The following is a 121,896-nucleotide window of genomic DNA, read 5'->3' on the forward strand; positions in this document are numbered from 1 at the left end:
TTAGCAGCTGGGTGCTTTAACCACTGTACCACCAGGGCTCCTTGGTATATGATAAAATGAAATATAATATGAACCAAAGTCAATTCTTCTTCAAGGTCCCAGGCGGGTTTCGAAAGCCAAAAACAAAACCCCTGTCATCAAGTCGATTCTAACCCATAGTGACCCTAAAGGGCAGAGTAGAACTGCCCCACAGGGTTTCCGAGGAGCACCTGGTGGGTTCAAACTGCAGACCTTTTCATTAGCAGTTGTATCACTTAACCACTGCACCACGAGGAACCCTACAGGACTGAATAGAACTGCCCCATAAGGTTTCCAAACCTTTACAAGAGCAGACTGCCACATCTTTCACCTGAGGAACGGCTGGTGGGTTCAAATCGGCCAGGTTCTGGTTAATAGGTGAGTGCTTAACTGCTGTGCCACTGGGGCTCCCTGTGGAGTTTGAAATTACTCCCGTGTTATGCTTTAAGGCAGTCGTTTGCTAATTGTATTTTATCAATCGTAGCGCAGTGTGTCTCAATCCTGGCTGCTCATTAGCATTACCTGGGGAGCTGTAACAGTTACTGAAGCCAGGACTCCGCCCCGCTCACCGACTTTCTGATCTAATTGGTCTGGGGCGTGAGCTGGGAGTCCCAGAGCCTCTAAAGATGGTGATTCTGACGCAGCCACCGCTGAGAAGCACTGCCTTAGCTGTCTCAGGGAGGCCTGGTGGGATTCCTGGAAGGAAGAACAGGAGCAGGCAGGGTGATGTGAGCAGGCGGGCTCAGAGCCTTTCTTCCCAACTTGGACCCCAGCATCCCCGCTTTTATCTCGTGTATCTATTGAGCCTCTGCCTCAGGTTTCCATCAAAGAAAGAGCTCAGTTGCTAAAGAAAGAAACACGTTGGGAAACTGCTGTCTGAAGGTTCTTAACTTAGATGTAAAGAGCCCGTGGAGTTTTTGTATCAGAAAAACTTTCCCTTGGCATCATTTTTGATGTTATACCTACTGGCACTTTGGTTACTGGAGTTCTTATATGCTATGGTTAAAAAAAAAAATTTTTTTGTCTTTATTTGTTAAGTAAACAACATAATTTAGGTCTCGAAGAATGCTTTAAACCTGGAGTTGAATAGCCTTTGCACATCCATTCAGTGCTTCTTATCTAATGGTGGGGGTCCCTCGGTGGAGTGAATGATTCATGCACTTGGCTGCTAACGAAAATGTTGGCTGTTCAAGTCTACCTAGCGGCACCGTGGAAGAGAATCCTGATGGCCTGCTTGGGAAAAATCAGCCATTAAAAACTCTATGGAGTGCAGTTCTACTTTGACACACACGGGGTCGCCGTGACACAGAATTGACTCGACAGCAACTGGTTTTGAGAACCTTCAGTACTTCCGTATTTTCCCACTAGTTCACTTCAGGCCTTTAAAACCCTTCCTGACCTCTGCTTCAGTGGATGGGTGCTCTGACAGTTCTGGTCTCTCTCTCCCCATTGCAACGGGCCCCCTCCCAGTATAATGTTCTTTCCTTTCTGCTTGCAATCCTCCTTCCTTCCCTTTCCCCCAATAATTTTTGAATAAAGTCACCCTCGCCTGTTTTAACATTGTCCCATGCAATTTTTGCTTTGACATAACCCATGGAATACGTCTAGAATTCAGCCTGGAGAGGGCATTTCTGGACCACTCATTTCCATTATTGTCTGAATAAGCACTCACAAGCGATTAGAGCTTAATTGGTAAACTGAAATCCCACAATCTGATCTTAAGGCCAGAGGTAGGTGCTAACGTCACAATCTATAATCTGAGTAATGAATAAATAAATAAGAAAAATGTGTAATAAGCGTATCAACTGCTGGTATGTAAATGAGAATGTCAAAGGTGATACAGATTCCATGGAAACAATCTGTTTTCCTGAACATTGTCTTTTCCTTAGTGTCCTTTTGTAGCCTCAGTAAAAAGGGCTTCCATCTCCTATGGATATAATCACAAATTGCAAACAAATAAGGTACAAGTTTTTTGTTTTTTGTTTTTGTCTAAATGGCTGTATAAATGTTTCCAACAGCGCTTCCTTTATCAAATCATCTCCATCAGGAATTTTAGGCTCATAACTTTTATTCCCCCAGGTTCATCTCCCAGAATAAAGGACTTGTTTATAAAACAGCATTTATTTGTTTTTTTCTCTTCCTGAAAAATTTGTGCACACGTCAAAGTAAAAAAAAAAAGGAAAAGAAAAGAAGATTCAAAAGGCACAAAGCAGCAAGTTAAAATCACCCAGAAATTCCTAACTAGAAATACAAATATTAACAGTCTGAAGTCTTTCCTCCTGGCCTTAGATATGATATGATATTTTGGGACGAATAACAATTTTTGTGAAGAACCTGAACTTCTGCATATCAGGACCGAGTCCCATAATTAGTGGCCAAGGCAGATAGAAGACACTCTCCAGCTACTGAATTGGCAAGATCAGAAATAAATGGTGCCACAAAGATCCCAAGTCTTCCATTAATGCTTAAAGCTGAATTTTACATATAAGGAGATTCTAAATTCCAGGCCCATCTAATCTGGCTGCCCTTGATAGAGGGAGCCTGTTTGCCATGTTAATGAAGAGAACTTCCAAGTACCACAAAGACTTTTTTTCTCAGAGGAGAAGGGGACAAAGAGATTTTCACCCATCAGGGGCCAAGCTGTGGTGAACCCGAAATCACGTCTTTACCTTTGGGGCCTTAAGTTAGTCCCTGGGTGGCACAAAGGATTAAGTGCTCTACTATTAACGGAAAGGATGGTGGTTGGAGCACCCAGAGCCAGATGGGAAGAAAGGCCTGGAGATCTGCTTCCAAAAGGTCACAGCTTTGAAAACTCTGTGGAGCACAGTTCACCTGTGCACGCATGGGGTCACCATGAGTCGGAATGGACACAGTGGCAACTAGTTTGGTTTGGGTTTGGGCTTTTCTGGCCTAAAGTTAGGGTCAGAGCCCCCTTACTGCTTCACATCCGGAGAGGTGGTGCCTGGAGGCAAAGCCATGGCTCAGCATTTAGGCAGCCTGAATTGTCGTCTCTACCAGTGGTTCCCAAACTTGAGAGTGCATCAGAATAGTTAAAACACAGATTGCTGAGCCCCATCCCAGAGCTTCTGATTCACTAGGTCTGGGGCAGGGCCTGAGGATTGGCATTTCTAACAAGTTGCCAGGTACACAAATCCCGGGGGTCCCAGGACAACACTCAGAACCGCCAGTCTGTCCTCCCCCTTGCACAGCTGAGCACTGAGTTTCACACTGTGGGCTCTCGAGTTTTGTATTCCTAGCTCTACCACCTAGCAACTGTGTGATTAATCTGAGCCTCTGCTTCGTCCCAAGTAGAACAGGGATAATTATAACGGTGTTCAAAGAAACAGATTATATAATGCACGTTAAGTGTTTTGCACAGTGCTTAGCTCATAGTAAGCATTCACTCTGGTATATGGCGATTAATCTTTCTATTCGAGCCCCACCTCAACGCCCTCTTGGAGTCTTTCTGCGCCTCTTAGTACTTAGTACAGATTTTAGTCCTCTAAAATCTGGGCTCGCTCTTTCCTTTTCAGCTGGACACTCTGCTGAGGAAACGCCATCTTCTGGCCCCCTGAGGCCTCCCAGCTCCACTACCAAGTAGCGTTTGACCAGGCTAGTCCTCTACTGCCACCTTGTGGCTATTACTTACCTAACACCTTGCAGGCCAACCTTGTCAAGGTGGTTCTCCTGGGGCTGCAGCCCATCAAATGAGCATAATCAAACGTGCCAGGCAGGGCTGGTGCCCGCTCTGGCTGCTCAGTGAGTGCGAGGACTGTGGGGAAGGGTTCCTGAGTAGGACAATCCAAAGTGACACAAAGGAGCTTAGATCAGAACAAAGAGAACGGGAGAGCTACATGGCAACTGATCCTCAGGTGGGAGTCCAGAGTCTTCTGCTGAACTCACATCCAGCCCGACCAGTGCCCTTCTGAGCAAGACCCCAGGACATCTGCCGGACATCTGCCGGTAGACATTTCTGAGGGACTCCTGGTAACTCTGGGCCTAGTCCTTCAGGATCCTCTTGCAGCGGCTGCTAAAGCCATGTCAGGAGAAAGGAGTCTGACAGTCCCATGCTGGAGCCACAGACCTCGACTCTGAAGGGCTGTTTGTCACATGAAAACATGACAAGAGCTATGTCTTTGGGACTGAAATCCAGGGCTTTATCAGAGAAAGAAGCAGGGCACGGAGGTGTGTGGACAATGAACTGAAAACCCAAAGCTGTCTTATTAGTGGTCATCAGGGACAGGAGGGAGAGGGGAAGGGGAGTCCTGTTTAGGCAGCATTGGGTACCTGTTCGTGGTGATCAAATACTTGGCAACAGACACTGGCGATGGCTCTACAACATGATTAATGTAATTGGTGTCACTGAATTATCAATGCAAAAAATGTGGCATTGGCAAATGTGTTATACGTATTTTTACAAAAAAAAAAAATTTTAAGTGGTCTTGCCATTTTGTCTTTTATTTTCTCCACCCCCGTTCCCCGGTGTGACTGGTTTACTGGGGCCTCACAGCTCAATGGGAAATGCAATACAAATGAGTTTACCTTCTCCAGTGACCACTTTCTCCTCCACTGGAGAGCCAGCCTCTTCATGACAGTTGGAACAGAACCCATAACTCTGGGGACACTTCTAATTATTACAACTCACTCTGTCCAGTTTTATACCCTTCTCTCACTCCATGCCTCCACTAAGTGCAGGATTGAGCAGGGATGCTGATTCTTGAGCAGAGGAAGGAGGGCTGGTCTAGCTCTGGGATCTCCTTTCCCTTTGCTCTGTAGGGTGTGGGAGGAGGGTGAGGTTGGGGACCAGGGTCCCTCTACCCAGTGACCATTCTCAGAGCCCTCTCGCTGCTGGCCACAGCAGCTTTCCTGGCAAACACAGACTGGTCTCCACGAGGCAGGCGGCCAAGTGCTGGGTCTCTGGTGGGGCCCCATGTGGGGCTCCTGGGAGGAAGGCCTTTGAAGACCCCCAAGCACAGTTCTCTGTGAGAGAGGGAGTCCTGCCCCTCAGAGACCACCTCCAGGAGTGGACCCCATAACATTTCTGCTGGGGTCCTCAGGCTTAGCAGGGAGCCCCATTAGGTGAAGGAGTGGCTACCTTCTGTGGGGTCTCCTTTATGCACAAGAAGCCTTCCTCTGTTTGAGGTCTGAAAAGCCAGCAAGTGGCCATCTAAGATACATCAATTGGTCTCAACTCACCTAGAGCAAAGGAGAATAAAGAACACCAAAGACATAAGGAAAATATGAGCCCAAGAGACAGAAAGGGCCACATAAACCAGAGACTCCATCAGCCTGAGACCGGAAGAACTAGATGGTGCCTGGTTACCACCAATGAATGGGAACACAACAGAGAATTCCTAATGGAACAGGAGAAAAATGGGATGCAGACCTCAAATTCTAGTAAAAAAGACCAGACTTAATGGTCTAAGACTGGAGGGACCCCAGAGGTCATGGCCCCCAGACTTTCTGTTAGCCCAAAACTAAAAGCATTCCTAAAGCCAACACTTCAGGCAAAGATTAGACTGGACTATAAGACATAAAATGATACTGGTGAGGAGTGTGCTTCTTCCCTCAAGCAGACACATGAGGCTATGTGGGCAGTTCCTGTCTGGAGGTGAGATAAGGCAGAGGGGGGACAGGAGCTGGTTGAATGGACACAGGAAATACAGGGTGGAGAGGAAGAGTGTGCTATCATATTGTAGGGAGAGCAACTAAGGCCACAAAACAATGTGTGTATAAGCTTTTGTGTGAGAAACTGACTTGAATGGTAAACTTTCACTTAAAGCACAGTAGAAAATAAATTAAAAAAGGAAACCTTCCTCTTTGCCCACCAAACAATATGAATGCGAACTGCTTCCATGACACCCATTCTTGTCCTCTGCCCACATGGCCTGGGACAGATGAGCAGTGAGGGTCCCTCTGGGGAATGAAATGCCGACTGCCTCTTCTTGCAGGCACCTCAAATCCTCTTGGAGTCCTCTCCCCCCGCCCCTTAGCCTGAGGGAGGGAAAGTACACCCTCTCTTCTCCACAGGGAGGGCAGGGAAGGCCTCTCCCCAGGAGCGTCTCACCCTGGGAGGCTGACCCTGATAACGCTCCCCTCCTATGATCTTTCTTCAGAGGTGCAGTAGGGAGTGAGGAGTGTTGCCTGGGGCAGCAGCCATCTCTCAGGAAGGCCTGGGAGAGGGGTGTATTTTGGCTCCTCTCTCCAGTGTGGGTCATTTTGTTCCTCTTCATCCTTGTATTCGGGACCCTAGGCATCTATTCGGGCCAGCAAGAGAAGTCCCACTCAGCACCTGCTTCCTAGATTCAGTCCAGTCCAGCCCTCATGGGGGCCCTAAAAGGAGTAGAAGACCAAGCTTTCAGGTTCTCCTCCAATGGCTGTCACTGGTTCTGCTCCCTGTAGGCTCAGTTAAGACTAGCTTCACTGTTTCGCCATCTGCCCGTTAGAATGCATGGAGGGGCTAGGTCACCACAGGCATCTCTTCTCTAGCAGAGATAAACAAGTCAAGGCAGAGATGGAACAAAGGATTAGGGCAAAATTTAGGCAAGGGCAGAGAAATGTAGGGTCTACACGCCCAGATGCACTATGGGAAAATCCTTTCTCAATGCTAAAAACTTTCTGAGGAAAAAAACAAAACCTGAACTTAGTTTTAACTATTTTTGTGTTACTCTAACTTGTCTTAGCAGCAAAAAAACTTTTCTTTGTGGACTCAGAGGCTTCAAAGACAGCTTTGTTTTCATGTGTGGTATTGGATTCTCAGAAGGATGTCTTGACATCTCTCCACACCTTGTCTGATTAATCCAGCAAGTCTAGCAGGCCCTTCATTCACCAACAGGGAGAGGGAAGTACAGAGAAATTCATAGACTTGTCCTCGGTAACAAAACTGTCCATGGTGGAATGTGGAGCTGAATGGCAAACCCTCACCGGGGCCACATGGGCTCCTTCTGACATCATGGGGGTCCTGGCTTGGAGGAGGTCTCACTGATGAAAGAAACCAGGGGGATGTTAGTGTTCTCTGCTTCCTAACTGATATAACCTCCTTGGAGGCAGCCTCTCTGTCACTGAGGGAGGGCTGCTTCAGCCATCAGGAATCCCAAGTTCCCAGCCCGGCCCTACTCACCACCCATCAGGTCCCTCTGCCATTCCCCTCTCTTGGCCTCAGTTTCCACATTTGTAAAACATGATTTCTAAAACTTCCTCAGCTGTCTTTTTTCTTTGGTGGGAACAGTTTTGGGTGGTGCAAATAGTTTGTGCTCAGCTACTAACCTGAAGGTTGGTGGTTCAAACCCACCAGCGGCCCTGCAAAAAGAAAGGCCTGGTGATCTGCTTCCATAAACATTACTGCCCAGAAAACCCTAAGTAACAGTTCTACTCTGTAACAACTGGGGTCACCATGAGTTGGAATTGACTAAATGGCAAGAGATTTGGTATGACAGCTTGGGAAGAAAGACCTGGGGATCTACTTTCTAAAATCAGCCAGTGAAAACCCTATGGCTTACAACTGTCTAATATGCAACCAATCGTGGGGTTGGCGCAGGACCAGGCAGCGTTTTGTTCTGTGCACTCAGGGCCATCGTGAGTCAGGGGCCAACTCTACAGAAGCTCACAACAAGGCTATTTGAGCCCCTCCTTTTTTCACGCTCACTTTGATAGAGTGCTTACGTCTCCAGACATTTAATCCTCGTCTGTCTGAAGGAGTGGAGAGGAGACAGAGGCTTACCAGATGGCTTCAACAAAAATACCTCACATGCTTGAAAACATTTGTTGACCAAAAAGGTATACCCTTGTTCCACTTACATGCCTGATATTTTCACAGTTTGGTTCCTGAAGCTCCAAACTGCCCCTTCTGGGCTGTGTTCAGACATCTGGCAGCCAGAACTCAGAAGAAATGTGTAGTCTCTGGGTGCTTTGTTTGGCTTTAGGGGTTAGGGATTATAGGGAGTTATCCAGTAAATCAGAGGAAATTTTACTTCATGTCATAAACACACCAAGTGACACCAAGTTATGGAAGAAAGAAGCTGAGAGAAAAGAATTCAGGTGTCAGCTCTTGCCCCTCACTTCACCCAAAGAGCGGCTGTCTGTGCCTTGTATCAGGAAGACATTGGACAGGCTCGCTAAGCATGCTGCTCAAGATCTGACCCTGACTCCTCACCCCAGAAAACACACACTGGGGCTTTAGAGCCTGCCGGTAGCTACCTCTCCCCACGCCCGCCCTCTTGGGCAAGGGGGAGTAGACAGAGCAAGGGAAGGGGGTCAGGAGGCACTGTGGCTTCCAAGAGGACAAAGCCATGAACCTTTAATTCATAACCTGGGTTTTAAGATCAGCTGCAGCAAGGCATTTAACTTCAGTTTTCTCATTCATAAAATAGAGACAAAAATACCTATCACAAGATTATGGTGTTTTCCTGCCTTTCCTCCCACCCCAAGTGCCACTGAGCCAGTGCTCAGCCTAGAGAAATAACTTGATCAATGTTTACTGAATAAGCTTCACATTTTGTCCAGGGCCAGCTCAGAGTCTCCAGGTAAAATCGCAATTTCTCCTTTCCAAGAGGATCTGTCTCTAAGGCCGAAAGATGACTCAACAGCACAGAGTTGGGAAGCCATGTAGGTCCCTAGCCCTAGTCTCATCCTTCCCTCTTTTGTGGGATGGGACTTCCCAGAAGAATATCATGTTTTCTCAAAACAAAAACGGGATCAACAGAGTCCCGGATACCAGTCAGGGTGAATGCTGCTCAGCTGAGAGAAAGGCCTCTCCATCCAGGATCCCAGTTTCTGGCCTGTGCTGTAAACTTGCCACACCTCACAACTCAACCACACACTAAGCCTGGAACCACAAATTCAAGTTTTTATCTAAGGGGAAAAATGACTCAGAAATCCCAGCCCTTCCTCTCTCCAAAGTCCCAGGAATCAGCAACTTTCACCTCTTTTCTTTTGATTTTAAGCCCCCAATGAGCAGGGAAGACAACATCAGGGACAATCCCTGAGTGGTCCTCAGCCCTTCTGTGGGAGCAGAGAATGAACTTTATTTCCCTCTTCCTCACTGCAGCCTTTGGGTAGAAGCAAGGTCCCCACCTGAAGGGGGCCAAGGGAGTCAGGGTGACGCTGCAGAAAGGCCAGCGGGCACGTGGTTAGTGGTATAAGCACAGGAGGAGACGGACTCGCGTCTCTGGCTGGACATGTCGTTAAGCTTCCAGTCTTTGGAAGTAACGAAAAAGTAATATTTCCACTGGTTTCCTTTAATGTCAACTTGCCTGCTTTCCTAGTCACTAAAGTGATAGTGAATTCTCTTCTTTGCCTTTTCCTTTGCCTGAAAACTCCTATTTTCCCATCACCCCTTTGAGGCCTTCCCTGACTCCGTGGGTCCCCTGTGCTCCCAAACCCATAATGGAGCAATACCCAATAGAAATATAATGTTAGCCATTTAATGTGTCATTTTAAGTTTTCTGATAGCTACATTGGAAACCTTGGTGGCGTAGTGGTTAAGTGCTATGGCTGCTAACCAAAAGATCGGCAGTTTGAATCCACCAGAAGCTCCTTGGAAACTCTTTGGGGCAGCTCTACTCTGTCCTGTAGGGTCACTATGACTTGGAAACAACTCGACAGCAAAGGGTTTTTTGGTCTGGTAGCTGCATTTTAAAATGTAAAAAGGATCAGGTGAACCTAATTTTAATAATATATTTTATTTAACCCAATATATTTTTTTTATCCAAAATATCATCAATCCAACATGTAACCAATATTTTTAAGCATTAATGAGATAGTTTAGATTCTTTTTTTGCTACTAAGTCTCCAAAATACAGTGTTTTACACTTAGAGCACGTCTCAGCTCAGAGCAGCCACATTTCAGGGGCTCAGAGCCACATGCAGCCACAGGTGTCTCATTGGAGGTGCAGCCCTGGCCTAACACTTGGCACACGCCTGTCTGCACGCTCATCTGCCCTGTTAGAATGGAGCTCCCTAAGAACAGGGGCCATGAACAGCGACCAACGCAGAGCAGCTGTGGAGTGAAGGACTGCTGGATTAATTTATAAATCAGTGTTGCTACTGACAGCTGGTAGAAACAGCTACATGGGAGAAGTGAAAGGGGCTGTGTTCGGAGTTAGGTATTTTGAGTTAGAAACTGCTATGAGACCCTCAGGAGTCCCTGGTGGTGCAAACAGTTAATGTGCTCAGCTACTAACCGAAAGATTGAAGGTTTGAGTCCACCCAGAGGTGCCTCAGAAGAAAGGAGTGGTTATCTACTTCCAACAGATCAGCCATTGAAAGCGCTATGGAGCCGGGTTCTACTCTGACACACATGGGGTCCCCATGGGTCAGAGTTGACTAGATGGCATCTGGTGGTGGTGGTGGATGAGACCCTAGGATTACGATGCTCAGGAATAGGTTGGAGATAGGGACTACAGGTCAGTGAGAGGACAGGACAAACAGTAAAGGTGCTGGAGGCACGGTGTGGGGCGGTCTTCCTCAGCAGAAGGCAGAGCACACACCCATACATTTTGCATGAAATGCCGTGGCCTATTTCTAAGGAAAATCACAACATGGGTTGGAAGAAAATAATCCCCACGTGCAGATGCACTGACTTGTTAGTTATTTGGAGCAGGTCCTGGATAAGATTGTGGTGGGGTTCATACGCGAAGTCCTTTTATGCAACCAGCTTCTCCAAATCCTCTCTCTTCCCTTCTGTCCCACTCCTCCATAATCAATACTTTCAAACAGTTAGAAAAAGAAGTCTCTGGCATACTCCCTCACACTGGGGCAGTGCTTCTCAACATTTACTGAGCATGTAGCTCACCCAGGGACTTGTTAAAACACAGATTCGGACTCCGGAAGTCTGGGCCGGGGCCGAGATGCACTTTTCTAACATGTTCCGAGCGATGCTGGCACTGCTGGTCCAGGGACCACACTTTGAGCAGTATTAGGGGGTCATAGACTTCTGCAAAGCTTTACCCAAGTTGGGGTTTTGATTTCTAGAAGAGAATCCCAGAAAGAGAACATTTAGCCCACAGGAATACAAAAAATAACGGATTTCAAAAACAGATGGGCCTGATGGGGCAAAATTAAAAAACCTTCCCTGAATCCTGCAAACAATACCACAGAAGTAGCTCTGTTGACGGGTAAGCAGTTGCCTTGCAGGGGATTCCGACTCACGGTGACCCTATGTGTGTCAGAGTAAAACTGTGCTCCACAGGGTTTTCCATGGCTGATTTTTCAGAAGTAGATCACCGGCCTTTCTTCTGAGGCCCCTCTGGGTAAACTCATACCTCCAACTTTTGATTAGCAGTCACCGAGGGACTCCTTGTTTACAGGTTGTTGTTATTGTTAGCTGCCATTGAGTCGCTGCAACTCATAGTGACCCCATGCACAACTGAATGAAACGCTGCCCAATCCTGACCTGTCCCCATGATCAGTCACAGATCATGCAAGCCTCCACTGACAGACAGGTGATGGCCACGCGTGAAGTGCATTAGTCAAGAATCAAGCCTGGGTCTTCTACATGGAAGGGGAGAGTTCTGCCATGAACCGCCATTGCCCCCTCTGTTTACAGATTGTTCCTGTTAGGTGCCACTGAGTCGATTCTGACTCATAGCAACCCAGTGTGACAGAGTAGAACTGTCCCATAGTGCACACTAGGCTGTAATCTTTACGGAAGCAGATGGCCAGATCTTTCTCCCACGGACCCGCTGAGTGGGTTCAAACTGCCAACCTTTTGATTAGCAACTGAGGGCTTAACCATTGCGCCACCAGGGCACCTTCCTGTTTACAGGCAAGACCATCTAAGTAGCAGGTGGTGGTTCTGGTATGTTCAAAAGCACTTTGGAACTGAGATTGAGTTTGAACGCCATCTACTATACTTACTAGCTATGTGAAAAGCTATGCTTTTCATTTCACTTCAATGAACCTAAGTTTCCTCACCTGTAAAATGGGTATAATGCCACACAGGGGGCTTTTTGAATATCAAATAAAATACCATATGTGACATTACCCAGTAGAGTGCCTGACATTTGTTTGAGACTCAAGCAATGCTTATTAAATCCCAACCAAAATATTTTTCAGTTACCTCAGTGAGGATAGCACTGGAGTATACCTGGAGGGATGAGAAGAGAATTTTTTAAAATGAGCTGCTTTCAGGTTGATGAAGCCTCGTGCTTAGGATATTTTTCCTGAACTAAATACATTCCCCTGTGCAAGAGCAATGCAAATATATCTCCAGCAAACACTTCCAGGAAGAGGGCATAATTTCACCTTTACTTATTTTTTATTTTTCTTTACAGTTGCCATGAGAGCATTTTAATAACCTCCATGGAGTTAAAAGTGATACAGGTAATTGCCATGAGTAATTTAAGGGCTATTAAAGCTAACAAACCTTTCCCATGGAACACCTTGTTAAGCAGCGATCAGCAGAAACCACGTACAGGTTGTACGCAGTGTAAATTCAAGTTCTTTTACCAGTTAAGCTGAAGTGAAAATGTAATCGTATCACACGTAAGAGGGTTGCCACTGTTAAAGCCCTTCCTGTTCCAGCCTTGGGTTGGCTCAAGCTGAAGAGGCCCTGGTGTTCTAATGAGACCCGCTTCCTTCCTTCAGAAGAGGCAGCCTGATCTTTGATGTCACCTCCCATTATCTGAACCAGTAGTTATTTTTGTCATGCGTGCTTCTTGAGATTGTGAATCTTAGCCTATCTTAATGCACAGTCCCCAAGGACCTGGGTCCCAGCCAGTCCCTAGCTGTGTGACCTTGAGAAGTTCTTTTCTCCTTAAGCCAAAAAAAAAAACAAACCTATTACCGTTGAGTCTATTCAGACTCACAACGACCCTATAGGACAGAGTAGAACTGCCCTATAGGGTTTCCAAGGCTGTAACCTTTATGGAAGCAGACTACCACCCACAGAGCAACTGGGGAGTTAGAACCACCAACCTTTTTTTCAGCAACCAAGCATTTAACCACTGTGCCACCAGGGCTCCTTGCAGAGTTTGAAACTGCCCCATATTATGCTTTAAGGCATTTCACCTTACTGGGTGTGAACTGGAAGCCCTGGTGGCGTAGTGCTTAAGTGCTACAGCTGTTAACCGAAAGGTTGGCAGTTCAAATCCACCAGGCACTCCTCAGAAACTCTATGGGGCAGTTCTACTCTGTCCTACTGCAGCCACGCAATGAGAAGGTTTTATTGTATTTGTGTACTGTTTAACGAGAAACTAGTTGGCTCTGTTAACCTTCATCTAAAGTACAATATAAATAAATCAATAAAAAGAATTGGTAAAGATGACGGAGAGGAGGCATGCCTGACCTCCGCCTCATAGGAATCAGCCTTGGGCTGTTGATCTTGGAAAAAAGAGATTTTATTATGTGCCCTTGAAGATCTCTTCCAGCTCTAAGAAAAAACCATCATGTCCAGTTGACTTGGACTCATAGGGACATTTCTAGCTCTAGTATCCTTTTATCCTAAACACCTTCCATATTCAGAAGATCCTTTTCTGACTATTTTAACTATCAAAAATGTAACTATGAAAACCATGAATCAAAGGCAGTCCCCAAAAAGAAAGAAAAGACCCATGAAAAGTCTGAGTAGATATTACAAAGGTCATGAATTTTATGCCTCCCAGAAACATGTAGGCCCATGCTCAGAATCAATTTATTCTTCCTTCATGCACTGATTTAATAAACTTGATTATCCTATTTGCTAGGCTCACAATAGAGTAAAGGTAAATTAGAAGAAATAGGGAAGAACACTGACAACAGTAAGAAGTAGAAGCATAAAGGAGAAAGTAGATAGGAAACTTCAAGAAGGCAGGGACTTTGGTTCACTGCTGTATACCCAGTGCCAGGCACATGGCATACACACAGTAAATGTTGAATGAATGAATGAATGCAATGCAATGCTTACAAACAGCAGATACAATATTTTTTTTTTCAGCACAGTGGTCTGGAAATAATACATATACAAATGACCACACACACCTTAGGAGCATTCCCGAGGACTGTTTCACACACCGCAATTCATATTCATGTGGGTGGCCAAGAATTAACAAGGAAAATTTAAATTATGCCCACTAAACTTGCTCACTAAAATAGCAAGTGACGACTTTTGGTTAAGCACAATGGACTGAACATGTGTGCTTGTCTCTGGTCCCTCCAATTACCCTGCTAAAAGTGAGAGTAAAGTGACTTTGTGTGCAAGTTTATGCACATAATCTCTATAAAGACAAAGAGAGAAGAAGGGAGCCACTGGGGATAAGAGATACCAGCCAGCATTTGTAGGCTGTTATTGTGTTAGCTGCCATTGAGTAGCCCCTCAACTCATGGTGACCCATGCTCAAAAGAACAAAACTCTGCCCAGTCCTGTGCCATCCACATGATTGGTTGCAGATCAGACGCCGTGATCCACAGAGTTTTCATTGGTTGACTTTTGGAAGTAGATCATCAGGCCTTTCTCCCATTAGTCTGGAAGCTCCACTGAAACCTGTTCAGCATCATAACAACATGCAAGGCTCCACTGACAGACAGGTGTTAGCTACCCATGAGGTGCATTGGCTGGGAATCAAACCTGGAAGGTGAGAATTCTACTACTGAACCACCACTGCCCCCATTTGGAGGCTAGAAGGCATCAGATGGCATTACCAGAGCCGATACGATCGAACAGAAAAGGCCTGCAGAAGACAGCCAATGAGCCAGGTCCCTGAAAAAGCTCAGTAGTCAGAGGCACCCAAGCAGGGGCATGAGGACCTGGGCTGCAAATAGGAGGATTAGTTTTAAGTCTGTTAAGAGGGTAGTCACATTCTAAGTCTCCCTCCTCAGCCCTGACAGGAAACTGGAAATTTATTCCATAGAGAAAAAAATCCAGAAAAGATTCAGCCCCATGATCACAGCAGATGTTAGGGAGAGGCATACCACTAAAAATAAGGACAAGGAATGAAAGTCTGCATACAGGCGATGAGGCCTCAGGTGCCTAGACTCTCAGAAAGCTGGCTGGCAGCTTAGGGATATGCGCTCCCCCACCACCACCATCTGAGCCAGGAGACCGGAGGACTCTTCCCTGAGGAACTGGAATAGACCCAGAAAATGACTGATTCCTAAATACTGACAGTCCAGGTCTCCCCATGAACAGCTGGATCCTCATCCAGCCACATTATGGTTGACAAACCGCTGCCATGCAAGAGTCCAGCCGGCTTTAATATAAAATCATAAAGTACAAATAGACAAAAAACAGTACAAGTAAGCTCCCAGTAAGAAAAAGCAAGACCAAACAAGCTAACAAAAGGAACTTAGAAGAAATCAAGACAATGAAGTCTTGAAAACTTTAAAGTGGTATCCTTATAAAAGTAAAAGAAAATATTCGCTTGTGAAAAAAAAACAAGATGACAGATTTTTAAAGACTAGAAAACAGATTAAACAGATTAGAACTCTTAAAAACTGAAAATCTGATACCTGAAATAAAAGATTCAACAGAAAAAAATTCAATAAAGAAGTCAGAATATAAAGTCAAGATAATCTCTTAGAAAGTAGGACAAAAAGACAAGAAGATAAATAACAGGAGAGAAGAGGAAATTTGAATATCAATCAGTCCAGGAAGTCTAACTGCTGATTAATGAACCAAAAACCAACCCTGTTGTCATCGAGTTGATTCTGACTCATGGCGACCCCATGTGTTACAGAGTAGAACCCAGCTCCGTGGAGTTTTCTGGGCTGTAATCTTTATGGAAGCAGATCACCAGGTCTTTCTTCTACACTAAATGATAGAGTTACAGAAAAAAAGAACAGAGTCAAGTACAGAGGAGGAACTTAACAAAGTAATCATGCAGGAAAACCTTTCTCAATTTAGAGAAATGATTATTCAGATTGGCAGAGCCTATTGAATGCACAGCACAATGTATAAAGAGACTCTCACATCAAGTTACATTGCTGTAAAATCTCAGAACATCAGCAATAAAGGGCAGACACTAAAATCTTCAAGACATAAATACCTAGTTCCCAGGGGAATGGAAATTTGAATGTCATTAGACTTCTCAAGACACACTCAGAGATAGAAGTCAATGCAACGACTTCAAATTTTGAAAGAAAATTTGCATCTCAGAATTCTGCATTCAGCCCAATTATCAATTAAATGGGAAGATAGAAAAACACATATTAAGAGTTTCAGGGTCTCAAAACACATGCTTTTTTAGAAAGCTACTGAAGGATGCACTCTACTGAAATCAAGGAGTAAACCAAAGAAGAGCAAGAGGCGGGATTTTAGAAACAAGGGGTGCATCCTGGGAGAAAGGCAAAGGGAAGGGCCAGGACAGCTGGGCAACATGCCTAGGGCGCAGCCTGGCCAGACCAGAGCGGAAGGATAGACGACCCCCAGAGGAAGGTCTCCACCAACAAAGAAAAGGCTGGTGCTTTCAGCTGGGTGGGAAATGCTAGTCATTGGGTTGTACAATTCTATTTGTGAGTTTGGAAGTAATGAGTGACAGCATCATAGACAAATAAGCAGGTGAAAAAAAAAATGAGGTTATTATTAACCCCAGGTAGCAAAGTATTTTGAATAAGAAAGGAAATATAATTACAAAATATTAGACAAAAATTAGGCAAATATTTCACACTGATTTAACTGAAATATTTTGATATAGTTACATTTCTATTGAATATACCATGGGCTAACAAAAGAACAAAGAAATCTGTGTTGGAAGAAGTATAGCCAGCATGCGAGACTTCATCTCATATACTTTGGACATGTTACCAGGAGGGACCAGTCCCTGGAGAAGGACATCATGCTTGGTAAAGTAGAGGGTCTGTGAAAAAAGAAATAACCTCAAAGAAATGGAATGACATAGTGGCCACAACAACGGGCTCACGCATAACAACAATCGTGAGGGTGGTGCAGGACCGGGCAGTGTTTCATTCTGTTGTACATAGGGTTGCTATGAACCAGAACTGACTCAATGGCACCTAACAACAATAACAACAAATAGTTATATTTGGAGAACAGCAATGATGTTGGAATGTATAAGGATTCTAAGTATTTATCTTCATAATAAGAAGTCAATAAAAATGAAAAAATAAATCGAGGATTAATACACAATTCAAAAGAGTTTAAAGAGGGGTGAAGCAGGGTACTGTTTTTTTTTTTTTTTTTTTTTTTTAACAGCCTTCTAATTCTGTTTGATTTTGGTAAAAATATTCTTTGATAAAAATTTTAAATTACATAAAAATTAAGTCAGGCACCTGAAATAGTCTGACCCAAGCCAGTGGTTATGCTAGAATTTCTCACCTAAAGGATGGAGCAGGCTACAATCAAATGAGAATAAGCACAGCATTGGAGCTGAGGAAAACTGACCAGATCAGTAAACCCAAGAGCGGCCTCAGGCACCACCAACATCCAAGAGGCTGTGTTTAAAGGGTGGGCAAGATGCAGTGTAAAGATTCTGAAGACTTTGCTTCTTGACATTAGGTGAGGGCACAAGTCTTTGACAAAACATATGAAGAATGTTGAAGCAGGCTTAGTCTTAAGGAAAACAGCCGTCAAGAGGCCGTGTTAGGCCTCTAGTTCTGCTAGACAACAATCAGCCCTGCACTTCAGTCTCTGCAAACTTCAATGGAGTAACTGAACAGCAGGTTCTCACGAAAGAACCCCAGTAAGGTCTGCTGTCTGGCACATGGTGGTGTGAACCAGGGAGGCTGGAGATCAGTGATCAGAAGGTACCAGGGTCTTAAATCCATCCACACTTAAATAAGCAGCTGGAGCTCCAAAGTCACATTCCAATTTCCACAGAGGTAGAGACTGCCATGTGCACTTTGGCCCATGGTTCCATTGGCCCTGAGCCTGGGCAGGGATGAGTCTGCAGATGGCAGACACCACTGGAACAGCGAAAATGGTGCTGGCACAGAAAGTGACCTACAGAAGGAAAATATCTAACCCACGCCAGAAAGATTGCCTTCAAAATGATTAAGTTTTATGTTAAACTTTAGTGCTTAAAGCTTCCATTACATGAAATATTCACTTATGTAGAATAGCTCATTCCCTGATAATATGAGATTAATGAGGCATCACCATACATAAAAACTACTGAACTGGTTCAGATCAATTGTCTGTACTGTCCAGTATTTTGCCTTTTAAAGGAAATGAAAGAATATATTTGGAGACAGAAACATCTGGATTGGGGCCCAGTTCCACCACTTAGAATTGCGTAACCTTGGGCAAATCACTTGTCTGCGCCCAACCATAATTTACTGGTCTATTTTTTTTTATAGAATAGTCCTGTAATACCTTCTTCTTAGTGATGGGGTGAAAATTCAATGAGATGTTATCTTTAAAATTACCTTAATTTCATTAATTAATTTTTAATTATCTTAATTAAAATTAATCTAGCTGAATGGCGTGTGAAAGTTTGGTAGCTATTGTCTATTATGCTTTTCTTCTGCATCCTGAGGATTGTTAACTTTTTTAAGAAATCCAATTATTGACTTTTCTATGAATATATTCAAAAACTTCCTGAGTCTGTCTAGAACTTCAGAGCCTTTTTTTTTTTTTTGATGAAATGTTAGTATATTCAACTTGATAGAGAAGTTTATAGAATCTTTTACAACATTTAAAAAATTAGCATAACATGCATAGGACCCCTGGTGGCTTAGTGGTTAAGAGCTCGGCTGCTAACCAAAAGGTCGGCAGTTCAAATCCACCAGCTGCTCCCCAGAAACCCTATAGGGCAGTCCTACTCTGTCCTATAGGGCTGCTATGAGTCGAAACCAGCTGGACGGCACCTAACAACGACAGCATGCATACAAAAATACCTCACAGAGGAAGGGCATGATTGGCAAAAAAAATGTATAACACGCACGTTATTTGTGTAAAACTATGGCAGTTAGACCTAGGACTGGGAGACCTAGGAGATCACATAATTTAACTCTTTCCTATATGTTTTTACCTCCTCACCAAGTACCTGAATCATCCCAGACCCAAGCCTTCTGTTGAGTTGTTCTTCTAACAAGACTTCCTGGACTGGGTATTGTGTATGGGTCAAAGGTTAAAAGGGGTCTGGAAGGAAGAGGAGGGCTAAGTTAAATGGTTAGGCTTTGGTAGACACTCACTGAAACACTTTCTGGAAGGCCAAATGAAACCCAGGCCTTCCCATATATCTCAGGAGGCAAGCTGCCCCAAATTCAGTGCATATGGCAACTGAATGAGCAGGCTCTGCCATTTGGGGTTCACCACAGGAGGGGGTGTCTGGAGGTATGGCATATACAGGAAGGAACACTCCGCACATTCCAATTAACTGTTCAATTTAAGTTTTCATTTTTTTTCTACCTGATAGGAGACCATGGTTGAGTGGAAATAGCACTAGAGTGAAGAGTGTTCTAAATCTGACTCTGCTACCAGCCTGGAGACTTTGAGCAGGTACTTCTCCTCAATGGGCCTCAATTTGTACAAATAATGAGTTTGGGCTAGATCATGAGTTTTTAAATACACTTATGGATTCTAGATTCTCCAGTTACATTTCAGGTCACAACTGGAGAGGTGGGAGGAGAGAATGACAAGGTCCCCTTAGGTCCCAGGTCCCACGTAACAAGGATAGCTTAGCTATTATCCCTTTTATACATTTTACATTAAAATTTTTGTCTCCCTGGCTAAAAAAAATTGAAAGCCACTGGATCATATCGTTGCTAACGTACCTTCCAACCCTATAATTCTGTGATAAACTAATACCCTACGGAACTGAGAACATGAAACAGATCAGACTATAAAATGAGTTCTGCCATGGAGGTATAAACTTGAATGATGGAACTAAACCATTGCACCACTGCTGGAACTATTCCATATATCACCAAGAAAATAAATCTATACTCCATAAGCACTTATTGTTGCATAAGTCCATCGTGATATGGCTCATAAAAGTAGGAAAAGACACAGATTGTCCTTGTAGGGTTACATTATGGTGAGGTGAGACTGACACACAGAACAATTAATGGTACAACACACAAAAGGGTATAATTAAGTGAGAGACTGTAAGGTGCAAACTCTGAATGCATTTGAGCGTAGGAGTAAGAAAGGCATTGGAGGAGATGCGTCCAAGCAGTGAGAAAAGGTTTCATGGAGGAGGAGAATGTTGAGCTAGTCCTCGAAAACGGCTAAAGTTCAAGAACTAAACAGTAAAAGATCTTTGATGGTTTCAAAGCTTAAATTTAGAAATAGGATTGATGTTAACTAATTTTGGTGACCTGAAAACGCATATTTAGTTTGTGGCAGAGCAGTTTTCTTCCCCCTTAACTCCCTAGTTCTTTTAAATTTTATTCCTAGAATGATTTGAGAAGGGAACTATTGTAGAGGCATAAGCAATTTTAGCCCAATAATTCAATAAAGCACGGAAGTTATGCTGTGAAAGGGGTAAATACTGGCAAAAGGAAGGTTTTCTCACATATTTTTGTACCAAGGAATCTAAAGGACCTGATTGTTACAAAGCAGCACTATGTTTTCATACAGAAACTTCACCCATATGAAAAACAATTTACAAGTCTCAACCCCACTGACAAACAATATAAATAGAACAGGGCTAACATTTTTGAGGACGTGAGATTGAAACACACAGAACAATTACAGCACAACACAGAAAGCTAAAGAGTTGAAATCATGGCTCTATCAGGCTCAAGAGAGATAAAGATCTTTAAAGATGGGGAACCAAGGCAGGCCTCTATTGTAAAACTGGGGCTAGGGGAGACACCCCCTCCCATTACCTGGAGGGAAAAACAAAAGCTGTGGCCAGTGCTGGGCCATGGTCTATGGCACGGCTGCCTGGGAAGGGAAGAGGAAGCAGAGGCAGCCACCTGTAGACTCAGGAATCCAATCTGGATCTGCAATGTCCCTAGAGATGGAGAGCTCTATGCCATTAGCATAACCGTGTTTCTGACCTGTGTGGCCCTTTGAGAAGAGTGGAGGAACCCACAGAGATGAGCACAAGAAGAAAATCATAGACACAAACACCTCCCCTCTCCAAAAACAAAAAAAAATCTACACAAGATGAGCTCACAAACTAAAATTCCAAAGCAGGTAAGTAAAGCTAAACAGGTTATAGCCAACAAAATGAACAAATAATAAAATTCCCCTTGACCAGTTTGTAAATAATAATGCACTCTTTTGGAGATGATAACTTTAAAATTGTGTGATCTAAACTCTCAATGAAATAAAGGAATGGCTAATATCCATATACAGGTAGTCCACATGTTACCAACATCTAACTTACAGACAACTCATACTTAAGACTAGACCACCATAAAACCTATTATATTAAAAATTTGAGTTAAATACATAGAACGGTTCATAATAACAAATGCACCCACTACTTTGTGTTGCTCACGAAAACATTGCTCAGCTTGGAAGCGTTTCTTAAGTGCTTTATATGCATAAAATCTAACCTGTTGCAGTTGGGTCGATTCCGACCCACAGTGATGCTATAGGACAGAGTAGAACTGCCCCATAGAGTTTCCAAGGAGTAGCTGGTGGATTTGAACTGCCGACCTTTTGGTTAGCAGCCTTATCACTTAACCACTGCACCACCAGGGCTCCTTTACATGCATACCCATTGCCATAGCAACCCCATAGGACAGAGTAAAACTGCCCCATAGGGTTTCCAAGCAGTGGCTGGTGGATTTGAAGAGCCTATCTTTTGGTTGGCAGCCAAAACTCTTAACCACTGCACCACTAGGGCCCTTTTACATGCATAAAATATATACTAAGACAAACATCTGACTAACTGACACTAAACAAGAACCATATGTAGAAGAAATGAGAGGAAATGCAAAATTTAAAGAGTTAATGATGGCTCCCACTTTAAAAAGTCATTTTGCCTTTCTCAAAATAGTACTAAATAACTGTGAGTGGATTTTTAAAGGCATACAAAATAATGAAAGGAGCAACTTTACATATACATACTATTACAGATTGAATTATGTCCCCAAAAAGATATGTTCAAGTCCTAACCCCTGTACCTGTGAAAGTGACCTTGTTTGGAAATAGGATCTTTGAAGATGATAACAGTTTGTTGTTTCAACAAACAGATGCAGCTCTGGCGATTCTCACTCGTCTATGCCAGGAAATTTAGAAGACAGCTACCTGGACAACTGACTGGAAGAGATCCATATTTGTACCCATTCCAGAGAAAGGCGATCCAACAGAATGCAGAAATTATCGAACAATATCTTCACTACCACACACAAGTAAAACTTCGCTGAGGATCATTCAAAAGCAGTTGCAGCAGTACCTCAACAGGGTACTTCCAGAAATTCACATCGAATTCAGAAGAGAACATAGAACAAGGGATATCATTGCTGATGTCGGATGGATCTTGGCTAAAACCAGAGAATATCAGAAAGATGTTTACCTGTGTTTTATTGACTATGCGAAGACATTCAACCGTGTGGATCATAACAACTTATGAATAACACTGGGAAGAATGGGAATTCCGGAACACTTAATTGTGCTCCTGAGGAACCTGTACACAGACCAACAACAGGCAGTCATTCAAACAGAACAAGGGAATACTGCATGGTTTAAAATCAGGAAAGGTGTACATCAGGCCTATATCCTTTACCACACCTATTCAATCTGTATGCTAAGCAAATATATGAAGAAGAACCAAGCAACAGGATTGGAGGAAGACTCATTAACAACCTGCGATATGCAGATGACACAGCCTGCTTGCTGAAAGCAAAGGGGGACTTGAAGCACTTACTGATGAAGATCAGAGACTACAGCCTTAAGTATGGATTACACCTCAACATAAAGAAAACAAAAATTTTCACAACTCGATCAATAAGCAATATCATGATAAACGGAGAAAAGATTGAAGTTGTCAAGGATTTCATTTTACTTGGATCCACAATCAACACCCATGAAAACAGCAGTCAAGAAATCAAGTCAATAAGTCAATGACATATTGCTTTGGGCAAATCTACTGCAAAAGACCTCTTTTAAGTGTTCAAAAGCAAAGATGTCACTTTGAGGACTAAGGTGCACCTGACCCAAGTTGTGGTATTTTCAATAGCCTCATATGCTTGGGAAAGCTAGAAAATGAATAAGGAAGACCAAAGAAGAATTGATGCCTCTGAATTATGGTGTTGGCAAAGAATATTGAATGTACCGTGTACTGACAGAAAAATGAACACGTTTGTCTTTGAAGAAGTACAGCCAGAGTGCTCCTTAGAAGCGAGAATGATAAGACTTCATCTCACATACTTTGGACATATTATCAGGAGGGACCAGTCTGTGGAAAAGGAAATCATGTTTGGTAAGGTAGAGGGTCAGCAAAAGAGAGGAAGACCCTCAACAAGATGGTTGATGCCGTGGCTACAATGATGGGCCCAAGCATAACAACAATTTGAGGATGACACAGGACCAGGCAGTACTTCATTCTGTTGTCCAAAGGCTTACTATGACTCAGAATCAACTTGACAGCACCTAACAAAAACAACATCAGTTAAGTTAATGAGGTCACAGCAGAGTAGGCTTGGTCCTAATTGCCTTTGAGTGGTGTCTTATAAAAGGAGAACAGACATGGAGACAGAGTTACACAGGGGAAAGACTCCATGTGAAGGTACACCTACAAGCCAATGAATGCCAAGAGATGCCTGGGGCTACCAGAAGCTAGAAGAGACAAGGTAAGATCTTCCCCTAGAGTGGACAAGAGAGCATGGTTCTGCCAATGTCCTGAATTCAGACTTCTAGCCCCCATAACTGTAAAAAAGTACTATCTGTTCTTTAAAACTGAAATAATTTCTGTCCTTTAAAGCCACCCACTTTGCGATTTTTGTTTTTTGTTTTTATGGCAGTCCTAGGGAAGTAAAGCACATACATATATACATACACATTGTTATGGGTTGAATTGTGTCTCCCAAAAATATGTATCAACTTGGCTAGGTCATGAGTCCCAGTATAGTGTGGTTTCCACCACTTTGTGATCTGATGTGATTATCCTATGTGCTGTAAATACTAACCTCTAAAATGTTAATGAGGCAGGGTTAGAGGCAATTACTATGTTAATGAGACAGGACCCAATCTACAGGATTAGGTTCTGTCTTGAGCCAATCTCTTTTTAGATATAAGAGAGAATCGAGCAGAGAGGAAAGGACCTTATTACCACCAAGCAAGAAGAGCCAGGAGCAGAGAACATCTTTTGGACCTGAGGTACCTGTGCTGAGAAGCTCCTAGACCAGGGGAAGATTGATGACAAGGACCTCCCCCCAAAGCTGACAGAGAGAGAAAGTCTTCCCCTGGATCTAGCACCAAGAACTCAGACTTCTAGCCTCCTAGACTGTGAGAGAATAAATATCTGTTTGTTAAAACCATCCACTTGAGGTATTTCTGTTATAGCAGTGCTAGATAACTAATACACACACACATACATACATGCATATATAAGGTGAGAAACATAAGCATGCGGTAACTAAATTAGCAAACACAAGAAAGCTAAAACTCGGCAATAGGGAAAATAAGAGACAGACTTATTTATACTACAGAACCCTTCAATCCCTGAAGGCTCAGTAACTGGTGGGACCAAGTAGCTCTGAAAGTGGAGGTAAAGGTGGTGTTGAAAGTAGGAAGACTGATTGAAAGTCATTTGATTTGGGGTCAGTGGTGCCAGCATGAGAAAGGCTGGAAGTTGTGCCCTGGAGAGGGTTAACCACTAAAACCTGGTTCTGCTCCCCCTTCTCAGAACCACCAGAGTGGAAGGAAGTGTCAGTGAAGGGAAGTCCAAAGTCAATAGCACCACGATTGTGCCTTTTATATATTGGGGTACCATGTAAGTAAGACATTATTTAAAGAAAGTTACTCCCATTAGGAAAAAATATTTCCGCAAGCCGTGATGTTCTTACACTTTTGCATACTGAGGGTATTGGGTAGGCCTAACGTTTAATGCTAAAGGCTTTTACTCAGTAGTTAGGCAAATACTAAACAGGGATTCTGACCTTAACTTAAAAACATCAGAGGACTTAATGTGAGGGCATGAATCTGGGAACGCCAGCCAAAAAGCCCCAAGATGAATATCCCCCATTCTATTTTAAGGTCAAGAACAAGAGTTAATATTTGAGACAATCTACCTAGAATTATTCTTACAGCCAACCATGTTCCAACTCATTCTGTTGTCTAATAATCTGGTTCTGGGTGATTTTGACACAGGAGAGTTTGAAAATGTCTAGAAGGAAGGATGGGAGTTCAAGTTTAACTGTAAGCCTACCTTGGATTAGTCACATAGCAATTACAGTGATTAACTGCATGGAATCAGACAGCCACAGTCTGAACCTCAGTACTGTCGGTTCCTAGCCAGGTGACAATGGGCGATTTATTGAACCTCCCTGGGCCTTAATTTTCTTGACTACAAAAATGAGAATAACAATACTACATCAAAGTGTTGAAGTGAGGATTTAATAAGATAATGAGTAATAAAAAGATTTAACATGGTATCTGGGATATAGTGAACACTAGTTATCTTTATTATTGTTCAAGGGGGCACAGACTTTAGAAGGAAAACACATTATTACAGTTAAAGAGTGTCAGTGACTAGTGTTCCTGAAGGAGTAGCAAAGAAAGGGCTGAACATATAAGATATACTTGATTTTTATCTGCACTTGAAATGAAAATTGCCTCCAATAACTTCTGTTTCTTCTTAATAAAATCTACAAACCTATGTCTAATGGCTAAACCAACATGGTTCAACCTGCACCAGAGAGTTGATTTTTGTCTGGACCTAACTCTCCTGCAAAGATGGCTCCTTTCAGGTGGGCAGAAAGCTAGAGGCAGGAGGTTGATGCTCTGGAGAGGGTTGAACCCCATGGGTTTTCTTCTGCCAGGATTGGCTCTTGGCAAGGACAATATGGCCCACTCACAACTTGTTATGGATTGAATTGTATCCCGTATAAACAATTTTGAAAGTCCTAGCCCTTGTACCTGTAAATACGACTGCTCGGAAGTAAGGATTTTCTTTTGTTGTGTTAATGAAATTATAGCAGAGTAAGATGGATCCTAAACCTTATATCTACTGAGTGGTGTCTTATAAAAGGAGCAGAATAGACACAGAGACACACACAGGGGGAAGACACCATACGAAGACAGACACAACGGCAGATGCATCTACAAGCCCAGGCGCCATGTTAAACCTTTTCATTACTCATTATCTTTTGCCAGCAGCTGCTAAAAGCTCAAATAGACACAGAAGGATCTCTCCCTAGAACCACCTCCTGAACGTAAACTTCTAAACTGTGAGAAAATAAATTCCTGTTCTTTAAAACCACTCAGTTGTGGTATTTCTTGTTACAGCAGCACTGGGTAACTAAGACCTATTTAATAAAACTGCAGAACTATACCATGGCGTCTTAGTCACCTACTGCTACCTGATCTACCATTAGCTAGTGAATATATGAAGACTAGTATTAAAAAAGATGAGAATACTCCATTTCATTAAGAATCAGAACCAGTAAAACAGTGGTTCTAAGTGTGTCCCTGGACTAGCAGCATCAGCATCACCTGGGAACTTGTAAAAAATGCAAACTCCCAGGCCCCACTCCAGACCTCCTGAATCAGAAGCTATGGAGTGAGGCTCAGCAATCTATGCCTCACACGCCCTGCAGGTGATTCTGAAGCATGCTTAAGTAGGACAGCCTCTGAAGTAAAAGAAAGATCCTTAATGGTGACTGAAAGGAGTTAGGTTAGATGAAAACAGACCTTTTGTCAGAGAGCCAATAGCATTTATTTAACAGTATTAAACAATGAATTGTGAGGCCGTAACAAGAAAAAAGCTGCCACAGTCAGAAAAGCCTTATATAATTACTTGACCAGAGTCTACATCCTCCACTCAGCTATATGCTCCAAGAGGTTAAGAACCACATCTCTCTTCTTAGTGCAAGGAAGTAATAGTCCATGTAGACCAGGTTATGCTACAGTAACAAAACAACCCTATCTTTCAGTGACATGAAACAACAAAAGTTTATTTCTCACTAGCATTACATATTCACTAAGAGTTGGCAGGGCTCTCTGCCCTATGTCATCCTTACTCCAGAGTGACAGAGAAGTCATGATTGGGAACATTGTTGGTTGTAGCAAAGGGGAAGAGATCATGGCCCTAAAGTTTCTGCCAAGTGCTGGCACTTGTCGCTTCTGCTCATATTTCATTGGCCAAAGAAAGTCACATGGCCAGCCTGAGGAGAGAGCTAAAGATTTGTAAACAGCACTAATGACTACATGAGGGTATTGGTCCCTCTGAGGTTGCTGTCAGCTGACTTCGAGTCAACTCCAACTCATGGCAACATCATGCACAACAGAGCAAAGCGTTGCCCAGTCCTGTGTCATCCTCAAGGTGACCAGCATGTTCAAGTCCATCATTGCTGCTATTGTGCCAATCCATCTCACTAAGGGTTTCCCTTACCCTCATTGGCGCTGTACATCACCAAACATGAGAACCTCTTCTAAGAATTGACCCCTTCTAACGTTTTTTTTTTTTTTTTAACAACATGTTCAAAGCAAGCAAGTCAGACGATATTCTGCCTTTGAGGTAGTTATCCTTATTTTGCAGGTAAGAAAGCAGAGGTTAAGTAACTTGCCCAAGATCCTTTAGCAGGTAAGTGGCAGAGCTAGATTTCTACTTGTCTGATCCCAATGTTCATGCTGAAAAGCACTGTGCCACGCGGTTAGAAATGGTCACGGAAAGAGGAAATGGTTTGGCATGAGATGAATTCAGCTTTAAATGGTCGTGGAGCTTTGAAATGGAAATCTCCCACAAAAGCTCAGAATTTGGGGCTAGATAGTGGAGCAAAAATAGAACTAAACATTGGTTGAGAATTTTCAACAGAGGATAAACAGTGAAATATCTGTGTGATTTTTCTCTGAAGACAGAAAAGAATGAAGTGGAAAAAAACAGTCCTCAGGGACATCTATAGGTTGGGGAAGAGAGAAGAAGAGCTGATGAAAAAGTTATTATGAAGGAAAGATGAAAACACAATAGGAAAGGCCTTTAGGAAAAGCATGAGGTCAAGAGTACCCAACAGGAAGTTGTAAGATGATAATAAAAATGGGGGGAAATGCATTAGATTTGGCTAAAAAGAATTCTCTTGGGGGCAGATTTAATACAGCAGTGAATTAGAAGACTCCAAATTTCTAGGGCTGGAAAGAGAAAGGAAACTGTAGGTGTAGACCAAAGAGTCAAATAGCAATAGAAAGAATAATAGGATATATATATGTATATGGATTGAATATCAGGCGTGTGGTTTATATCTTACAAAGGGAAATACACAAATGTCCAAATCCAAAAGGGTTGCTGTTCTTTTTGGTGCCATGGAGTTGGCTCTGACTCATGGCGACCCCATGTACTACAGAAGAAAATGTTGCCTGGTCCTACGCCATCTTCATAATCAATGGTATGCTCGAGTCCATTGTTGCAGCCACTGCGTATTTAGAATGACTTTCACCTTAGGGAACTCATCTTCCAGCACTGTCTCAGTCAATATTCTGTTGTGATCTACAGGGTTTTCACTGGCTACTTTTCAGAAGTAGATCACCAGGCCTTTCTTCCTAGTTTGTCTTAGTCTATAAACTCCACTGAAACTTGTCCAGCATGGGTGACACTGCTGGTATTTAAAATATCAGTGGCATAGCTTCCAGTATCATAGCAACGTGGAAGTCACCACAGTATGACACACCAGCAGACAAGTGGTTGGCAAGAAGATAGGAGAGATGGAAAATCAGAGACAGAAAATAGAGCAAGAGACAGAGAGAGGCACACAGAGAACCACAAGGACTCGATAGGGATGGAATGTGCAGATGAATTTAATAGATAGCAGGTCTTTTCCTTCTCTGAGACAGGGGAAGTGTGAGAGGATAAAGGAAGGAAATTGCACCAAAGGAGATAAAGTCAAGGACCCTGAGAGAGCACAGTAGATTGGTGTATCTTCCACAGGCCAACCCACAGTCACAAAGGATATCATCTCACTTCTAGATCATCTGATCTAACTCCCTGCTCCAGGAATTGTCCTTTAGTTGGCAAATGAGGATGTCCCCTGGTACTCCGTGTTGGAGCTAGGAACTTCAGGGCATTGCGGTGTGTGGCTTCCGTACATTACTGTTGTTGTTGTTGAGTCAATTCAGACTCAGTGACCCATGTGACAGAGTAGAACTGCCACATAGGATTTTCTTGACTATAATCTTTATGGAAGCAGATCACTAGGTCTTCCTTCCTTGAAGACACCATGTGGGTTCAAACCACCAACCTTTAGGTTAGCAGCCAAGCACTTAACTGTTGCGCCACTAGGGCGTCTGACTTCCATGTAGGGAGAGCCCTAACAGGGGAGTCCTCACTGATTGGGTTACCCCAGACTTGTACCCTTCTATGGACCTCTCAGAGCAGACTCTGCCTGGTCTTTCTCCCCACTTCTTCCTGCCTGATCCTGCAGTGCCATCTTGTGATCAGAAGCAAAAGTCAAACAAACTTTCTCTAACCTAAGGATTTATGGCCAGGACAATGAAATCACAGGATTCTCAGGGTTAGGCTCACCTTTCAGCAGAGGATGTAGGTGATAGGCTGTTCTCTGAGAAGGGCCTTTGTTTTGGAAACATCTCAACAGATAATGAATGAATGAATCCCCAACACCTTGCTTTCCAGTTCTATGGCATCCTTACCTTTGTTGTGTTGGTAGACTCCTTATGTCTGAGAAGTTACTATTAGGGCGATGGTGCCGAAATGGGTAAGCACTGTGCCACTAGGGCTCCAGTATTTTAATACTTACATACATCCAAAAAAAAGAAAAACACAAATCATAAAGGTTTACTCCAACAATGTAGAAGAGTTGGACGATGTTGGCATCTTGTTAGTCGTGGTAATGACTTCATGTATGGAAGGTCCTGGACCATCTGGATTATCCCTGGGAATGGGAATGGCATTTCTAGTCAGAAAATCAGTGAGAGGTATCTGTATGGTTTCTTTCTTTTTTTTCTTCATATGTTTTGTGGTAACATATCACTAATTCTCAAATCTGCCTATCAACTTTAGCAAAACAATCAGCATTTGTGTCCATTTTTCAAGCAACTGAAGCCCCTGAGTTGGTTCAGGAAAAAAAAACTTCAGCTAATCCTTTCACTGTAAAAAATTTTGACAACTTCTCCCCTTCCTCTTCCTCAGCTTCAATGTCAGTACTTTCTGTTTCTCCAGTTACATGCACATTATGTAGGCCAAATCTGTGTTCGAAGCAATGACACCAGGCCTTGGTGGCATTAATGTACTCGTAGTAGTCTTCTCCTTGCTGTTCCTTCAGGTTTTCAAGAAGGCTGTGTGCTGCTGTCTGTCTGAATCCTCAGTAAAATCATAGGAATCCTCTTCTGGATTTGGTCTTCTATCCAAATAATCAACAGCTTCTCCATCTCGTGGGTTGACCCTACCTTTTTTTTGTTAAAATGGTTGATTTTATGCCAGAACAGACACAGAGAGAAGCAAGCAAGGACAAGCAGGGGAAGAGAAATGCACATGGAGATCACCAAGAAACTGAGGAACACTGGGGTTACAGAAGCTAAGACAAGAATTTCACCTGGAGCCAACAGAGACAGACCCTTCCCAGAGAGCTGGTACCCTGAATTCATACTTCAAACCTCCTAAAATGTTGGAAAATAAATTTCTGTTCTTTAAAGCCACCCACTTATGGTATTTCTGTTATAGCAGCACTGAGAAACTAAGACAGTAAAACTATTGACAGCTAAGTCACCTAAAATAATGACTTTTCCTTTCCTGCATAACATTTTCCTTTCCATGAAATAATAGTCTTGCTTCTTTCCTTTGTTTTCCAGGTTGTTTCTTATCTATCCAAAAACTGTAACCCCAGCTGTAATCCTTCTCAGCATATTCAAGATCATCTTCCTGAAGAAGCCTCTATCCATGACTTCTGACCCAGTCCCATCTGGACTGGCTGATCTCTGGCCTGCTACATAAGTGTTATCTCGAGTTTTCCCTTTACCTTCATCCTGGCATTACCTCGACCAAACACCTCTCTCTTGGTTTACTTCTTCATTTTCATTGAACACATCCTCCAGCAGCTTCCTAAGAAAGTGTGCATGGAAGACAACATTTTTTAAACCTTGTATGTCTCAAAGTTGTTATTCTATCCTTGTACCTGTTTGATAACTTGACTTGGTTTAGACTTCCCAAGTAAAAATAATTTTTCCCCAGAATTTTTTAATCTTTTGTTCCATTGTCTTCTAACTCCTAGCACTGCTCAGGAGAAGTCCAAAGTCATTGTGAATTCCCAATCCGTTGTTTGTGATCTTTTCAGGAACTTCAGGGTAGAATAATAAGACTGGGATATTTTCTTGGGTAACCCTGGATATCAGCATCTTAAGGTCTTTCCTCTTGTAAAAAAAATCTCTAGAGAAAGTTCTCATGTTAAACCAATACCAACTGGAAGATACAATTCTGGAAATCCACATTCTGGGGGCTAGGTGGGGAAGAAGGCTGGAGAGCTCCATGTTCAGTAGGTAAAAATTTACTTTGATGTCCCTGGCCTCAGCTGTGACTGGGGTCCCCAGACCTGAGACTTATCCTTTTGCCCTCTCAAGAAAATAAATCTCCAATCTTCTGCCAAGGTGAAAAAGGAGTTTTCACCCAGAAGTAGATGAGCTGTGTGCCCAATGTCTTCTTAATAAACAGTTCCTTAGTTGCTCACTTTTATGCATGACTGACTTGAACAAGACCATTAGGGGAGGCCATTCTTCATTGACAGGGAGATACCAACACAATCATCCTGGATCATTTCCCTGGTGTAGCATTTTCTTGTGACAAGATCATGGATCCAAGACAGAGACCTTGGCCCTTCATGGCAGTGCTGGTAGAAATTACATCTTTGAAGATGAGGATTATGTAAGACCACCAACCAGAGAGAATTACTAAAAGATTGTCCAAAACAAAATATCTCAAAGTGGGTTGCTTTCAAAAACTAATTATTTTCTCACAGTTCTGGAGGCTAGAAATGCAAATTAGAGTATCAGCTGCATCAATTCCTTTGGAGGGCTTTCAGAGAGGAACTGTTTCTTCCTTCTCTCCTAGTTTCTGGTAGCTGCTAACAGTCTTTGGCCTTCCTTGGCTGGTAGACTGATTCTCACGTGGTGTATTCCCCGTGTCTGTGACTGTTTCCATACCTGTCTTTCTCTTTTATAAGTCATATAGAATTAGAAACACCCCCTACTATTTTGGTATGAACTTGTTAACTTGACCAATAACATACGCAAAGAAAAAACCCTATTTCCCCAAACAAGGTTACGTTCACTGATGCAGGGGTTAGGACTTCAGCATATCTTTTTAGGGGACACAATTCAATCTATAACAGAGATTGAGTATAGAAACAAAGGCATGTCCTAGGAAGGACAAATGGCTGTTGATTTGGCTGCAGCATCAGCCAAAGGCTATGTGTAACCTCATTAAAGACTCGGGCTGAAAAACAGATTTTATAGTAGTTTCAGTACAAGAAGTGTAAAAGAAAAATAAGGGCCATTAGAGATTGTTCTTTTCCAGAAGTAGAAATCCATATTGATTCCACAGTTGTGCATAGTCAGCAATGCCAAAGCAAAGCAAAAGAAAACCTACCTCAGGGTACAGATGAGAGGAAGTAAATCAACAACTTGCCCTCTTGAGCAGAATATAAGAAGGCAAGAGGAAACTTCCTACTCCCTCTTTGGGGGCCCACCTTTCTCTGAGAGCCTCTTGGACCTGAACCATCTGTATAGAAGATAAGATCAGAATTTTCAAGAGAGGTGTCTTTGATCTCTCATGAGATTTAATTGTGTGGGCAGCAACTTGAAGATAATCATGAGGTCTTGGTCTTTTGGAACCAAAGATAAAGAGACTGGGTTTAGTGTGGGACAATGGGCCAGGGTATTATGACCAGTTGAGAGGAGCCAATCATTACCAAATGGGTTGTGTTTTGATCAAAGAAAAGGTGGTGCAGCTGTTTGTTCCGGATTGTTAGTTTGAGTTGGACGTGATGGATGCTTCATCACCGTAGCATGTCATTGCATTCAGTCCCACCATCCCTGGCCGAGTCCATGAAGGTGTCTGTCGTGAGGTTGCAGGGTCTGTGAGCCCTGAGGATGGCCTCCAGTCAGAGGAAGGGTTTCTCTCCTGCTGACATGCCATTCCTTAAGGCACAGGCTACTGAGGGCAGGCTACACTGAATTTGTGCATCAGAGGGTTTTGCAGCCCTGTGTGCTAGAGAAGTGAGCAACGAAGACATCTTATTTGCAGGCTTCTTATTTGCAGGAAAAGGCTAACACTAGGTCACTAATGTGTTGGCTAAGAACAGAGCTTCCAGGAAACCTAATGTAATCTAAATCACTTTTAAGATTCTGGGTTTCAGCCTTGGGAAATCTGGCCTAGGTGAAATGGAGTCCTCGATCGGAAGAAAGCAAACAGAAATTGCCAAGATTGCCATAAAATATTTGAGATGTGGGTTAGGATATGAATGACAGGAAGAGAGACCAAGCCTAAGCACCTTCCATTTGAAGATCCTGTAGGAAAGTGTGTCTCTGATGGGCTTTAAGTTTTTAACTGTTAGAGTACCGGCTGTTGTGGAGTCGACTCTGGCTCCTGGTGACCCCATGTGTGTCAGAGCAGACCCATGCTCCACAGGGTTTTTAGTGGCTGATTTTTTTAAGAAGTAGATTACCATGCTTTTCTCCTGAGGCACCTCTGGATAGACTTAAACTTCCATCTTTTCCGTTAGCAGCCAAGCAGGTTAACCACTTCTATCGCCCAGGGACTCCAACTGGCAGAAAAAGGGAGGAAAAATGACTCCAACTGCAAGCAGGTTGAAGCAATTTGGGGAGGGGCCAAATTGATGACTTCATTTATGCTTTGAGACCAAAGAGTGAGTAGGAAGATGAAGGTGCAAACATTTGTTAATGAGTGAAGGTTATTGGAAAGAAGGTCCTGGATAGAGAAATTAAGTCATGTCAGCACATACGAATTCCTGCTCAGAAAGGGAGGGCATCCCATATTGCAGAAGATCTAACAGATTGGTGGGGGCAAATGGGCTTAACGGGAAAATATGTTAGTCAGTGTTAGTCAGAAATAGGCTCCAGAGAGATGTTTACAGTAAGGGATGATGTAATGGGAATTTCTACTGCATTAAAAAGCTGAGACGCTAATGGAGTATGGGGGAAATCTGGAGCCCTGAGATCTAAGCAGAAGTCTGCCCCCTACACAAGGCACTTAATTTCAGTGTCATCCAGGGAAGAGAAACAAACAGAGATGATGTTACTGTTTCCTGGCCTGAATATAAAAAAGGCAAAGCCAAGAAGAAAAGTTTTGTGGGACAAAGTTCAGTCCAGACAGGTGGTTTTCTCGGTTCAGCCAGTAGAAGCTTTTTTTTTTTTTTCAATAAACTTTCCTCCTACTTGCCAGGGTATTTTCTGAGGCCCCTCTGCCTCTACCCCATACCATTTCCATCCCTTCTCTAAAGTTTTCCTACCTCCTTTCTGGGACTTAGGAGCCCTAGTGGCTCAGTGGTTAAAGCACTGGGCTGCTAACCAAAAGGCTGGTGGTCTGAACCTACCAGCCGCTCTGCAGGAGAAAGATGGGGCAGTCTGCTTCCATAAAGATTTACAGCCTTGGAAACCCTATGGGGAGTTCTACTTTGTCCTCTAGGGTTGCTATGAGTCAGAATCCATTCGACAGCAGTGGGTTTGGTTTTCGCGTTTGGTCCTGGGACTTTCAATCTTTTGATGGGTAACATCAGCAGTTTAATCATGGGAGTTTCTGTCTTCATCATTCAGCAATCCAAGTAATAATGCACTAGGGCAGCAAATTTAGTTACTGATTTGTGTTGTCAAAGGACGCAGATGGATTTATGTTGCTCTTTGGTCCTTAGGAGGTAAGCTAGTCACAGAGGTAGCTGTGAGAGCAGTACTGTGAACAGCATGAAAGTCTATCAAAGCTTTGTTTAGTCCTTTGAAGTCAGCTGCCATGCGCCTTCATTTTGTCCGTGAGGCTTGTGAGGAAGCAGAGCAGGACGACACTCCTGGGTGACTCCATGAGCCTCCAGCCTCAACAATGTCTGAGGCCCGAGGGCAGCTGTACACACACAAGTTGGTGGTATCCGAGCATGTTCAAGCCTCTAATCTTGAAAATCCTGAGGTTCTTTCTGGAAGTGTTTGAATACTTCACGAAATTTCTCAGTAAATCTCCTGGGCTCCAAGTGGTTTGCACAGTTCCTGTTGTGACTCTGGACAAAAAAGTCTCTTACAGAGGCCAACATATCCAAGCCTGGAAAATAATTTTGGCACAAGTAAGTGCCACCTGAGATGAGGACTTTTTGAGCAAGTGGCTGTCTGCTCAAAAAAGAAAATGATGTATATTTTTTTACAATAGTTCAAAATAAAGTTCAATTACATGAAACAAAAAGAACTCATTAAACGTAAAAGAAAATGGCGTTTACCAGAGAAATGTAAGACACTGTTTGGGGAGTTGCTAGGGTTGAAGCAGACGATGGTAACACACCCTCCACAGAGCTAGTGTCTTTTGGCCACGTTGGGAGCTACAGGAGGGCAGTTTTGAGCACGTTCACATTCTTCTTTAGGAATCTTCATATTACTTTTAGTAATATTTTTAGCAGAGCCAGGGATTTCTACGTTACTTTTGTTTGTTTCTTCATACTAGTCCAAGAAAAAGCTCTACCAAGTCTCAGAGACTAGAGAGACTGCCTCCTAGGTCTTCCCGAGGGTACCATTTATTGACTAGACCCTGGGATACCGTTCCCATCCTTAAGGAATCTGAGGTACACTTGTGTCCCTTTGGAGAAAAGGAAGCAGTTCCTTCAACCCCTTTCTCCACATGCCTCAACATACACAAATAATGCAAATTTCCACAAAAGGGAGAGAAAACTCCTGGAGCACAGGGTTCCCCCACAACCTTCTTCCCCAGTGAGTCAAATTCTGAGAAACTTTTCACTGGCGATGAAAAAAAAAAGAAAAAGCCACAGCTGTCATCAAGTGATTCTAAGTCAGGGCAACCCCACGTGTGCCAGGTAGAACTGTGCTCCTTAGGGTTTTCAGTGGCTGATATTTTGGAAGTAGACTGCCAGGTCTTTCTTCCATGGAATCCCTGGACTCAACCCTCGAAACTTTCAGTTAGCAGACAAGCACTTTAACCATTCATATCACTCAGGGTATCTAGAGCATGTGGTGCACTGAACATTAGGGACAAGAGGCAATCCTGAATATGAAGTAGGCAAGCTTCCCTCCTGAATTCATGATGATTCCCACAAGAAGTTAAGGCTCTGCCCTAACGTGGAAGCACCTGAGATGTCTTATCCAGAAACCCAGTCAGACTGCGGGATCTGTCAGGTCGCATCTGCCTAACACTTGACAGACAGGCATCAGCACCCAGAGCACCTTCCTATCTTTAGACTGAGCTGATGAAACAGTCATCTGACAGGATTTATAAAAAGGGAGAGAATACATTCAGACCAGGCAGCTCTCAGGGCCCCGACACTCACAGACATAACCTCCTCCCAGTCTGTAAACTCCAGAGCAGTTGTCCTAACACTAGCCATGCACTGCAGTCAACTGGGAACTCCTAGAAACTATTGAAGACACCACTTCCAAAAAAAAAGTGACACAGGTGCTAAAAGAGAAGAAAAAAATAAAAAGCAAGCCATATCCCCACGTCAATTCAATGCGAATCCCTGGAAGTGAGGTGATTGCTAAAGGCTCCCAGGCTATTCTAATGGGTAATCAAGGTTGATAAGCCATCTCTTTGGGCAACTCATCAACCTTGGCTATACATTGAACCACCTGGGCACTAGATGAAAATACAGACAGAGCACCCCTCCCCTGACTAATTGAGTCCAAATCTCTAGGCTGCGGCCCAGGCATTTTTTTTTTTTCAATCTTTCAGGAGATCACTACACGCAGCAGGATTGAGAATCACTGGCTCTAGGAAAATTTCCATTTAAGGCAAGTGGCCAGGGCCAGTGACAGATGTGCCCAAGGAGACCTTTGTGACCTTCCGTAAGTCTACAGATGTTTTTGGGCTTGGAAACCTCAACTCAAAAAAAATGTGGATAAACCAAGTTCATCTCAGGTCAAATCCCCACTGTGCACAGACCAACCTGGCCTTAAGGTTGATCCTCCAGAACAGGTACCCCGCAGGAGGACAGCCAAGGTGGACAGCCGGGTGGACAGCCAAACTCCATATGGCATGTGACTCCATATGGCTGTGACCTCAGTGTAATTAGAAATTCAGTCTGGATCTGAAGACTTACTTGAATTAAAATAATAGTAAGAGGTTCATTCGCTGATATCACATTTAACTGTTCTTCTTACCTAAAGCGTGATTCTAGCTGCTAGACTCTAGCTGATCTGGCGCGTGGACCATAGACTAAAATTAGGCAGACATGGGTGGTTTCTGCTCAAAAGCCCCAGTAGAAATTTCAGAATGTCTCTTGCCTCCTTATTTGGTGCCAGGTGATCAGAGATGAATGGTCTGTCCATCTGCCCGGCTGGTGCAGCCACACGGGCCTCTACCACAAACCGTAAAAGAAAATGGAGCTTTGCATTGCATTTGGTTTAGCTCTGCCAGAGACACTTTATAGTGTTTAGTATAAGCATCTGCAATGAGCAATTACTGCTGATATGAAACCCCTTTAAGTTCGGAGAGTTCCATGTAAAAAGCAAAATATACTGGCTATAGAATACAGGCAACGAAGGCAGAAAATTACGTTCCAATGACTTGATGGTCTGACTGAGACTAGAAGGGCCCCGGAGGTCATGGTCCCCAGACCTTCTGTTAGCTCAAGGCAGGAACCATTCCCAAAGCCAACTCCTCAGACAGGGATTGGACTGGACCATAGGATAGAAAATGATACTGATGAGGAGTGAGCTTCTTGGATCAAGTAGACTCATGAGACTACGTGGGCAGCTTCTGTCTGGAGGGGAGATGAGAAGGCAGAGGGGGACAGAAGCTGACTAAATAGACACTGAAATACAGGGTAAAGAGAAGGAGTGTGCTGTCTCAGTAGGTGGAGAGCAACTAGGAGTCTATAGCAAGGTGTATATACATTTTTGTATGATTGACTCGATTTGTAAAATTTCACTTAAAGCACAATTTAAAAAAAAAAAATTCCATTCCAATATGTTCATGAGGTCTACATGTATCCATGGGTCAGTCTAGGGGGCTTTCCTGAAGGGACCATATGTGAGACACCCTGGGGGGAGGGTATTTCATGTTAGGATCCTGAGGTCTTTTATTAATGCAGGGGAGGAGAAGGTGAAATTTGGGTTAAAGCCATTGATGTGACCTAATTTTATACAAGAAAGTTACTTCCAGGCTTCACATACCAAGGTAGTGACAAAAGTGGAACTCCAGATGAAGGCTCTTAACTCCAAGTATGGTGCTCTTGTTCCTGGTCTCACTCCACCTGCGAGAAACAGTAGCTTCGCTCTCATCCTCAGGCAAGTGTTAGTGATTCACCCTCTGGGCTCTAAAGAACTGGCTGTGCAGAGCCTAACCAAACAAGATGGCCCAGTTGATAACCACTTGAAAGCCGTAAACCACTGCCATCGAGTAGATCCCGACTCATAACAACACTATAGGACACAGCAGAACTGCCCCATAGAGTTTCCAAGGAGTGCCTGGTGAAAGCCATAGAAATAGTTTATTCCACACCAGAAAATCCTCCCAAACTAAGTATCTTATTCATCATCAGAGATTCATCCTAGGCAGAGGGGGAGGAAACAAACTGTATGGACATAAAGAGTGTGGCTATATCACATGTATCTTACACATGTGTCTTGCATATAGTACATATATTTAGCATATATGTGTATACATATATATAGATTAAAAAGAACTCATTGCCATCAAATTGATTCGACTCATAATGACCCTATAGGGCAGAGTAGAACTGCCCCACAGAGTTTCCAAGGAGTGGCTGGTGGATTCGAACAGCCAATATTTTGGTTAGCAGCTGAGTTCTTAACCACTGCGCCTCCAGGGATCTATACATATAATAAATATCTGTAAATGTGTGGATAGAGATCCCACTGCTGTTGAGTCAATTCCGACTCACACCAACCCTATAGGACAGAGCAGAACTGCCCCCATAGGATTTCCTGTAATCTTAACAGAAGCAGACTGCCACATCTTTCTCCCAAGGAGCAGATGGTAGATTCAAACCACCAACCTTTTGGTTAGCAGCTGAGCACTTTAACCACTGAGCTACCAGGGATCTTTAGAGTTAGAGATAGGTATATCCACCACCTGACTCTCACTGTGGTGGCTTATGTGTTACTGGGAGGCTGGAAGCTATGCCACCAATATTTCAAATACCACCCATGGTGGACAGGTTTCAGCAGAGCTTCCAGACTAAGACAGGCTAAGGAGAAGGGTCTGGAGATCTACTTCCAAAAATTAGCTAATGAAAACCTTATGGATCACAACAGAATATTGTCTGACTCACTTACTTTGTCCACATCATCATGAGGGTTCAGTGATTCCTGGAGAAGGACATCATGTTTGGTGAAGTAGAGAGAGGGCCAGTGAGGGCAAAGGAAACCCTTGGTGAAATGGATTGGCACAATAGCCGCAAGGATGAACCCAAACATACCAATGATCATGAGGATAATGCAGGACCAGGCAACTTTCTGTTCTGCTGTACAAAATATCACCATGAGTTGGAGTCAACTCAATGGCAGCTATCTACCTATCTATCTACCTACTTACTAACTACCTATGTACCTATCTGTCTCTGCATATGTATATGTATGTGAGTAGATATTCAAATAGACAGACATAGATAGATGGCACAGGACTGGACAATGTTTTGTTCTGTTATACATGAGATTGCCATGAGTCAGAGCCAACTCGATATAGATATCTGTAGATAACGGTGATAGGTCTATAGCCCTCTCATTTGCTAATATTTTCACAAGAAAGATTTTTTAAATTAATCTTTTACTTTAATAATCTCGTTTGGCATGCCTATTAAATTGTTAAAAGGAAATGAATTTTAAAAGGAGAAGGTTTTTATTCATATGAGTTTCCACTTGGGTTTTATTACAATGAACTTAGAGATTGCTAAACTTTTTCATAGAAAGTAGGATAAGATGGTGTAATGAATCAGGTGTCAATGAGTCTATGACTATAATGACATCTGACAACACTGCCCATGTTGTTGTACAATACATGTGTGTGCCTGCTGCATGCCTGGCTCAACATGGAGCCGACTGTTCCATTTGTTTGGAAATCGTATTCTGTGTAGTTCTCTACTCTATCAAGTGTGCTAGCCTACTGTCTCATTACAAATGACATTCAGAAACCAACTCAAAGACTTGCTCTTTGGTTTGAATGCTGTGATTTGAGTTGGAAAGTTGTGAATATTCTATCTAATATTGGCTTCTTCAATGATTTTGCTGTCATCCTAAAAGTCTGTTAACAGAAACTAAAACAACATTCCATTTCTTTTAATTACACAGGCTATCAAATAGAATTTTAAAATTTATCCCCTTAAAAAGAGGAAAGGGAAGATAGATACCACTGAGATGATTGTGGATTGCAGACCAGTATTTTATAAAATATGCATAAATCTTCATGTGTTATATGTTTTCAATCAATTCTGTATATATTATTTTCTGCAAAAAGGTATTTTAAATCAAATCATAGGTGGATCAGCCAGAAAAATGCAACCGAATGTAAGAAATTATTTCTCAGTATTTAAAAACATATGAAAGGGAAACTATTAAAATTTGTAAGCAGTTCAAATTACATAATAGAAATTTGCTTCATATTCTTATACTTGAACCCAAAGCAATCATGTAATCTGGATGAAGTCTTGCCCTTCTTGGTTTCCATGACCTGTGTGTAGTCAGTATTTATCCCAGAGTTTGACTAATAGCAGGTGTGTAAGAAATGGCTGTCAAGTATGTGAAGTAGCCATTTTTAAATAATAAATTTGTTTTTAAAGCCATAAGTAAGTTGTTTTTATTTTTTCAAGCTTTGAAAAACAAAAGATCAAATTGACTTTTATATGAATTCATTAATTTGAGCTGAGTTGAAATGCAATTAAAGACAAAATTCTGAAATAACCCAGGATGCTGCCTATCAGCTACCGAGTGACATTGGTATATACACTTGTATTATCTGCTGGTTGAGATTGCAGTATCTGCACAATCCAAAATAATAACCTGATACTTTTAGTGACTTTTAAAAAATATAATTTCTCATTTGATTATTTTTTCAATAACTAATTTTTCCAAATGTCTTTCTCTGCTACAAATTATATCCAGTCAGAAATGACTTTGCTTTGCTCTCCAAAGGCAAGAATGATTTTACACTATGAAACAAATTAAGGACAATAGCATCAATATCAATCTGACCTTTGTATTGTTTTTATGAGAATCAGTGATGAAAATGTACTTCTATTATTTTATAGTAAATCACATTGATTTATTACTTTTCCATGCATGACACATGAAATTCTTAGTGAGGACTATTTTTTTAGTTTGGCAAGCAAAATAGAGTCATTTGCCATCTCTGGTCAGAAAATTAGTACAGGAGAAATTCTCTGCATGTGATGAATGTGGGGAAGCTTGCCAACCAACCCCTGCCACCCTTCATTTCACTGGTTTACAGAGCTTTCCATACGTCAGAAAATTCACACCAAAAGAAAGCTTTTCAATTTAGAGAATATGGAACTCTTCCAGCAAAAAAGAGTTTATTTTACAACCCCTTGCCTACAAAAGACATTTTAAACATCACATCTAAGACCAAGTCTTGATTTGGTCCTAAACACTCTCCTCCTCTGTCAATAAATGGCAGTGTCATTCACCATGTGGTTCAGGCCCCAAAACTGAGGGTCATCCTTGACTCCTTTCTTTCCCATCAACACCCAAGTCCGATCCAACCACACATTTCATTTGCCCCACTCTCTATGTATATATCCAGAATCAACTACTTCCTATGTCTTCCACAGTCAAAGCCTAGTCCTATCTCTCCTCTCGCCTGCCCTATTGCAATAGCCTGCAACTCCAATCACACTGAAACCAAAGATTCGACCTCTTATTCAATTGAAAACTTCTCCCTGCACCACTTTTGGCTCGATTCAGTTTCCATAAGAAAGGAGCTGTCACTCTTGGCACCTTCAATATTTCCCCACCTTGCTTGTCTATCCCTCCTCCCAGACTCTGTGTTCTCTGACCAGCCCAGAACCACCAACAGCAATGGGGAGAAAACATAAAGAAGTTCTCAAGTGACTCTTCAAAGACCAAAAAGATTTGGCCCAAGTGATAAGTCTCCAGCTGGAAATATAGAAGTAGCTGACTTACTTTTAATTCTGTCCCACCAGTGTGCCTCTTGTAGAATGAATGACCGTACACAGAGACAAGCTGAAGATAGAAGACAACCAGTAACAGAGAGAAAATAAATATGTAATATGATATCAAATAGTGATAATTTCTCAAAATAAAGTAGAACAGAAAAAAAAAGATAAACATTAATTTCGGTGGGAAGAAAGGCAATTAGATCAAACAAAAAAAAATGAGAATAAATGAGAAAAAGAGATCAGAACTGTGTGATTTTAGTCAGAACTGGTGGGCACCCAAGTCTGACATGAATGAAGAAGGCTATGCGATGGAGATAGAAAAAGCTGCTGATCTTAGAGAGGAAGACATTCAGGAATATTGCCAAGGAGATCAAGAAGACATGCTTCCGCACTGTGTTTGGGCAGGCGGGAATAAAGCCAGATAGCAGGGGTTAAAAAGAAACATTAATTGAGTCTTGTCACCATCCGTGCTTTTAGTACGATTTGACAGGAAAAGGGATGAGCACAAACAGAAAGCAGGTAGGAGAGTCAGTAACATCAAGCAGTTTTTCTTTTCTTTTTTTTTTTTTAATGAATTCCTATAAATTTTGGAATGGGTGAGAAATAAAATTTATGAATATGGAAGTGAGAAGGACTTCAGGACCAAACCCAAAATCCCCTTGCCATTGAGTGGATTTCAACTGAGAGTGACACTATAGGACAGAGTAGAAGAGCCCCATACGGTTTCCAAGGCCGTAAATCTTTACCGATTGAGACTGTTCCATCCCACAGAGTGGCTGATGGGTTCGAACCTCTGGCCTTCTGGTTAGTGGCCAAACACTTAGCTGCCAGGGCTCCTTGACTTCAGACAGTGAGGTTTAATGAGATACAGAGGGAAAGGCTCCAGAGTCCTGGCAAAAAGGAGACTATTAATGAAGGAAAGAGAAATGACTTCCTGTGACATCAGAAGAAAGCGTAAGCAAAAGGAATTGGAAAAAGTGCTTTGAGGAGGTCGGAGAGAGAAATGACACCTAACAACAACTAATCTGTAGTGCACAATTTCACATAGGTTTCACGACATCTTTGATGTGGTGAAAAACAGGTAAAATTATGCACTACAGATTAGTAAGTAAGCACAAGTAAGCCCATGCTTACCTAGCTTGTTGGGTAATCTGTCCTGCTAATAAATAAGAGTCATGACCCAAACCCAGGTGTTCTAAATCCAAATTCCACTGTCATGACACTCAACTAGTTTTCTAAGTAAAAACTCCTGGAAAGATCTTTGCACACCCTAAAAAAGTGAATAATTGCATGGTTTGTTTAGTGATCTTTCCCTTGTTGGACCAAAACTTTAAAAACAACTCAGTTTTAACAATTTGGTCATCCTGTCTGCCCTTGCCTCACACTGAAAGATAAATATAAAAAGATAGTTCTTCATCTAATCAAAGACGGTCGTTCATACTCTGAGCATCATATCCACATGCAAGGTGCAGACAAGGGGGAAGGACATACCAGCTCCATCTGCTTGTTTCAACAGTAAAAAAAAGTTTTCCAAAAGCTCCCACAGCACCCTTCCTTTACATTAGAACTGGATCACATAACCTAGTCTAGCTGTGAGGATGGGGCACCGGGTCATCCCAAAGAGTAAGAGGGGGAAATGGATATTGGGCAAGCAGCTAACAGTGCCAGTCACAAGTACTACGGGACTCCCCAAGCTAGCAGAAGGAAGAGAACAAAAATTGAGAACAACCATGCCCTGAGAACCAGGTCCCATCTCCATTTTCCACACACCAAGCACAAAATTACTCCAAGACCTTAAAGAGGGATGTCTCTGCCAAGGATTTCTTGCTAATACATGCAAAGAACCGCACTTAATTTTATTTGCAAAATAGAGTAGCATGATTTTTTTCTTTGTACCCCAAGTGTTTGGAACCGTATAATAGCCACTATATTTGTCTTCTAAGTTCTCCCTGCTCTGCATCCTCCAGACAGCACAGCCATTTTAATGCACCTTCAATGGAACCCAGAGTGGTTACTGTTGTTGAATTGTGAAGGCTTGTGGCAGTACCAGCAGGGGAGATGTTTTGGAGTACAGATGGCTATTCCACACAGTGTAACTGAGAGAAGTGAACATCAACTAAGAACATGGCCCTTGGGCCAGGTACCCAACTCTCTTTCTCTGGACATCTGTGTGATACTGGGAAACCACCTCAAATGTACCTTTGCATGAGATTAAAAATTGCTCGCTTCCATTAGGTCTTCCTTTTCCTCCCAGAGACCAGGATGTGATGTTACAAGAGGCTCCCTCATGCCATTACACCATTGTTCTAATCTGGGACTTACAGATGGGTTGTTCCATACATAAGCTTCCCTATCAAGTCTCTAGGGACAGTATTTTATTTAGTTCCTCATCTCCCAAAAACTAGGTAATTATATATATGTGCGTGTGAGTGTATATGTGTATATATGTATGTACATGTGTATGTGTATATATATACATATATATAATGCAAATGTGAAGATATATAAAACTTTGATAAGCCTTTGGAGAAGAATTACTATTTATCAATAAATTTATCAACTAGTTTAAAAGGAATGCATTCTGCTTTACCCAAGTCCACAAGCCTTTGGCCTGCCACTCCCTTCCCTACCCACCACCTTCTTCAATTCCCGTCTCAGAGTTACCCAAAGTCTCAGAGTTAGGCAAATGCAAATACGGAACAAGTGCCCCTTCATTGTGGGACCTTGGGATCTGTGAAGAGCCACGACATACATACTGCCTATAGGGTCCATATGAGTTGGAATCGAGGGCAACGGGTTTGGTTTGATTTGGGTTATGTTTGCTCAACTTTATATTTTTAGTTCAGGTTTCCACAATCACTGAGGAATATTAAGGGGAAGGTAGGTGCTGGCTCTTTCAGTAAAGAAATTGAGACAAGACAAAACAGCACTTGAAGGGAGCTGGTCCAGGAAGCACAAGCAGCCGGGGGCAAGGAGCCAGCAGGGGCCTGCGGAGGGGGAGGAAAATGTGCTGCAGAGACAGATAGCTCCAGGAGGCAGCAAGTCACCACCAGCATTTAGGATGAGCTAAGCTTTCCCTAGAAAATCTCCAAACTGCCCAGAGGGGAAAAGCTTGTAAAAAATCTGAACTTCCTGTAGTTAAAAAAAGATAAGGGCATCTATCCACTGGATTTTAGTTATAAGAAGTGAAAGGGAGACTCCCAGTTTCTAAATGCAGAGTAAAGACATTTCTGCATTATTCTCCTATCAGAAATGACCCTTAAACACCATGTAGAAAAGAAATAGAATAAAAACTCTTCAGTGACTTGGGCAATAGCTCTAGTAATGGACTATTATACATGAAGACAGAAAGCAGACAGTTGGATGAATGTCAAACAACGTAGCAGGCAGAGAGGAGAAAAGTCAACTCTAAGTACCTGTGGGATGGAGGGATGAGGAAATTAATAAGCCGCGAACAATTTGTCCCCAAGGTACCTTGACAAGGCTCAGGGATTGGAGGAAAAGGAAGGACCAATCCAAAGCAGAAAGCATCAGAAGCTAAAAAAAACAGCTGGACTGATTGAAAGGGATTTTTTGGTTTGAATTATATTCAATTGCCTATATTTGACACTTTTTGACCTACAAAAAAGCTGCCTAACACCAGCAGAGCCAGATATTAGTCTCTGGAGAAAAAGACAAGTGTCATGGATTGAATTGTGTCCCCCCAAAATATGTGTCAACTTGGTTAGGCCATGATTCCCAGTATTGCGTGGTTGTGCTCCATTTTGTGATTGTCATTTTATGTTAAAGAGAATTAGGTGGGATTGTAACACCACCCTTACCCAGGTCACATCCCTGATCCAATGTAAAGGGAGTTTCCCTGGGGTGAGGCCTGCACCACCTTTTATCTCTCAAGAGATAAAAAGGAAAGGGAAACAATCAGAGAGTAGGGGATCTCCTACCACCAAGAAAGCAGTGCCAGGAGCAAAGCGTGTCCTTTGGACTAAGGCTCCTTTGCTGAGATGCTCCCAGACCAAGGGAAGACTGATGCATGACAAGACCTTCCTCCAGAGCCAAAAGAGAGAGAAAGTCTTCCCCTGGAGCCGGTGCCCTGAATTTGGACTTGTATCCTGCTAGACTGTGAGAAAATAAACTTCTCTTCATTAAAGCTATCCGCTTGTGGTATTTCTGTTATAGCAGCACTAGATGACTAAGACAATAATGTACTTTCGAATCTGTTATGTGTCATGATGACCAAAGGTTGACGATGCTATTATAGCAGTCACCCATTGTCATCAAGCCAATTCTGACTCATGGTAACCCCATGTCTTACAGGGTAGAACTGGTCCATAGGGTTTTCTTGGCTGTAATCTTTGCAGGAGCAGATCTTTCTTCCATGGTGGCACTGGGTAGATTTGAACTGCCAACTGTTGGGTTTGTCGTTGAGCGCAAACCATCGGCACCATCTAGGGACCCTTTTAGCATATAGGGATCTATCATTTTAAGCGAGAAGTGGCGTGATCATATTCATGATGTAGGTGGATGTTAGTAGTGGCCGTGCCACAGGTAAACGTGGAGGGATGGGGAGGCAGCAAAGTGAGGCTTCTGAGGGGAAGTTACACAAGTCCAGGACATTCAGTGACTTGACTGCAGGACTGATGCCTGAGGCTGTTGCAGAGTCTCAGGGTCATAATTCTGAGCATCACTCCTTACAGGCCTGGACTGCGGTGGGACAACTTCCAAGGTGAACTTAAGAATTAGGTCCTGTGCAATACTCAGTACATGGAAGATCAGCTCAACTGGACTGGACCAAAAGCAAAGAAGTTTCCAGGATAAACTGAATGCTTCAAAGGTCAGGGGAGCAAGGGTGGGGGTTTGGGGACCATGGTTTAAGGGGACTTCTAAGTGAATTGGCAAAATAATTCTATTATGAAAACATTCTGCATCTCACTTTGAAATGTGGCATCTGGGGTCTTAAATGCTAACAAGTGGCCATCTAAGATGCATCAATTGGTCTCAACCCACCTGGATCAAAGGAGAATGAAGAACACCAAGGTCACACGATAACTATGAGCCCAAGAGACAGAAAGGGCCACAGGAACCAGAGACTTACATCATCCTGAGACCAGAAGAACTAGTTGGTGCCCGGCCACAACCGATGACTGCCCTGACAGGGAGCGCAACAGAGAACCCCTGAGGGAGCAGGAGATCAGTGGGATGCAGACCCCAAATTCTCACAAAAAGACCATACTTAATGGTCTGACTGAGACTAGAGGAATCCCAGCAGTCATGGTCCCCAAACCTTCTGTTGGCCCAGGACAGGAACCATTCCCGAAGACAACTCAGCAGACATGAAAGGAACTGGACAGTGGGTAGAAGAGAGATGCTGAAAAGAAGAGTGAGCTAATGATATCAGGTGGACCCTTGAGACTGTGTTGGCATCTCCTGTCTGGAGGGGAGATGGGAGGATAGAGAGGGTTAGAAACTGGCAAAATTGTCACGAAAGGAGAGACTGGAAGGGCTGACTCATTAAGGGGAGAGCCAAGTGGGAGTATGGAGTAAGGTGTATATAAACTTATATGTGACAGTCTGACTTGATTTGTAAATGTTCACTTGAAGCTCAATAAAAGTTAAAAAAAAAAAAAAAAAAAGAATTAGGTCCTATGAAAAGATAAGCCACAGACCGTGAGAAAATATTTTCACATCACATATATGATAAAGGACTTGTATCCATAACATATAAAGAACTCTTGAAACACAACATAAGAAAACATCCCATTTTCCACAGTCAATTAATGTAATTGCTGTCAATAATTTGCACACCTGTAAAAAGTTGAATTGGCCAAAGTTGAGTAATAGATATATTTACAACACCACATTTTTAATGGGCAGAAGATTTGAACAGTTATTTCACCAAAGAAAATATATGAGTTGCAAGTAAACACATGAAAAGATGTCCAACATCACTAGTCATTAGGGAAATGCGAACCAAAACTATAAGATACAACTAAAAAACTCATTTTCTTCTAGTCAGTGCCAACTCATAGAGACCCTACAAGACAGAGTAGAACTGCCCCATAAGGCTTCCAAGGAGCAGCTGGTGGATTGGAACTGCCGACCTTTTGGCTAGCAGTCAAAAGCTTAACCACTCTGCCACCAAGGCTACACACCTAGTAAAATGGCGAAAATTAAAAAGACTATGTTTCTGAGAATGTGACGCAATTGGAGCTCTCACATGCTGCTGATAGGAATGCAAAGTGGTACAATGACTTTGCAAAACAGTTTGCAGTTTCTTAAAAAGTTAAATACGCACTTACCATGTGACGCAGCCAATTCCCCCCCAAGGTATTTACTCAGGAAAATGAAAGCATATGTCCAAAGATGTGTTCATGAATATTCATACATAGCAGCTTTATTTGTCTTAACTAAAACCTGGAAACAACCCAAATGTCCAACAGGTAAATAAATAAGTAAATTATCATACACCTACTCAACGAAATATTGCTCAGCAATAAAAATAAGCTATTAATATGAAAACAAGATGGATTGTCTTAATTCGCTAGTGCTGCAGTAACATACATACCACGGTGGGTGCCTTTAAAGAACAGAAACTTATCTTTTCACAGCTCTGGAGGCTACAAGTCCAGATGAGGGCCTTGGCCAAGTCAATTCTATCTTGTTGGTAGCCCCTGGGATTCCTTGGTTCCTTGGCGCTCCTTGCAGATGATTCTCATATGGTGTCAGTCTTCTCCCGTGTGTGCCTGCCTCTGTCTCACTTGCCCTTTTTATAACTCAGTGTAATCAGGTTTAGGACACAGCCTAGACTGATATGACCTCATTAGCATAACAAAGAAAAACGTATTTCCAAACAGGATTACACCCACAGCTATAGGGATTAGGGTTCCAACATGTATTTTGTGGGACATAATTCAATCCATATCATGCAGGAATCTCAAAATAATTGTGCTGACTGAAAGAAGCCAGACAAAAAAGAAGACATGCTTTATTATTCCATTTGTATAAGATTCTAGGAAACACCAACTAACCCGTAACGACAGAGAGAGCAGATCCGTGGTTGCCTAGGGATACCTAGGGCTGGCAGGGGTGAAGGGAAAGGATTACAAAGGGCACAAGGAAGCTTCCAGCAGTGATGGACATGTTCATTATCATGGTGATGGTTCATGTGTATATACATATGTCAAAATGTATCAAATGTTACATAAATATGTATAGTTTGTTGTATGTATTATATCACAATAAAGCTATAAAGAAAAAAAGTAAGCTATATTAAACTGAGATTTTATGTTTTCCTTTCAAAATATATTTTAGAGTGCTTTAAAACAAAAGACACATGCATAAAAGTTTACTAACAGGACACTTTAAATGCATATTGCTAAGTGTGTCTGAAAAGCCTACACACTGTATGATTGTGATAATATGACATTCTGGAAAAGGCAAAACTGTAGAGATAGTAGATCAGTGGTTGCCAGGGGGATCATGGAGGGATACACGGATGGAGCACAGGGTATTTTTTCAGAAGTGAAACTATTCTGTACGATACTGTAAAGGTGGATACATGGCTTTATGCACTTGTCAAAACCAAGAAAACTGTGTAACATAGAGTGAATGAACCCTAATGGAAACTAAGGATTTAGTTAATAATAATGTATCAATATTAGCTCATCAATTGTAACAAATGTACCACAAGAATACAAGATGTTAATAATAAGGAAAACTGTGAGCTGGGAGGAGTAGTCCTTATGGGAACTCTCTGTATTACCTGTTCAATTTTCTTAATCCTAAAACAGCTCTAAAAAATAACATCTATTCATTTTTTTTAAGTCTCCAGGTGATTAAAACGTGCAGCCACGTTTGTGAACCTGTGGTTTAGACACAAGCTCAAGTCCCTGCTCCAAATACCCACGCACACCCGTTGCCCTCAAGTCGATTCCTCCTAATAGCGACCCTATACAGCTCTACAGTTCTCTTTTGTGGGTCCAGACAAAAGGAATGGGGAGTTAACTGACCCTGACTGGCGACCTCTTTCAGGTTTTGCCTTATGCCATAAACTACTACCCAGAAGTAAGGAAGCTGAGGCATATTTAATAGAAAGGGAAATGCAAATTTAAAAGTTAGAGCCAGGGTCTGTGAAAAGTCTCAGTATGATCAGAAAAACAAATTTCGTGCTCAAGTAAAACACATGCTGGGAATCACCTACTCCCACCCCTGCTTTCTGTTGTTTGTTTTGTGCTGAAATGATAAGTTTTGTAAAGAAAGTGTATTTCAGACTCAGCCTTCACGGGAAGCTTTCTACATTTTCTGTTTAAATGACAGCACTTAGGATGATGTATGAATTTCAAAGAGGCAATGTCCAAGCCCATCTCTGGTTTACACGGCCATTATTATTCATGAAGCCCCTTCTGAGTGCTATTGGAGGATATCTGTTAGCGGTTTCCTCAGACCAGGGACCCCCTACAGTAATAAACAAGTCATTCACATGGGGGAGATGAAAAGCCTGCCACGTCTGCCATATGAAGGCAGACGTGCCTGAGCTGGGAAGGATTGATGAAACGAGATTAGAGAGAGCCGAAGGTGGGGTTAAAATACATGAGATTTGCCAACTGGTGGAGGATATGCCCAACTACCAACAGGGACAAATGTTAGTACCTAGATTATGTTGCAATTGGATTTTTTAAGAAAGAAATACATATAAAATTTTTTTTTCTTTTTTGAAAGTTATGAAATCCTAAATCTGGCCAAATTACGTCCTAAGGATCTTGGACACCTGCCACTTCCCGAGGAAGGATAACTGTATTGCTTACTGCTTTCTTCTCCAGCAATCAGAGCAGCAGAGGTTTCAATCCTGATGGAGTATACTCAGACAGACTCCCTGGACTCTGGAGCCATAGGCAAGCCAGCTCTCTCCTCAACATCTGGGAGAGCAACGCTGGCCCAGTGCAAAGGCAGTGGTCTCCAGCTGCAAAAGCAGAGGCCACTCAGCAGGGGTGTGACTAACTCCACCCATCCTTTCTTGTCGCTCTCATAGAGAGCTGTTCTTTAAACCTTCAGCTTCAGGTTCATTTATTTTATTGAACTATCACTCACATAACACTCCCTCTGCACCAGACACGGCTCTATGGACTTATCAATAATAATGCCTTCATTCCTTACAGCAACTCTATAAGGTAGGTACCATTATTATCTCGGAGTGCCTGGATGGTGGAAATGGTTAACACACTCAGCTGCTGACCAAAAAGTGAGAAGTTCAAATTCACCCAGAGATGCCTCAGAAGAAAGGTCTGGCAGTCAGCCATTGAAAACCCGACAGAGCACAGTTGTACTGTGAAACACACGGGTTCCCATGAGTTGGAATCAACTCGAAGGCAACTGGCTACTGTTATTATTATCTCAGTGTTTCAGATGAGGAGCAGTATATGGTGGGGCAGGGCTTGAATGTAGGCTGACATCTAGCTCAGCGCCTAGTGACCAAGCTAAGCTGCCTTTCTAGCTATTGTGACGTGACCTCGTCATGTATTGCTCTAACACTGTCGTATGACTGTTTAAAACAGGTCTGTGCTGTTAAATGAAAATCTGGTGGCATAGTGGTTAAGAGCTATGGCTGCTAACCAAAAGGCTGGCAGTTCAAATCCACCAGGCGCTCCTTGGAAAATCTATGGGGCAGTTCTACTTTGTCCTATAGGCTTGGTATGAGTTGGAATCAACTCAATGGCAGTGGGTTTGGTTTTGGTTTTGGTGCTGTTAAAACGGTCATGGTTAAAAAAAAAAACATGGGGTGAGGGGAGCATCTACCATTGTAGATCCTCAGCCTGAGCAGTGGTTCTCCGACTGTGGCATGCATCGGAATCTCCTGGAGGGTTTGTTGAACGCAGACCCCTGCACCTACTCCCAGACTGTCTGATTGGTCTAGGCTGGGGACCCAGCAATATGCATCTCTAACAAATCCCTGGGTGATGCCGATGCTGCTGGTCCAGGGACCTTATTTTGAGAACTTCTGGCCTAATGCCCGAGTTTTAACTGCTGAGAGACATTATGCTAATAAACAGATGTTGTCGTTAAGTGCCATCAAGTCATTTTCAACTCCTAGTGGCATTATGTGACAGAGTAGAACTACCTCAACAGGGTTTTCCTGGCTATAATCTTCATGGAAGCAGGTCGCCAGGTCTTTCTCTCACAGAGTCGCTGAGTGGATGTGAACTGCCACTCTTTCAGTTAGCAGCCGAGTACTTAATCGTTGTGCTACCAGGGCTCCTAATAAACAGATGAGCCTCTGGCTATTAAAGAACCTCATCCTAAGTCATTTTTATATCACTGGGAGGAAGGAAGGACAATTCCTTCTGAAAAGAGAAGAAAAACCAAAAAGCATGCATAAGATTGCGTGAGGACTGAGCGTGAAGACACATGGCTTCCTTACTTTTTCTGTTTCTGAGAAGTAAAAGGGCAGATTAAATTAACTGAGCCAACCAGAAGGCAGTTTTATGACCCTCTTCTCCCCAGGATTGGCAAGATGGGCCTCTCCAGGAGCCTGCATTGCTTGAGAAGGGCCAGGATTGACTAGCAGCACCTGGTGGCCAGGTGGCAACAGCTCCACTAAAGAGGGAACAGATTTGTCCCAGGTACTTGAGCGTTTTTATCTACCCCCCCCATATGTCAACTTATACTTAAGTAACTAGTGCGTTATTATCACTAATCTGTCACATCCTTATTTTAATAAAAAGACATATTTTAATATTTTATAGATAAAATATAAGTGACCAAAATGTATGCTACACTTAGTCTCTCACCAGTCAAACAATATTTCCTGGATGATTTTTTATGTACTCAACAGTTTGCTAAGGGCCAAGGTAGCACCAACCAAGTACAAACCATGGACTCTGCCCACATAAAACTCACGATGCAACTAGGAAGACAAGTCACTCTTATTAAAACAAAAAAAGCATGCAAGTATCAATAGTGAGGTAGATACGATTTACAAAACAAATTCCTTTTTTATTTAGTGACATTATCTTAGTGATTAATTAACAAATGAGAATTGGGCGAAGTGTGTGCTAGACCCTGGGAATAGGAATAACACATGCTCCTGGCCCTTAATAGCTCACGGTCTAGAAAAAAAGACACTCAAACAAGCATTTGCCAAACAAATGTGATCAGAAGTACAGCTAGGAGCTAGAGATCTGCACCAGATGCTAGAAAAACACAGAGGAAGATGCAGCTAATTTTTCTGGGATCAGAATAACCTGAAATGTGCCACGGAGAAGGTCATCCTGAAATGAGTCATGAACAGTGGATGGAGAACTGTCAAGTGTACAAGTTGTACACTAGAGAGAACTAGCTTCCCCCAGAGGAGCAGTGTGTGCAGACATACGGAGGCCTCTCGAGAAGGGCAGATTCCAGGCCCACCAGCAAGGGAGCTGCAGAAGAACCAGTCACCGGAGAATGGCATGGACCATGCCTGCCATGGGAAAGGGATTAGACTTTTATCCAAAAAAGAATTGGGAAGCCACAGAAGAGTTGTAAGCAAATGTTATATTGTAGGGAGCACTCTGGGAGAGAGAAGAGTAGGGAGTGAAGAGACAGAGAAATATTGCAATAATTCTTGCATAATAATTCTTGCATTTATTTGATTTGTAATGAGGTTGAATATCTTTTTATACATTTATTGGCCATTTGTGGTTTGTATTTTTCTGTCAATGTCCTGTATATGTATTTTTGCTTATTTTTCTATTGGATTGACTTTCAACAATTGTTAAATTAATACCATTAGCTATTAACACTATTAGCTTGGTTTTTGAAAGAGAGCCTGGACGCAGAGTTATAAGGGCCTGAACTCAGGGAGTAGGAGTGGGTATAGGAGGCAGGAGGCAGATTACTGAGTTAATTTAGCATATAGACCATTTGGTACTTGAAGCCTCTTTAGATGTAGCTCATGCAGAACAGGGAGATGTACAGGATAACTATATTGAGAGAAAAGCTTCCATGTTAGTTAAAAAACCAAAACCCACTGCCGTCGAGTCGATTTCGATTCTTAGCAACCCTATAAGACAGAGTAGAACTGCCCCATAAAGTTTCCAAGGAGCGCTTGGTGAATTTGAACTGCCACATAGCCACTATGCTTCCAGGGTTTCCTCGTGTTAGTTAGTAGAGGAAAGAAAATGAATGAGGAAAAACCTAGATAATTCAAACAAATGCAAGGGAAAAAAAAAAAGGAAGAGCAACAACTGAAAAGAAAAAACTAAGATTTGAAATATGAATCCAAATATATCACTAATCATGATAGATATAACTGGACTCAATTCTGCAGTTAAAAGATGAATTTTTTCATATTAGATTTTTAAAAATCTAGCTAAATGTTTACAAGAAACAGCAAAAAATATTGCTACTGAGCAATGTTGAAAGCAAAGGAATACAAAAATTATACTAGGGACATACTAACCAAAAAAAAGCCAATGTAGTGATATTAATATCAGACAAAACAAACATTAAGGCAAATAGCGTTGTGAGAGATTAAAAAGGTTATTAAAGGTTTAACTCACCAGAAAGGTATAATAGTTCTAAATCTGTATGTCTCTATTACCTCAGCCTCAAAATTTGTAAAGCAATATAGAAAGGAATATACAAGAAAATATATATATAATACAATGAAATATATATATATACAATACACAAGGAAAATGCAATAAATCCACGAGTAAAACATGAAATTTTATCATGCCTCTCCCACCTCTTGCCATTGAGTAGATGCCAACTTATGGCAACCCTGTAGGATACAGTAGAACTGCCCCATAGAGTTTCCAAGGAGCAGCTAGTGGATTCGAACTGCCGACCTTTTGGTTAGCAGCGAAGCTCTTAACCACTATGCTACCACCGACACCTCTCTCAGTAACTGAAAAATAAAGCAAACAAACAAAAAAAAATGAGTAAGAATGTACAATTTTTTGAAGGAACAAAAAGTAAAATCTAAACTAATGGTATTAATAGGACACTGTGCCTAACAATTGTTGAAAGTCAATTCAATACAAAAATTTAAAAAATACATGTACAGGTCATTTACAGAAAAATAAAAATCATGAATGGCCAATAAACATATGAAAAGATGTTCAACCTCACTAAAAATCAAATAAATGCAACCCCACATGTCAACACTCTCCCTTCTTAACCCTGGGTTCCCTATTACCAGCTGTCCTGTTCCCTCCTACCTTCCAGTTCCTGCCCCAGGGATGGTGCACCCCTTTAGTCTTCTTTTTTTCCATGAGACTCTTCAATATTTGGCTGAAGTGTGAACCTCAGGAGTGGCCTCATTACTGAGCTGAAAGGGCGTCCGGGGGCCCTATGCTCAGAGTTTCTCCAGTCTCTGTCAAATCAGCAAGTCTGGGCCTTCTTTTTCAGTTGGATTTTGTTCTACATTTTTCTCCAGCTCTGTCTGGGACCCTCTATTGTGATCCCTATCAGAGCAGTCAGTGGTTGTAGCGGAGCACCATCTAGTTGTACTGGACTCAGTCTGGTGGAGGCCATGGTAGATGTGGTCCATTAGTCCTTTGGACTAATCTTTCCCTTATGTCTTTAGTTTTCTTCATTATTCCTTGTGCCTGAACGGGTGAGACCAGTGGAGTATCCTAGATGGCCACTCACAGGCTTTTAAGACCCCAGATACTACTCATCAAAGCAGAATGTAGAACATATTCTTTATAAACTCTGTATGCCAATTGAGCTAGAGGTTCCCTGAGACCATGGTCCCCACAGCCCTCAGCCCAGCAACTCAGCCTTCAGGTCCATGTGTCTATGGAGCTGCCATAGGCTTGCCTTATACAGGTTGTGCTGGCTTCCCCAGTATTGTGTACTATAAACATAGACACCTATTGATAGCTCTTTTAAGACTTTGGCTACTGGACACATTAATTATATCAGAAAACAGCATTATGTACAGTCAAACATGAGTAAATAAAACACACTCAACACTTTATTAATATGTTACTAAAGTTTTAATAAAATGCTAATTTTTATTAATGACAGTTAAGATCCACTACACAGTTGTATGTTTTCCTGAGTACAGCTGGTGTTCAAAGCAGAGTTATTTAGCACTGGCAAATAATATGTAACTGGCTCTGTCCTTCAGTTTTCTATTATGGAACCTCAAGGTCTTCCTCCACTATAATGTTTCCCAAATTTTGGGGGCAGTACCTCAAGAGTTATCTTCTTATGTGATAAATACAGCCCCTCTGATATCATGTAGTATCATTTTTCACCTCCCCTGCTCTCAGTCTACATCCGCCTCTTTGAGGCCTGGGGCAAAGCAGTGTGCCATGGTGTGTCCCTATCTTTAGCTGACAAAACCAACATTGTGCTTGGAGGCACTCAAACCATCTCATTGTGTCACACAGGAGGGAAAGGCCAGTGACTGTGTCTGTGCTACATCCCTGCAACCATGGGGGTGGTTGATTGGACAACAGGCAGATACCCAACCCAAACTTACCCAATCAGAGCTCTTCTAATATTATATTTTCCAAACTGGAGTTAGAAGAGCTGTGAGCATAAAGGGTAGAAACTGGCAACCTGCCTCTCTCATTGATTTAGAACTTGGCACATGGCAGGTACTCTCATTGAATGAGAGAAAGGATGAATGACTAAACTGAGTCATTATCATTGGACAAAACTTGTCGGCCCAACTCTCTCTTCCCTCAGGATGAGGTTTCTGTACAGGACCCCATTTTCTCATTCCACAGGTGACACACACCCTATTAATCATCATGACATTGCAAAACATGACTGAATCTAAGTAAGCATGGCTTAAGGAGCTCTGGTGGTGCAGTGATTAAGTTGCCAACTACTTTACTGGGGGGGAAAGACTTCGGGAATCTCATCCCATAAAGGTTACAGCCTTGGAAACCCTATGGGCCAGTTCTATTGTGCGCAATAAGGTCCCTAGGAGTCAAAAATCAACTCTGTGTCATCTAACAACAACAAGCGTGGTTTAGGGTTAAATCGGGACCCCGTTACTTGATAACTTACACCCAAAGATGTTACAGGATGCTGTGTGAGGTAGCAAATTCCTCAACTCTCAGAGTATTTGGAAGAAACCAGAAGATCCCCCATCAGTAAGAGGGACATGTCTTTTTCTTCCCTGGAGGGAGGCTGATTAAATGAGCTCTAAAGAGACTTCCAACTCCAATGCTTTCTTTTCCTAGTGACAACAGAGTTGTCAGTTTTATATTCCTGGGTCTTCCAGACCCCAGATCTGCTGAGAACCAGGGCTTACTGATGCTAATACCAATTCCACATATGTTTGCTCAGGCCATTGATCATTTTTTTCTACATACTAATATTCTGAAATAGTGCTGTGTCTTACATTTAGTGGTTTGCCATTGTTTAATAGTCAGCACTTTTTCTTCTTAAAAATACATAAAATAATGATGTGCCTTACAATTGATGCCATCTTGGTTTCAGTTGACTATCAATTTGAATATATTAGGTCTTTTTCAGTATCCTCTGATGCAAGCTTAGTCACTTGGTTTTTTTTGTTCTTCTTTAAGAAATAAAATACGTCTACTTCTTAAAATATATATATTAAATCTACCTTCCTAGCTATATACCTGCAGACTTTGCAGGCAAGCCCCTCTGCCATTTGACCAGGGCAAGAACTAACTAACTGGACAAGAAATCCGGAAGGGCATTGAAAGATAGTTCACAGTATTTATTGTTGTTTTTGCTCCAACTCATGGCAACTTTAAGCACAACAGAATGAAATGTTGCTCTGTCCTGCACTATCTTCATGATCATCGCTATGTTTGAGCACCTTAAGAAAACCAAAGGCAAAATCAGCCTGAAGTTCTGAGGAGCAGAAAAGCTACGAGTAAACAGAGGAAGCAGGAGAATGAAGCGGAGGGTCTATGAGCGATGCAAGAAGTGGTCATGGCTCTGGACCCTTCAGTTTCAGTCCCCACGTGTCCCATAGTCCTTAACTCTTTAGTTAAGGAGTTTCTATCCTTTGAAACCATTGATCCATGACTAGGACATTAGAGATCATAAAATAGCAAACAACTGTTGGACATAAAACCAAAGTGTAGGTATTAAGTGAAGGGTTAGGTTAGAAAAGAGTGAGTTCATGGAATCAGGAAACAAGAGTTCTAACCCTAATTATGACTCTATCTCTTTGTACAATTAAGCAACTCATATACCTCTCGGTGATTCCATTTTCTTGCCTTTAAAATAAGAGTTAATATCAACTGCCCTATTCTGTTTCCTAGAGAGTTGTGTGAGATGCTGGATGGGGAAAGATTTTTAAAAGTTAACACTGAAATCAAGTTATGTGCCTACCACACATCAGTAAACACTCCTGGGTTGGAGTTAAATAACCAAGGAAGACTGGTCCAAGGAGATAACTCTTGAGGTGGTGGATGTCAATTGTGGAAAGGATACAGGAAGGCTTGTTATCTGAGAAATAGATTTAAACGATGCCTCAGTTACTCCAAGGGGAAGCTAAAGACAGGATGATCTTAGGATGGTGCAGATCAGTGGTTTTCCAAATATGGTACCCAGGCCAGCAGCATCAGTGTCACCTGGGAACTTGTTAAAAATGCAGATTCTTGGGCCTTGCCCTAAATCTATTAAATTAGTTATCTATTACTGCATAACAAATTACCCCAGAGTTTAGTACCTTAAAACAACATTTGTTATCTCACAGTTCCTGTGAGTCCAGAATCTGGGTGTGGCTTAGCTGAATACCTCTGAGTCAGGGTCTCTTACAAGGTTGCAATTAAGACCTGGCGATCTGCTTCCAAAGATTAAACCAAAACCAAACCTGTTGCCATCGAGTTGATTCCGGCTCATAGCGACCCTATAGGACAGAGTAGAGAACCCTGGTGGCCTAGTGGTTAAGTGCTACAGCTGCTAACCAAGAGGTCGGCTGTTCAAATCCTCCAGGCGCTCCTTGGAAACTCTATGGGGCAGTTCTACTCTGTCCTACATGGTCTCTATGAGTCTGAATTGACTCGACGGCAGTGAGTTTTTTTTGTTTGGACCTGCCCCATACTATTTCCAAGGAGCTACTATAGGGTCGCTATGAGTCAGAATCGACTCGACGGCACTGGGTTTGGTTTGCTTTTTTTTACTGGAGGATTTGAACGGCTGATCTTTTGGTTAGCAGCTGAGCTCTTAACCTCTGTGCCACCAGGGCTCCCCAGAAAAAAAAAAAAAAAAGAGGGTATACCAAAAAACAAAACTCATTGTTGTTGATTCTGACTCACAGAGAGTATAACCAAAACCAAACCAAACCCAGTGCCGTGGAGTCGATTCCGACTCATAGCGACCCTGTAGGACAGAGTGGAACTGCCCCATAGAGTTTTCAAAGAGCACCTGGCAGACTTGAACCGCCAACCCTTTGGTTAGCAGCAGTAACACTTAACCACTATGCCGACAGAGAGTACGGCATCCTGTAAAAGAAGGACCATCTCAAAGACTCTCACAGAAAGACTGCATTGTGAGAAAAATGGGTGAGAGAGATCTCCAGCATTCCGTTGCTTGCTGCATTTTTACAGGTTACATATATACAATATCACCGGAAACCCTGGTGGCATAGTGGTTAAGAGCCACAGCTGCTAATGAAAAGTTTGGCAGTTCGCATCCACCAGGCACGCCTTGGAAACCCTGTGGTACAGTTCTACTCTGTCCTGTAGGGTCGATATGAGTCGGAATCGACTCAACAGCAAGGGGTTATAATATTACCATGGCGACCCCATGTGCATCAGAGTAGAACTGTACTCTACAGGGTTTTCATTGACTGATTTTTCAGAAGTAGATTGCCAGGTCTTTCTTCTGAGGTACCTCCAGGTTTACTTGAACCTCCAACCTTTCGGTTAGCAGCTGAGCACATTAACCATTTGGGCCACTACAAGGATAATAATACACCTATGCATACATGTATACGTGTGTGTATGTGTATAAATAAAATAAACTGTTACCCTGTGTAAGATATTTTAGGTGCACTTCCTAGCAACTAGTTAATTTGGTTGTGTAGGTAGAGATTAGAGCCTGGTGAGGAAAGACGGGGCAGAATATCTGCAGGTAGATTTCTGGGTGTGTGGTGTTTGTCTTTTTCAGCAGAGAAAACGGAGGGCAGGATCCAGCTGTGCTGTTGAAACTGGATTCCTGTGGGCTGCTTCTGAGTAACCACTAGCCCTGAAGTCCCTCAGGTAACTGATGACTCTGAGAGAAAAGAGGGGAGATACCAGGTCAGACCTCATTTTGAAAAAATGCTTGAGAGGGAGAAAGACCTAAACAATTATCTTTATTTACTGCAAAGTAGAGTGTAGGCTAATTTGAGTTCAGGTTAAAGGCTCAGCAGATTGACTTTGAATGTCCCTGAAATGGGGGCAGGCTGGAGAGTTTACAGGTTTAAATACCTTAGGCACAGAATTTGGATTATTCAAAATCTTCCACTGTTTTTTTCTCTTTCCTCCTTTCCCAGAGTATAGCAGTATTTCAAATAATACGTGTTCAGTAACCTCTGGATGTTCCTCCAAACAGTGCCTGGATTGAATGATATACAGTAGTTTCACCCAGAGTAGCCTTAATTACCGTTGTCCCAACTGACTGGATTACATGCAACAAGCCCAAAATTCCTGTTGCTTCCTCGTAGTGTGGTTTAAGTTTATGGTGCATAATTACCTGGTACTCTGTAAAAGCCCTTAGTAAAACATTGTGGCATGGTCTGTTCTTGAGATTACTCCGAAAGGTTGTGGTATATGACTCCAGGTGACCGGAGGCCCCATACCCTTACATGTCCCCTCCAATCTGTTAGATACAACAGAAATATAAGGTAATTTGGAGTATATTACAGACATAAAGAATCTAGAAAACCACACCTTAGAGACATCATCAAAATGAAGAATGCAAAAGGAAGTGATTTTGCTGGGTTCTGGCTTTTTATTTCTGAACTTTGTGCATAAAATAATTCCTTTGGGCCCTGCAGAGCATGGTCTAAAAAGTAGCTTTTTTAAATTAATATTTATTGAGTGCCAAATAAGTGTAGGGCGTGACTCCAGGGGATTCAGAGGGACACAAACCACCAGCTTTGCCCTTCAGAAACACTTGGCCTGCTCGAAATGACAAGACATATGGGAGAGGCAAATAGAAGGACCCAGACGAACACTGTGAGGAGCTTGGACAGCTTGGGCCACAGGAGGTCAAACGCCAAGTGTAGTCACTAGGAGCTTTGGGGCCAGTGGAGGATTGATGAAGATCGATGGAGAAGGAGGGGAAGCATTTGGGTTGCAATACGGAACAGACTTAGAGCTATAAGCCAATGGATTCTAGGCAGGCAGGAGGATCAGAGTAAAGAAGGCAACCAGTATGGTTCATCTCAGGGTCAGTAAACTACGGCCCAGAGACCAAACCAGGGCTGCCATCTGTTTTAGTAAGGCCTGCAAGCTAAGAATAATTTTTATATTTTTAAGTGGATGAAGAACAATTAAAAATGTATATTTTTTGACAAGTGAAGATTATATGAAATCCAAATTTTGGTGACCACAGAAGGACAAATACTGTATGCTCCCACCTAGATGAAATATTTACTAAAGGCTAAATGCATTTTCTTTAAATGCATAGACGCAGAAATCTCCTCGTGGTCACCAGGAGCTGGGGGAAAGGAGTCGGGAGCCATCGTGTAAGGGCCCCTAGTTTCTGTTTGGGCGACGGAAGAGTTTTGGGAATAATAGTGGTAATGGTCACCCAACTAGTGAATGTAACTAATGTCACTGACTTTTACACTGAAAAAATAGTTCAAAGGGCAGAATTTTTTTTGTTGTATCTGTTTTATTACAATAAAATCTAGCGAAAAGAAGAAGAAAGAAAACTTCAGTGACGGCAAACACAGCTGTACTGGCACGCTGCTGCTATGCTCAGTTGTTTAGCATGGTCTGTGACTGCTTTCACCCTGCAATGGCAGCCTCAGATAGTTGCAGCAGAGATCTATGGCAGGCAAAGCCGAAAACACGTACTCTTTGCTTCTTTACAGGAAAAGCTTGCCTCCCCCTGGCTTATCAGAGAAGCAGAGCCTTGACCGGAATGAGAAGCAGAAGGAATGTCAGGCCAAGGTTGGGGTGGGCCATGAGTTTCAGCTTTGCCCCCTTAGCAATAGGGATTCGTTGAAGGTTCTTGAGCAAGAACAGAAAACATGAAGATGTATGCCAATAAAGACAGAGGAGAGATGAGGCAGGAAAACAATTATGAGTACTTAGTCCAAGCGTGGAGAACAGTGATGGTTCAGTGGTGGAGTTCTCGCCTTCCATGGGGGAGACCTGAGTTCAATTCCCAGCCAGTGCACCTCATGGGCAGCTGACACCCGTCTGTCAGTGGAGCCTTGCATGTTGCTATCATGCTGGATAGGTTTCAGCAGAGCTTCTAGACTAAGATGGACCAAGAAGAAAGGCCTGGTGAACTACTTCTAAAAACCAGCCAATGAAAACCCTGTGTATCACAATGGTACAATTGTTGTGTGTGAGGTTGCCATGAGCTGGGGCCAACTCCATGGCCGCTAACTACAACAATCCAAGCGTGAGGCAAGAAAGACCTGAACTAGTTTCCTTAACTATTTTCCTGAGAAGAATATGCTCTCCTTTCTCCTCCACCCTCCAACAACTCTCCCTATTCTTCACTTTCCACTGATGACCTTGAACTTTGTCTACAGTTCATTGAGATATTAAAAAAAAAAACATTCTCCCCCATGGAGTCCCGGAGTCCTGAACCGAATATGCCTGGCCCCTTCCTAAACCCTACTGGCCTGGTAGTTAAGTGCCATGGCTGCTAACCAAAATGTCTGCAGTTCAAATCCACCAGACCCTCCTTGGAAACTCCATGAGGCAGTTCTACTCTGTCCTACAGGGTCACTGTGAGTTTTGAATCAACTTGACAGCAATGAGTTTGGTTTTTGGTTTTATCCCAGGCTGAGCCTCCTGCAGTGAACCCCTAGAGGCTTTCAGAGTAAAGTGCAGATTCAGACCTCTGCATCAAGCCCTGCCTCTGTCCATACCCCAGCAGTGCTGTGTGGAACAGGCCTGACTCATGGGATGCAGTCACAAAGCGCTTCGGTCTTATTCTCTCCCGGTCCCTTTAAATTTGCTCAGGAATGTCTTGGGTTGAATGATGTCCCCTAAAGAGACACCCATGTCCTAATTCCCGGTAACTGTGAAGGGGACCTTATTTGGAAAAATGGTCTTTGCAGTTAAAGGATCTTGAGATGAGGAGGTCATCCTGGATTATCTGAGTGGGCCCTAAATCCAATGGCAAGTGTCCTTGTATTAGATACATAGGGGGGAGCAGACAGAGAGACCAGGAAAAGAAAGTGTGAATGTTGAGGCAGAGACTGGAGTGATGAGGCTAGGAACCAAAGGATCCCAAGGAGTGCCGACAGCCTCCAGAAGCCAGAAGAGATTCCCCCAGAGCCTCCATGAGGAGCGCTGTCCTGCCAACACCTTGATTTCAGACTTCTGGCCTCCGGAACTATGAGAGAATAAATTTCTCCTGTTATAAGCCAACAAGTTTGTGGTGATTTGGGATGGCCACCTCAGGAAACTAACAGTACGATATTTTTTTCAATTCCCCCCAGCAAATTTGTGTTCCCATTTAAAAGATGCAAAATCCTCATACTGCTGGAAATCACACAATCCATTCAGAATTTAGAATTTCTAATTCCAGATATTAATAATTTCCACTCAGAGGTGAGGCTTTTCACCTTCATGGTCCCCATCCCATCCCCTCACTTCAACTCCTCCAGGGTCTGCTGCAGCCAGGAACTCAACCACAGGGAGGGGCAGGCTGGGCCTCTTTTCTGCCCTCACCACTTTCCTCACTTGCCATCTGACTTCTCCCCCTGCTGGACTTGGAGCAGGGATACAGAGGGAGAAGCAAGGGGAGCAGGGAGCAGCAGGTAGGTTCTTACATGACCAACACTGTCATAACCTGGCTTTGCACTGCCTGTCTTGGATGGTGTTTGAAGATGACTGTTTCTCCCATGGGACACTTTCTTGAGTTCGTCTGCCCCTCCTCACTGCCCGGCAGATCGCTTGTTGAAGGTGACACACTTTTCTCTGGATTTCTGCTTCTCGTCTGCCCCTCCTCACTGCCCGGCAGATCGCTTGTTGAAGGTGACACACTTTTCTCTGGATTATCGCTTCTTCCTTCTCCAGCTGCTCAGAATCACTAAAGCACCAGATAGATCACATTGCAAAGCACCCCCGACCACCACTGTCAAAATTAAAGTTTTCCAACATTGAAACATCATTAATTCAGCAGCTGAGAAGATGCCTTCCTTCCCATATAACTCCAACTGATCAGAATACTAATGTATGGAAAGTTATTAAAAGATAGAACTCCTTCATTTGAATAAAAGCTATGCGTCCTGACCTTCACATTGTCAGTTCCATTTTCCCTTGGATCACAGCATACCTAACCAGGTTTTTGATCATAAACAATTTCAAATCTCAATTCCAGACCTGACAGGGCTGACAGCAGCCCCACAGAGCTTTGATGGAATTCTTGATAAAGCGAAATTCATATGGAGCGGATACTCCTTTTCCAGTGGCCTCTCCAAAGGCTGCCAAGATGGCCTTCAATAATCCAGCCCTGTTATCTGTGGTCAGCTCACTAGTGCAGGCCATTGGGCACTACATCACTGAAGCCAAGGGCAAGTACCTGACTCCTTCCTGGTCTCCCAGCTTTACTCCATTTCACAGCCACAGACCATACTGTAATGGTGCCCTCTGCTCCGAAGGCTCAGGGCAAGCTTATTCTACTTCTAGACTATGTGAAATGCAACAGGGTGGGTCACAAGCATAACTCACATTGTTTTAATAACAATTTTCTATGCCTTTTTTTTACCATGCCCCGGCATATACTGTCTATGCTAAGCACCTCTTCATCAGCTCAACTACTTCATTATGACGAGCTCAAAAGCCCTCCTCACATCCTTCAGAAAGCCAGGAGAAGCAACCTCAGCTTAATTTTCAATTTGCCACCAACTTGGTTGTGATTTTAGGCTTTACCTCCATGAATTTCAGCTCTTCCACCTGAAAAATGGCTAGGTGTGGCCTTAGCATGACTCAAGAAGAGGAATGGCGGACACTTTCCCCTGAGTCGAGAGCATCCTGCTGCTTCCCTCAGCGAGGATCTACGACACAGCACAACCTCCTGAAGGGGCTGTGGACCAAGGGAGACAAGAAATGTGTGAGATGTTCAGAATAGTAAAACACTGGCCTAGAATGACCAAAAGAATTTAAGATCACAGAAATCTGCTCAGATCTTAGCATACGTAGATGAATCACCCATATGTACATGAATCTTGAAGCCACTGCATGGGACTCTTACAGGACACGGTGAAACCCAGGAGCCCTCAGTGAAATACCTACACATACCTAATTACGTCTGAGAATGCCATGCCCCAGCCTGTCCACAGCTACCTGTTCTAGGGCAGGCAGGTGGGGCAGGTGGTGTTGGACAAGTGGGACCTTTTCATTTCTCTTAAATGATGCAGTGAAGGAGCTCCAGCTTCTGGTCATGATGGAATAACTTGATCAGACTAACCTTTCCACAGATGTCATTCAACTAATCTGGATAAATTATTTATAAGAAGACAATTACCTGAATGCACACCAGATCGTGGAAGGGAGTACCAAACCCGTTGCCATCAAGTTGATTCTGACTCATAGCGAACCTATAGGACAGCTTAGAACTGCCTCATAGGGTTTCCAGGAAGCACCTGGTGGGTTCAAACTGCCAACCTTTTAATTAGCAGCTAAACTCTTAACCACTATGCCATCAGGGTTTCCTGACGGTCCTCCCAATATGCAAAATGTCTTAAAACTTAACAAAAAAATGACACGAGATCAAATAGGAAATCTGGAAGTCCTTACATCTAGCAAAGAAATCCAACTTATAACCAAAAACTGTCCATGAAGTAAATTTCAAGCTCAGATGGTTTTAATGGTGACTTCTATTAGATTTAAGGAAGAAATAATATCAACCTTATGCCAACTCTTTCAGAAAATACAGGAAAAAGGAACAATCCCCAAATTATTGCACAAAGCCCATATTACTCTGATACCAAAGCTGGCAAAGACATTATAAGAAAATAAAATTAAGGCCAATATCCCTCATGAAAGCATTCATAAAAATTCTTAACAAAATACTAACAAATTGATCCAGCAACATATGACAAGGATGGGATCATGACCAAGGGGAATTTATCAATAGGAATACAAGTTAACATTTAAAATCAAATATTTAAACACACCAAAAAAAAAAAAATATTAATTTTAAAAAGGAGGGGAAAAAATGCATAATTATCCCAATAAATTCTGAAAAATCAAAGGCCAAAATTCATCACCCATTTAGGATTTAACAAACAAACAACAAAAATACATTCGGCTAACTTCGAATAGAGGGAAACTTCTCCGATGTGCTGAAGGACATCTGTGACCATCTTCAAGCTAGCATCATCTTTAATGGTGAAACATGGAAAAACTTGCAGAGATTGAGAACAAGGCAAAGACATCTGCTCTCACATCTATTCATCATTGTAGTAGAGGGCCTAGTAAGTGCAACATAGCAAGGAAAAAGAGAAAACTGGTGTGAAAATAGGAAAGATAGAAGTAAAATGTACTCTATTCATAGATGACAAGAATTTTTCTTAAAAATAAAAATCTTAAGGAATCTATTTTTAAAAACTACTAGATTTAATAAATGCATTTAGTATGGTTTTAGAGTACAAGGTCAATGTAGAGAAATCAATTTATATCTGTACATTTTTTGCAACAAAAAATTTCACGAGATTCAATATTATTAAGTGACAACTCTCCCCAAAATAGTCTATAGATTCAACTCAACTCCATCATAATTTGGTGGAATTACTAAATTTAAACTAAAATTTATATGGAATTACAAAGAGCCTAGTAGAATACAGCGAAGAAATGGATTCATATGTATATGGTCAATTGATTTTCTACATAGGCATGAAAGTAACTTAATGGGCAAAGAAAAGATTCCTTAACAAAAATATTGCTGAACCACTGAATATCCATAGAGAAAAGAAACTCAATCTTGAACTCTACCTCACACCATAAACTCAATTCAAGGTTGATATAATAGCTAAACGTATAAGCTAAAACAATGAAACTTCTACAAGAAAACAGAAGAATATCATCATGAACTTGGGGAAAACAAACATTCCTTAGATAAGATCAGGAAGTATTAAACGGAAAAGAAAAAACTGGGTAAGTGGTTGTGATCATTAAGGTTGTGTGTCAACTCGGCTGGACCACGATTCTCAGTGGTTTGGCAGTTATGATATAGTTTGGCAGTGGTATGATGATGTGATCACTTCCATGGTGAGATGTGATATAATGTGACCACCTCCATGCTGGGATACGCTGGGAGTAGCCAGTCAGTCAAAAGGGAGTTTCCTTGGGGGTGTGACCCGCATCAAATGTTAAATGGACTTTCTGGCAAGGCTCCCAGGATTTTGCTCACTCTGGATCCTGCAACTGGCTCCTATTCGCCTGACCTCCAGTTCTTGGGACTTGAGCTAGCATCTTATCTGCCATCTAGCCTGTGAATTATGGGATGTGTTGGTCTTTGCAACCTGTGAGCCAGAGCCCTGCTGTCTAGCCTGCAGCCTAACCCACAGGCTTGGGACGTTTCAGAGACTACAACTGCGTGAGCCTTTTCCTTAATATAAATCTCTCTCTATATGAGTTTATACATATATTTATAGGCTTTACTGGTTTTGCTCCTCTAGAGGACCCAGCCTAAGACAGTATTGCCTTTTATCAAAACTAAAAACTTCAGTTCCTCAAAAGACACAAGTAATAATAATAAATCCCACTCGTACTCCCCACTAGAATGGCTAAAATTAAAAAGACTAAAACACTAAATGTTGGCAAAGATATGGAAAACCAAAACTCTATGTTTTGTTGGGGAAAATGTAAAAACATAAAACCACTTTGGAAAAAAAATAAACTCATACTATTTCACCCCACAATCCCACCCCCAGGTATCTATCCCAGAGAAATAAAAGTATATGTTCACAAAAAACACTTGTTCACAAAGTATCAAAGCAGCTTTAATTAGCACAGTCAAAAGCTAGAAACAACCCAAAAGATCAAACACCAGAAAATGGATATATTGTGGTATATACACAATGAAATACTATTCGCCAATAAAAAGGACATCACACTAGGTAGAGGGTCAGCAAAAGAGGAAGGCCCTCAATGAGATGGATTGGCACAATGGCTGCAACAATGGGCTCAAGCATAACAATGATTGTGAGGATGGCGCAGGACCAGGCAGTGTTCATTGCTCTATGTAGGTTTGCTCTGAGTCAGAACTGACTCAATGGCATCTAACAACAATAAAAAGGAGTGAACTACTAATAGAAGCAATGGCATGGATGAGCCTCCTAGATACAGAAGACTGCATACTGTATGATTGCCTTTATATAAAATCCTATTTAAAAAAAAAAAAATCCTAAAGCAGATAAAAGTAATCTAAGGTAGATAAAATAATGGAGGTTATTTATGGGGGAAGCAATTGGGTGGGATATGATGGAACTTTCTAGAAAGATGGAAATGTTTTTTTATCATGAGAGGGGTATGAATTTAATTACCCATTAAATAAATAAATTTTGTCATGAGAGGGGTTTATCCTTTATTTAATTAGCCATTTGTATGACTAAGATTGGGAACCCTGGTGGTGTAGTGGTTAAGTGCTACGGCTGCTAACCAAGAGGTCAGCAATTCAAATCTGCCAGGTGCTCCTCAGAAACTCTATGGGGCAGTTCTACTCTGTCCTATAAGGTCGCTATGAGTCGAAATCGACTCAACGGCAGTGTGTTTGGCTTTTTGGTTTGGTATGGCTAAGATCTGTGCATTTCAACATATATGAATTTTACCTCAATAAAACAACTGTAACAACACAGAGCGGGTGGGACTGGTGGTGTGGATCATACAATAATGGCAGAATGTTGATAATCTTTGAAGGTGGGTGATGGGTAACGGGATTTCATTATATATTACAATTACTTTCTAAATGTTTGACAATTTCCGTACTAAAAGTCTTAAAATGTACCAAGGTTGTGAGTTGCACTTTCACTTGATCGTAAAAATGGAATCAGGACAACCAGAACCAAATACCACGCCTGCTGCCATTTGAGCGTCTCAGACCAGAGGTGGTGATGGTGCAGAAGTGAACAGAGGTGAGACACTGTTAGGGGTGGCTGCACGAGGCCCTGGGAAGGGGTGAAGGGAAGATGAGAAGATGAAAGGGAGCGGGAAAGAGAAGGTGGGGGTGGGAGAGAGAAGATAAAAGGGCCAAGGGGACACTAAGCAACCTGGTTCTGGCACCAGTAGCAGAGCTGTGAGGGCACGGGTTGTCCCAGGATGGAGACTCAGGGGAAGGGCAAGGTGTAGAGCCAGGCCCGGAACGGCCTGGGGTGGAAAGTGGCCCATGAAAAGGATCTCTTCTGTTAGAGTCACCTGCGCATCTGAACTGTGTCCTTGCCATAACGCCTCAGTGAGATAAAAAAAAAAGGGCATGTTTGCCATGTGGGGAACTTGGGTTGGAGATGCCAGACAGAGGTGCCAGGCAGGGCCTTGCTGCCTGGCCAGTGAGGTCAGCCTGGCCTGGCTTGTCCTCAGCACAGCCAAGCCCCAGCCCTGCCTAGCCAAACACTCTCACACACCCTGTAATAATCTGCCCGGTACCTCGTGGCATGGAGGTCATTCTCCCCATTTTCAAGTAGAGCAAACACCAATGAGTGGGAACAAATGTCATTCCAACCCTATAGTCATTCTCTGTGTCCCTTGGCCCAGGCAGAATCCCTTGGGGCTGTGGATCCCTCTCCTGACACCTGCTCTTTCTGCCCTCTGCAGCCTGACATGGTCATCTGTGAGCTCCCGAAGTACCTGTTTCCCCAGGCCCCCAAAACCTCCTCCAGCCCCACCCAGGGCTCACTATCCCCAGGTGCCCAATATCCTTTCACCTCCTCAAAATGAGTTCTGCCCCCTCCTGCCTTGACACAGGCTGCTCATCCTTTTCGCCCTCAGGTCCCACTCACTTCCTCCCCAGTGAGGCTTCCCTGATCCGCCTTTCTTCAAAAGCTTCCCCGATACTATTTTGAAACTTTTGTTTGTTTCCTTCAGCGCAGTTACACAACTTGAGAATATTTTATGTCTCTTTCTCTCTAGAATGTAAGCTCCTGAGGACGGCACCCTGTCTTCTGTAGTGACAATTACTCACTGGAATTGCTTCTTGCTAAAAATCACTGTCCAAATTAAACATGAAGTAGGATGGCTAGCAGCTTGCAGTGAGTATCTTAAACTTTGAACAAAGAATGTAGGCTCTGGACGGGGAAGAGGACTGTCCTCTGCAGAGCCACGGGAAAACCATGGAAAAACACCCTCCATTTCCCAGGACTACCTTCTGCTTGTAGTCCTGCTACTGCTGCCAGTGCCAACAATGGAGGTGATGATGCTGATGATGGGCACTGACAAGCTGCCTTATTACAAACAAGGGGCTTTGTGCATTTATTTCTTATTCTCAAAACTACCTTGCAAGATGGGTATTATCATATATATACAGAACACAAGGGACCTCAGGTCGCTCAACAAACACCATCCTGAGGTTAATACAGCCTTGCTCTCTCCAAGGTTTCAGTTAGAATTGTCTCTGCAGAGCCCCTTAAAACACACAGACGCACACACACACCCTTTATATCTCCCACTGCCCACACTGGGACAATAAGAAGTCTCAAAAATCCATATTCAAATCAAAAGGTAGATTTATTGGCTCTGTCTGTGATACAGTCAAGTGAAAACATCTCAAAATAGGAGTTCCCGGTGTACTGAAGGACCAACTTCAGGCACAGAGTTTGACAATTAGTAGACAACAGGAGCAACTGTTGCTGGTTCTCTTTGCTATAATGATTCATTCCACAGTTTCAGGAAGTTTTTTGGTTTTATTTTTCTTTCATAGCATCTTCCTCTTTTCAAATTCCTTTAGAAAGAGAAAGGGGCAAAGGGGAAGAGTGGGGAGGGGAATAAAAGAGCCAAATTACATTCATGGTCAAAATGATTCTGGAACCTCTTATTACAGAAGTAAAATGTACCTGGAACCTCTTATTTTATTACAGAAGTAAAATGTACCAAGATGCAGGTGCCTGAGCACGCAGTCACGGCCTTGGAGTTGGCCTGTGTCAGCGTGCACCTCACTAAGCGGGAGGCACAGCCCCACCTGTATGTCTCCTCAAGCAGGAAGCAGACAGGCAGACTGAGTTACAGTTACTTTTCCACTGCAGTGTTATTCCTGAGGGCTGACAAACCTGGCTCTTACCCAAGCCTGTAAGGCTCTACGTGAACCACAACTGGCCCTTTTAATAAGCAATGGAAACAGAAGGCTTGTTTAGTTTCTCGAGAATAAAACTAAACACAGATTCAGTTAAGATTTGTACAAAATGGCAAGAACCTTAGAAATACCTGAAAAGGAAACAACAGTGAGACTCACACCCTCTACATAATCAAAGTCAAAAAAAAAAAAATCCAGTGCTGTCGAGTCAATTCCGACTCATAGCAACCCTATAGGACACTACAACAAAATGGGCAGATGTTTGCTGCCACCTACCGGAGGGAACTGGTAATACATGTCTCCAAGGTGAATCCAACCACTTGCTTTTCCTTTTTCCCTCACTTTCAAATGAAAATATTTTTCACATACTCACTAACCACCCAGATTTCGTTCAAATACTATGGTACACAATGTCATATTCCAAAAGAAAGGATCATGTAGAATTAATAAAACAAGGATTCTGTTTTATTAACCTCAAAGAAGAAGGTAACAAATCAGCACTGTGAAGTATTCTCTGAGCACTGTTCCCACCTGGGGAAACAACCTGGGCCTATTTTCAACATGCTTAAGAAGTGTTTTTTGTTTGTTTGTTTGTTTCTGAGGCTATAACCATCATAAAAATAACAGGGAGAGACAGCCTTAAAATAATCACTCAAAGAGACAGGCTGAAGATCATTTCAAAGAGATTATGGAAGACATCAAATCATACAGAATATTGTAAACCAAAATGTTCTTTTAAAAAGGGAAACACAAAGCAAATAGTTAGGAAGTGGCACCTCTAAACAATGGCATCAGGACACAGCCAGGGCCAGAAACAAAAGCTGAGTTTCACCCCCTCTTTGGCTCTCCCTCCACCCTGACTCCTTCTTCTTCTAGTTTTCACTTCCTGTTACTCAGCCTTCTGCCCCCTCCCTGGAAACACAGACCTATGGGATCAAGGTAGCTGTATCCGGAGGCCCTCCATGGAAAAAAACAAAACAAAACAAAATTGATGGCAGTTCTCTGCACCCCCAAATGGACAGCATGGCACTTCTTCTGAACTCGGAAATGATCTAAGTCGTGTCTGAACCACAGACAAAGCAGCAAACCCGATCTTTAAAGAAGTTTTTCAGTCAGAAAGTTATTTTTGGTCATGCCCAATTAGGACATTAATGGAGATCTACAGACTGTAAAGCCCCATACCAGAATGAAATAAAACAGATTAGGACTCAGAAGGCAAAAGCCACGGCTCCCAGGCCCTGAGTGGACCCTGTGGTCACTCCACGGCTCACCTTGTAGATGGTGCTTCCCAGCTGGGCAGGAGACATGCTGATCACAACTCCAGCATTCTGAAGGGCAGAGATCTTCTCTTTTGCTCCACCTTTCCCTCCAGCAATAATTGCTCCTGCGTGACCCATTCTCCTGCCAGGAGGAGCAGTTAAACCAGCAATGAAGGACACCACAGGCTTGGCATTTGGACCCTGGAAAGAAAGCGGTATTTTAAACAAAGTATGTTTTGTCCAGATAGCACTCTAATGAAGAAGGCTATCAAAACTGGACCTCAAATTCATGACTCTGCCAGTACGTGGAAAATGGCTTGGGCCGGGGAAAGCCCATTGTTCATCCTTACTAAGAAATCAGCACAAATGTTAAACCACAACATTCTCCTTTGAGATGGCTCGACTTTTCCACAGAAGCTCAAGAAAACAGCCCTGAGCATGTTTAGATACTATACTTCAACTTTACTGGAATAATTTTTTAATAAACATACACATGACTTTTCCAGACCAGACGAGTTGTGGAATGACATCAAGGACATCATCCATGAAGAAAGCAAGAGGTCACTGAAAAGACAGGAAAGAAAGAAAAGACCAAGATGGATGTCAGAGGAGACTCTGAAACTTGCTCTTGAGCATCAAGCAGCTAAAGCAAAAGGAAGAATTAATGAAGTAAAAGAACTGAACAGAAGATTTCAAAGGGCCTCTCCAGAAGACAAAGTAAAGTATTATAATGACATGTGCAAAGAGCTGGAGATGGAAAACCAAAAGGGAAGAACACGCTCAGCGTTTCTCAAGCTGAAAGAACTGAAGAAAAAATTCAAGCCTAGAGTTGCAATAGTGAAGGATTCCATGGGGAAAATATTAAACGACGCAGGAAGCATCAAAAGAAGATGGAAGGAATACACAGAGTCATTATACCAAAAAGAATTAGTCAATATTCAACCATTTCAAGAGGTGGCATATGATCAGGACCGATGGTACTGAAGAAGTCCAAGCTGCTCTGAAGGCATTGGTGAAAAACAAGGCTCCAGGAATTGATGGAATATCAATTGAGATGTTTCAACAAACAGATGCAGCACTGGAGGTGCTCACTCATCTATGCCAAGAATTATGGAAGACAGCTTCCTGGACAACCGATTGGAAGAGATCCATATTTATGCCTATTCTCAAGAAAGACGATCCAACCGAATGTGGAGATTATAGAACAATATCATTAATAGCACACGCAAGCAAACTTTTGCTGAAGATGATTCAAAAACGGCTGCAGCAGTATATCAACAGGGAACTGCCAGAAATTCGGGCTGGTTTCAGAAGAGGACGTGGAACCAGGGATATCACTGCTGATGTCAGATGGATCCTGGCTGAAAGCAGAGAATACCAGAAGGATGTTTACCTGTGTTTTATTGGCTATGCAAAGGCATTCAACTGTGTGGATCATAACAAACTATGGATAACACTGCGAAGAATGGGAATTCCAGAACACTTAATTGTGCTCATGAGGAACCTTTACATAGATCAAGAGGCAGTTGTTCGGACAGAACAAGGGGAAACTGATTGGTTTAAAGTCAGGAAAGGTGTGCGTCAGGGTTATATTCTTTCACCATACCTATCTAATCTGTATGCTGAACAAATAATACGAGGAGCTGGACTATATGAAAAAGAACAGGGCATCAGGATTGTAGGAAGACTCATTAACAACCTGCGTTATGCAGATGACACAATCTTGCTTGCTGAAAGTGAAGAGGACTTGAAGCACTTACTAATGAAGATCACAAAGACCACAGCCTTCAGTATGGATTGCACCTCAACATAAAACAAAAATCCTCACAACTGGTCCAATGAGCAACATCATGATAAATGGAGAAAAGACTGAAGTTGTCAAGGATTTCATTTTACTTGGATCCACAACCAACAGCCATGGAAGCAGCAGTGAAGAAATCAAAAGACACGTTGCATTGGGCAAATCTGCTGCAAAGGACCTCTTCAAAGTGTTGAAGAGCAAAGATGTCACCCTGAAGACTAAGGTGCGCCTGACCCAAGCCATAGTATTTTCAATCGCATCATATGCATGTGAAAGCTGGACAATGAATAAGGAAGACCGAAGAAGAGTTGATGCCTTTGAATTGTGGTGTTGGCAAAGAATACTGAATATACTGTGGACTGCCAAAAGAACAAACAAATCTGTCTTGGAAGAAGTGCGGCCAGAACGCTCCTCAGAAGCAAGGATGGCGAGACTGCGTCTTACATACTTTGGACATGTTGTCAGGAGGGATCAGTGCCTGGAGAGGGACATCATGCTTGGCAGAGTACAGGGTCAGCAGAAAAGAGGAAGACCCTCAACAAGGTGGACTGACACAGTGGCTGCAACGATGAGCTCAAGCATAACGATATTAAGGATGGCGCAGGACCGGGCAGTGTTTCGTTCTGTTGTGCATAGGGTCGCTATGAGTCGGAACCAACTCGATGGCACCTAACAACAACAACAAACGTGACTCTTTCATTTGAAAAACAGGGAAACACATTTAAAAATGTACGTTATGTGAGGTATGAAAAGTGATTTATGAAAATAATGAATTAAAACATAAGCTCAGGCGGATATAAAACAACATGATCTTGTGTCCTGATTCATTATTAACTCACCGTTAATACACTTGTTAAATGAAAAGCTGAGGTAGGAAGGTATACAGCGAAGGAGCTAGGACGAGGAGTCACCAGACGAACTGAAGTGACTGAACTAGACGGCAAAGGGTTGGCCCTTTTAACTCTGAAATTCTAAGACGTCTAAGAAAGAAGATCAGGATTGGTTTTATTCAACAAAAATCCGCTCTGATGTGCACCCTCTGGGTGCGTCTGTAACACTAAAAACCCACACACAGAAAATATAAAAATTCCTAGGCTCTAGACTCATAACGTAGTTAAAGAAATAATATGTGTATACATGAATCACTTAAGTAATAATATAAAGCAACATATGAATCTGTGGTTAAGTTTCACCATGAATGACAATCCTATGTTCACAACAGGAGTCTAGCGGTAATACGGCATCCAGGTAAAACAGAGAGGCCGGTGGAAGGCAGAGCCTGAGCGCAAAGGGAGCTGGAGCCTTGGTTCAGGCACCATCACCTTTACCCAAGCTGACAGTTCTCAAACTGTTGGTCTTAGAACCCCTTTACACTGATAAAAATCACAGAGGATCCCAAAGAAATTCTTTAAATGTTATAAACTCATTTAAAAATAATGAATAACACATTTTTTTAAGGAAAAACACATATCTTCAAAAAAAAATTCTAGCGAGAAGAGTGGTTTCAGTTTTGCGGTCTCTTTAATACATAACTTAACAACAGACAAATGGATTCTGCTACCTGCATTTGCATCCTGTCTGTTACGTTATTTGGTGGATGTGGATAAAATCTGGCCTCACACAGATAGCTAACTGCAAAAGGGAAAAGTACTTCCTTAGCTTTTCAGATAACTGTGGATATTGTTCCTCGACACTCCCTAAAACTCTTCAAGAGGTAGTTTCTTAAAGATTAGATACAGTGTTGGGATGAAGCCATGGCAATGTCCTGTCATTTTAAAATCTATTGGTCTTGCACTCTGAATGGGCCTTTTACTCGTAATGATTTTGTAACACGCATTAGTCAGTTGGAAAATATGGGTTCACTGAATTACATAGATCTTCCAAAAGCTGACAGGTTTAACCATTCAATATCAACAAATCACATGTCAGTATTACCTCCAATCTCATTAGAAAAGCTTTTAAGTGGGGGGAAGTTGCCAAGCTTACAGTGGCAGGTACAAGTTTTCCAAAACTCTAATATTTACTCGATGGCACTGGGTTTTGGGTTAATATTTGCTTGAAAGCTCAAATTTTATCATCGGCAACAGGTAGTATCGTTTACCTTTGTTCGCTTTTGAGAAAAGGTCTGCCAAACACCTGCATCTGAATAACCACTTTGTCTGCCAGTCAGTCTCTTGAGTACAACTGGTTCTCCACAGAAAAAAGGGCTTGCAACTCAAACACTCCACAAGGCACTTTATATCTACTTCCCACTTTATCACAAATATTGACCCATGGGTTGAAATTTAATAAAATTAATGATTTTTACTGCTTCATCAGGACATTCTTAAGTGAAACTGGCATTATATACATACATACATATATACTTTTTCTTTTTTTTTTTTACCAGGATTGTATGGCAGTGGATGACCACAAACAGTTTGCCCCCTACAGCCTTAATTCACAGTAAGGTGCCAGCACGCAAGGCTCTGCTTGACCTGACACCGCTTACTGCAGCCTCCTCTTACAACAGTCTTCACATCACCGTCCAGGCACCCCAAACTGCTTATTGCTTCCCAAATACACCACGCCTGCTTCTCTGCTGAGAATGTTCTCCACCACCCTTGGATCCCTGGCAAATGTCCATTTAACTTCCAAGATTTGCTTAGGCCTACTCTTCCCCCATAAGCCTTCCCTGACTCTTTGTCACATGCCCTCCACAAATGTCCTTAGAGTTGATCAGGCTCTCTTCAGTAAGCCTGCTGCACTTTTCACGTTTCTACTGCTAAGCCCAGTACACTGGCGTAACTTACCTTCCATGTGCTCCCCCTGTGAAACTATGAACTTCCTGAACAAAGGGAATGTGTCCTCACTCATCTCTCTGTGCCTAGCACCTTCTGTAGCACCAGTAAAACAGATTAAAAAGAAAACACTCCACAAGACATTTATTCATTCACTCTTGGGCTCTGAGTAAGATCTAAGCCTCTCATATTTGATTCCCCTCCACCCTGTCAAATGGCGGGACTACTGTTACACTGGAAGGGAGCAAGATTATGAGCCCAGAATGCCAAACAAATTTACTCTGTCCTACTGACAAAAAAGAGTCATCTGAGATTTTTTAAGCAGAGAAAAACTCAATCAAAAGAATATGCAGAAGTATGGTCCAAAACAGGGCATCAAAATGACGGGAAGTGGGAAAGCCTAAGAACAGGAAGATGAAGGAGAACGGTATCAGTATAAGCCAAATATATGGGCCAGGCCTGCTGCCTCTTTGTCCTAAACCCCTGCAAACTGACTCCTAATCCCACCATGGTGTAATAGTGAAGTCAAGCCAAGCTGGGTACCAATCCCACCCCTGGCTCATTCGCCACGCACCTAGTACTAGCAAGGTATTAACCTTGTGCCTATTTCCTCATTCATAAAAGGAAGACAAAACCATCTTATTCAAAGAATCACATTCAAATTAAATAACTTCTGCAAACAAGTATTGTTATGGAAACAGTAATATCCATAGTAGTAGCAGCAGCTAACATATACTGAGGGTTTACTACATGCCTAGTGTGCGAAATGTAATGTTACCGGAACTGCTTAACCAAGAATCTTATACACAGCAGGTCCTCAATAAACGTCAATTCCATAAAAACTACTCCAAAACCCATTGCCATCAAGTCGATTCCGACTCACAGTGACTCTACAGGACAGGGTAGAACTGCCCCATAGGGTTTCCGAGGAGCGCCTGGTGGATTCGAACTGCCGACCTTTAGGTTAGCAGCCGTAGCTCTTAACCACTATGCCACCAGGATTTCCAAAAAACTAATCCGGAGTAGGAAAATGTGTGGAATAAAAGAAAATATGTATATATAGCTTTCCCCACTAAATTCTAAGCTATCCAACAGCCTCAAAGTTGGGCCTAAATAAATTTGTAAAATATACTTTTAACACAGTGTAATGTCGTGTTAACTTAAATCTTTTCTTTCCAAAAAGAAGGCAGTTTTTACTGAAATTCCAAACTTAATTTGAATTTCTGAATTCAAAAGATTCTAATAACGTTTTACTCTAATCTCCTGACAATCTACTTTACTGTTTCATTTATTCAACATTTAATGGTGCCTACTGCGTTAGGGGACTGGGCTGGGCACCAAGGATACCAGTTCTCTGCCCTCCATAACGCAGTCTAGCACGAGAGTCAGATATTAAGGGCTCCTTGCAGAAGGAAGGAGCAAAGCCAAGTGAGAATGAAAACAAGTGGCATGGCAGATGGGACATGATCTGAAAAGGAAGGTGGCAGTGTTACATGAGGGATTAGAATACCATGGTAAGGCTGACCTTTACCCTACATGTAATGGGAAACACTCTGTAGGTTTAACAAGCATGAGGCACCAATGTCTGTGTTTTAAAAGGAGATAATTCAGGTGGCCTCAGTAGGATGGCCTGGGAGAGGAAGGTGGTGGTTGAGGAAAAGGAACAGAGACAACAGAGAGGAAGTGGTTGAGATGGCCTGGTGAGACAAGATGAGGGTGTGAACAATGCTGAGGAACTAGTGACTGATGAGGCTCTGATCTGAGACACACTGCAGAGGTCTCAGAGACAGATCTTGGCAATGGGGTAGAAATGGGATGAGAGAGAGTTCTGAGGCTTCCACCTTGGAAACTACACGATGTTTATATAAGAGGATCATCTACACTTAAGGACTGGCACAGAAAACAGATCCAGGGACGGATAAAGAGAAGACCCAGGAGAAAAACCAAGAGGATGGAGAGATGAAGAATAAATAAAGGCCACTAGTGACCTCTACGAAAGCAATGTAACGTAAGTAAGAAGACTGAGCAATAACCACAGCTAACGGCTCAGTAAGGGTGCTTCCTATGCAGCAGGTGCTACTTTGCTATACCTGTACTAAGTACTTAAACTTCACAGGTGTGCGATGGGACCTGGGGAGAAGGGCTCAGAGCAGACAAGTAGAGAACAGGCATTGTGGGGAAGGGGGTGGAGAATCAACCCAGAAAGAGTCCAGACTCTTCTGAGAGATACTGAAGGCCTAGCAGAGAAAGGTTTAATTTTATCTTTCATGTTTTTATGAAAAACTAATCCTTGAAAAAATAAATATAATTTCTAAAATAAGCCTATAATACCATTTAAGAGTGTGATAGTTAATTTTACGTGTAAACTTCACTAGGCTATGATTCTCAGTGGTTTGGCCAGATACTGAACTCGTGTGCTGTCCCATAAAGTAATGTAATTCAATATAATGTAAACCTTTCATGATGTAATCTGATGTGATCAAGCAATCAATTGAAAAGGAAGTTTCCTTAGGGTTGTGGTCTACCTCAGGATATAAACAGATATTCTGGCAGAGCTCATTCTCTTTGGACCACTCTTCTCATTGCCTAACCTATGGATCTTGGGACATAAGCCTGCAGAAGTCTCTGACCTGCCCCCTGACCTATGGATCTTGGGACATAAGCTTGCAGAAGTGTCTGGCCTGCCACCTAACCTACGGATTTTGGACCTGCCAGCCCCACAACTCCATGAACCAATTCCTTGAAATAAATCTCTACGTACATGTATGTGTGTGTATACGTATATGTATGGGCATGTATGTATATATGTTCCACTGGTTTCGCTCCTCTAGAAAACCCAAACGACAGAGCTACATTTTTCCTGACGCAAACTTACTGAATTATGTTGTTTCAAATATTCTGCAGCATCTTCTTCTGCATTACCACCAATCTCACCAATCAATATGATGCCTTCCGTGGCTGGATCATCCAGAAAGACTTCAAGGCAGTCAATAAAATCTGTTCCATTAAAAGGATCACCACCAATGCCTGAAAAAAATCAAAGAACATCAACACCGATTGAAAATGTAATGATGAACCATGGAATTTAGGTCAAGAAATGCTGTTTCTACAGGTTTTCTTATTTTGCCTGCCCCTCCTCCTGAATTCTAAGAAACGTATCTTCACTCTTGCATTTAACGTTAAAACAGCCACAAAATGCTACATTTATTTCTGTTTGTAATATGACAAGAATGCTAAATGGTGGGTGGTTCCTGAGACTCACACTAGACAACCCTCTTTTAGTTTTAGCTCCTTTCTCAAGTCTCTTCCCTCCCATAAAATTATTCACAGATAACTTTTTTAAATGAGCGTTTTAAGAAAACATGTCTGTATTACAAGCTGATGTTATACCACAGGCAAGCGAAAATGTCTCCTCTGATTATACGTTGGATAGCTTTCTCTGCATGATGAACTATCTGATAAGGCACGCTGTAGAGGGACCACTCAGAAGTTTTAAGAAACAAGTCCCAGTGAGAGAGAGGGTGGAAGGTGCCGAGACCCCCTTAGATCCAGAGTGCGTGAAGACAGAGCCTGGACATAGGGGCTCTACTGCAAGCACATGACAATTACAAACGAGTATTTGCACGGGGGAAACCCTGGTGGTGCAGTGGTTAAGAGCTACAGCTGCTAACCAAAAGGTCAGCAGCCTGAATCCACCAGGCGCTCCCTGGAAACTCTATGCGGCAGTTCTGCTCCGTGCTGTTGGGTCACTATGAGTTGGAATCAACTTGACAGCAGTGGGTTTGGTTTTTTTTTTTTTTTTGGTTTATTTGCATAGGATTAAAGTAAACGTTCCTAGAGACTGGCTGTCACTTTTTAACTTTTAAATTTATTGAGGGCAGGATTAATTTCTTACTTTTCAATACATCTCTGAAAAACAAAGTTAAAGAAGGGAACTAGCATTTATCAAGTGCCAACTGTGTGCCTTAGTACACATCAGGCCTATTATTTCCTAATTCTGCCAACGTCTCTATGAGATGAGCATCGTTCTTCTCAGTTCACAAATTAAAAACTGAAGCTGGAGAAGACGGAATTGGCAACCCTGTCTCGAAATCTGTTCTTACTCTCCACCCCACTAAGCCACCTTACATCTAACACAGTGTTTTGCACATAGAAAGGCTCAACAGGTGTTTGCAAAACTGAGTTTATAGATTTGAATCTTAATAAAAATACGCCAGGGTTATAATTTGTAACTTATTACAAAAAAAATAAAAACTATTTTTGAAAGGTTTTTAAAAGGCAGTCTAATGATTTGAAGGAATATTTATAAAAATGAGAAATTTGCCTGGTTTTTGGTCACAAACACTGAAATAATTTTAAAATGTAAAATTTTTTGGAATTTTAGTTTTTTTTTCAGTGGGAGGCAGTATGATGTGACAAAAAAGAGGCTCTGGGGAACTCAACCTTTTTCAACCTTGGTTTTCTCACCAATAAAGCTGTGAGAGTACTTCCCAATTCAGAGGCGGCTTGGAGGGTTGCCTTAAGAATGAGGTAATTGATAGCAAAGAATTAAGTAACTGTGAAACACCTAACATAATTCTGGTGACAAAGTGCTGGCAGGAAGAACCCTTGTGTTCCCAGCAAGCAAAGTAAGTGATGTGTTCAGGCACCAGTGCTCTCTTCCAGGGGCCACATGACCCAAGACACTTGTTCCTCAACATGGAAATCAAATCTTGGACTATGAATCTTGAAAAAATACCTAAGAGCTTCACACTTAAGCAAATTAAATTTCAAATCACAAAATCCTTTTAATAAAATGACAGCAAATACTCTTGCAAATAATCTAATCTGGAATTACCACTATACTCATTCAATGAGAGACTATACTCCAATAACATGATTTTGGCAAAAATCCCTCACCAATACACAAAGACTGCCCCAATCCAACTTGTGTCGTTTGGTGAACTGCTTCGTAAGTCAGGGTGCCAGATCTGGACACGATACCTTAAAGAGAATTAAAAAATATTAGACTGTGTTCACATGACAGACTATCATACAGTCAACTAAATTACAAATACTTGGAGTAACTAACATGGGTATACATAAAATATATCCCAACATTTTCAAATGATAAAATAAGAAGGCTTAAAGAAAAGAGTTTTCAAAGTTATCAGTTATTGCTCTTTTACGACTACAGAAACAATGCCAGAAAGACCTTCTGGGAATATTTATGAAGGGGATAATGTCAGTATGAACTTGGTAGGTACATCCTGCTTACAGGGGCAGAATATAATGGAGTAGACTTATAGATACCCAAACTATTAAACTAATGTCATAGATTGAATCATGCTCCCCAAAAATATGTGTCAACTTGGTTTGGCCATGATTCCCAGTATTGTGTGGTTGTCCTCCATTTTGTGATTTTCCTATGTGTTATAAATCATAATCTCTGCCTATGGTTAAAGAAGATTAGGGTGGGGTATAACACCCTTGCTCAGGTCACATCCCTGATCCAATGTAAAGGGAATTTCTCTGGGGTGTGGCCTGCACCACCTTTTACCTTACAAGGGATATAGAGAATGTGAAGTGAGCAGAGAGGGAGAACCCCATCTGGGAACAGAACATGTCCTTTGCACTCATGGTTCCTATGAGGAGAACCTCCTAGTACAGGGGAAGATTGATGACAATGACCTTCTTCCAGAGTAGACAGAGAAAGTATTCCCCTGGAGCTGACTCCCTGAATTTGGACTTCCAGCCTATTAGACTGTGAGAGAATAAGTTTGCCTTTGTTGAAGCTATCCACTTGTGGTATTTCTGTTACAGCAGCACTAGATGACTAAGACAACCACCAAAATCTTCAGCCTGTAAAACTAGCATCAGTCATGATGCTTCCCTCCAAAACTAGTTTCCCAATTATTTTCAAACAATATACAGGCTTTAAAACTAATATAAAGAAAATTGGGGAATAAAGTCAAGATCCTTCTGGATTCAAGTCTACCATCTAATTTCCTTTATAAAACAGGCCCGTATGAAAGCATCTAATTTTACATCTGGACAAGGTGTGTATACATGGAGGTAGGGATGGGTGTGATGGCAGTTCAATGTCTTCTCTTTGGTCCACCAAAGACGTTTCCTCTTGTAGCTCACCATGCTTGGCTGAGGTACAGGAAAACAACTCTGGAGCGGTGAATAATTCCAGGGTGTCCATGGATGCTTTCTTTAAACTTCTGCCTCAGAGCATTCTTTAGAGACATGGAAGATTTTTCTCTAACAATATGATCCCCCTAGCGGGGAAATCAGAGTTCCCATCACACTGACGAAATCATAACCACAAGCATTACTGTCACTGCATACTCACTGGGTGCTAAGTGCACGATCTGTGCAGAAACACTCATCTTCTAGCTATGAATCTGGGTACACGTAAGTTCAGATGCTCCACACAAACCAAAGTGAAAGAAAGGCAGGTGTGTGTATCTTGGTCACTGCTGGGCTGTACCGCACACAGCACTGTCAGCATGCTTTTGTAGGTTAACTTCACCAGACGGTGACAGCTATAAGCATGCCACCCCCCAGGGAGGCCTCGCTTCATATGGAACTCTGCACCAGCTCCCCAGCCTAGCACAGCTCCAGCCACCTCTCTAGATTTGTTGCCATTATTTCCCTACCCTAGTGAAACTGTTTTATCCTTCAATCATACTTCATGCTTTCCTACCTTTTCACATTTGCTCCATGTAACACAGAGCCCCTCACCTCTACCATGTGACAAAAATCTAACCATCCTTCACGATAAGCTTAAATGTGACTTTCTCCTCGAGGTCTTCCCTGATCTCACGCCCAGACATACGTGAGATATGATCTTTCCTTTCTCTAAACCTTCTCAGTTATGAAAGGCCCACAGAGGAGGGACTACTAAGGAGAGAGGATGCAGAGGGAGCAAGGCTCTAAGAACAGGGGAGATAAGACAGCTGGGGAGGTGGGGTTGTCATAAATTAGGATCCAGTTACTGAAAGGTCTTAAAACGACTGGAATTAGATTTTGCTGAAGGTGGTGGCAGTGCTCCATTGAAGGGTTTTCAGTTTTGACGTATTCATAAATATTTACTGAGAACTTTCTGTGCCAGGAACTGTGCTCAATACTGAGAACACAGGGGTGAGGAAAAGTCTTTACTGATGTGACGGTTACAGTCCAGCAAGGAAGATAGTCACCACAGAGCTAGAACACCTCTGGGGGTCTCTTACTGACCCAGATGGTAGAACAGTGTTCCTAACTGAAGAATCAGAGGGCGGTCAGGATACAACTTGATATTCAGATTTCAGGCTCCTGGGGCAAGCAGGAGGGAACTGGGTGTGACTGAAATGCTCTAAATCTTGAGTGTATCAGCGTCAATATCCTGATTATGACATTGTACCACGGTTTTCTAAGATGTTAAAAAAGCATGGGGAAATTGGGTAAAGGGTACACAAGATTTGTCTGTATTATTGCTGCATGTGAATCTATAATTACCTCAATATAAAAAATTTAAGGAAAATTTTAAAGAAGATGGAAGAGTCAAGTATGTCACATGTGGCTGAAAGTACAAAAATACAGTAAAGTTAAATATCATCAATTTGGAATCCAGCTACTTCCTTCAATACATTGAATTAGCTGATACGTGATCTTGTCAGCTGTCATTAGCACAAACTGGAAAGCCACTAATACTACTGTACTGCCATCATGTCACGTTATGTCCTTCAGAAATACCCACAGAGCTGAAAAACTCTCCCTTTCCCTAAATTCTAATTTAAAGATCTGCAGTCACTGAGGCTACTGAGAATATCAGCGCTGGTATCAAAACAGGACTAGGCAGTGCACGATCGACTTTTTTTCCTCCCCTCAACCCCTCAAAAATCTTACAGCATAACATTTTCTTTTAGGTGAAGATTTAAAAAAAAAAAAAGTCCTCATCAATGTCAAGGCTAGTCAGAGAAACCAAGGTCTAAAGGATGTCCTTGAACGTCTTTTAGTATTTTGTTTTTGTGGGCTTATGGGCACCTTAGAAAGTAGGGCAGTGATCAGAAAAGTAATTAAGCACAGGACATTCCTTCCATACTCACTTCAAGACTGTAGCAGCAGCCACTCAAAGCAGTACAAATAGTACTCAAATATGTATAAGAACATCAGTGACTACAAGGATCACGCCACACCCACTGGAACTCAGCTGGCCTATGGAGCCCCCGTAACCTGCCTTATAAGACAACTTGATAAGCTGTCTGGCAGCCGGGCCGGTAGCTCTAAGAGACAACAATAATTAAAAAAAAAAAAAACATGAACTTTAACCTACTCCTATAAAAGATACAACCCACATTCACCCACTACAGTTATTCTTACTTAGTAGTAACGTAGCCATGGTTTATAGATAAAGAAAATGCGGTGGCCACCTATCATTATGAAGAAACAGAATAACTAAGTGAGAGTTAAGCGTGAAGATTTTAAAAATAGGCATAAGGTGGCTAATTTTGAAATGCTAATGCGGCTGTTTCCTCAAGGAGCTAAACAAGGAGTGGTACAATATTGCCAATACATTTTGAGAAAAGTTTGTGATATCCAAAAAAAAAAAGCTAAGTAAAAATAAATTTGAATTCTTGGAAAAGACACAGAAAAACTAAATATAAACACATAGCACATATATCTGCACACACATCTGACAAAGGACTTATATCCAGAATATTTATAGAACCTCTACAATTAATAATAAAAAGACAAACAACTCAATAAATAAGCAAAAAACTTGCACAGATACTTCACAAAAGAAGATATATGAATGGCTAAAAAGCACATGAGAAGGTATTCAGCATCATTAGTTATCACAGAAACCCATATTAAAACCACAATGAGATACCACTTTACTCCCACCAGAATGACTAAGATACAGACTGGCAATGCTAAGCGTTTGAGAAGATGTGGAGCAGTAGGGACTCTCATACCCTGATGGTGGAAATACAGAATGATATAGCCACTTCATAGAATATTTGATAATTTCTTTAAAAGTTAAACATACTTCTACCCTATTACCTCGATATTTTACCCCAACAACAAAAAAAATGAAAATGTGGCCACACCACAAAAAGACGTAAACACAAAATGTTCACTTTAGCCTTATTCACAATGGCCCAAACCTGAAGGCAACCCAAACATTCATTAATGGGAGAAAGGATAAACAAACTGTGGTATAATCAAACACCAGAATGATAAAAACAAAACAAACAAACAAAATAACCATTGCTGTCAATTACGACTCATAATGACCTGACAGAACAGAGCAGAAATGCCCTATAGGGTTTCCAAGGCTGTAATCTTTACAGAAGCAGACTGCCACATCTTTGTTCCATGGAGCAGCTGGTGGGTTCGAACAGCTGACCTTTTGGTTAGCAGCCGAGTACTTAACCTGTGCCACCACAGCTTCCTGATAGAATACCATTCAGCAATAAAATGAACTACTGAAACATGCAAACATATGGAAGAATCTAACAGCATGCTGGGCAGTAAGAGAATCTTCAAAAACCCTAGAGGATATATTCACTGATCCTGAAGAGTTACAATTGCTTCTCAAATAAACTCATTCAATTCAGGATATAGAATCAATTCACCACAAAACCTCTCCGGTAAGTTCAAGTTAAAATAATTTAAATGAATATGATTTGCATAGTCACAAATTTTCCTTACAACTTTTGGATGTTTAAGGCAAATATCTTATTTTTCATCTATAAGAAAATAACAAACATACTTACCAACTCTTCCTTTCTTGTGAATATGACCAGGCATGATACCAATTTTGCATTCTCCAGGCTGAAAATAAACCATAGTTTCAAATAAGGGAAGAAAAAAGGCAATTCAGAGGTCACATACACTTGGGCTGATTCAAAGCTGGTTAGCCTTGTGAGAGGCTAAATCCAGGCTTATTTTTTACACTCACATTGATGACTCCAGGGCAGTTTGGCCCGATCAGCCTCGTCTTTCCCTGGCGCAGCAGTGCGTGCTTGACCCGTACCATGTCCTGCTGGGGAATACCTTCAGTAATGCACACAACCAAGGCTATTTCTGCCTCAAGAGCTTCATTAATTGCAGCAGCAGCAAAAGGAGGCGGGACATAAATGACAGATGCTGTGGCTCCTGTCTTTTCTTTGGCCTAAAATATTAACCATAAAGTGCTTTATTTATTGGTTAAGTCATAAACACTGTAAAATAAATTCAATACCATGACTTTAAGAAAGGCTTGAGGCCAGGAAAGGATATCACCAGGAGACACCCAATGTCTTCACTCTTCCTATGCTCAAGCTCAAGTTCACCAGGCTGCCCAAAAAGGGCAGAATCAAGCAGGGCCTTATCTGCCCCTTTGAGTTCCAACATGGATGGAAAGGTTCTGTGACATCTCATTCCCTCAGGTGATGGCATATCAGCAAACCTGAAAGCACTGTCTGATTTGTGTTTGTGTCCCCTCAATCCTGTGGCCAGGCCTATTTCTGTTGTTCTACTCCAGGCTCATGTTGACTAAGACATTGTACCACCTATAAAGTATCAAAGACCTTACACCTCCCCAGGAGAACAAAAACTATGGAGCTCCCAAGCCCTCTGAACTCGCTCTCAAATATCTGTTTAAAAATACATTGTACTTAGTAAACCTTATCAAGAGACAACAAAAATGAAGGGGTTTTTTTTAGCTGACGTTTTACCCTAAATGCATGTTTATTAGAAAGAAACAAATCTAAAATGCACATGCATAAATGTCCAGAGAATATGAACACAGGTGAAATAAGCATTAGGTTCTGCTGCTATATTACCTCTCATAATGCAGGCAAAGCACTTGGCAACCATGAATTTGACCAGTGTTCTCACGGTGGACATTGGTCTTTCATACTCTCCACTTGTATCAATACAGATGTATCCCTCTACCCACATCTAGGCATAGCCACATCTCTCCTACTACAACCTAAGCTCCTGGAGAACACAGACTGTCAGTGATCTCTGACTCTCCAAGAGTAGCAGCACCTACTCTGTGATAGGGCCTGAGAAAGGGCTCACTAGAGGTCTCATTAAGGCTTCACCAACCACAACCCTGCACAATTATTATCCCTATTTTACAAAGCAAGATTCTGAAGCCAAGACATATTAAATAATTTGCACAAGGTCACACAGCTAGGAAGTGGCAGAATCAATATACAAACCTAAGTGTGTCTGATTCCAAGGCCTATGCTCTTTTCAGTTATAGCAGGCTGCCTCCCTAGGAATGGTAAAACTGTAACTTAATCAAGCTATAAATAAAAGTATTCTATAATGGCTATGAATACTAAGCTACAAACATATAGGTACAACCAGAAGGGGCAAAAGTAAAAGACAGCATCTTTGAGAACCATCCCTGAATGATTCCCCACCGCCTGAGACGGAGGCACTCTCTCTAACTATATCCCTAATAAGAAGAGGCATCTTGACAGTGAGAGAAGAACAAAGTCAAGAGGGTGCTGACAGATCATCCACAAGTAAGGCCAGGAGTTAAAAATAAGTTTTCAAAAACTCTGTTCAAGGTAATGGTGGGGGAAGGGGGAGGGGATGGGGAAATGAAATAAAAACTTGGTTGGAACCAAAAGAAGTCAGGTCACAGGCACGTAGGCATTTTCTTGAAAATATATCTACCTCTTAAGGCTACAAATACTGGTAGAAGCTGGACTGTGACAAGAGATGTACGGCGCTGCCAAGTGATACTGGATGAAGGGTTTCTCTTCTACCTGTTCAGAAAACTCTTTGTAAAACCTGAATGGTAAGAAATAAACAGTATCTGTCCAAGAACTTCTGGAATATTCCAAATGCCGTGTCTAGTATCTATGTCACTATGAATAATAAAGGGATTGCTTAGCGACATTAAACTGTCATTAAAAGAAAGCAAAAATAAATAAGTAAATAAAAATAAACTTCCTGACAAGAGAAGTCTCACAAGAGGAATTACGAAAACCACTTCTCTCTATATTTTAAGGTCATACAGTCAGCGATAATAAAATTTAGAGGGGGGAAAAAAAACTTAAGAAAACTAAAGCAAAAAGACCTTAAACGATCCCTCTACAGAACATATACTTTTTTACCTTTTAAAATACAGTACACTTAAAACACACACACACAAATACTATATATCAGTCCATCTTATTTTCAAGTTTAAAGTAAAATGAAAAAAATCCACATTTGATTTAATATTTTCTTCATATAGTTTAGGATTAAACTTACAAATTAATATCAATTTGAGGTTAGTACTCTGAAAAGAGATTAAGTCTATAAATTTGTACTCGAAAAATATCTAATACTTCAAAACATACCTTAAACTATGTTTAAAAGAGGGAGAGGGGTACATTTTTATCGTCAATACATCAATTCTAAATATTTATTATTTCCTAGATTTTTCATTAGTCAAGAATGTACACTAAGTTTCTTTTAAATTACGACCATTTTTACATATATTCATATAAATGTAGAAAAAGAATGTAACACACAATGAATTTAAATCAACTCTCTATAGAGGCAAAATCTGAGATGGAGAAAACACTGTGAAATTTAACTTTATATACACCTTTATGTCATATGAGTTTTTACACTAACCATATATTAGTTCTATGCAAAAGAATTAAATTTCAGTTTAAAAAGCATTTTGAAAGTATTAAGAGATCAGTAATCTGGAGGCGGGGCCAAGATGGCAGAATGGTCAGATGCTTCAGTGGTCCCTCTTACAAACAAAGACTCGAAAAAACAAGTGAATTGATTATATATGACAATCTAGGAGCCCTGAAAATCAAAGACAAAGTTGAGTCAGACTGAGCGGCAGGGGAAGAGAGACAGTTCAGGAGCAGTGAGGATTTGCCAGACCTGACCTCGCCAGCACCCCGCAGGCTGGATGGGCCGGCGCGCATGGGTTGAGGCGAGCAGTAGCGCTCAGGATGCATTTTCCACGTGGGGAGAAACCGAGCAGCAGAGAGTCTGTGCAAGCCTTCGGAAACAGGGAGAAGTGGCGCTGAATCTGCAAAAGTTAAGTGTAAGCACCTAACCTACCACATGGGATCAAAAGTACCCTTCCCCCACTCTGGGAAGTACTTCTCTCTCATTTACTCTCCCCCTCCCGACTCCCAGTTCAGCTTCAGCAATTGCCTCGACCCCTGGGCTGGAAGTGGGACCTGTCATGTGGCCCAAGACATTCTCCCGGCTTCGGAGAAGGAACAAATTAACAAACAGGAAAAAATAATCTGCCAGCTCCCCTAAGCCGAGAACTCAGGGCAGGCACAGCCTTCTGCCTAAGCACAGGCATAAGGGGTCCACAGACTTTGAATACCTTTCATCCCTGCCTCAGCCTTTGTGGGCCCATTTTAACAGCATAGGCCCTCAGCACAGTAACAACAGGGTATATACCTGAAGCCTATTTTCAATTGCAACAGCTAAGGGATAGTGGCAGATTCATGATATTGGACACTGCCCTGCATTAAGCAGGGTCCTCATCTACCCACATCAGGGGTCTGAAGACTGGGGCTCCACCCACTCCACCTACCCATCCGTGACAGGGGTCCGAGAATAAGTGGTAACTCCCAGTCCTTAGAGCCAACAGCACTGGGTGGCCAAAAGTCCGGCTGCAAAACCCACCCACCTACACACTCTAGGGAACAGGGACATACCTTCCACCCAGGCACTCAGGGGCAGCCATCAACCCACTGCCTTGCTCAGCACATAACCCCCTATTGTAGCCAGACACCTGTGTCTACTTCAATCACCCTTGCCCGTCTCGGACTATAGGTAGGAGACTGCACCACACACTCAGTGACCGACGACCTGGACACCTTAGCTGAATCCACACAAGAAAAGTAAACAGACTCCTGGGCTCACATACCTAATAACAGTTCTAACCACCTGATGACAGGATGTGAGAGCTTCAAAGACACCAATAATCAAAGTAGCTCACATGAGCAGCCTATCTGGGCATATCAAAACAAAACAAGAAGCTAGAACACAGTAAGCAAACATAAAATAAATAAATATAACAACTTATTGATGGCTCAGAGACAAGAGTCAATATCAAATCACATAAAGAGGCAGACCATGATGGCTTCAGCAAGCAACCAAAACAAAGAACCAAGAAACGTCCCAGAGGAAGATAAAGTCTTGGAGTTACCGGAGGTAGAATTCAAAAGATTAATATACAGAGGTCTTTTTTTTTTTTTTTTTATGAGTTGGAATCGACTTGACAGCACTGGGTTTGGTTTGGTTTTTTCCAAGAGATCAGGAAGGAGATCAGGTAAAACGCAGAACAAGTCAAGGAACATGGAGACAAAGGAACATAGGAACTTAAGAAGGTTACATAAGAGCATAATGACAAATTTAACAGGCTGCAAGAATCCACAGAGAGACAGCAAACAGAATTCCAGAAGATGCACAATAAAATTTCAGACTTAGACAACTCAACAGAAAATCATAGGAGCAAAATTGAGGCAATGGAAGTCAGAATTACTGAGATTGAAGATAAAGCACTTGACATCAATTTATTTGAGGAAAACTCAGATAAAAGAATTTTTAAAAACAAAGAAACCCTAACAATTATGTGGAACTCTATCCAGGGGAATAACCTACGAGTGTGTTTGGAGTACCAGAACAGAGCAGGTTAACAGAAAATACAGAGAAAGTATTTGAAGATTTGCTAGCAGAAAGCTTCCCCGATATCTTGAAAGATGAGAAGGTATTTATACAAGCTCATCAAACCCCACACAGAGTAGATTCCAAACGAAAGTCACCAAGACATATCATAATCAAACTTGCCAAAACCAAAGATGGAGAGAGAATTTTAAGAGCAACTACAAAGGACAGTCAATAAGACTAAACTCTGACTACTCGGCAGAAACCATGCACGCAATGGAATGACATATATAAAGCCTTGAAGGAAACAAACTGCCAGCCAAGAATTATATATCCAGCAACACTGTCTCTCAAAATATGATGGCAAAATCAGGGCATTTCCAGATAAAAAAATGTTAAGGGAATTTGTAAAAACCAAACCAAAATTACAAGAAATACTAAAGGGAGTCCTCCAGTTAGAAAATCAATAACATCAGATAACAACTCAAGACTAGAACACAGGACAGAAGGAGATATCAACCCAGATAGAGAAGTCACAAAAATAAATCAAAGCTAAAACACTGAAAATAGGGAAACAGAGAATCAGGCAAGAAAAAGAAATAAAGGGCATCCAAATTGGTAAGGAAGAAGTAAAAGCATCCCTATTTGCAGATAATATGATCTTATACATAGAAAACCCCAGGGAATCCAAAAGAAAACTACTGGAACTAATAGAAGATTTCAACACAGTATAAGGATACAAGATAAGCATACAAAAATCAGTTGGATTCCCCTATACCAACAAAGAGAACTTCAAAGAGGAAATCACCAAATCAATAACATTTACAATAGCCCCCAAGAAGATAAAATACTGAAGAATAAATCTAACCAAAGATGTTGTCATGGATTGAATTCTGACTCCCCAAAAATGTGTACATCAACTTGGTTAGGCCATGATTCCCAGTATTGTGTGGTTGTCCTCCATTTTGTGATAGTAATTTTATATTAAGAGGATTAGGGTGGGATCATAACACCACCCTTACACAGGTCATCTCCCTGATCCAATGTAAAGGGAGTTTCCCTGGGATGTGGCCTGTACCACCTTTTATCTCCCAAGAGATAAAAGGAAAAGGAAGCAAGCAGAGAGTTGGGGGACCTCATACCACCAAAAACCAGTGCACAGCCCATCCTTCAGACCTGGGATTCCAGTGCGGAGAAGCTCCTGGTCCAGGGAAAGATTGATGAGAAGGCTGACAGAGAGAGAAAGCCTTCCCCTGGAGGCGATGCCCTGAATTTGGACTTTTAGCCTACTTTACTGTGAGGAAATAAACTTCTCTTTGTAAAAGCCATTCGCTTGTTTTATTTCTGTTATAGCAGCACTAGATGACTAAGACAGATGTAAAAGACCCATACAAAGAAAACTACAAGATACTACTGCAAGAAATCAAAAGAGACCTACATAACTGGAAAAACATACCTTGTTCATGAATAGGGAGACTCAACATTGTGAAAATGTCAATTCTACCCAAAGCAATCTACAGGTACAATACAATCCTGATCCAAATTCCAAAGGCATTTTTTAATGAGATGGAGAAACAAATCACCAACTTCAAATGGAAATGAAAGAGGCCCCAGATAAGTAAAGCACTGCTGAAGAAGAAAAACAATGTGGGAGGGCTTACACTACCTAATTTTAGAACCTATTATACCCCCATGGTAGTCAAAACAGCCTGGTACTGGTACAACAACATATACATAATATACATAGACCAGTGGAACAGAATTGAGAATCCAGACTTAAAGTCATCCACCTATGACCAGCTGCTACTTGACAAAGGTCCAAAGTCTGTTAAATGAGGAAAAGACAGTTTCTTTAACAAATGGTGCTGGCATAACTGGATATCTATCTGCAAAAAAATGAAACAAGATCTATACCTCACACCATGTACAAAAACTAACTCAAAATGGATCACAGACCTAATTACAAAATCTAAAATGATAAAGATTATGGAAGAAAAAATAGGGACAACACTAGGAGCCCTAATACATGGCATAAACAGAACACAAAACATAACTAATAATGCCCAAATACCAGAAGAGAAACTAGATAACTGGGAGCTCCTAAAAATCAAACACGGTTATCAAAAACTTCACCAAGAGTAAAAAGAGAACCTACAGGCTGGGAAAAAATTTTTGGCTACAACATATCTGATCAGGGTCTAATCTTTAAAATATACAAGATACTGCAACAACTCAACAACAAAAAGACAAATAACCCAATTAAAAAATCGGCAAAGGATAGGAACAGGCACTTCACCAAAGAAGACATTCAGGTGGCTAACAGATACAGGAGGAAATGCTCACGATCATTAGCCATCAGGGAAACGCAAATCCAAACTACAATGAAACACCATCTCACCCTAACAAGGCTAGTATTAATCAAAAAAAGAGAAAAATAAATGTTGGAGTGGTTGTGGAGAGGCTGGAACACTTACACACTGCCGGTGGGAATGTAAAATGGTACACCCACTTTGGAAATCGATTTGCCCCTTCCTTAAAAGGCTAGAAATAGAAGTACCATACGATCCAACAATCCCACTACTTGGAATATATCCTAGAGGAATTTGCTAACTAGACAGTAGACAAGAATTATCTTAGGTGAAGGGAAGGACAATACACAATACACAATATAGGGGAAGTCAGCACAACTGGACTAAACTAAAAGCTAAGAAGTTTCCTGAACACAACCAAACACTTGGAGGAACAGAGTAGCAGGGGCAGTGTCTACGAACCATGGTTTCAGGGGACATATAAGTCAATTGGCATAACAAAGTTTGTTAAGAAAATGTTCTGCATCCCACTTTGGTGAGTGGCATCTGCAGTCTTAAAAGCTTGCTAGCAGCCATCTAAGATGCATCAATTGGTCCCAACCCACCTGGAGCAAAGGAGAATGAAGAACACCAAAGACACAAAGACAATATTAGCCCAAGACACAAAACGGCCACACTAACCAGAAACTCCATCAGCCTGAGACCAGAAGAACTAGATGGTGCCTGGCTACCACCAATGACTGCCCTGACAGGGAACACAGCAGAGTCCCTGACGGAGCAGTAGAAAAGTGGGGTACAGAACTCAAATTCATGTAAAAAGATCAGACTTAACTTTCTAAGACTAGAGGAACCCCAGAAGGCATGGCCCCTAGACTCTGTTAACCCAGAACTAAAACCATTCCTGAAGCCAACTCTTCGGACAGAGATTAGATTATAAAACATGAAACAATAATACTCATGAAGACTGTGCTTCTTAGTTCATGTAGATACACGAGACTAAATGGGTAGTTCCTGTCTGGAAGCAGGATGAGAAGGCACAAAGGGATAGGAGGTGGCTGAATAGACACAGGAAACCTGAAGTGGAAATAGGGAGTGTGCTGTCCCATTACAGGGACTGCAACTAGAGTCACATAACAAAATGTGTGTAAATTTTTATGAGAAACTAACTTCAGCTGTAAACTTTCACCTAAAGCAGAATAAAAGAAAAAGAAATCAGCAATCTGGAGAATAGACTAAGAATCTGTGATTTGTCACTCTGACTCCACATTCCATTTTTTTACAGAGACTCAACACGTTATTTAGAATGCTAAGTCTCACTTATCAGCTGTGAGACCATGGGCAAGATCCTGAGCCTCTCTGCACCAGTGTCCTTGTCTGTAAAATGAGGATGATAATAGCACCTATCTCAGAGAGTCGTGGCAGGCCTATGTGGGCAATATGTAAGAAGCACTTAGGTTAGTGCCTGGCACACAGTCCCATGCAGTGTTGGGGAGGGGTGGCTGACAGGTATACCACTAACAACCTGGAAAACTAAAGGGTAAGAAAAGGATAATAAGGCAAACAGAAGCCAGGCCATGACACTTCTTTCCTTAAAAGCTAGTATGTGCTTATTAACAAAAAGGACACAGGCTGTGGAGAAAGTATCTTCAAATCTGTAGAAAATCATCTGGGCCCTTAAGTTGGATCTCTCCAGAGTCTTCAAGTAGAGAAGGCATATAACCTTCACAAAGATGACAAGCCAAATCAGAAATCTCCAATGTTTCTGGCCAGAGAACTGCATTTACTTCTCTGAAGCTTTGTCATCCTGATATGTGAAGGGATAGCAGGAAGCAGGTGCAGATACTCAAGCTCTTACAGTGAGAAGGTCACTGCAAACAGAAAAGTACCAGCATGTGACCCCTTGCCCGTGCATCCAGGAAAAATGCAATGGGGGTGGGAGTAGGGTCCACTGGATAAGGGGGAGGATAGTAACGGTTTAACAGTCTACCTAGAAAGGCTCTGGGATCCATGAATTTGAGGGTCCTGTACTACCAAACCATCCTGACCTCGTAAGACCAAGGTAAACCCACTGGTTTTTAATTCAATTCAAATTTCTCTAGGTTACTGGATTTTCAAAGAGCAAGTGTCTCTCCCAAAAGGGACCCAGTTGAGATCTCTACCCAAAGTATGCTTGCTCTTCTCCTGCTTTTCTTTTCTTACCAAACTCAGTTACCATTAATTACCTCCTTCACAGTATTAAAGACAGGTAAGTCCAGATGCATCTGGCCTCCTTTCCCTGGCGTTGTTCCTCCAACAAGTTTGGTGCCATATTCTAATGCCTTTTGGCTATGAAAAGTGCCCTGGGGAAAAAAAAAGCACAAGTTCCATGAGAAAGGCAGGCTAGGAAGCCTGAAGAGAAGCAAAGGCAGTCTTAAGCAACTTAGGAAAAGAAAAACAAATAGGTTAACCATTTCCCAGAGTACAACAATGACATATAACCAAGATTCTCATCAACTCACTAAACACAGCTTTCAACCTTGAAGCAAAACTCTGCAAGGCCAAAATAGCTGTATTCCAGTTCCAAACCTGGCTGATGATCAGAAATACCCTGGTACTTATTTAAAAGAACACGTCCTTTCCATTGTCCTCAAGTCCTGATTCCTCACACTTCTCTTTACCGTGTTGAAATCCACAGTCATTATACTCACAAACAACAACCTTGTCTCTCTCTCACTTCACCTTACACATCTGGCAAATTTACAATCTTGGTTAAATCCAATTCTCTGCCTAGTCTAAAACTGCAGACAGGTGGCCAAACAGCGGCTGGAGAAAAAAAAACAACCTGGTCACCCTTTAATGATCACTAACCTTGAAAAGGAAACCCTAGTGGCGTGGTGGTTAAGTGCTACGGCTGCAGTTCAAATTCGCCAGGCGCTCCTCGGATACACTATGGGGCAGTTCTACCCTGTCCTGTAGGGTCACTATGAGTCAGAATCGACTCGACGGCAACGGGTTTGGTTTGGGTTTTTGGTTTAACCTTAAAAAAGTGAGCCTTTACTGCTGCCCAGCCAACACCTTGTATTTATGTACCCACTTACTCTCCTTCCACCTAGGGCAAGGTTTCTCAACTTTGGCACTACTGACATTTTGGGCAGGATGATTCTTTGTTGTGGGAGGTTGTCCTGTGCTTTGTAGGATGTTTAGCAGCATCCCTCATGGTACAGCATGACCTCTACCCATTAGATGCCAGTAGCACACCAGTTATGACAACCCAAAATATCTGCTGGCATTGCCAAATATCCCCTGGAGGACAAATCACCCCTAGTCGAGAACCCCTGTCCTAGACAATCATTCACACCCTCTTCTCCCTCCTCAACTTCCAATACTTACCAGGCCATCCCTACTCTCAGCTAAAGACCTTGCTTCCTATTTCACTGAGGAAACAGGCCCTTAGGAAGACTGGAACTTTTACAAGTTCTTATCACCACATCTGTCCACCTACCCACACCCATTCACACATATCCTGGCTTCCCTGTTTCCATGGAAGAACTGTTTGTGCGCTGAGCTAAATCTGCTCCTTCTGTTTGTGCACTAATACCAATTCCTCTCATCCACTAAAGGACATCACTCTTGCTATTCTCCCATGTTTTCTGCTATATCATCCATACACTCATGGTGTCATTTCTCTCACCTCTCCACTGAAACTGCTCTTACCAATGTCACCAGTGACCTCCATGCTGCCAAATCCAATGGTCAGTTCCTGGTCCTCATCTTACTTGACCTTTCTCTCAGCATTTGTAATAGTTCATCATTCCCCCTCTCCTTAAATTTGTGCCCTGGGTGATCTCATCCCATATCATGGCAATAAATACCATCTGTACCATGACCACTCCCACACACATACATACTCATACACACACACACCAGATATCTGGTCCAGACGCTTGCCTTGCACTCCATACTCAGGTTGTCTACTGCCTACCTGGTATCTCCACTTGGAGAACTAGTCAGCACCTCCAACTTAACACGCCCACACTGAGTTCCTGATCACTCCCCTCCACAGTCCACCTACAGCAGATGTTCACCAAAAATACTAAGCTCTTCCTCGATTCTTCTCTGTCTCTTATATCCAGCATCAGATCCATTAGTAAATCTTATTTTACTTTCAAAACATATCCTGAATCTAACAACTTAATACCCCTACCACCACTACCACCTTGGTCTATGTCACCAATATCTCTTGATACTGTTCTTTTCCGATCTACTCTCAATACAGCCTCCAGGGTGATCCTGTAAAACACCTAAGGAAGATCATGTCACATCTATGCTCAAACCCTCTGAAGGTTTTCTATTTCATTCACAGTAAAAGCCCAGCTCCATACAATGGCCTATAAGTCAATACACAACCTGCCTCCCCACCTAAGAACCCCTTACCTGCCTGGCCTCGCTTACTATTCTCCCATTGCTCATTCCACTCCAGCTACCACGGTTGCCTTGCAGATTCCACACACAGCAGACACACTCCCGCCTCACGGCTTTGCTGTCCCCTTTACCTGGAATGCTATTCCTATCAGATCTCAACGTGAGGTCAGGCACACACTCCTCTTTTCCCTGATTTTTTTTTTCGACAACATTTGTACCTTCTAACATACCACATAATTTATTCATTGATTTGTCGATATGTTTTTCTCCCCTCCTACACAAAAAGTGGAAATCCTATGAGGGCAGTGATTTTTGTCTGCTTAGTTCACTGCAGTATGGCACCTAAACCAACATTTCAAATAGATGTTGGAAAAAAATTAATGGATCTTTGCAGTCATTCCACAGGGACCTGAAGTGCTGCCCCAACTACTCAAGTTCTACTAAAGGCATAAAAATTGGAGCCTTAAGAGGGACTTAAGAAATTCTCTGATTCAACTTCCTTCTCTTCCAAAATAGGAAACTTGGCCCCAAGAATGTTAACTAACTTGTCTAAAATCAGCTGCAGAGTTCTGGAAAGAACCGAAGGTCAGTGCTCTCTCCCTTAGAGCAGTGCTATGCAGTGTGGTCTGCAATAAGGGAAAAAAGAAAACTAAAATGACAAAAAAAGGAAAGAATAAATAATTAAAGCAAGAAAAGAAAAAAACTAATAAAAAGGAGGGTGTGTGCAAACTTTTATAGCAGTATAATATTGCTATCACTTATACGGTACTTTAAAAAAGTATTGATCCACACTGGGTTGAAAATTAAAAACAAACGAAACCCAAACTGGTCTTTCATTAGAATTTGAGAAGCACTGCCTTAGACTACACTGCTAGGTAAATTCAAATGGACCAGTACTTTTGGTCCTCATGTAGTGATAAACAGGGATAACATTTCCATTCAGAATAAGCTTATTTTCCTTAGTTTTCCCATTCTCACCAGCCAGTCCACAATTAAGAACAGGAATAGTTTTAGCAACTCATAAAAGCTGGTACGAAAAATTAGATGGCACCCATTGGACGCCTGCATTGCTGGAATCCCCTCTGAAATACAAGCATTCCTCATCCAAATGCGGAACAATGTATGCACTGGAAAAAAGAACAAGACGGAATGCAGATTCCCTGTGGTGATAAGCCCTAAATTTCAGATCTCATCATTACCCCCAGAGTAACAAAATCTGAATCAACAAATATAAGACAGTTCAGACTCTCAATTACTTAAAAAAAAAAAAAAAAGATTTTCAAGTTCTCATAGAATCCAGACTTTCTAGAGCTATGGAGGCTGGATGAACCCCCAAAACTACTGCCTTGAGATAATCTTTAAACCTTAAATATTCCCTGAAGTCTTCTTAAAACCAAACAAGAAGTAAGTCTACCTAGAGCATTGTGTTTTTTTTTTTTATTAATTTTTATTGAGCTTCAAGTGAACGTTTACAAATCAAGTCAGACTGTCACATATAAGTTTATATACACCTTACTCCATACTCCCACTTGCTCTCCCCCTAATGAGTCAGCCCTTTCAGTCTCTCCTTTCGTGACAATTTTGCCAGCTTCCAACTCTCTCTATCCTCCCATCCCCCCTCCAGACAGGAGATGCCAACACAGTCTCAAGTGTTCACCTGATATCATTAGCTCACTCTTCATCAGCATCTCTCTCCTACCCACTGTCCAGTTTCTTTAATGTCTGCTGAGTTGTCTTCGGGAATGGTTCCTGTCCTGGGCCAACAGAAGGTTTGGGGACCATGACCGCCGGGATTCCTCTAGTCTCAGTCAGACCATTAAGTATGGTCTTTTTATGAGAATTTGGGGTCTGCATCCCACTGATCTCCTGCTCCCTCAGGGATTCTCTGTTGTGCTCCCTGCCAGGGCAGTCATCGGTTGTAGCCGGGCACCATCTAGTTCTTCTGGTCTCAGGATGATGTAAGTCTCTAGTTCATGTGGCCCTTTCTGTCTCTTGGGCTCTTAGTTATCGTGTGACCTTGGTTTCTTCATTCCTGGAGCATTGTGCTTTTTTTTAAGAGCTATCTATATGGGATCAAATTGACAACAGCAACCCAAAAGACTAGATTGGAAACTTAGGGACCAGTGAGTTAATGGGGAAAGAACAATTCAGATGGTTGTATAACTTGAAGAATGCAATGAATGTCACTGAATTATACATGTAGAAATTGTTGAATTGGTATAGGTTTTCTGCAGTGTATATTCTCAACAATGACAAAAACTAAATTATAAAAATAAATAAATAAACTTGGAACTAAAAAAGGAAAGTAAATGAGAAAAAATGTAATTGCAGGTAGCTGAAACCAATCCTGTATTTAAATATTTAGGCAAGCCAACACCTAATTTAAGAAGAAGAGACAGTCTAATAGTGCTTATAACATGGACAATGAATGGTTCTTTCGAAAAGTTTAGAGGTTAAAATGTCATGGGATCATATAAAGTTTAGCAAGAAGAAAAAGAAAATCATACATAATAAACTTACACAGGGAATTTGAGTTAATTGAAGATTTAAGTCTGTGCTAACGAAATTAATATATAACCAAAAAGGGGGATGGACACAATTTCATTTAGAAGGTGGGTGACAGAACGCACTTCAAATCTTAGGTGAGCACCTACTGTCATCAGGATGTATACAGTGGATGTGATACTAACAAAACGCCTGGCTATCAAAATAACTAAGCCAATTTTACCTATGAACAAAATGTTGGGTTTGGCGACGTTTCCTCTTTGTTGGTGGTAGATTTCTCTTTTTTTAAAGAAGTAGAGGAGCAGAAGAAGAAAAGCCTACTGTAACTGAGATTTTTTTTCTGCCCAGTTATTTAAGTAAAAAAGCAAAAGGGTATTTTACATGAAAAAACCTTCTAACCAAATTCATTGAAAAGCAAAACAAAAACTATGTAATTTTAAAGCAGGTTCTAAGAGCTTTACAAACAAACTAATAGGAATTTGTTTGTTTAGATACCATCCTCCAGATCAGGGGCTGGCAAACTGGCCTGTGGGATTTGGCCGACCACCAATTTTTGTAAATTCAGGTTATAAATTAGGTTTTTTTGGAACACAGCCATGCCCGTTAACTTACATATTTTCTTATGGCTGCTTCTGCTACTGCAATGCTGTTCAGTAGCTGCAACAGAGACTGTATGGCCCGCTAAGCCTGAGACACTACCTGGTCCTTTACAGAAAAAGGCTGCCAGCCCCTGCTCTACATCACCAAAATACTGCAGAATTGACATGACAATTCTTTTAATTACAGAAAAGCCATTAACTGCTTTTATCTTGTCATAGCTCCTTTAAGAAGAAAGAAACTGACACCTTGGGTTTAAGACACAACCTCACTGCTAACCTACCCCATTTTTCTGCAACAATCATGTATTATTACTTCTGGAATATTAAAAAATATAAAACAGTTAATTTTTTATTATCTCTTGTTTATACTAAAAAAAAAAAAACTAGATACACATACCTGCTTGCCAGTGAATCCCTGGCAAATAACTTTTGTATCTTTATCGATATAGAGATGTTTCCGGGAAGACACATAGGAACTATGTCGAATTCCATTCTGCTGCACTGAGGAGTAAAGAAATATGATACATTATACCTTTTCCAAGCTTTTGGACCATGACTTGAACTTGATGAGAAAAAAATAATCCTCTAATACAAGAGTTATGTTGCAAAGTGAAATGTCACTTTTTAAGTGAGACATACTGACCATAGGAATAAAAAAAAAAAATTTTTTTTTTTTTAAAAATAAACAAAAAAGACATTTTTCTACTTTCCAGGATTACCACTTCACCAAGAACCACAATCTTGAATTCTTATAGCTTTTTCTGAATTGAGAAAGAAAAGTTGAAGTTTATCATTTTCATTCCTCAGAAAGAAAAACTCTAACGGCTCAAATTAAATGCAGGGACGGCAAACTACCTACGATCCCTCACACTACCGTCGCCCCCACTAACGTTTACTAAACTGCCACATGTGCTCCCCAGCCTTTTTAGGCCAGCACCTACAAATAATAACACTAAGGAGCAAACTTTGTCAAGAGTACTAACCCATTGCCATCGAATGGATTCCGACTCATAGCAATTCTATAGGACAGAGTAGAACTGCCCCATAGGGTTTCCAAGGCTATGATCTTTACAGAAGGCCCTGGTGGCACAGTGGTTAAAGTGACTGACTGCTAACCAAAAGGAACCACCAGCGACTCCATGTGAGAGAGATATGGCGGTATGCTTCCATAAAGACTTACAGCCTTGGAAACCCTGTGGGGTTGCTATGAGTTGGAATCAACTCAACAGAAGTGATAATCCTTATGGAAGAAGATTGCCACATCTTACTTCCACAGAGGCACTGGTGGGTTTGAACCATCGACCTTTGGTTAGAGGCCAAGCAGTTAACCACTGTGCCACCAGGGTTCCTCCTTAAAAATTACAACCTTGGAAACCCTATGGGGCAGTTCTACTCTGGCTTATAGGGTCACTATGAGTCAGAATGGACTCAACGGCAATGGGTTTAATTATATTAAATGTTAAGTCCTAGAATAAAAAATGCCTAAAATATAATATCATTTAACTGATTTTTCTCTATTAAGAAATAGAGAAAACTTTTAAAAAAAGATAAGAGGGATACACAAAAAGTAAGTTATTTTTTTTACCAAAAGTAGTTTCCTCGTGAAAATTGAGAAATCTAAGCAGTTATTCCAGCCAGCTCCCCATTTTTCAAAAATCAGTAGAGAGAGAACGAAAACCCGTTGCCCTCAAGTCAATTCCGACCCATAGCAGGCCTACAGGACAGAGCAGAACTCCCCCATAGGGGTTCCAGGGAATGCCTGGTGGATTCAAACCACGGAACTTTTGGTTAGCTGCCATAGCACTGAACCGTTATGCCACTAGGGTTTCCAGGAAGAGAACAGATGATTTCAAATTGTGGGGATTTCTGGCTACCTTCTAGACTCCCAGGAGAGCCAGCCACCTGGCATCTCTGTGACCCTTTCAAAGCAGCCAGGCTGTCCACCTGCCACTGCGGCAACCCATGAAAGCTAGTCCCAGAGAAGAATGTATTATCACATATTTGTCCAGGGGCCACCCTGTGCTTTCTGCCTTGAATCACTGTCTCGTGCCCTCTGTATCTCCACACTTCAAGTTCCATACTGAGGATGCATCAATACCTGCTTCTGGCCCTTTGAGCACCTCTTAAATTGCCTTGCCTCGTGTACCAACCTCGGCTTTTAACAACTTTGAATTTTGGAATTCTCTGCACCCTTAGGGAAGAATTAAGCCCAGATTTCAGCCTAAGTACCCAGGAAAGGGCTGCTCTGGGTACTCTTAACAACTGTTGAGTAACTGACAGCTACATTCTTGGACTAGATTATGCTGAACAAGGGGCCATGAGAAAATTTTGTGGGTCAAGTCCTGGCACAGTGGGCTTAACTAAGCACCTGATCCTAGACCACTGGACAAGATAACAGGAATTTGTGACCTGAGCAACTGCCTCCACTGAGCAGTGCAGCAGAGCCCAACCTAGCCAATACTATCACTCAGGGCCCATTACTGCCCTTGGCTCCTGGCTCTCCCAATACCTGTGGAAGAGATACATGCTGTACTCCCTTTGCTATTCCTGACTATGTGGCAGAACCTGTTCTGTCAGCCCCTCCCACTCCTGGATTTCTCAAAAACTGGTCCATCTATCAGTTTTTTGTTTTTTTTGGGGGGGGGGTGAGGTGGGGGGAAGGGCCTGGTGGTGTAGTGGTTAAGAACTTGGCTGCTAACCAAAAGGTTGGCAGTTCGAATCCACCAGCCACTCTCTGGAAGCCCTACGGGGCAGTTCTACTCTGTCCTATAGGGTCACTGAGTTGGAACCAGTTTGGTTTTGGTTTGATCAGTTTTCAGACCAGAAGGAAGAAGATTACATTACACAATCAGATGACAAGATCAGGGTACCCAGAGCCCATACTTGCTTTTCATAGGTACAGTTTGGTCCTCCACAAGTACTGTAATACTAACTTCAGAAACGGGACATCAGACAGTTGACTCTTCCTTCCACCAGGGCAGAAGTGGCCCTGAGAGAGGGGCCTATGTTGGTAGCAGCATGGCCTCAATACCAGACCAATTAATATCACTACCTTCTCCTAATAACTCCAGACTTCCTGGATTAACCCTAGGGAGCTCAAGACTTCACAACGCCAGATCTCTGGGGCTCATAAAAACTGGATCAAATGTGTGATGAACAGCAGCTCACCTCCTAGGCAGTCTCCAAGCCCTTTGGGATTGCTCAGTCTCTGTAATGCCCCTGCCATCCCACAGCTTCTAATGAAGCAGATCCTGCAGGCCTATCATGCATATGTGTAGGCACGTGTGCACACACATGTACATGTGATCTCCATGTCCATTCATCAGGCCCGGACTCCTACAGACCTTGCTTCAGGTAAGCTAGAACAGATTATCGTCACCTTTGAGTAGCCCTCCAAATATGAATTCTAAGATATGGAAATGAAATTCCTGACCCCACTGTGCTCTAACAAGGAACCTGTTTGACACTAAACCAAATATCAAAAACAAAAACAAAAAACCAACACTTTCTGGGTGTTTATGAGATAGGATTCTTAATAGACAGCGACAGGAAAACGGCTAAAATTGCAGCCTGTCAAAGGCGGAAAACTTGTGAAACCCCTAAAAACAAGGCAGTCACATCAAGTTGCAGCTCTCACAGGTTTCACTGTACTGTCTTTTTGCTGTTTGCATTTAGAAGGAAATAATGAAAATATGCTTAAATTCCAAGTAAAACTCACCAAATTTTAAACAACATATGTCATTCTCCCATTCTTCCCCACTTTATACAATCTAAGGCCCAGAGTCTCACAGGCTGAAAGCAGTCTTCCCCGTTCCCAGCCCTGCACCTCCGCTGCTCCTCTCCCTCATCCTCCCGTGGCTCTCTGTAAAGTGGGTGGTAAAGAATGCAAAGGGCTACGTGTAAACGTTGCATCAGGCCAGACTGGCTCCTTGCATTTCCTTACCTCATTTCTTCTCCTCCCACATTATCACTGAGATGCCTTAAGTAACAAGAAAACAGCCTACACTGCTTCTGCTGTAGAATCCAAAGTGGTTCGCGGTGCAAACCTTCAATCGTCTGTCAACTGCTTAAAGAGGCTCAATCACAACAGCCCATCCTTTGAGTTTAAACACACACCTGAACTCTATGACACGGCCACCAAACAACTATAGTAAGCTATTTCCTGTGGTTAAATTTAGAACACAGAGTGTACGCTGGTGGCCAAACCTGAAACATCTCTCATGTTTCAATTAGAGCTTCACTGCACTCAACTTCCTAAGCATTTAATTCCACTTACATTAACCTATATAAATTCCATTTATATAAAAAACTGTACAGTGAAGATTCCCTAAATCTTCACATGGCATTCATGACTTGTAGATATAATGGGGTTGGGGGGACTGTAGAGAAACTGAAATTAAGAAAAATGGAACCCCACCCTTCAGCCAAAGATTAAACAGGCTCATAAGACAAACAATGATACACACAGCTCAACCATGTACATGAGACTAAATGGGCACATCAGCCCAGGGGCAAGGATAAGGAGGCAGGAAGAGACAGGAAAGCTGGACAAACGGAAATGGGGAACCCAAGGCCAAGAAGCGGAGAGCGCTGACATGGTGCAGGGCTGGCAACCCATGTCATAAAACGATATGTATTTTAATTGTTTAATGAGAAACTAATTTGCTCTATAAATCTTTACCTAAAGCACAATTTTAAAAAATTATTCAAATCAAAATAAACCCCTGAAAAATAAAAAAAGTTTTCAAAGATTGGAAACTTTTAGGAAGTTTTGCAAGATGAAACATAAATGTGGGAGGAAAATCAAAGTACTTATCCTCAATTTCATACCTACCATCCACAATAAACTTTTTAAAGTTACTAATCTTTAAAAAAAAAAAAAGAATGGAACCTGAAAACATTTTTATGTGGTCTATCACAACGTATGTAAAGAGGTGCACATATCTGTTACCCTATCACATTATTTCTAAGTAAAATTATTTTAGGTTAAATTTATTTAAAGTATCATTGAAATACTTTTAGAGCCCTAGTGGAGCAATGGTTAAGTGCTCAGCTGCTAACTGAAAGGCTGGTGCTTTGAATCCACCCAGCAGCCCCATAGGAGAAAGACCTGGCAATCCACTTCTGGAAAGATTCCAGCCAAGCAAACCTCACCGGGCAGTTCTACTCTGTCACATGGGGTCAATATGAACTGAAAGTTTACTCAACACCACCTTCCAAGAACTACTGTAAATTCCTTGAGTGTAAAGACTGTGTCCTGTTCATCTTGGTGTCTCCCATGGTATTAGGTGCAATGCCTTACACAGAGGAGAAGCACAGGAACTATCATTAATTTGACTAAATTTCAGAAAAAGAGATTGAGTCTACACAAGAAACACACACATCATGCTAAATACTGCAAGTTCCATCTCTTTTTGTTGTGAATTGAAGGTTGTTAATCTCAAGCTGCAAATGGTCAGCAAAGAGAAAAAAAAAAAATCTACCTCTCTGTTTGTATACGCAAAGATCATAAGTTTCCTTAAAATCCGTATGTGGACTGCCGGCCCTAATACTATGTGGTCACCAAAGCTCCAGGAATACAGCACAAATTCCATGCTGACCTATTTTTTTTTTTAATATATAAATGAAATCCAGAAGTAATAACACAAATTGACTATTTCACTCAATGACAAAAGAATAGAGTTTACAGCAAAACACACCATGGGAAAATTTAAATGCAGTGACAAACCTGAAGAGGGTTTTCAAAATGTGTAACAGTCAAGGAATTAACCTGAACAACATGAAGAGCCAACAAGAAGACCAAAAACCCAACAGAAAAACGGACAGGTCAGAAACAAGAAACACAACGGATGACAAATGGTAAATCAGCAGATGATGAGATGTCCAACTTAACTACTCCTAATAAAATAAGCATTAAATTAAAATTAAATACTAGGGCAGCAGGAAGGCCTGAGGCTGGCCATCCAGAAGAATTGCCTGATGGTAAAGTCTGTGACTGTCACACCCTGGGCAACCTCGAGGGGACGTGGTGGAGTCACCTTCTCTTCAGGTTCTTACAAATCTGCCAGGTTAACCCTGAGACTGCATCCCAGAGCAGCTGACACATGCTGTTGTTAGCTGCCAACTCATGGTGACCCCACGTGTGCAGAGCAGACCTGCTCCATATGGTTTTCAAGACTGTGACCTTTCAGAAGCAGTTCGTCCAGCTTTTCTTCCCAGACACCGCCGGGTGGGTTCAAATCACCAACCTGTCGGCTAGTAGTCGAGCACTTAACTGTCCGTGTCACCCAGGGACTCCAGTTGGGAGCCTAGCCCCAGGAACCAGAGAGGTCTGGGCTCGAGTTTCTTCTCTGCTGCTCACAGGCCATGTGACCTGGGGTGGGTCTTGTCCTCCCTTAGCTTGTCTCGCCGTCCGTAAATGGAATAACAGGTACCCTGAGGAGGCTGAGACGCTGATGTGAGATGGTCCTGTAAATTGGGTAGCACAGTGCCTGGTACACTCCTAAACTGGGCTCACAACTCGAAATGCGCACAAAGGTAAGTCATTTCCAAAAAACAAAAAACATACAGTTCCTACTTTAAAATCATGAAAGTCCAATCAGAAATGTTTTATCTATGTTTCATGTACAGCCTATATGTTTAGGTATAAATACACTCATCAGAGTGTACATATAATGTGTAGTATACACACATACAGTTGTAAGTTTTTAACATAAGAAACATTTTTAAAACTACAGCCTGGCTGTAAAATGGGGAATTATAATAACAGTATCTAACTCATACAAAGATATAAAAATTAACTTAGTTAATATTATAATACATACAGCACTTAGAACAGTACCTAGGATACAGCAAGTGTTTTATCACTATGAGCTATTTTATAATCATAGTTATTACTGATGCAGAATGAGCAGACCGAACTGCTTTGAGATGTTCATTGTGCCAGGTTATCTGCTGGGTGCTACGGATTCAGGAGTGAACAGGATAACTCACGCCCTATCCACCTAAAGCTTCCTGCCCTGTAAGGGAGAGAGACATTAAATGAAGAAACACAAAACAGTCCCAGAAGTACAAAGAAACACAAAAGTACAAACTGTAATAGAGGCTAGGAAGGAAAGGGGCTGAGTAGCCTAAGATGTGCTTCCAACAGGGGTGATAGATTTGTGTCCATCATCCACATACTGAGTCTTCTTCCCCACACAGAGTGGCATCATTTATAAAATGGCTAATGGCATTAACAGTGCAATCTACGGCAAAGAACACCTGCCCAAATGGGACTCAAACCACAGCCCTGTGTGACCAAGTACCGTGTTGCTAACAGCCTGAGACTTTGTTCATGAAAATACTCCTTGTCCAGCTCGCCTCTCAAACTGCCTCCCTGTTGCTCATTTACTCATGCATATATCAGTCATTTAACAAATGTATGCTTATTAATCATCTGCAATATACAGGCTGTTACAGTCCCACTGGTAAGGTCCTTACAACACAGCAGAGTAGCCTGGCAGTCCCCTATCCCCAAATAAGCATTCAAATATGAAATAAAATATTCACTTAATATTGACTTACAAATGAAACTTAGTTGGCTGTAAGTACCATTATTTCACCATATCTAAGATATAATTGATTTTAAGAGGTACCATTACGTTAAGTACAAGAAAGAAAAAACAATTTGGCAAATTGATCATAAATATACTTCTCAATTTTAGAAATGTAAAAAAATGTGAATCTAAAGCAACGAAATGCTTGTTCTTTGGTGAAATGAAATCATTCGTCTATACTTAGACAAATTATTTTTTAAAAAATCCCTAATTACGTGTCTCTGGTAGAACTCTGCGTTGAGAAAATCAAATCACTTTCTCATGGCTACATTGGTACACTCAGTTCAGGAACACGTGTATTTCTGAAATGAAGATTTGTTTCTTTGATGCAATAGCAACAGATGCTATTATGAGAAGCACCACTGTTGAGTGTGCCCTTTTCCAAACTACACTTATAAATGTTTCCTTGATGCTGAAAACAGGCCAACACAACCTGGCAAATACACGGCAAAGGTAGATGGTACCTTTGAGCAGGGTAGTCACATTCTCAACAAACCACTGAGGCTGCCAAAAAGTCCCAGCTTCAAAAAAGGAGGTGCAAAGTACTGCATAGGAGGAAGTATTAGTGGAAAGGACACAGAAGACAGCCAAGAGACCTGGATTCTATATTAGCTTCCGATATTAGCTACGAAGCATAACCTTTCCGGGTTTATTTCTTCATTCACCAAAGAAAGGTGTGGGACCAGCTGGACTTTAAGTCTCAATTTCTGGCATTAAAATACCATAATTCTGAGGTTCAAAAATACTGGGTCTTGTTCTCTATTTATTTTAAAAGACTCAACCTACAGGAACTCCTGGCTTAAATGATCTTGCATTGCTTTACATTTCTTGAAAAACTTCCACTACCTCACCTTCAAAGGTACTTATGAAATCCTTAAACTTTCTCATGGAATGATCTTTCTCATTTTTTCATTTTCTCTCCCCACTTCAGCCGGATTCTTCCCCTTTTTTTCATCAGCTATAAAACTGCTTCTTTGGCTCAGGAATTTCTAAACATTCAGGGCTGTACCCCAACAGGACTCTGGAAGGAATCTACAATCTATTTTTCTGTATGTTTTTTGCTTTCTAACTCAAATCAATATTGCAACACTCCTGACCTTCAGCACACAATGTGCCATTAACCGGAACTTAAAAAAACAAAGGGGACAAAATTCCCCAGTATGAAGGGTTCCATTACTAACTTCAGAATCTAAGTAATTTATGACTGCCTAAAAAAGTCTGCTAAGTGATGTTGTTGTGGCTGCCGTTTTTCAAGTAGGTGTAGAAATGGGCTTAGAAATGTGGCATGGGAAAGAGAAAAATTGGGGGATTTGCAGGTTTTCATACAAGAAACACGGTAGGCTGAAACCCCTTTAATACAGGAGAAGCCTTGGTTTACATCTCAAACCTCTCAGATGCTTAATAACAAGTTAATCTCATGACTTGGATAATTAAAGACCACTCGGGCAACAGAAAGCTAAACAAGATGATCTCTTAAGCCTTCCTGCTCCCGGAAGACTAGGAAGAAAGAACTTCCATTTCTGTGGGAAGAGAATTGTTAGGTATTGCTGAAGGCAGATGAAAGAACCTGATCTTTGAGACACATTTTCTTCTCTAGACTCTCCTCCTCCTAAGACAGGGGACCTGTGTAATGCTGGCATCTTTCAGAACCTCATCCTCACAAGACTCTCGGAGAGAAAAACAGGCCGGCATCGCCTTCCTGGGCTTTCCCACCACAGTGGCTGTGCTGCGTATCTGGCCTTCTAAAACCCGTTGCTGTCGAGTCAATTCCGACTCATGGCGACCTTACAGGACACTATAGGGTCACGGAGTTTCCAAAAGAGCGCCTGGTGGATTTGAACTGCTGACCTTTTGGTTAGCAGCCATTGTACTTAACCACTACGCCGCCACCAGGGTTTCCCATCTGACTCTCTCCTACACCCTAATCCACACCCTATTCAAATTAAAGTGGCTTAGGCCAGTACCCAGTACACCTCATTCCTGCTGCTTAAACACTGCTGACCAGAGTGATTATTTAAAAAAAAAAAAAACACATCCGTTGCCATCAAGTCGATTCCGACTCATAGTGACCCTACAGGACAGAGTAGAAATGCCCCATACAGTTTCCAACGTGGATTCGCACTTCCGACCTTTTGGTTAGCAGCTGAGCTCTTAACCTTATTGGGTATAATTAATCTTTTTTTTTTTTTCTCCTACTTAAGAAACCCTCAATTGTCCTTGAAGTTATACAACTAAAAAAAAAACAAAAAAACTCCAGAAATTAAAGCCAACTCTTTCTCATTTGCCAAAGTTATCCAGACAGCCCTCTGTCCTCAAAAAAAAAAAATCGATTGCCATTGAGTCTATTCCAATTCATAGCGACCCTACAGGACAGAGTAAAACTGCCCCATAGGGTTTCCAAGGCTGTAATCTTTACAGAAGCGCACTGCCACATCTTTCTCCTGCTGCGAAGGATGCCCTGGAGAAACTGCCAACCTTTGGGTTACCAGCCAAGCTCTTAACCACTGCACCAGCAGGGTTCCCTTCTGTCCTCAAGGGTACTGGTAATTAAGTGTAACTACTGAGCACACGATGTGATCCATAATTTGTTATGACCCACACAGCCGAATGCCTTCGCATAGTCAATAAAATACAGGTAAACACCTTTCCGGTATTCTCTGCTTTCAGCCAAGATCCTATACACAGGCTAAGAGGCAATTGTTCAAAGAGAACAAGCAGATACTTGTGGTTCAAAATCAAGAAAGATGTGCTTCAGGGTTGTATTCTTTCACCATACTTATTCAATCTGTATGCTCAGCAAATAATCAGAGAAGCTGGACTATATGAAGAAACGGGACATCAGGACTGGAGAAATACCCATTAACAACCTGTGTTATGCAGATGACACAACCTTGCTTGCTGAAAGTGAGGACTTGAAGCACTTACTGGTGGAGGTCAAGGACTACAGCCTTCAGTATGGACTACACCTCAACACAAAGAAAACAAAAATCCTCACAACTGGACCAAAAAGCAACATCATGATAAATGGAGAAAATACTGAAGTTATCAAGGATTTCATTTTACTTGGATCCACAATCAACACCCATAGAAGCAGCAGTCAAGAAATCAAAGGACATGTTGTATTGGGCAAATGTGCTAAAAAAGAGCTCTTTAAAGTGTTCAAAAGCAAAGATGTCACTTTGGGGGCACCTGACCCAAGCCATGGTATTCTCAACCACCTCAGACACATGTAAAAGCTGGACAATGAACAAGGAAGAACGAAGAATTGATGTATTTGAATTATAGTGTTGGCAAATGATACCAAATATACCATGGACTATGAGTCGGAATTGACTCGAAGCACTAGGTTTGGTTTTTTTCGGTTTTATACCATGGACTGCCAGAAGAACAAACAAATCTGTCTTGGAAGAAGTACAGCCAGAATGTTCCTTAGAAGCGAGGATGGCAAGACTTTGTCTCACATACTTTGGACATGTTATCTGGAGGACCAGTTCCTGGAGAAGGACATCATCCTTGGCAGAGGATCATTGAAAAAGAGGAAGACTCTCAATGAGATGGGCTGACACAGTAGCTGCAACAATGGGCTCAAACATAGCAACAATTGTGAGGATGGCGCAGGATCGGACAGCGTTTCATTCTGTTGTACATGGGGTCACTATGAGTCAGAACCGACTGGACAGCACTTAACAACAATGTTGAGCACACACTCATCATTGTACACTTTTAGAATGTAATCCTCTCAAGGAAGGAATTAAGTCTCATCCAATATTCAGTACAAGCACTAGAATTAGGAGCAAAGTGAAAGACAGGAGGCGAGAAGAAAATTAACTTCGGTTGAGTATCTATTACCTACCAGGTGCTTTACATAAACTGCTTATTCTGAATAGTAAACCCTGATCATCCCATACTGCATCATTGCTAAGATGCACGGTTTTTCACTTTTTAACATGTCTTAAATCAGAACAACAACCAACAGTGTGTCTCAACTTTAATTAGCAACTATTTTCCAATGTTAGTGGCAGACAAAATAATGGTACAAATGCCAAGTGTTGGTGTCTCCAATTAATTAAAATATGGTACTATCCTTCCCATTCCATGGGATCTGAAACAAAAGTTGAGAAATAAATTAAGTGCCTAAGTTTAATACTCACACTCAAACACAATGTGACCGATTCCAAAGTCTCTTTCAACTACAGCCTACCTACAAACACAAAGACTTTGAACACAGCAATAATTTTCAATATCAGCACTGCTGTAAGACTAGCAGCCTTGGGGATTAAGTTTTCAGGAACTGGAGGGGTTCTCACGGCGGAGAGGCTACAATTAAGTTGGTTAAAGCCCCAACCAACCCTAAGCTTCTGGGAATCTTCTGGGCTCTGGTAACTCTGGGTGTAAAACCCATCCTTCCTCTGCCCCTACAATCCGTACGAAAGACAATTCTAAGTCTACTACCCTTCTGTACATGGGACAGCCTCACTCCCAAATTTCCTACTGAGGAATTCTTCTCCTCTCTCTCAGTACAGAAATTCAAGCTCCGAGCTAACTTGAACCTGCATCACCTCACTCCCCACTCCCAAGTGGGGCCAGTCTAGACTCCAGCCCCCTACCCTGCAACTCATCAGGTCTGCTGGGCTCCCCGACCCAGGTCCTGGCTCAGCTACCACCACCCCCAGCCTCCATCCACCAGCAGCCTAAGCTCCGCGTCTAGCTATGCTCCCGCCGCCACACACATATACACCAAAGCTGCTTCCACTCCGGAAAGCCCCGACCAGGGTCTCGAGCCCCCGAGGTTCTGCGGTTCCGGGCCCCCTTCCACATACCGCCCCGCTGGGTCATGCCGTGACCTGGGCCAGGACTTTAGGCTCGGAGGGCCCAGAAACTCGCGGAGCACAAGAAGAGAAAGTCCCGGAGAGGCTCACCGAGAAAATAGCGCGTCAGGAGACGGGAGGCGGCAAAGCCGCAGCTACCAGAGGCCATGGTCGCGGCGGCAGCACCTAAGGCTGCGGTCATCCACCAATGACACTCCCAGGCCCCCGGGGACCTGGCAGGGGCCGAGGCACCGGGGGAAGGAGGGTGGCTAGGGCAGTCGCCTGAAGGAATGGTCATACGGAGAGGACTCTTCACGGAGCATTAGGGATTAAAGGTGGACATGAGAAAAGAGTCTTAACATAAAAGTGGACAATGGCTTGGTTCTTCCCTGAAAATGTGAGTTTGTTTGGACATTAATTATACCGGCAGCTAAAGGAAAACCCCACGCGAGATTGGTTGGCGCATAGCATTGTGGGAAATGTAGTTTGCTGGCGGCGACTGGGGTGTAATTTAAATTGGCACATGCGGGAAGGGGAGAAGGAAGATAGGCAGATGGAGAAGGTGAGGGCATGCGGAAAAAATAGGAGTGAAGAAACTGAAGTGAGGTGCGAAGAGCAGTGCCAGAACTTTCTGTATCCCTAGACCCATCTTCCTGTATCTTCTCTCTCCTACTCTGGCCTTTGGAAAGTAAAATACTCTTCCCCACCTACCCTTGTGGGCAGCAGTGAGGACTCAGAGGGATTAGGGATGGTAATGGTGAATCTGAACTTCCAGTGAGGGGCAGAAGGAGACTGGAAAAACCAAAAGCTACCTTGCCCCAAACCCATTGCCATGGAGTTGATTGGATTTGGACTCATACCTTATAGAACTGTCCCCATAGGGTTACCGAGGCTGTAAATGTTTATGGAAGCTGTCTTTCTCCAGAGGAGCAACTGGTAAGTTTGAGCCGCTGTAGCAGCCGAGTGCTTTAGCCACTGCGTCACCAGGGCTTCTTTTAAAAGCTACCTTAAAAAGCCAAATCCGTTGCCATCTAGTTGATTCCGACTCATAGCAACTCTATAGGACAGAGTTGAACTACCCCAGAGGGTTTCCAAGGAGCAGCTGGTGGATTCGAACTGCGGCCGTTTTGGTTAGCAGCCAAGCTCTTAAACACCGCACCACCAGGGCTCTAAAAGCTACCTTAAACCAAAACCAACCCCCTTGCCGTCCAGTCGATTCCAACACATAGCGACCCCATAGGACAGAGTAGGACTGCCCCATAGGATTTCCAAGGAACACCTGGTAGATTCAAACTGCCAGCCTTTTGGTTAGCAGCCGTAGCTCTTAGCCCTGCCCCAGAATTTACAAAATCTACCTTAAAACCACCCACTGTCGTGGAGTCGATTCCGATTCATAGCGACCCTATAGGACAGAGTAGAACTGCACCATAGAGTTTCCAAGGAGCGCCTGGCGGATTCGAACTGCCGACCTCTTGGTTAGCAGCCATAGCACTTAACCACTACATCACCAGGGTTTCCATAATCTACCTTACTGACACTTAATTTCTTGGAATATAAATCTTTTGCTTAAACAAACTATCACACAGCCTCTAACTAACTTTAAGTGTATGAGTGCCTCCTCCCTAGGGATCCTGGAGGTGTGAAGTTCTAGATCAAATGTGACTTTGCTCTCTGAATGGACAAACTGTTCACTCCTTCCATAAGTGGTTTAAAAAAAGGGACATCAGACAGTCACAGAGTCAAAGGGTAAACAAGAAAATAATCCCACTCCCTGCTTTCCACAGTGTTCTTGAGATGTCATCATCATTATCATCAATAAAATTAAAATTCCGATTTACTTAGGTTGTCATTAAAATTTACACTGAGGTGTGTGATTTGTAGTCACATTTTTAGTTTCATTTAATCAGTACGATGCATGATGACCAGAAAAAAGTATCTCAGTATGATTTTAACAGTTTCGTATTTCCATGGGGATAGGTATTTTAGGGTTTTTTTTGTTTTTTTTTTTTTTGTTTTGTTTTTTTGTTCACTGATGTATCCCCAGCACCTGGAACAGCAAATACCTGATACAAATAGAGAACACGTTATTTGGTGAACTGAATTGAATTGATATATAGGGGAAATACTGTTCAATCCACGGACAGTGTTTGCTGAACCTAAGGATATTTCAACCCCTCACAATAATTACACCCTGATCCCTATTCTGTAGCTTGTAAGTAGGGGGAGAATTGCACTAGACAGTATCTGTACCCCTCGTCTATATATACGGGTTGATTTTTGGAGTCAGACAGATTTGGATTCAAATTCCTACTCTGCCAAAGGCTATGTGACCTATGGGTCTCAGGTTTTCTCTCTGAGATGAGGATGAAACTCCCTACGTCACAGGAGTGTTGTAAGCAGTTAATACATTACTATATAAAGCTCTTGGCACCTTATGAACATTCAATAAATGGTAGTTGTTATCATTAATGGAGCCCTGGTGGCACAGTGGTTGAGAGCTCAGCTCTAACCAAATGATCTGCAGTTCAAATCCACCAGCTGCTCCTTAGAAACCCTATGGGGCAGTTCTACTCTGTTTTATGGAGTGGCTATGAGTCGAAATCAATTCCACAACAATGGGTTTGGTTTTGGTTTATTTTCATAAATTATAATTACTGATAATTATTAATCCACAAACCCCCATGCACCTGTCAGTTTGTCATACTGTGGTGGCTTGTGTGTTGCTGTGATGTTGGAAGCTATGTCATAGGTATTTCAGATACCAGCAGGGTCACCCATGGTGGACAGGTTTCAGCTGAGCTTCCAGACTAAGACAGACTAGGAAGAAGGACCTGGTGGTTTACTTCTGAAAAATAAATTAGCCAGTGGAAATCTTATAATAGCAGCAGAACATTATCTGATATAGTGTCAGAAGATGAGCCCCTCAGGTTGGAAGGCACTCAAAATACAGCTGGTAAAGAGCTGCCTCCTCAAAGTAGAGTCTGCCTTAATGACATGGATGGAGTCAAGCTATCGGAACCTTCATGTGCTGATGTGGCATGACTCAAAATCAGAAGAAACAGCTGCAAACATCCATTAATAATAGGAATGTACAAAGTATGAATCTAGGAAAATTGGAAACCATCAAAAATGAAATAGAACTCATAAACATCAACATTCTAGGTGTTAGTGAGCTGAAATGGACTGGTATTGGCCATTTTGAATCTGACTATCATATGGTCTACTATGCCAAGAATGACAACTTGAAGAAGAATGGCATTGCATTCATTGTCAAAAAGAATGTTTCAAGATCTATCCTGAAGCAAAATGCTGTCAGTGACAGGAAAATATCCATATGCCTACGAGGATGACCGGTTAATATGATTATTATTCAAATTTACACACCAACCACTAAGGCCAAAGATGAGAAAGTTGAAGATTTTCACCAGCATGCAATCAGGATGCATTGATAATTATTGGTGATTGGAATGCAAAAGCTGGAAACAAGGAAGAGGGGACAGTGCTTAGAAAATATGGCCTTAGTGATAGAAACAACGCTGGAGATCACATGAGAGAATTTTGCAAGACCAACAACTTCTTCATTGCAAATACCTTTTTTCAACAACGTGAACAGCAACTATACATGTGCACCTTGCCAGATGGAATACACAGGAATCAAATCAACTACATCTGTAGAAAGAGACAATGGAAAAGCTCAATATATTCAGTTAGAACAAGGCCAGGGACCAACTGCAGAACAGACCATCAATTGTTCCTATGTAAGTTCAGGTTGAAGCTGAAGAAAATCAGAACAAGTCCACAAGAGCCAAAGTACAACCTTGAGTATATCCCACTGGAATTTAGAGACTATCTCAAGAATAGATTTGACGTGTTGAACACTAATGACCGAAGACTAGAAAAGTTGTGGAATGACATCAAGGACATCATACATGAAGAAAGCAAGAGGTCATTAAAAAGACAGGAAAGAAAGAAAAGACCAAAATGGATGTCAGAAGAGACTCTGAAGCTTGCTCTTGAATGTAGAATAGCTAAAGCGAAAGGAAGAAATGAAGTAAGAGAGCTGAACAGAAAATTTCAAAGGGCTGCTCAAGAAGACAAAGTAAAGTATTCTAATGGAATGTGCAAAGACCTGGAGTTGGAAACCCAAAAGCAATTCCCTTGGCATTTCTCAAGCTGAAAGAACTGAAGAAAAAATTCAATCCTCTAGTTGCAATAGTGAAAGATTCTTCGGGGAAAATATTAAACAATGCAGGAAGCATCAAAAGAAGATGGAAGGGATACACAGAATCACTGTACCAAAAAGAATCGGTCAACGTTCAACTATTTCAGTAGGTAGCATATGATCAAGAACCGAGGGCACTGAGGAAAGAAGTCTGAGCTGCACTGAAGGCACTGGCGAAAAACAAGGCTCCAAGAATTGACAGAATACCCATTGGGATGTTAACAAACAGATGCAGCGCTGAAAGTGCACACTCATCTATACCAAGAAATTTGGAAGAGAGCTACTTAGCCAACCGACTGGAAGACATCCATATTTGTGCCCATTCCAAAGAAAGGTGATCCAATAGAATGCAAAAATTATCAAACAATATCATTGATATCACACACAAGTAAAATTTTGCTGGAGATCATTCAAAAGTGGTTGCAACAGGACATTAACAGGGAACTGCCAGAAACTCAAGCCAGATTCAGAAGACAATGTGAAACAAGGGATGTCATTATTGACGTCAGATGGATCTTGACTGAAAGCACAGAATATCAGAAAGGTGCTTATCTGTGTTTTATTGACTCTGCAAAGGCATTTGACTGTGTGGATCATAATAAATTATGGATAAAATTACAAAGAATGGTAATTCCAGAATACCTAAATGTGCTCATGAGGAACCGAGAGGCAGTCCTTTGAACAGGACAACAGGATACTCTGTTGTTTAACATCAGGAAGAGGTATGTCAGGGTTGTATACTTTCACCATACTTATTGGATCTGTATGCTGAGCAAATAATCTGATAAGCTGTACTGTATGAAGAAGAATGAAGCATCAGGACTGGAGGAAGATTCATTAACAACCTGCGATATGCAGATGACACAACCTTGCTTGCTGAAAGTGAAGAGGACTTGAAGCACTTAGTGACGAAGATCAAAGACTACAGCTGTCAGTAAGGATTACATCTCAACATAAAAAAAAAACAAAAATCCTCACAACTGGACCGATAAGAACATCATGACAAATGGAGAAAAGATTGAAGTTGTCAAGGATTTCATTTTACTTGGATACATAATCAACACCCGTGGAAGCAGCAGCCAAGAAATCAAAGAACGCTTTGCACTGGGCAAATCTGCTGGAAAAGAATGCTTTGAAGTGTTAAAAAGCAAAGATATTGCTTTAAGGACTAAGGTGTGCCTGATCCAAGCCTGATATGCATGTGAAAGCTGGACAGTGAATAAGGAAGACCGAAGAACAATTGATGCATTTGAATTACAGTGTTGGGGAAGAATATTGAATATACCATGGGCTGCCAGAAGAACAAATCTGTCTTGGAAGAAGTACAGCCAGAATGCTCCTTAGAAGCAAGGATGGTGAGACTTTGTCTCACATACATGAGCCCACCTCAGTGCTCTGGAGTAGAGCTTAGTCAAAGAGTGATTTGAAAAGCAGACCAAAACATAGACATGAATGCTTGCTTCCTGCCTGGAGAATTCTAAAGGTAAGAGGCTGGCTGGAGCAGTTCTCATTGGCAGGCAGAGTAGTATTTGGTGTGGCAAGAGGTATAATATTTCCATGGGTGAAATGGACACCATGAAAAAAAGCTGAGCTTCCCATTAAGAGGACCATCTGCTGAGACAAGGAACCCTAGCATAAAAGACTGAGTTAGACACCTCCAGGGGCAGAAAAGACCAAAGAGTGGGCAGGAAGTCAGCCAAAGAGTGCATACTGCAACAGGATACCATGCAGATGAAGTTCCCCAGGTGGGGTGGGATAGAGGAGCTTCTGAAGAACCTAAAAACCAAAAACCCCTTGCTACCGAGTTGATTCTGATTCATAGAGCCAGCATTCCAGAGAGTATGGACCATTGGGAGAGACTCACAATAGCACCATCTAAGAGGTTTTATCCAGGCCTTACTAATACCCCTGCAGGAGCCAAGAGGTCTCTCTCTCTACAAGTCTCTGCTGCTTCATGGATCCCTCAAAGCTATCTGGTAATTCTGTGAATTACTCACTTTTCACCTCTGAGCTGGAAGAAGGAAGGAATCCACATCAAAACTCTCCTAGTTTTCCCTCTTCTTCCCTAGTCTGAGGATCCTTTTTTGGTCTTAGAGGCATTAACTCAGTTTTGTCCTAAATCTAATCTATTTCTGTTCTTCTTGGGGCCTGGAGGTCCACGCTCTTTCCTTGGGGCAGTAGACCCAAATGCCAAACAAATTGATGGGGAGGAGAGGTATGAATACTGGTGAGGAAAGGGTCAAATAACAGAAGGAAATACTTGATTAATATTGCAAAAGTATCTTCCTGCTGCAATCTGAACCTGACAAAGCTTTTTATGTATTCGTGCAGGCAGCCAGACTGCCAAGAGAGTATAACAAAAAGAACCTTCTCTAGGTTCTCCCAAACCTCTTTCTGGAAAAGAAAAAAAATAAAAACTGCCTTCTAAAGGGAAAAACAGCTGCTTCATCGTAGTGATACAAGCACACTTGAATAGAGGCTGAGGCCTGTGGGGTTAGTGCAGGAGCCTAAGCCCTCAGGCCCAATTGTTGGCATCACTCATCCCTTCACGGAGCAAACAGAGAGAATAGAGAGCTAATATCCCTGTCTTTATTTATGGAAGATGGTACAACACAAATCAGAAGCACTTAACCCCAGACAAAGCTTCAGCTTTTGGGGAACTGGGAGGAGAGATAAGTCAGAAAATCAGGAGACGATTTTCCTCTGAAGTGCAGCTTCAAAGAGAGAGAGAATCACACAGCACAGTTCTTAGAAAGAAGCAGCTGACACCACTGGCTGGTTTGAGCAGAGGCAGGCTCTCTCCTCTCCCTTTACAGGGACTAGCCCTCCTAGCCAGCCTCCTTTCTTAAAGAATGAGGGAGAGGCAGGGCCAAGATGGTGGGAAAGTCAGACGCATCGTTTCATCCCGCTCACAACAAAGACCTGGAAAAACAAGTGAATCGGATATATATGACAATGTAGGAACACTAATCATCAAAGACAAAGCTGAATAGGACTGAGCAACAGGTGGAAGAAGAGACAATGCAAAAACAGCAGAAATAGTGAATCACGGATTGCGGGATCGCCAGCATCCTGCTAGCTTAATCTGCACAGCACACACAGGTTGAGGCAAACAGCAGATCCCAAGCCAAAACCCACCCCATCTGGTGCAGCCAAGCAACAGTGAATCTGCACATACCTCCAGAACCAAAGAGGAGTGACACCAGACCTGTGAAAGTTAAATACAAGCTCCCAAACCATTGCACGTGCACCATAACCCTTCCCTACAATAGAGCTCCATGACCAAGGAACACGA

General features: G+C 42.1%; 1 protein-coding gene across 1 annotated transcript; it reads right to left on the reverse strand.

The window, feature by feature from the left end:
* Positions 1–71,122: 71,122 nt before the first annotated feature.
* Positions 71,123–114,692, reverse strand: SUCLG1 (succinate-CoA ligase GDP/ADP-forming subunit alpha). Its single transcript, XM_003420415.4, has 9 exons — positions 114,491–114,692; positions 102,371–102,474; positions 96,691–96,807; positions 87,481–87,693; positions 87,296–87,353; positions 82,449–82,532; positions 80,425–80,576; positions 72,981–73,169; positions 71,123–71,361 (listed from the first exon to the last, which is right to left on the reverse strand). Exons 1-9 carry the CDS (start codon positions 114,675–114,677, stop codon positions 71,335–71,337), a joined length of 1,131 nt encoding a protein of 376 aa, XP_003420463.3. The 5' UTR covers positions 114,678–114,692; the 3' UTR covers positions 71,123–71,334.
* Between the last annotated feature and the right edge of the window lie 7,204 nt (positions 114,693–121,896).

This window comes from Loxodonta africana, chromosome 15 (assembly GCF_030014295.1).
Source record: "Loxodonta africana isolate mLoxAfr1 chromosome 15, mLoxAfr1.hap2, whole genome shotgun sequence".
NCBI lineage: Eukaryota > Metazoa > Chordata > Mammalia > Proboscidea > Elephantidae > Loxodonta > Loxodonta africana.

Bases quoted from the DNA above. Each gene is read 5' to 3' on its own strand.
- SUCLG1 (XM_003420415.4), bottom strand. From the start codon at position 114,677: ATGACCATTCCTTCAGGCGACTGCCCTAGCCACCCTCCTTCCCCCGGT. The intron at 102,475-114,490 runs GTGAGCCTCTCC...TTTACTCCTCAG, and splicing joins CCTGACGCGCTATTTTCTCG to TGCAGCAGAATGGAATTCGA. The intron at 80,577-82,448 runs GTGAGGGATTTT...GATTTTTTTCAG, and splicing joins GGGGCAGTCTTTGTGTATTG to GCATTGGTGGTGATCCTTTT.